Below are 144,179 nucleotides of genomic sequence, written 5' to 3' on the forward strand. Positions count from 1 at the left end.
TGGTCACAGCCCTGACCAATCAGAGGCAGGTTTCACTCACACACCCATTCATGAATTCATGAATGGGTGAGTGACTGCTGCCTCTCAGCGCTGAGCCAATCAGGGGCAGGTCTGACTCACATCCATTCATGAATTCATGAATGGGTGTGAGTGAGACATGCCTCTGATTGGCTCAGCGCTGAGCCAATCAGGGGGCAGGTCTGACTCACACTCCCTTCACACCCACTGCAGGACGGCCGCGCCGAGCTCCGGCTGCCGGGAGAAGGTGAGTATATATATATTTTTTATTTTTACACATTTTAGGATGAATTGCAGGGAAGGGCTTATATATTTAAGCCCTTCTCGACAATTCATCCCGGGCTCGCCCGCAGCGCATTGCTTTGAATGGAGCCGGCTCTATTGCCGTCTCCATTGAATGCAATGCGCTGGACAGCTCCGGCCCGTTTCTAATGAAACGCGGCTAGGAGCAGATTTTCGGGCGATTTGCGGGCGACTTGCGCGCACCGATCACGCGATTTGCGGATGCGCATCCGTCATGCGATCCGCAAATCGCGTGAAAAAACGCCCGTGTGACTAAGGCCTTAACATGTTTCTGAGATTGCTTTTTATGACATATTGTATTATGTTAATTGTAAATTCTCATCAATAAATTTTGTCTTTATTAAGAAAAAAAATTAAAATTTACTGAACATTTGGAAAAATTTGCAATTTTCAAACTTTTGAGTTTTTCCCTTTGTAAGACAAAAAAAGTCAAACACCACAACATAGTTAATTATAAACATTTACCAGAGGCCTACTTTATATTACAATCATTTTTAAGTGTTATTTAATTTTTTAGGACTACACGAAGTATAGACGTTTAGTAGTAATTTTTCACATTTGCTAGCAAATTTCAAAAGATGATTTTTTAAAAGATCCTATAAATTTCTGATTTCAAGGATTTTAAAAGAGCCTATATATAAAAAAGAGAAGAGTTCCATTTTTTTGCCGATTTTAAATTCAATTATTTTTTTTTTTATAACTCAGCAGGAGTTGGCAGAGAAGCAAGACTCAAAATGTTTTACCCGGATTCTGCAGGTTTCAGAAACACCCCATATGTGGACATAATCTGCTTTTTGTGCATATGGCAGGGCTCAGAAGGAAAGGAGCGCTATTTGACTTTTCGATTGTAGATTTTACTGGAATAATTCAGCCTCCATGTTATGTCTGCAGTTACCCTGAGGTACCAGTACATTTGGAACCCCCAAGAAGTGACCCCAGTTTGGGAAACTAGATCCATCAGGGAAATTAATTGAGTGGTGTAATGAGAATTTTGATTTAAAAATGAAAAATTCAATTTTCCAGCAATATGTAGGCTTAGTACACAGTTTTGTCAAGAAAAAAGGAGAATAAGCATCCCACAATGTGTTACCCAATGTCTCCTGAGTATGGAAATGCAATGCCCCATATGTGGCTGTAAACTGCTGTTTGGGCACATGGCAGGGCGCAGAAGGGAAGCTATGTGGCATTATGTATAACCTGTGTGGAGTACATCAGGGTAAAACATACCGAAATAGGGTAATTCAGTGCAATAATAAAGTTTAACCCCTTAGTCACAACCCTATCGTAAAACTACGACCTGCTGTTGCAGGACGTGTATGGAGGGAGGTAGCGGCGCTATCTCCCTCCATACAGCGCGGGCATCAGCTGTTTATTACAGCTGACACCCGCGGGCAATAGCTGCGCTCGGCCGTTCGGCCGAACGCGGCTATTAACCCTTTAAATGCCCCGAACGCTGTTCGGGGGTCCCGCACGCCCCCCCCCCCCCGCAGTGAGATCGGGGGAGGCGTGCAGGTGTCATGGCAGCCGGGGGCCTAATGAATGGCCACAGGGCTGCCTTAGCAGACTGCCTATCAAGCCATCCACACAGGGTGGCTTGAAAGACTGCCTGTAAAAAAGCAGTATGACGTAATGCTATAGCATTACGTCATACTGCAGGAGCGATCAAAGCATCGCATGTTAAAGTCCCCCAGGGGGACTTCAAAGTAATGTAAAAAAAATAATCAATAAAGTTTTTTTAATTGTTAAAAAAAAGTTATAAAAGTTTAAATTACCCCCCTTTTGCCATATCTATTATTAAAAAATAAAAATCATAAAATAAAAATATGTATTTGATATCGCCGCGTCTGTAAAAGTCCGATCTATCAAAGTAGTGCATTATTTTTCCCACACAGTGAACGTTGTCTGAAAAAAAAAATAAAGAGCGCCAGAAATACACTTTTTTAGTTACCCTGTCTCCCAGAAAAAACGCAATAAAAAGCGATCAAAAAGTCGTATGTATTCCAAATTGATACTATCGGAAACTTCAGGACATCCTGCAAAAAATGAGCCCTTGCTCAACTACGTCGATGAAAAATGACCGCAGAAAATAATTGAAAAAAATTAAATATCTTAAAAAAAAAAATAGTACTACAGCAAAAAAAATACTATACAAGTTTGGTATCGTAGCAATCGTACTGACCCATAGAATAAAAATATCAGGTCGTTTTTGTTGCAATTTGTGTGCTGTAGAAACAGGATGCACCGAAAGATGGTGGAATGTCTTTTTTTTCCATTTCTCTCCGCTAAGAATTTTTTAAAAGTTTTTCAGTAAATTATATGGTACAATAAATAGTGCCATTGAAAAATACAACTCGTCCCGCAAAAAACAAGCCCACATACAGCGACATCGATGGATAAATTAAGGAGCTACGATTTTTTAAAAGGGAGTAGGAAAAAACAAAAATGGAAAAAAGCAAAAAAGCTCCGTTAAATTCCAAGGACATGTAGAATATTTTAAAGACATTTTTTATCCACAGGCCGGTGGAGTAGATTTCACAGTGATAAATTGTGTCCTTCCTTGTCCCTTATTTGTAACAGACTCTGCGCCTTTTTTGGGTCCTTCCATTCTTACCTGCGGAGGCAATTTCACTAGGAAAGTGTTGCCCTTGTAATATACATGTGGCCTTTCTTCCAGATGTACTGGCGCTCCCCACCTTCCTGGTCCCCAAATATTGGGGCCTCAATGACCTCCTCCTAGAATACAAGAAAGGTGCCCCTCTGGTGCACATCGATATAGCATGCAGGCATTATACAGTGACATACAGTATGTATGATGTGCACAGCCAGTCTTTTATACCACACCCTTGTTTTCGTAGTAAGGCCCAAGTAGCTTTTCAGTTTTTTTTCTAACAGTGCCACATGCCTCAGTTCTTCTGGAAGCGAGGCTCTAGAATAGGGGAACACTGGTGTAACAATTATTCAGGTAGACGTGGTAACTAGAGATGAGCGAACACCAAAATGTTCGGGTGTTCGTTATTCGAAACGAACTTCCCGCGATGTTCGAGGGTTCGTTTCGAATAACGAACCCCATTGAAGTCAATGGGCGACCAGAGCATTTTTGTATTTCGCCGATGCTCGCTAAGGTTTTCATGTGTGAAAATCTGGGCAATTCAAGAAAGTGATGGGAATGACACAGAAACGGATAGGGCAGGCGAGGGGCTACATGTTGGGCTGCATCTCAAGTTCACAGGTCCCACTATTAAGCCACAATACCGGCAAGAGTGCCCCCCCCCCTCCCAACAACTTTTACTTCTGAAAAGCCCTCATTAGCATGGCATACCTTTGCTAAGCACCACACTACCTCCAACAAAGCACAATCACTGCCTGGATGACACTCCGCTGCCACTTCTCCTGGGTTACATGCTGACCAACCGCCCCCCCTCCCCCCCACAGCGCACACCAAAGTGTCCCTGCGCAGCCTTCAGCTGCCCTCATGCCACACCACCCTCATGTCTATTTAGAAGTGCGTCTGCCATGAGGAGGAACCGCAGGCACACACTGCAGAGGGTTGGCATGGCTAGGCAGCGACCCTCATTAAAAGGGGCGGGGCGATAGCCCACAATGCTGTACAGAAGCAATGAGAAATATAATCCTGTGCCACCGCCATCAGGAGCTGCACACGTGGGCATAGCAATGGGGAACCTATGTGCCACACACTATTCATTCTGTCAAGGTGTCTGCATGCCCCAGTCAGACTGGTTATATGTACCTTAACAGTAACCGCGTTGGTGGTAATGTGGTGGTGACTGCGGACCTAGTAGCACGGTTGTATTTTGTTGGTTTTCGGAATGCGGCCAGGATTAAGTGGGCCGTGGCGGGGGGATGGTGTGGGGGCTCTCTTGTTGTGTCGGTAAAGGTGAAATTCTTGGACTGCCACCAGACGAACCAATGCAAAGGCATTTGCCAAGAATGTTTTCCCTGTTGGAGGAGGAGGGGGATGTTTTTGAGGCACTACGTGTCCTCCCCACGTGTCCGTGGTTATATGCACCTTAACAGTAACCGCGTTGGTGGTAATGTGGTGGTGACTGCGGACCTAGTAGCACGGTTGTATTTTGTTGGTTTTCGGAATGCGGCCAGGATTAAGTGGGCCGTGGCGGGGGGATGGTGTGGGGGCTCTCTTGTTGTGTCGGTAAAGGTGAAATTCTTGGACTGGCACCAGACGAACCAATGCAAAGGCATTTGCCAAGAATGTTTTCCCTGTTGGAGGAGGAGGGGGATGTTTTTGAGGCACTACGTGTCCTCTCCACGTGTCCGTGGTTATATGCACCTTAACAGTAACCGCGTTGGTGGTAATGTGGTGGTGACTGCGGACCTAGTAGCACGGTTGTATTTTGTTGGTTTTCGGAATGCGGCCAGGATTAAGTGGGCCGTGGCGGGGGGATGGTGTGGGGGCTCTCTTGTTGTGTCGGTAAAGGTGAAATTCTTGGACTGCCACCAGACGAACCAATGCAAAGGCATTTGCCAAGAATGTTTTCCCTGTTAGAGGAGGAGGGGGATGTTTTTGAGGCACTACGTGTCCTCTCCACGTGTCCGTGGTTATATGCACCTTAACAGTAACCGCGTTGGTGGTAATGTGGTGGTGACTGCGGACCTAGTAGCACGGTTGTATTTTGTTGGTTTTCGGAATGCGGCCAGGATTAAGTGGGCCGTGGCGGGGGGATGGTGTGGGGGCTCTCTTGTTGTGTCGGTAAAGGTGAAATTCTTGGACTGCCACCAGACGAACCAATGCAAAGGCATTTGCCAAGAATGTTTTCCCTGTTGGAGGAGGAGGGGGATGTTTTTGAGGCACTACGTGTCCTCTCCACGTGTCCGTGGTTATATGCACCTTAACAGTAACCGCGTTGGTGGGAAATGGCCTCGCCGCCATCATGTCTTTGGGAAGCCTCTGTTTCCACACCCCAGAGACATACCATTAGCAGCGGTATAGGCAGAGCCCAGAATTCGTAACATTTCAGCCGTAGCATTAGGACAGGCCCCACTAACATATCAGTAGCAGCATTATAGGAGGAGCGCAGTCTTCGTTCCATGTCAGCAATAGTAGCACTCAAGACAGGCCCCAGTAACAATTCCGAAGCAGCAGTATAGCGGGAGCGCAGTCTTCGTTCCATGTCAGCAATAGTAGCACTCAAGACCGGCCCCAGTAACAATTCTGAAGCAGCAGTATAGTGGGAGCGCAGTCTTAGTTCCATTTCAGTAGCCTTAGTATAGCCAAGGCCCAAGTTACATTTATGTAGCTAAAGTGTAGGCCAACCCCACACACCTTTCTGTACCATGAGTGCAGGCGACGAACATACAAATTGCTATGATTACACTGTAGGTGAGGGCCCCAAAAAATTGGTGTACCAACAGTACTAATGTACCTCAGTAAAAATTGGCCATGCCCAACCAAGATGGCAGGTGAATCGCTTTGGTTAATGTGGCTTAAGTGGTAACTAGGCCTGGAGGCAGCCCAGTGTAACGAAAAATTGGTTCAAGTTAAAGTTCCAACGCTTTTAAGCGCATTGAAACTTATAAAAATTGTTCAGAAAAATTATTTGAGTGAGCCTTGTGGCCCTAAGAAAAATTGCCCGTTCAGCGTGATTACGTGAGGTTTCAGGAGGAGGAGCAGGAGGAGGAGGAGGAATATTAGACACAGATTGATGAAGCAGAAATGTCCCCGTTTTGGATGGTGAGAGAGAACGTAGCTTCCATCCGCGGGTGCAGCCTACGTATTGCTTACGTATCGCTGCTGTCCGCTGGTGGAGAACAGAAGTCTGGGGAAATCCAGCCTTTGTTCATCTTGATGAGTGTTAGCCTGTCGGCACTGTCGGTTGACAAGCGGCTACGCTTATCTGTGATGATTCCCCCAGCCGCACTAAACACCCTCTCCGACAAGACGCTAGCCGCAGGACAAGCAAGCACCTCCAGGGCATACAGCGCTAGTTCAGGCCACGTGTCCAGCTTCGACACCCAGTAGTTGTAGGGGGCAGAGGCGTCACCGAGGATGGTCGTGCGATCGGCTACGTACTCCCTCACCATCCTTTTACAGTGCTCCCGCTGACTCAGCCTTGACTGGGGAGCGGTGACACAGTCTTGGTGGGGAGCCATAAAGCTGGCCAGGCCCTTAAAGACTGTTGCACTGCCTGGGATGTACATGCTGCTCGATCTCCGCACCTCCCCTGCTACCTTGCCCTCGGTACTGCGCCTTCTGCCACTAGCGCTGTCGGCTGGGAATTTTACCATCAGCTTGTCCGCAAGGGTCCTGTGGTATAGCAACACTCTCGAACCCCTTTCCTCTTCGGGAATGAGAGTGGGCAGGTTCTCCTTATAGCGTGGGTCGAGCAGTGTGTACACCCAGTAATCCGTCATGCCCAGAATGCGTGCAACGCGAGGGTCACGAGAAAGGCATCCTAACATGAAGTCAGCCATGTGTGCCAGGGTACCTGTACGCAACACATGGCTGTCTTCACTAGGAAGATCACTGCCAGGATCCTCCTCCTCCTCCTCCTCCTCCTCCTCAGGCCATACACGCTGAAAGGATGACAGGCAATCAGCCGGTGTACCGTCAGCAGCGGCCCAAGCTGTCTCTTCCCCCTCCTCCTCATCCTCCTCATGCTCCTCCTCCTCCTCCTGTATGCGCTGAGAAATAGACAGGAGGGTGCCCTGACTATCCAGCGGCATACTGTCTTCCACCGCCCCCGTTTCCGAGCGCAAAGCAGCTGCCTTTATGGTTTGCAGGGAATTTCTCAAGATGCATAGCAGAGGAATGGTGACGCTAATGATTGTAGCATCGCCGCTCACCACCTGGGTAGACTCCTCAAAATTACCAAGGACATGGCAGATGTCTGCCAACCAGGCCCACTCTTCTGAAAGGAATTGAGGAGGCTGACTCCCACTGCGCCGCCCATGTTGGAGTTGGTATTCGACTATAGCTCTACGCTGTTCATAGAGCCTGGCCAACATGTGGAGCATAGAGTTCCACCGTGTGGGCACGTCGCACAGCAGTCGGTGCACTGGCAGCTTAAAGTGATGTTGCAGGGTGCGCAGGGTGGCAGCGTCCGTGTGGGACTTGCGGAAATGTGCGCAGAGCCGGCGCGCCTTTACGAGCAGGTCTGACAAGCGTGGGTAGCTTTTCAGAAAGCACTGAACCACCAAATTAAAGACGTGGGCCAGGCATGGCACGTGCGTGAGGCTGCCGAGCTGCAGAGCCGCCACCAGGTTACGGCCGTTGTCACACACGACCATGCCCGGTTGGAGGCTCAGCGGCGCAAGCCAGCGGTCGGTCTGCTGTGTCAGACCCTGCAGCAGTTCGTGGGCCGTGTGCCTCTTATCGCCTAAGCTGAGTAGTTTCAGCACGGCCTGCTGACGCTTGCCCACCGCTGTGCTGCCACACCGTGCAACACCGACTGCTGGCGACATGCTGCTGCTAACACATCTTGATTGCGAGACAGAGGAGGAGGAGGAGGAGGAGGGTGCTTTAGTGGAGGAAGCATACACCTCCGCAGATACCAGCACCGAGCTGGGGCCCGCAATTCTGGGGGTGGGTAGGACGTGAGCGGTCCCAGGCTCTGACTCTGTCCCAGCCTCCACTAAATTCACCCAATGTGCCGTCAGGGAGATGTAGTGGCCCTGCCCGCCTGTGCTTGTCCACGTGTCCGTTGTTAAGTGGACCGTGGCAGTAACCGCGTTGGTGAGGGCGCGTACAATGTTGCGGGAGACGTGGTCGTGCAGGGCTGGGACGGCACATCGGGAAAAGTAGTGGCGACTGGGAACTGAGTAGCGCGGGGCCGCCGCCTCCATGATACTTTTGAAGGACTCTGTTTCCACAACCCTATACGGCAGCATCTCAAGGCTGATGAATTTTGCTATGCGGACGGTTAACGTTTGAGCGTGCGGGTGCGTGGCGGCGTACTTGCGCTTGCGCTCCAACAGTTGCGCAAGCGACGGCTGGACGGTGCGCTGAACTACACTGCTGGATGGGGCCGAGGACAGCGGAGATGAGGGTGTGGGTGCAGGCCATGAGACGGTAGTGCCTGTGTCCTGAGAGGGGGGTTGCATCTCAGTGGCAGGTTGGGGCACAGGGGGAGAGGCAGGGGTGCAAACCGGAGGCGCTGAACGGCCTTCGTCCCACCTTGTGGGGTGCTTGGCCATCATATGTCTGCGCATGGTGGTGGTGGTGAGGCTGTTGGTGTTGGCTCCCCGGCTGAGCTTTGCGCGACAAAAGTTGCACACCACTGTTCGTCTCTGTGAAAAACTGCCAGACCTTAGAGCACCTCGGCCTCTGCAGGCTGGCATGGCGCGAGGGGGCGCTTTGGGAAACAGTTGGTGGATTATTCGGTCTGGCCCTGCCTCTACCCCTGGCCACCGCACTGCCTCTTGCAACCTGCCCTGCTGATGCCCTTGACTCCCCCTCTGAAGACCTGTCCTCCTGAGTAAGCGTTGCACACCAGGTGGGGTCAGTCACCTCATCGTCCTGCTGCTCTTCCTCCGAATCCTCTGTGCGCTGCTCCCTTGGACTTACTGCCCTTACTACTACCTCACTGCAAGACAACTGTGTCTGATCGTCATCGTCCTCCTCACCCACAGAAAGTTGTTGAGACAGTTGGCGGAAGTCCCCAGCCTCTTCCCCCGGACCCCGGGAACTTTCGAATGGTTGGGCATCAGTGACGATAAACTCCTCTGGTGGGAGAGCAACCGCTGCTGCCCAATCTAAGCAGGGGCCCGAGAACAGTTCCTGGGAGTGTTCCCGCTCCTGAGCAGGTGTCATTGTAGTGGAGTGAGGAGGCTGGGAGGAAGGAGGAGCAGCAGACAGAGGATTCGGATTTGCAGCAGTGGACGGCGCAGAACTGCGGGTTGACGATAGGTTGCTCGAAGCACTTTCTGCCATCCAGGACAGGACCTGCTCACACTGCTCATTTTCTAATAACCGTCTCCCGCGTGGACCCATTAATTGGGCGATGAATGTGGGGACGCCAGAAACGTGCCTCTCTCCTAATCGCGCAGCAGTCGGCTGCGACACACCGGGATCAGGAGCTCGGCCTGTGCCCACACCCTGACTTGGCCCTCCGCGTCCTCGGCCGCGTCCACGTCCTCTAGGCCTACCCCTACCCCTCAGCATGCTGTATTACCAGTGATTTGATTTCACAGGCAGGAAATAAATTGGCGCAAGACTGCAGGCCAAATATAATTTTTTCCCTTTTTTGAAAACGAAAGGCCCCACTGCCTCTAGTGAATGAATAATCTAAGTTTAATAACTGTGCTGTGGCCCTGCTAATGTGTCACAGAACGTGAGGGTAGCAGAGTTATTATAACTCTGGCAGAGCAGGTATTTTTTTCCCAATTAAGGAAAGCAAATGGCGAAGCCAGCAGTAAAACGTAGCTGGGTGCGTCTGATTTTTAAACGTTGCACACGCAGCCGACACGTGTCCACCGCCCTTAGGACGGACAGAGGCAGGACAAATAGAATTTTTTTCAGTTTTTTTCCACCAAAAGGCAGCACTGCGTATATTCAATGAACATGAGAAGTTTAATAACTGTGCTGTGGCCCTGCTAATGTGACACTGAACTTGAGGGTAGCAGAGTTATTATAACTCTGGCAGAGCAGGTATTTTTTTCCCAATTAAGGAAAGCAAATGGCGAAGCCAGGAGTAAAACGTAGCTGGGTGCGTCTGATTTTTAAACGTTGCACACGCAGCCGACACGTGTCCACCGCCCTTAGGACGGACAGAGGCAGGACAAATAGAATTTTTTTCAGTTTTTTTCCACCAAAAGGCAGCACTGCGTATATTCAATGAACATGAGAAGTTTAATAACTGTGCTGTGGCCCTGCTAATGTGGCACAGAACTTGAGGGTAGCAGAGTTATTATAACTCTGGCAGAGCAGGTATTTTTTTTCCCAATTAAGGAAAGCAAATGGCGAAGCCAGCAGTAAAACGTAGCTGGGTGCGTCTGATTTTTAAACGTTGCACACGCAGCCGACACGTGTCCACAGCCCTTAGGACGGACAGAGGCAGGTCAAATAGAATTTTTTTCACTTGTTTTACAAGCAAAAGGCCGCACTGCGTATATTCAATGAATAATAACTGTGTTGTGGCCCTGCCTACACAATTCTTTCCCTGCAGTATCAATGGAGGGTGCAATGCTCTGCAGAGGCGATTTTGAGAAGAAAAAAAATATGCAGCACAGCTAACAGCAGCCAGCACAGTACTGCACACGGTTAAATATGGCGCTAGAAAGGACCTTTGAGGTTCTTGAAGGCTACACTCACTCCTAACACTCTCCCTGCCGATGCAACACTTCTGTCCCTAATGCCGGGTGCAACGCTCTGCAGAGCCGATTTTGAGGGAAAAAAAATTGCCACTGCTAACAGCAGCCAACACACAGCTATCAGTGGCCCTAATAAGGACCTTTGGGGGTCTTGAAGCCTACACTAACTACCAATTCTTTCCCTACAGCAGCTCCGGTACAAACAGCACTGTCCCTCATCTAACTCACAAGGCATCTGAGGCGAGCCGCGGGAGGGGCCGACTTTTATATTAGGCGGACACCTGATCATCTCCAGCCACTCACAGCAGGGGGGTGGTATAGGGCTTGAACGTCACAGGGGGAAGTTGTAATGCCTTCCCTGTCTTTCAATTGGCCAGAAAAGCGCGCTAACGTCTCAGGGAAGGAAGTGAAAGTAACCCGAACACCGCATGGTGTTCGTTACGAATAACGAACATCCCGAACACCCTAATATCCGCACGGATATCAAGTTCGGACGAACACGTTCGCTCATCTCTAGTGGTAACCTCCGTTCAGTAGTGGGTGCACCAATTGCACACACACAAAAAAAGCAAATACCTGTGAGCACTCAGCAATGCTCACAAGTATTTGCTACAGGACTCACAAATTCTTCTCCACTACTGCTAGGGCTACACATCAACATGAAGATTGTAATGTCACATTGCATTTAATGCTTGTTTATGTGGTTGTGTCGCCAGGTCTGGAATGAAGGAAGTGGCTAGGCTCTCCACAGTATAAAAGTGTGTATACTTATGTGTATGAACAGGGATATGTGGCTAGGAGATTGTGCAAATTAGTCTCCATGTGCAACATACAATTATTATTTTCTAATTTTTTTTGTACTTGGAAATATCATGTTCTCCACTTGTCACACAATGACAAAGTTCTCTTTTAAACATTTTTGTCAGATGTATGGAAACAACCTAAATGTGGCTTTGATATCATGACTATGGTAGCTCTTTGAAAATTACAACATGTTTGCCACGGTCTGTTGGCCACGACAGGGTCGTAGCATGTGGTCTTAATGCGTAGTAGGACTCGCTGAACTGTTCCAGTCTGCCCGACAGGTTGTTTATGTTTTTTTTGGTTTGTTATTTAATTAGGTGTTACTTAGATCGTTTATCTGTATTTCCTTAGTGTTTCCCTGTCTTTGATATTGCTCTTTTGTGTTCGCATGTGGATTTTACCCTGGTGTTTGTGGAACTCTGTCTGTTCCCTTGCTTTACCTCGGTCATTATTTGAGTCTGTTTCTGAGTCTGGTTTTTGCTGATTATTTTATCAGTCTTTGTGGAGAGTGGATTTGGTCGTGGTGTTAAGAGTTCTGCTGTAAAGCTAAGTTGGGCTTTTGTTTGTTCTTCGGTATTTTCTTTCTTTTAGTTGCTAAAGTTAATGGACGAGGCATGAGATGTGGGGCCACCTTTATCGAGCCGATAGCCTCACTTTTAGTTTCTTGTCCTAGCAGTCAAGGTGAGGTTGTCCCTTCCTCCTTTTGTATAGATTATATGATATTTTACTGCATTCCGCAGTCTGCTCACTGTGTGAACACAACCTTGCATTAATAAAAATAGGAATTTTTAAAATGTGTAGTCTAGAATTTTGGGTATATAAGTGGTTTGGAACAAAATTGTTCTGCTTACTATCATCATGGTTTCTGAATTTACCATCAAACATAGAAATGCAACATGCAGCACAAAAGTTCAGGAAGAGTCACATATTAGTGTTCTTTAGTAATACAGCACTCACATATTCCACAGTGTTTTAGAATCAGAAAATCTAAAGTACAAATGGAAAGAAAGACAACAGTATGCAATTTTTGCAAACAATGGAGCTTCCAGTAAAAGAGGGGTGAGGGCCATGAGAGAATAGGCAGACATGTTTGTTATAGGCAGTGGACCAGTCACCTGTAAATATCAAGGGAGTTTTATATGAATGTAGGGTATGCATTGTGCTGGCTCACTTATAAAAATAACAGAACTTTACGGTCTCATATTTTGACTCATATGTGTAAAGGACTGTGAGCGCAGGAAGGAAGTTGTGTCAAATCTTCAATTTAAATCCACTGCTGTCTCGAAAAGTGACACACCAGAAAATACAACAAGCAACAAAAATGATATCAGAACAAATCAAAGGACTAGACATACTGAGATGCTTAAAGTTCCATTGTGTGGCTTATATTTTGGCCATATATCATTTGGTAAGTGATTTATTTTTTAACTTGAGTCTTTGCTATACATTTTCTCCATCAATGTAGACAACCAGAATCAAATGGTGCTGAACATCAAAATGCAGGATTGTCATGTTTACAGCAAACTCCAATTGACGTTAATAACGTTCGCATTTTATCTTCTTATATATTATCACTTAAAAACGTGTAGAGCATAATTTACGTCTTTACACCATGTGATTTTCTTCAGGGTTTCTATTTTTCTCGCTTATTACTATTGCAACCTTTCTTCTCTACTTCATCCTGAGAGTGAAATTGCTGCAGCAAGACACTGACATAACATACTATTACTCTAAGATCCGAGGAGTAGTGACTGTTATTATATTAGATAATGGTCTTAAATTGCATTTTATCTGTAGATAAAGTATAATTGGTAATCTGTTGACGTGTAGAATTAAAAACAACAAAGTATTCTTTCGGTATTCATTTAATTACATTGCCCAGACTATGAGTGCTGTTGGGCATCCTCAAGAAAACTGTTCTTTGTGGTCGTCTACTTTGTCAATAATGACCATAAAATGTTTAGCTTTGTCCATCATATCCAATGTAAAGTCATTGCTTAAATACTTTATCAGAAATATAGACAGTTTATACCGTAATATTTAGCGCATTTACAGTTGCCATCTTCAGGAAGCTAGTTATTGGCTATCTTTTCTACATGACCATATGCTAAATATAATCAAAATCTTCAATTTCCGGGTATTTGGTGGATTACTTAGTGCAACAGAATATATTATTAGGTATATTCTTTGTATTTGCCTAATTATTTTGGCACATTCAGTGTAATAAGAAAATATCTGATGAAAGTCACAGGATATATGGACACAAGGGAAATGAGTGTAGCTCGTTCCTCTGCCTATGAGTATTGTTATGCATATAAAGTGGAATAAAACTGAGATATCATCTTTCTAGGAACAGAAAGTACTGGGGAAATTTTACTGCAGACTAGCAGTTTACTGTATGTATGGAAAAAAGAGCCTGCAATGTGCCAAATGGACTGCAAACTTTGTTAAAGCAACCAGACTAATAATGAAAAAGCTAAGCTAACCAATACCATACGTAATACGCAGGGTGGACATGGGGCTGATCCTACTAATATATAGGAACAAACTCTTCATTTGAGATCAGGGGAAATGTTACTTATTACTTGTGTGAAAGTACAATTATATTGGTAAAGATAATTGACCCAGAGAACATTCTAAAGTCCCAAACCTATAGAGTAGGCACAACATAGTTTTCCATGCTTTGAAGACTTTGCCCAATTGAAAAGAAGAAGTCAGGATTAGGTGATCTGTGAAGCAGCAGTACTAGCTGCAATAATAGATGCAATATTAGTAATTACAGGGATGATGCCATGTTTAAAAGTTTACCTCTACAGGATAAACGATAGTTTTCAGTTTTTGGGGGGTTCAACTGCTGAGATTTCCCCACTGAACCCAAGATTGGGCCTCTGGCATAACCTAAAGTGAGGGCAGCAGCGAGTGCTCATATATATATATATACACTGCTGTTCCATTCATTTCAATGACCACCAAAGATAATAGGGCATTTAAAATCGGCTATTTCTGACTGTCGCATCGAAATAAATTCAGAAGCAATACGCATATGCAACAGCCACTGCCCTTGCTACAGGACATGCTGAAGCCCCATTCTTGGGATCAGTGGAGGTCCCAGTCTTTGGACCCCCACCAATCTGAAAGTTATCCTCTATTCTTTTAAAAGAGATTTTCAAACATGGCACGACCCTTTTAATAGTTAATGATACATATTTAATTCTAAAGGGATTCTCCCGAATGAACAACTCCTTCTTTAGAGAGAGCTAGCTATTCATTGCAGACCCAGGGGAAGCTGTTTGAGGCTGAGAGATGTACTACTAAATGATGCCCAGTCAAATGATTGTACCATGACTATTACTAAAAAGTGAAGGATTATATTGAATTCTCCTATTCTGTTGGCACTCAATACTAAACGCAATAGCTCACCAAAAGACTATATCCTTGTAAAAAAAGAAATGTTATATTTTGATTTCTGCAGATATTTCACATAAGGAAATCGCTAATCTCCTTATGTCTACAGCAGAGATCAGTTTATGCATTTCCATCTATCTAGTTAAATGTACTGACATAAATGGTTGATTAAATTCAATCAATTTTCCCTAACAACTCATCTGCTTTTATTACCTTATTACCCATTTCAGCAATGTATCAAAACGTTGCTCCTGATTAGATAATTGATATTAACTTGCTTTTAGCACTAATAATACAAGTATTCAAGGTTAGTGTTTAAAAAGTTGGAAGTAACATAGGAAAAACAAATGTTGAATATTCTAATTATGGTGGAAAGTGACTGTATTTGAATGTCTATATTCCTACCCTCCAGTTTACTTTAACCCCTTAAGGACGCAGCCCTTTTTTTTCCATTTTAGTTTTTTCCTTCCCCATTTAAAAAAATTAAATATACCATTTAATGTACTGAAAAACTTGTAAAAGATTTTAAATGGAGGAAAATGAAAAAGAAAACGACATTCCGCTATCTTTCGCTGCGTCTTGTGTCTGCAGCACACAAACTGCAACAAAAATGAAATGATATCTTTATTCTATGGGTCAGTACTAGAGTTGAGCGGACATACTCTGGCGAGCTTGATGCTCGTTCGAGTATTAGCGTACTCGATGGTGCTCGTTACTCGAACGAGCATCAAATCACGTTCGACCCCACCCCAGCTTTTGGCCCCTCCTTGCTGTGACATGCCTGTTTTGGCCCCTCCCTGCCGCGACGCAGCACGCGTCATTTGAAAATTTTTGGTCTGGCAGGGGAAGGGGGGGGGGGGGGGGAGAGAGAGAGAGAGAGAGAGAGCGAGAGACGAACCAAGGAAAAAATTTTAAAAAAGCTCGGGACCCTACGTTCCACACACAAAATTGCTCAAGTCTCCCATTGTAGTCAATGGGGTTCATTACTTGAGTAGAGCTCTCGAATTTTACGAAAAGCTCGACTCGAATAACGCGGACCCGAGCATTTGGGTGCTTGCTCATCTCTAGTCAGTACGATTACTACGATAACAAACTTGTATCGGGTTTTTTTGCTGTATTATTTTAACTTTTTTCAAAGACATTTAATTTTTTAAAAATATTTTCTGCCACCATCTTCTGCGCATAATAACTTTTTTATTTTTCCGTCAACGTAGTTGTGCTAGGGCCAAATTTTTGCAAGACATCCTGTAGTTTATGGTGTTACCATTTCGGAAAACATACAACTTTTTGATCGCTTTTTAGTGCATTTTTTCTTGGAGACAGGGTGACCGAAAAAGTGCATTTCTGGCATTCTTTATTCTTTTTTTTGACAACGTTCACCGTGCGGGTAAATAATGCACTACTTTGATAGAACGAACTTTTATGGATGCGGCAATACCAAATATGTATTTTTGTTTTATGATTTAGATTTTTTTATTATAGCTATGGCAAAAGGAGGGTGATTTAAACTTTTAATAATTTTTTTTTAATAATACGTAAAACTTTGTTGATCTTATTTTTACCTCTTTTTTTAGTCCCTTTAGGGGATCACAACTAGCGATTCTTTGATTGCTCCTGCAATATGATATAATACCATAGCATTATATCATACTACAATTTGACAGGCATGGGGATGGCTTGATAGGCAGTCTGCTAAAGCAGCCCTTTGGCCTTTTAGAAGGCTCCCAGCTGCCATGGCACCTGCACGGCTCCCTGCGATCTTATTGCGGAGGGGCATTTGGGATCCCTGAACATTGTTTGAGGGATTTAAATGCCGCTGTCAGACTTGACAGCGGCATTTAAAGCATTAATAGTGGTGATCAGCTGCGTTGCTCTTTGCAGCTATTGCCTGCTGGTGTCAGGTATAATAAATAGCTGGCGCCCGCGCTGTATGAAAGGAGCCATTAATTTCTGTTATGAAGAGAATATCTGTTTTGTATATGTTTCCGTTAGATTTGGAATACAAAATAAAGCAGTTGACTTCGCTATTCTTACTCTGAGGGCTTAAATAGATGGGCGTGATTTAGTACCTTTACATGGCCATGATAATCACCGCTGCATAACTGTACAAAACAAAACCATTGACTTCAATAGTTTTATTTTCATTAGCAGTATTCTCGCCTGTTAATAGCATGGTCAAGAAAAGATAGGACTTGCCCTATCTTTCTTGCATGTAGGTAATGCTACACACGGGAAAGATCACGGGGGCCTATTTTTCTGGTGTTTTTTCAAATTCGTGCACTATGGTGCAGAGTTTGAATGGTCCAGAGAAAAAAAAATGGTTCATGCGCAAGTATGCTCCATTAGCAGTGAGCGTAGTTACGCATATGCCCATGTATGCTCATTTGGTGACTTTAAGACTGGGTAGAATGATCGGTTCCTCTTAACAATAGGGAAAATTCTGATGAACCATGATTATGGCAGTAAATCAGCAACAATTAAGAATATTGTAACCCTGATGGGATACAAAAGTAGACTGAATCGATGTGTAGGAATAGTGAGGTGAAACTAGATTTTTTTTTTGCACAAGACTACAACAAAATGTAAAAAGATGAAAGGGTTCTAAGACTTTCCAAATACACTACATATCTGGATATCTATACATGATCTTTTATTATATGAAATTATGTAATAGTTATTTTTTTAGATGCATTTCACCTTTATTTTATTAATATGGACATACATGAACTGTTATTTGCAAAATATATATGTTTTTTAGTTGAAGATGTTGCTTCATTACTTGCGTGATCTGTTTTTTACCTTAGAGATAGTCTTTTTATATATGTGTTTGTATAGAGGCAATATTTTGTAGGCTGCTTATTGTTTATATGCCAGTTTTTGATCATAGTCATACTTATGTATACCTAGATATGTGGACTGTCCACTTAAAACTTTCTACTAGTATAGTATATTTCCCATTTTCTAGGTTGGTATTCTTGTAGCTAGATATTAATATAGAACTTGATCTACATTTATCTTACTATAATGATTGAGTCCATCATTTAAAAAAAAACATACTTGGGATTTAGGAAAACATATATTACAGTTATCCCTTCACTTGCTATTTTTCATGTTTTATGTCAGTGTGAATATTAAAAAGGATTTCCACACATAACTTAAAGATAATCATATGTTAATAAATCTGAAATGAGAGCAAACCATAATTTTTGTACTAAGGTTTTCCTTAGAGAGATATTGAGAATAATCCTATACCCAATATAAAAACAATAACCACTGACAAAATGTTGTCATTCCAGCCTGAGTTCCAGATACCCTAAAAATGTTCCAAACTTTTAAAATGTTTCGGCTGCTTTATAATTATACCAGATATTGGGTGAAGCATATGCATTGGGAATTTGTATGTACAATGGAATTAATTCTTAGATTCAACTGTTTTAGAGAAAAAGGAACAGGTCTAGGCACATAGGACTGATGCACCTCTGGACCTCGGGAAGGGATTAAGGTGGATCAGTAACTCTTTCTGCTGTCTGCTCTCTTATTATCCCAAATGACACAAAAATACTGTGCCATTTGGCTAATTGAAGCAATCAAAGAATACTGAGGACGTATACCTTGTGAGTCCACTGTTATTATGAGGATAGTGCTCCCTGGTCTCAGCTCGCCCTTATACTCAGACTGATTAATAGGCGGCTGTATAACTGAATGCAGAGCAGTCAAGCACAAGCATTGCTGAGAGAGCCAGAGGGAGAACTCCCATCATAACAGTGGACTCATAGCTAGAAGGTCTGCTCTCTTTGATTGCTGCTATTAGCTAAATGGTACAATATTATTGTTAATAAGAGATTGGGCCTGTCCGTGTAATATGTTGCCCTTACATACGGCATTCAGGTGATAGAATTGATTGAAGATGCTTGTTGTGTGCATAAAAAAACACAATTCTAAAATGAGGTTATATAACTGTTCAAATGTCTTCACCCCCTTTGAAATATACAGTATACTGCTTGAATACTCTGTTTCAGAGCCATAAAGTATATAGTTACAAAAAAACTATATTTTATAGTGTAGGCAGTATACTAAGATGAGACTTTGTGCATTGCAATACAACTGTGTAAAGCAGAACAAACTTCAGTCGTATTGAAATACAGCCACGGTAAAGGCTGTAAATACTGATATTGCTGCTAAAGTCATAAATATAGATATAGCTGGGCATATAATAAATAGGCATGGTCAGCATGTTGCAGCAGCTGTTGTCTGTGGTTATATTAGTGATAGAAGGTGCCGTCTTGCAGATGAGCCTCTTGGCTCAGACATTACACATTTATTTCCCAGGGGAGTCCAAGATTAACCCAGAATGGAAACTTTTATCTTGCAACTAAAACGGAAACTGAAAACGTTTCCAGTTACTGGTGAGCTGTGTACATTAGTGTATAAAATATGCAGCAGGCAGTCAGGCCACAGAGCAAAATTAAAGGCTGAAATCTGTCATTAAAGGCTAGATATGAAGACTGTAATAAGGGTATATTTTGTTATAGAAGGACTTCAAGCATGAGATGAATCAGTGAGAACAAAAGAAAAATCTGGTCAAGTGTAAGCAGAGATGTAAAATAAGTATTGCTTTAAAGAAGAAGTTTTAAAAAGTAAATTTGTTAGGTCCCCATAGCACCAAAAACTAAGTTATGGTGCTGTTAGGGCAGGTGATAGGAAGCCAGGTGGCATATTTTTTTATACTCCCTGCTTCCATGATTATCGGCCTCTGAAAATGAAAACCTTAGCGAGCATCGGCGATATACAAAAATGCTCGAGTCGCCCATTGACTTCAATGGGGTTCGTTACTCGAAACGAACCCTCGAGCATCGCGGGAAGTTCGACTCGAGTAACGAGCACCCGAGCATTTTGGTGCTCACTCATCTCTATTTATAACCATCTTTTTTTTCCAAAATGTTTTTTATTGAATTTTACAAGAAAATGTTACAATACTTAGAATTGAGGCAAGAATTTCAGCAATAAAAGTTGTATATACGAAAGGATACGTTATGCTCATCTGATAAGCATCCATACTATTAAAGTAATAATACAAAAGGGAAATAAAAATTAAGTAGCATTTCTTTGTATATTAATTGTTAAATCCAGATAATTGTGGAGATATGAAATAAGTTATAACTTTACTCAACATTTTAACACAACATATATTGCAACCATGGATTCCAGATGTTAATGAATTTGTCAAGATTGTTATTAGATCTAGCATAGATTTTTTTCATAAATATGGTCATATAATTCAGTCATTATATCTATTAATTCTTTCGGGCACAGGATTTCCATTTCCTTCTTATAGGTATTTTAGCTACTAGTAGGAAGTGGCAGAACCAATTCCTGTTCTCCCACGGGATGCAGTTGCATTTAATAAGCAAGAGGGCGAGCTGAGGATTAGATGCTATAGTGGTACCCGTTACATCTTTGATAACTTGGAAAACTTCTTTCCAAAAGGACTATAATTGGGGCAACCCCAGAGGATATTAAACAGTGTACCTTCCTGGCCACACTCTCTCCAACATTTGTTGCTCCCCCTGGGCAGCATCTCGCTAACCTTGAAGGAATGTAATGCCATCTGGTTTAGACTTCGTAATGAGTCTGCAGTAGGTTGGCAGAAAGCGTGGATTTATTGGCCCATTCAAATGAAACCAACCACTGTGTCGGGGAAAAGACTGCATTTAGGTACCTTTTCCAGTTCACCAAGTGTATCTTTTTAGTCTCTCCCATATTCCCTGTGAGAATATTGTAATATCGCCTAGTCAAAGATCCACATTAGAGATGAGCGAGCATACTCGTTAAGGGCAGATACTCGAGCGAGTATCATCCTTTTCGAGTACCTGCTTGATCGTCAGAAGAGATTCGGGTGCTGGCGGTCGTGAGCGGTGGGTTGCAGGAGTGAGCAGGGGGGAGAGAAAGAGAGAGATCTCTCCCCCCCGTTCCTCCGCCGCACTCCCCTACCGCCCCCCGCCGGTACCCGAATATTTTCTGACGAGCAGGCAGGTACTCGAAAATGACGATACTCGCTCGAGTATCTCCCCTTAATGAGTATGCTCGCTCATCTCTAATCCACGTACATCTGCTTCCTGTGGGAGGAGCGGCATTAGTTTGGCTGGGCATTTAAATTCCTTGAATTTATATGCACACACATTGGAGGGTCGAAAACATAGGAGGAGACAAGTTTTGAATATCTAGGACAAGAGAGAAAGATGGGTTGAGTATACCCAGCATTGAGGTTTTTAGGAGAGCGCTTATCGGTCTACTTCTACTTAATTGTTTTTCTATGGCACTCCAGGTAGCCGTATGGGATTCATCTACCCAGATTGATGACTGGTTTAAAATTGTCGCTTGGTAGTATGTCCCCAAACTCCCCTTCTTCCTGTGTTGATGTAATATTGAGGCTGCTACCCGCGGTCTTTTTACTTTCCATACAAATTTCATTTGTTGTCTCTGAAATTCTGCTATGACAAATTGAGGAATCGGAACACATACTATACGAAATAAATATAATATTTGGGGTAGAATCAACATTTTGTATAATACCATTCTACCACACCGAGAGGGCTCTATTTTCTCCATTGATTCCAGTTCTTTGTGCAGAGAAGAATGTGGGATAAAAATTTATGGGCACCATATTAGATAATGGGTGGCAAAGTTTTATGCCTAGGTATGGTATCTCAGAGCTCTACTTAAAGGAGAACTCCCTCTGTATATTTCTCTTCAGATCTTCGTCTGGCACCCAGTTTCCGAGACTTATTTATATTTAAGTTAAAAGAGGCCTTGCTAAATAAGGAAATTATACTACCTATTCCCTTAAGGGAACCCAGGGGATCAGAAAGGGAAAGAAGTGCATCGTCTGCAAAAAGGCCAATTTTATGTTGTCTGAGACCCTTGGCTATCCCCTTAACTTCTGGGGACACTGTAATTAGTTTCACCAAAGGTTCCATGATTATTGTGAACAATAGAGGGGAAAGGGGGCACCCCTGTCTAGTTCCATTTGTTATCTGAAAAGATGAGGATAGGGCTCCATCTGCTAAGACTCTGGCTGAAGGACTGGAGTAGAGGGCTTGAACTGCATGCGAGAAGTTCCTTTTAATGCCAAATTTTTGGAGGGTGACAAAAGCACACCCCTAATGAAGTCTATCGAACGCCTTCTTTGCATCCAGGGCGAGGAGGAGAGAAGATGTCAGACCCTAAAAAAAATAATAAAAGTTTTACGTTATAGTTTATGTACTAGAGATGAGCGAGCACCAAAATGCTCGAGTGCTCGTTACTCGAATCGAACTTTCAGTGATGCTCGAGATTTCGTTTCGAGTAACGAATCCCATTGAAGTCAATGGGCGACTCGAGCATTTTTGTATATGACTGGTGCTCCGCTAAGGTTTTCATTTGTGAAAATCTTAGCAAATCACCAAAGTCATGTAAAAAACCCAGAAATGGATAGGGCAGGCGCGGAGCAACATGCAGGGCTGCATTTCCGGCTCCGAGGTCTCACTATTAAGCCACAATAGTGGCAAGAGTGAGACACACCGCCCCCCCCCCCCTGCACTGTCAGCATAACGATCGTTCTCCTCTGCCACAGCTGTAACAGCTGGGGCAGAGCAGAACGATGTTAGCCCATTGAATTCAATGGAGCCGGCAATACAGCCGGCTCCATTGAAAGCAATGGGCTGCCGGCGAGCGCGGGATGAATTTTCGGGAAGGGCTTAAAAATATAAGCCCTTACCTGAAAATCATCCTAAAATGTGTAAAAATAAAAAATAAAAATTATGTCAGCATTAAGATCGTTCTCCTCTGCCACAGCTGTAACAGCTGTGGCAGAGAAGAACGATGTTAGCCCGTTGAATTCAATGGAGCCGGCAATACAACCAGCTCCATTGAAAGCACTGGGTTGCCGGCGAGCGCGGGATAAATTTTCGGGAAGGGCTTAAAAATATATGCCCTTCCCTGAAAAAGAAACATTTTAGTGCAAAACAAAAAAAGAATAAAAGATAACGTACCTCTCCACCGCTGCTGTGACCCCCGCGGGCATGAAGAACACATCTGCCACATGCGGCAGATGTATCCTTCACCCCCACTGGTTAAAAGAATTCCCTGCTGCTACATCTGTCACATCTGTGGCAGATGCAGCAAAAGGAATTCTTCAGTTCTCAACCGCAGCTGTCACACATGACAGATGCGGTAGAGAATCCTGCTGCCGGCATCCTGTCAATGGCTTTTCAGGGAAGCCCTTCCCTGAAAAGCCATTTAAATTAGTGCAAAAAATTATAAAAAAAACAATTCTCACCTCCCTTCAGTTGCCGGGGCTCAGCCGCGACTTCTAGCGCTGTCCCAGGCTCTGTAGTTCATAAACCCTTCCCTGAAAAGCCTTTTAAAATAGTAAAAAAAAATTAAAAAAATAGGTATTCACCTCCCTTCAGCTGCCGGGGCCCAGCTGCGTCTTCTCCTGCTGTCACCTGCACTGTGTTGCTAAACTGCTGATCTATCACCAGCCGGGGATTTAAAATCCCCGCCTGCTGAAAGAGCTGAATGTAATTGGCTGAGGTGCTCCCCGGCTGTTCAGTTCAGCACCACAGTGCAGGGGACAGCAGGACAAGACGCGGCTGTGCCCCGGCAGCTGAAGGGAGGTGAGTATCTATTTTTTTTGTTTTTTAAATCACTTTTAATTCATTTCCAGGGAATGGCTTATATGTAAAGCCCTTTCCTGAAAAAGAATTCAGGTGTGCCAGCAGCGGCTCCATTGAAGAGAATGCCTGCATTTTTATTTTAACACTTTTCTGGATGAATTGCAGGGAAGGGCTTATATTTTTAAGCCCTTTCCGAAAATTCATCCCGCGCTCGCCGGCAGCCCATTGCTTTCAATGGAGCCGACTGTATTGCCGGCTCCATTGAATTCAATGGGCTAACATCGTTCTTCTCTGCCACAGCTGTTACAGCTATGGCAGAGGAGAACGATCTTTATGCTGACATTTTTTTATTTTTTTTATTTTTACACATTTTAGGATGATTTTCAGGTAAGGGCTTATATTTTTAAGCCCTTCCCGAAAATTAATCCTGAGATCGCCGGCAGCCCATTGCTTTCAATGGAGCCGGCTGTATTGCCGGCTCCATTGAATTCAATGGTCAGTGCTCGTTTAATCGAGACGAGTACCGCGTGGTGCTCGTCTCGAGTAACGAGCATCTCGAGCACCCTAATACTCGAACGAGCATCAAGCTCGGACGAGTATGCTCGCTCATCTCTACTATGTACCCAAAAGTGGCACCGATAAAAACTACAGTTCGCCACGCAAAAAACAAAGCCCTTATACGGCTTTTGAAAAATGGAGATGGAAAAATACCAAAAATAACTTGGTCCTTAACGCCAAAATAGGCCATGTCATTAAGGGGTTAAAAAACTTTTTTTTTAAACCATTTAGGAGACGTACAAATTTAACATTTATTATTAACATTTCAAGGAACACTTTGTTTTCCTACACCAAGCCAAGATTACAAAGGCTCATAGTTCAGAATGATAGATACCCCCACAAATGACCCCATTTTAAAAACTACACCCCTTAATATACTCACTGAGAGGTGTCATGAGTTTTTTAACGCCACAGTTGTTTTCAGGAGGTAATGCAATTTAGAGGAGAAAAAATAAAATTTCATATTTCTGCAAATATGTCATTTTAAAGGCAGTTTTTTTCTATAGTACACATGAAAATGATGATTTACACCCCAAAATGGATACCCATGTTTTTCCTGTGTTCAAAAACATAGCAGCTGTGGCCAAGGATTTCTTTGTGTCCATCATTGTCACAGTGTCCAGTGACAAGGGGACTCCCTGCAGGGATGAAGAATTCCCCTGCCACAGCTGTCACAGGAGCGTGAATTTCTCCCATTGCTTTTAATGGGGCTGGCACTTCTGCAGCCCCTATTGAAAGCAATGGGCTGTCGGCAACCCCTGCAGTGATTTTTTGGGGAAGGGCTTTAAATATATGCTCTTCCCTGAAAAATCATCCCTAGAATGTGTAAAAAAATATATATACTCACCTCTCCTACACTGCCGGCGTTCAGGCGTGTCTGGCCGCTTGTCCTCCTGAACTGCTCTGAAGTGCTTTCAGCAGGCAAGGATTTAAAATCCCTGCCTGCTGAAAGGGCTGCCTCTGATTGGCTGAGTGCTCAGACAATTAGATACAGCTCTTTCAGACACAGCGCTCAGCCATTCATTAAATTTAGCCATTCATTGCATTGATTGAATGGCTGAGTGCTGCCTGTGATTGGCTGAGTGCTCAGCCAATTAGATACAGCTCTTTCAGACGCAGCTACAATGGACTGAACCTCAGGAGCGGCAGAGAGGTGAGTATATATATTTTTTATTTTTTACTACAGCTACAAAGGATTTTCAGGGAAGAGCTTATATTTAAAGCCCTCCCTGAAAACCACTGCGGGGGTGCTGCAATCCTATTGCTTCTAATGGGCAACCCCATTAAAAACAATGGGAGAACTTTGTGATCCTCTGCCACAGCTGTGACAGCTGGAAGTTGGAACCCGAGTTTTTGTTCTTAAATCAGAGCAATTATTCAGGAGATAGCCTGCATGCAAGTCAAGAAGCTCACAAGCTGCGGCACTCGCAAGCCAAGGTATCACTGTACTAAATAGTCTAGACTGGTGGTTCCCACACTTTTTCACCCATTGAGCCGTTTTGAAGGAAAAGATTCTCATGGAGCCCCACAGAGGGTGTGGCCAGGGGAGGGGTTAGGGTTTTGGCTTATCACAACATATGATTTTTACCTCCATCGTCATAAAAAGAACAGGACCATTAAAAAAAACCAGAGATGAACGCTGGAGCACTGGATGAGCTATTGATATACATTATATTTAAAATTAACATGCTGCAGAATTAAATCCCGCACCTCATGTCAGTGTCCACATGGGTTTTGTGCAGAATTTTTCCATAGCATGTGGATCAGATTTTCACAATCTCATCCACTTTGCTGTTACAGCTACTGTACATTCTGCAGCAAATCTGCTCCGTGTATTAATAGTGACCCCCTATATTGGTCTGAGCAGTAATAGTGTCCCCCACAGTGGCATCAGTGGTAATAATGTCCCCTATATTGGCCCCAGTAGTAATAGTGTCACCCACAGTGTCTCAGTAGTAATAGTGTCCCCTATATTGGTGGCCCCAGTAGTAGTAGTGTCCCATATACTGGTGGGTCCAATAGTAACAGTGTCCCCTATATTGGCCCCAGTAGAAATAGTGACCCCTTTATTAGTCCCAGTAGCAATAGTGACCCCTATTGCGGCCCCAGTAGTGATAGTGACCCCCTATTGCAGACTCAGTAGTAATAGGCTCCCTCCTTGCGGCCTCAGTAGTAATAGTGACCCTCTATTGCAGTTTCAGTAGTGTTAGGATCCCCAATGGCGACCTCAGTAGTGATGGGGTCCCCCATTGTTGCTATGCTTTTCCGATTCAGGGAGAGGTTTAGCAGTTCAGATTACAATATGGGCAATTGGGACAGCCATGGGCCCCCTTGGAGTATTGGACCCAGGGCATTTGCCCCGATCACCCCTATTATAACCCACAATTGGTCCCCGCTCTACTCACCCCTGTAGTGATCCGACCACAGGTCTTGCATGCTCATTTTCTCATTACAGGCTGTCCGGACACTGCTACACAGAGCCAAAGACAATCACTCGCAGAACCCCAAGGGCTCTGCATAGCACGCTTTGGGAAAATCTGGTGTAGACAGCTGTGCACTCTGCCCACCTGCCACTCAGCAAGCCTCCTTATACCTCAGGGGCAAAGTCGTGGTGCCCACAAGCAAGGACTGCTGCCTAATATTCCATATGTTACGTGTGCTGCTGAGACATGTTGTACTATTGTGATTCCAGCAGCACAGCACTCTCAGGCCTTAGTCACACGGGCGTTTTTTGGTGTGATTTGCGCATGCGTTGGCCGATTTTATAAAACCATTGGACACATGAGCGCTTTTTATGTGCTCGTCCGATAAATAATAAAACAGAAATCGCAGATCGCACCTATCTGCAATCTGCGATTCCTGTTCTCTTCTCTATATGCGCACAATGGGGCCGGCGGCAGCAGCGCCGACCACATTGAGAACATATAGTAGACAAATCATTCTTCTCTGCCATAGCTGTAACAGCTATGGCAGAGAAAAATGATGTTAGCCCATTGAATTCAATGGAGCCGGCAATACAGCTGGCTCCATTGAAAGCAATAGGCTGCCGGCGATCGCGGGATGAATTGTCGAGAAGGGCTTAAATATATAAGCCCTTCCCTGCAATTCATCCAGAAATGTGTAAAAATAAAAAATATATATATACTCACCTTGTCCCGGCAGACGGAGTTCAGCCGCGGCCGGCGGCAGTTCTCCTGAACTGCTCTCTCTAGTATTCAGCAGCCGGGGATTTAAAATCCCCGCCTGCTGAATGAGCTGCCTCTGATTGGTCACAGCCTCACCAATCAGAGGCAGCTCTCACTCACACCCATTCATGAATTCATGAATGGGTAAGTGAGTGCTGCCTCTGATTGGCTCAGCGCAGGGACCAATCAGGGGCAGCTCTCACTCACACCCATTCATTAATTCATGAATGGGTGTGAGTGAGAGCTGCCTCTGATTAGTCAGGCTGTGACCAATCAGAGGCAGCTCATTCTCTGAGCAGTTCAGGAGAACTGCCGGCCGGCCACGCTGAACTCCGTCTGCCAGGACAAGGTGAGTATATATATATATATATTTTTTTTACACATTTCTGGATGAATTGCAGGGAAGGGCTTATATATTTAAGCCCTTCCCGACAATTCATCGTGAGATCGCCCGCAGCGCATTGCTTTCAATGGAGCCGGCTGTATTGCCGGCTCCATTGAATTCAATGCAATGGACAGCTCCGTCCCGTTTCTATTGAAACGCGGCTAGGAGCAGTTTTTTCAGGCGATTTTTTGGCCCCGGTCACACGTTTTGCGGATGCGCATCCGTCATGCGATCCGCAAATCACGGCAAAAAACGCCTGTGTGACTAATGCCTCAGGGTTAATGATTGAGCTAGCTGGGTGTGGTACTGTCTGCTAGCCAATCCCCTGGATCTATGCTCACATATAAACCCAGCTCCTGGTCAGTCTGTATGGCCCCTCAGGTGAGTAGTCATGAATGCTTGTCTGGTGGAGTTTGCAGTGTGATCTGGTTCATGTCCGTTTGTACGTTTAAATTCTGTCAGTTTTGTGTTAGTTTGCTGTGTGTGCTGCAATCTGTGTCCTGTCCTGTTTCAGCGTGAGGTGTGAACGGTGTCCGGTTCTGCTGGACTCCTGGTTAGTGTAAGGACTAGCAGTATAACCAGGAGCCGTGAAGTGGCCTGTTAGCTTACAACATATTGTAGAACATGTCAACTAATACCTGGTATTTATATTCAGCTTCCAATCTGTTACTAGTGGTTATATGTTGTATGCAGTGTATTCTGGGTCTGTCATGTGGTATGTGAATGCATCCTGTTCTGGTGCGTGGCTCCTAGGATCAGCTAGGGCCCAGATCCGAAGACCGCTGGGGTGCCCTTATAGGGGCAATGTCCCAGCTTAGGTAGGGCCATGTCTACCTCCCGTTAGCCACGGCCAGTTGCATGAATCCCGTGTGTGTCCCCTTTGGTCACGATCGTGTGGGTCCCGTGCTTTGCCTGCCCACACGATCGTAACACCATATTTTTACAATGCAAAATATATATATCTGGTACTGAGCCTGTATTTTTATTTTACAGGGACTAAGCGTTATACTCTTTATCGAATATTCAGTTGAGATGGTCAAAAGAAGGAACTGCTGTACTGACCTTAGTAATTTTAACCACATTGGTGAGTTCATGAGTATTATCTACTGTACAACTGTAATTTGGCAGCCATATTTTCTGAGTGAAGTTAATTGCATGACTAAGTGCTTTTCTGTGCTTTTTGCAAAAGAAATAACATGGTATACTGCATTATTACGTCTATCCCTTTTACATTAACAGAGTAATTCTCAAGATACGTAATCAATAGCTGACTGGTGAAAGTCTGCTTCTCGAGACTGGTGAAGTGTGTGTTTGTAGCTGCTTACTTTCCAGAAACAGACAGATCTATACATTGTGCAGTGCCCATGCAGGCTGAGTACTATTGAAATGAATAGGTCATCAATAGCTGATAGGCAGGAGTCTGCCGTCCGGGTCTCATGCCAAACAACTGATCATTGGGGTCAGTGTTCTAATATATGGAGTTACTTTGTGGTTGGAAGTAGACATGTCCATACAGTGTGCAGTGACCTGGAGTGGCACTGCAGGCTGAGTTCCATTCACTTCAATGCGCCTTAACTTGCAGTATCATGCCAGCCCACTGTGCAATGTTTCCACTGTCTGCTTCTGGCATCCATATGAGCTTCATACATTCGATCACTGGCATAGCCAGCTAGCTATTGATAACCTATCCTGAGGATAGGTCATCAATCTTAGAAGTGGATAATCCCCTTAATATCAATAAACAGCTTGAAGACAGAAATAAGCAGACAGAAATGTATGTTTATCTATTTAACATATAATTATGCTGTGTTAACCCTTTACATGCTGCAGTCTATGTGACTGCAGCATGTAAAGGGCTGTCACTGCAGCATGTAAAGGGCTGTCACCATCAGACCCCCGGAATGTGATCAGGGGGTCCTGATGGGTCCCTGTGGAAGTCCCCTAAAGGGACAAAAAAAAAAAAAAAAGTTAAAAAAAAAAAAAAAAAGTTAAAAAATTATTTAAAAAAAATTATAAAAACACTTGTCTCCTTTACTTTGTAAAAAAATCAAAAATACAATCACACATGTGGTATTCGTGCGTCGTAATGACCCAGAGAAGGAAGTTAATGCATTATTTAACCCCTTAATGACATGGCCCCTTTTTTTCTTTTTTCCCCATTTCTTTTTTTCCTCCCTCCTGTTTAAAAAATCACAACTTGTCCCGCAAAAAACAAGCCCTTATATGGCCATGTCAATGGAAAAATGAAAAAGTTATGGCATTTGAGACGCAACTGCAAAATTAGTTGAAATTCAATGATTAGACCATTTTAAAAAACCTGCCCTGGTGGGCACGACAGGGTGGTAGGAAACCCGCCACTCAAGGGGTTAAACCAGTTTGACAGATTTGACAGAGTAGGATACTGTCTTCAAGAACCCCAACGGTCCTTCTTAGGGCTACTCTTCATAGTGTGCATTACTGTTGTGGCTGGCTGGGAGCAGTAGTGCACCATTATTTTTTTTTAAGCATCTCGGGCTGTGGAGACCATTTTAGCTATATTGTTCTGTGTCTGCAGTGCCGTAGGTAGAGTTAAGGGACAGAGCTTCTTATATAGGGAAAGTGTTAGAGTAGGATCCAGTCTTCAAGAACCCCAACGGTCCTTCTTAGGGCTACATCTGACTGTGTGCATTATAGTTGAAACAATGAAGTTCCCAGCAGCACTGCAGCAATCCTTCAAGTAAAGCCAGGCAAGTAAAAAGTGCAAATGCCAGTATCAGAGCCCAAACCAGATAAGCTCAAAAAATGCAGTCCACGTAATTAGAATGACTGGCAGCAATCCAAGGTATGGAAAAATACAAATGCGTTTATTTACCCCATAACAAACAAGCAACGTTTCGGTCAACAGACCTTCCTCAAGCTCATTATGTGTGCATTATAGTTGTGGCTGGCTGGGAGTAGTAATGCATCAATTTTTGTATTACGCATCTAGGCCTGTTCCCAGCCTTTCAGTAATAGCGCTCTCAGCCTGGAGTGCTGTACAACCAGCTCTCACTGTGAAACTGCACTCTAACATTTCCTAGCCTACTGCAAACGACTTCAGTTATACCGTTCTGTGTCTCCAGTGCATTAGACAGAGGTCTCACCGCTAAACAGTACTGTAATATTTCCTGGGCCACTGCAAAGTATTTAAGCTCTGCTGCTGTGCAGAGCGTCTCACAATACCCTTTCCTTGGGGGGGTTGAGATAGCCGCAGTTACCAGCACTATTTACTGGCTTTAGAGTCTTCTCCCACTCCATATAGCCTCTATTATCTACAAGTCTCTGCGAGCAGTAAATTACCCCTAGGTATCAGTGCAAGACAGCGGGTTAATTTTTTCAAGTCACAGCATAGAGCCTCCGCTATCTACTAGTCTCTGTGTGCGGTGAATTAAGCCACAGTTGTCAGTGCTGTACAGTGGGGTAATTTATTTGGGCCCTACTCTATTCTTAATCCGCCATGATGAGGAGTAGGGGTAAGGGACGAAAACGGGGACGTCCAAGTGAGGGTGTGGGCACAGGCCGAGTTCCTGGGCATGCTGAATCACAGCCGGCTGCTGCGGGATTAGGGGGCTCCCCAGCTTCATATCACAATTTACAGGTCCGCGTGGTAGACCTTTATTACAAACAGAACAGTACGAGCAGGTCCTGTTGTGAATGGCAGAAAACGCCTCCGTCAATGTATCGACCACCCAGTCTTCTACGCAGTCCACTACTCCCAGCTTAGGCACTGCAACTCTGAACCCTCTGGCTGCTGCTCCTCCTTCCTCCCAGCCTCCTCACTCCATGAAAATGACATATTCTGAGCAGGCAGACTCCCAGGAACTGTTCTCGGGTCCCTGCCATGAGTGGGAAAAAACGGTTCCTCTCTTACCTGAGGAGTTTGTCGTGACCGATGCCCAACCTTTGGAAAGTTCCCGGAGTCCGGGTGATGAGACTGGGGACTTACGGCAACTGTCTCAAGAGCTTTTTGTGGATGAGGATGATGAGACACAGTTGTCTGTCAGTGAGGTAGTAGTAAGGGCAGTAAGTCTGAGGGAGGAGTGCACAGAGGATTCGGGGGAAGAGCAGCTCGGTGATGAGGTGACTGACCCCACCTGGTTTGCTAAGCCTACTGAGGACAAGGCTTTAGAGGGGGAGGCAAGTGCAGGTGTTCAAAGGTGTGGATGTTTTTTGGTGAGAGCACGGACGACCGACGAACAGTGGTGTGCAACCTGTGTTACACCAAGCTCAGCCGGGGAGCCATCACTATCAGCCTCACCACCACCAGCATGTGCAGGCATATTACGGCCAAGCACCCCACAAAGTGGGATGAAGGCCATTCACCGCCTCTGGGTCACACCACTGCCTCTTCCCCTGTGCCCTAACCTGCCACACAGATCCAATACCCCTCCCAGGACACAGGCACAAGCGGCTCCTGGCCTGCACCCACACCCTCATCTCCACCGTCACCGACTCCATCCAACAATGTCTCTGAGCGCAGCGTTCAGCTGTCGCTAACACAAGTGTTGGAGCGAAAGTGCAAATACGCCGTTACCCACCCGCACGCACAAGCTTTAAACGTGCACATTGCCAAATTAATCAGCCTGGAGATACTGCCGTACAGGCTTGTGAAAACAGAGGTTTTCAAAAATATGATGGCGGTGGCGGTCCCGCACTACTCGGTCTCCAGTCGCCACTATTTTTACTATTTTTCCCAGTGTGCCATCCCAGCCCTACACTAGCACATCTCCCGCAACGTAAATCGTGCCCTCACCAACACGGTTACTGGGAAGGTCCACTTAACCACAGACACGTGGACAAGTACTGGCGGGCAGGGCCACAATATCTCCCTGACGGTACATTGGATGAACTTGGTGGAGGCTGGGACCGAGTTAGAGCCTGGGCCTGCTCACTACCTACTCACACCCAGAATAGCAGGTCCTACCTCGGTGCTGGTATCTGCGGCGTTTTATGCCACCTCCTCCAAACCCTTCCCCTCCTCCTCCTCTGCCACCTCTACCACTCAATTAAGAAGTGTGAGCATGTCGCCAGCAGTCGGTAGCTCGTGGCGCGGCAGCACAGTGATGGGCAAGCGTCTGCAAGCCGTGCTGAAACTAATCAGCTTAGGTGACAAGAGGCACACGGCCCCAAAGCTGCTGCAGGGTCTGACAGAGCAGACCGACCTCTGGCTTTCGCCACTGAGCCTCTAACCGGGCATGGTCATGTGTGACAACGGCCGTAACCTGGTGGTGGCTCTGCAGCTCAGCAGCCTTACACACGTGCCATGCTTAGCCCACGTCTTCAATCTGGTGATTCAGTGGTTTTTTAAAAACTACCCCCACTTGTCTTACCTGCTCGGCAAGGTGCGCCGTGTCTGCGCACATTTCCGCAAGTCCACCACGGACGCTGCCACCCTGAGGACCCGGCAATGTCGGTTTCAGCTGCTAGAGCACCGACTGCTGTGCGACGTGCCCACATGGTGGAAGTCTACGCTGCACATGTTGGCCAGGCTGTACGAGCAGCGTAGAGCAATAGTGGAATACCAGCTGCAACATCGGCGGCGGAGTGGTAGTCACCTTCCACAATTCTTTACTGAGGAGTGGGCATGGATGGCAGATATCTGCCAGGTCCTCGGAGACTTTGAGGAGCCTACCCAGATGGTGAGCGGCGATGCGGCAATAATTAGCGTTACCATCCTGCTGCTTTGCCTGCTGAGAAGTTCCCTGCTAAGCATAAAGGCCGATGCTTTGCAGTTGGAACAGGAGACAGGGGATGACAGTATTTCACTTGTAAGCCAGACCACCCTCATGTCTATATCTTAGCGCATTTTGCAGGAGGAGGAGGGGGAGGGGGAGGAGCAGGAGGAGGAGGGGGAAGAGACAGCTGGCCACACTGCAGAGGGTACCCATGCTGCTTGCCTCTCATCTGTTCAGCATGTATGGGCTGTAGAGGAGGAGGATCCTGAAAGTCATCTTCCTAGTGAGGACAGCGATGTGTTGCGTACTGGTACCCTGGCACACATGGCTGACTTCATGTTAGGCTGCCTTTCCCGTGACACTCGCATTAGACGCATTCTGGCGAACACAGATGACTGGGTGTACACCCTTCTCAACCCACATTATAAAGAGAACCTTTACCAAAGAGGAAAAGTGTATGAGAGTGATCCAATACCACAGGGCCCTGGTGAAAAAAGTAATGCTAAAGTTCCCATCTGACAGCGCTAGTGGCAGAAGACGCAGTTCAGAGGGCCAAGTAGCAGGGAAGGAGCGGGGATCAGGCAGCATATCCAGCGCAGGCTAGGGAACATTTCCAAGGCCTTTGCCAGCTTTCTGGCTCCCCAGCAAGACAGTGTCACCACTCCCCAGTCAAGGCTGAGTCGGAGGGAGTACTGTAAAAATATGGTGAGGGAGTACGTAGCCGATCGTACCACCATCCTCCGTGATGCCTCAGCTCCATACAACTATTGGGTGTCAAAGCTGGACACGTGTCACGAACTTGCGCTGTACGCCCTGGAGGTGCTGGCCTGCCCTGCCGCTAGCGTCTTGTCAGAGAGGGTGTTTAGTGCAGCTAGGGGAATCATCACGGATAAGTGTACCCACCTGTCAACTGCCAGTGTCAACATGCTTACACTCATAAAGATGAACAAAGGCTGGATTTCCCCAGACTTCTCTTCTCCACCAGCGGAAAGCAGCGGAACCTAATGATTCTTTTCGCTGCAACAGGAGAAAAATGCATCCTTTATCACCACAAAAAAAGGGGGAATTAGCTTTGTCAATCACTCTCGGATATTATTACTTCTCCTCCTCCTACTCCTCCTCCTAAAACATCATGTCATCACGCTGAACTGCCAATTTTTCTGCGGCCCAACAGTCTCTGTTTAAAAGTTTTTTACAATTTTTCGACGTTTCAAAAGTATCGATACTTTAACAGACACCAATTTTTTTCACTGGGCTGCCTCCAGGCTCTGTTACAAATTAAGCAACAGCGAGCTGTATCTTTAAAAAATGTTTAAGGGTTTCACCTGCCCTCGCGGTTCAGCAATTTTTCAGGGGTGCACTTGCACTCTTGCTACACCAGTTTTTTTGGCCCTCGCCTATACTGTTATCTAACTAATTTTTTCAGCCTTCGCCTACACTCTTGGTACACCAATGTTTCAGGAGTTCGCCTACACTCTTGCTACAGAAATGTTACAGGGGTCTGCCTATACTTTTGCTACAGAAATGTTACTGGGGTCCACCTGTGCAGTTTCTACTGAATGGTTTGAGGGGTTCACCTATACTTTTGCTACAGAAATGTTACTGGGGTCAGCCTATACTCTTGCTACACCAAAATTTCAGGGGTTCGCCTACACTCTTGCTACAGAAATGTTACAGGGGTCTGCCTATACTTTTGCTACAGAAATGTTACTGGGGTCTGCCTGTGCAGTTCCTATTGAATGGTTTGAGGGGTTCACCTATACTTTTGCTACAAAAATGTTACTGGGGTCTGCCTATACTCTTGGTACACCAAAATTTCAGGGGTTCGCCTACACTCTTGCTACAGAAATGTTACTGGGGTCTGCCTATACTTTTGCTGCAGAAATGTTACTGGGGTCTGCCTATACTTTTGCTACAGAAATGTTACTGGGGTCCGCCTATGCAGTTTCAACTGAATGGTTTGAGGGGTTCACCTATACTTTTGCTACGGAAATGTTACTGGGGTCCACTTATACTCTTGCTACAGAAATGTTACTGGGGTCTGCCTATACTTTTGCTACAGAAATGTTACTGGGGTCCGCCTGGGCAGTTTCTATTGAATGGTTTGAGGGGTTCACCTATACTTTTGCTACAGAAATGTTACTGGGGTCCGCCTATACTCTTGGCACACCAATATTTCAGGGGTTCGCCTACACTCTTGCTACAGAAATGTTACAGGGGTCTGCCTATACTTTTGCTGCAGAAATGTTACTAGGGTTTGCCTATACTCTTGCTATAAAAAATGTTACTGGGTTCCGCCTATACTCTTGCTACAGAAATGTTACAGGGGTCTGCCTATACTTTTCCTACAGAAATGTTACTGGGGTCCGCCTATGCAGTTTCAACTGAATGGTTTGAGGGGTTCACCTATACTTTTGCTACGGAAATGTTACTGGGGTCCACTTATACTCTTGCTACAGAAATGTTACTGGGGTATGCCTATACTTTTGCTACAGAAATGTTACTGGGGTCCGCCTGTGCAGTTTCTATTAAATGGTTTGAGGGGTTCACCTATACTTTTGCTACAGAAATGTTACTGGGGTCCGCCTATACTCTTGGTACACCAATATTTCCGGGGTTCGCCTACACTCTTGCTACAGAAATGTTACAGGGGTCTGCCTATACTTTTGCTGCAGAAATGTTACAGGGGTCTGCCTATACTTTTGCTACAGAAATGTTACTGGGGTCCGCCTGTGCAGTTTCTACTGAATGGTTTAAGGGGTTCACCTATACTTTTCCTACAGAAATGTTACTGGGGTCCACCTATACTCTGGGTACACCAATGTTTCAGGTGGTTGCCTAAGCTCTTGCTACAGAAATGTTACAGGGGTCCGCCTATGCAGTTTCTATTGAATAGTTTTAGGGCTTCGCCTATACTTTTGCTGCAGAAATGTTACTTGGGTCTGCCTATACTCTTGCTATAAAAAATGTTACTTGGGTCCGCCTATACTCTTGCTACAGAAATGTTACAGGGGTCTGCCTATACTTTTGCTACAGAAATGTTACTGGGGTCTGCCTATTCTTTTGCTACAGAAATGTTACTGGGGTCTGCCTTTACTTTTGCTACAGAAATGTTACTGGGGTCCGCCTGTTCAATTTCTACTGAATGGTTTGAGGGGTTCACCTATACTTTTGCTACAGAAATGTTACTGGGGTACGCCTATACTCTTGGTACACCAATGTTTCAAGGGTTCACCTACACTCTTGCTACAGAAATGTTACAGGGGTCTGCCTATACTTTTGCTACGGAAATGTTGCTGGGGTCTGGCTGCGCAGTTTCTACTGAATAGTTTGAGGGGTTCACCTATACTTTTGCTACATAAAATGTTACTGGAGTCCGCCTATACTCTTGGTACACCAATGTTTCAGGGGTTCGCCTATACTCTTGCTACAGAAATGTTACAGGGGTCTGCCTATACTTTTGCTACAGAAATGTTACTGCGGTCCGCCTATGGAGTTTCTACTGAATGGTTTGGGGGGTGTGCCTATACTTTTGCTATGGAAATGATTCTGGGTTCTGCCTATACTCTTGCTACAGAAATGTTACACGGGTCTGCCTATAGTTTTGCTACAGAAATGTTACTGGGGTCCGCCTGTGCAGTTTCTACTGAATGGTTTAAGGGGTTCACCTATACTTTTGCTACAGAAATGTTACTGGGGTCCACCCATTCTCTTGCTAGAGAAATGTTACTGAGGTCTGCCTATACTTTTGCTACAGAAATGTTACTGGGGTCCGCCTATGCAGTTTCAACTGAATAGTTTGAGGGGTTCATCTATACTTTTGCTGCAGAAATGTTACTGGGGCCTGCCTATGCAGTTTCTACTAAATGGTTTGAGGGGTTCGCCTATACTTTTGCTACAGAAATGTTACTGGGGTCTGCCTATACCTTTTCTACTGAATGGTTTGAGGGGTTCGCCTATACTCTTGCTACAGAAATGTTACAGGGGTCCGCCTATACTTTTGCTACAGAAATGTTACTGGGGTCTGCCTATTCTTTTGCTACAGAAATGTTACTGGGGTCTGCCTTTACTTTTGCTACAGAAATGTTACTGGGGTCCGCCTGTGCAATTTCTACTGAATGGTTTGAGGGGTTCACCTATACTTTTGCTACCGAAATGTTACTGGGGTCCGCCTATACTCTTGGTACACCAATGTTTCAAGGGTTCACCTACACTCTTGCTACAGAAATGTTACAGGGGTCTGCCTATAGTTTTGCTACGGGAATGTTACTGGGGTCTGCCTGCGCAGTTTCTACTGAATGGTTTGAGGGGTTCACCTATACTTTTGCTACATAAAATGTTACTGGAGTCCGCCTATACTCTTGGTACACCAATGTTTCAGGGGTTCGCCTATACTCTTGCTACAGAAATGTTACAGGGGTCTGTCTATACTTTTGCTACAGAAATGTTACTGCGGTCCGCCTATGGAGTTTCTACTGAATGGTTTGGGGGGTGTGCCTATACGTTTGCTATGGAAATGTTTCTGGGTTCTGCCTATACTCTTGCTACAGAAATGTTACTGGGGTCTGCCTATACTCTTGCTACAGAAATGTTACTGGGGTCCGCCTATGCAGTTTCAACTGAATGGTTTGAGGGGTTCACCTATACTTTTGCTACAGAAACGTTACTTGGGTCTGCCTATGCAGTTTCTACTGAATGGTTTGAGAGGTTTGCCTATATTCTTGCTACAGAAATGTTACTGGGGTCCACCTATACTCTTGCTGCAAAAATGTTACAGGGGTCTGCCTATACTTTTGGCTACAGAAATGTTACTGGGGTCTGCCTATACCTTTTCTACTGAATGGTTTGAGGGGTTCACCTATACTTTTGCTACAGAAGTATTACTGGGGTCTGCCTATACTTTTGCTACAGAAATGTTACTGGGGTCTGCCTATACTTTTGCCACAGAAATGTTACTAGGGTCTGCCTATGCAGTTTCAACTGAATGGTTTGAGGGATTCACCTATACTTTTGCTACGGAACCATTGCTATGTAACTCGCGGCACGTTGGGTCACACAAGGTGGAGGCTGGGACCGAGCCTTACCCAGGGCCCGCTCACGTGCTTCCCACACAGAGTATTGCTGCATTGTGGAGATGTGTAGAAGTGCTGGCACTTGAGTCCCCTTTATGCCCACGTTTGCGGCTCCTGACAATTTTGTGACAGAGGTGGCATGGGATTGGAATGATGATCGTACGTCAATTTACCATCAATTCTCAACAGCATTGTGGGCTATCGCCCACACTTTCAAAGAGGGTCGCTGCATGGCCCTGCCAACCCTCTGCAGTGTGTGCCTCCGGTTCCTCCTCATCTAGTACGTACTTATAAATAGACATGAGGGTGGTGTGGCTATGAAGTGAGCGTGTGGCATGAGGGCAGCTGAACACTGCGCAGGGAAACTTTTGTGTGCGCTGTGGACGCAGAGTCATGCGGTGGGGTTGGACAGCAATGCCAGCATGTAACCCAGGAGAAGAGGCAGCGGTGTCACCCACAGGCAGTTATTGTCCTTGGTTGCAGGTAGTGTGGTGCTTAGCTAAGATGTGCCAGCGGGTGTGCCTTGCTAATGAGGGTTTGTCTGAAGTAAATTGTTAGGGGGGTGACCGCCAGACTCTTGCCCCCATTTTGGCTTAATAGTGAGACATGGGAGCCTCAGATGCAACCATGCATGCTGCCCCTGCCCTTCCCTATCTGTTTCTGTGGTGTTTCCATGACTTTCTTATGTTTTCTGGTGTTTGACAAGTCATCAGCTATGCGGAACATCGGTCCCATACAAAAATGCTCGAGTCCCCCATTGACTTCAATGTGGTTCGTTACTCGAAACGAACTCTTGAGCATTACGAAAAGTTTGACTCGAGCAACGAGCACACGAGCATTTTGGTGCTTACTCATCTCTAATCATATTTTAATATTGTTGAAATGCAAAGACCGAACTGTCACAAAAGATACAACAGGACTCAGCAAACAGCAGTAAGAAATATGTAAACACTGAATATAAGAATTTTGAATTGGCTTAGTGCTATATTTACTATACATATAAATCTGAATTTCTTAGCGTACAACTTAATCAAATTATGAGAGCCCATCTGCACTGACAGGTAAACCTTTTGTCCTCATTGCCTGCTATCCAAGGCTGATTTTAATACAAAAATATAGCTGAATCCTACCCTAAATTTATCTGTAGGCTTATAAATTGTAAGGAAAGGAGCCAGACCTGGAGTATACCTGGCTAAACAAACAATTATCAAGAAAATTGCCAGAGACAAGAGAATAGCCTAAAGGCCCATTTAGATGGGATAAATGTCCGGTAAACGATGCCTGACAGTCCTCCCACATACACTCGTTCCAGTGCTGTTTCACAGGAGCTAGTATTGCTGGCTCACTTACAGAGCAGCCAGCAGGAAGGCAGGGAGGCTGCAGGAGATTTCACTCCTCGCTCTCCCTCGCCCCTCTCCATTGACTTAACATAGTGGCCGTTCAATATTGAACGGCTGCTATTTAGACTGAACATTTATCGCTCACCTCATCGACCATCGTTTACGCATCAACAATGGACGATGAGCTGAACCTTCAGTACTGAACAGACGCTATGTTAAAGGGGTTGTCCCGTGAAAGCAAGTGGGGTTATATACTTCTGTATGGCCATATTAATGCACTTTGTAATATACATCATGCATTAAATATGAGCCATACAGAAGTTATTCACTTACCTGTTCCGTTGCTAGCGTCCCCATCTCCATGGTGCCGTCTAATTTCAGCGTCTAATCTCCTGATTAGACGCGCTTGCACAGAAGGGTCTTTTGCCATCTCTTCGCTCCGGCACGAGCCGGTATTCTGGCTCCGCCCCCTTGTACGCATCATCGCGTAGCTCCGCCCCCATCACATGTGCCGATTCCAGCCTCCTGATTGGCTGGAATCGGCACATGTGACGGGGGCGGAGCTACACGATGACGCGTACAAGGGGGCGGAGCCAGAACGCCGCTGCTGCTGGAGCGCATGAAGGCCTCCTGGAAGCACGATGCACCGTGGGACGGGACAACACAGGCGCCATCTTAGCTGCTGAACTTTATAAGTTATTATTTCATCTCAACAGTAAGTAGGAAGCGTTTTTTAAACGGTTTAAAGGGCTGCTTTATGCCGGGGGGTGACTGGGGGAATGTGCAGATTTAAAATTTTGCGGTTTTGGCTCGGGACAACCCCTTTAAGTCAATAGAAAGGGGGGGGGAGATCGAGGAGTGAAATCTCCTAAAGATGCCCTGCTGTGAGCCAGCGATACTAGCTCTCGTGCAGCAGCACAAGAGCGAGTATGTGTGGGAAGAAGTGTCGGGCATCATTTGCCCAACATTTGTCCCGTCTAAATGGGCCTTAATAGTCATACCCTCCCAAACACAAAATTAATTGGGAGGGTAACAAAAATAAATTGTATACTTTATTAAGATACATGCACTCAAAAAGGACAGACACTTTAAAATAAAGGCATACTAGATCTTGAATATGTCCATATAGGAACTAAGTGTATGTTAGCTAGGCAAGCTGAAAGGGTATGATACAAAAAGTATGAATTAATAGAGGTGCTTTGCAAGCAGCCTGATTATAAGTTTCCTAGGTTTATAGCCACTATCATATTCATACAGCATGCAGTCCTCAGGGAATCATTATAACTGCAGGCAGCCAATACTAAAGCCTACCTGAGCTCCTTTGATAAAGCCTTGCGGTGAAACATGTGGGGAGAGCATGTGTTATATTTTTTAGATTAGGATTAGGGATGGCTCCACTTGCCTAGCTAACATACACTTAGTTCCCCCTTGGACATAGTCAAGATCTAGTTCAGCCACCTACTCCTTTACTTTAAGGTGTCTGTCCCTTTTGGAGCGGTAAGTATTTTTCATGTATAACAGTTGCAAACACTTTTTCATTGGTTTTAAACAATAAAAATGTTGGTTATTTATCTGATTTATATAAAGGTGGTTCTATGTTAGTTGAAGTTATAGAACATTTGCTTTAGATTAGGATTAGGGATGGCTCCACTTGCCTAGCTAACATACACTTAGTTCCCCCTTGGACATAGTCAAGATTAGTTCAGCCACCTACTCCTTTATTTTAAGGTGTCTGTCCATTTTGGAGCGCATATTTGTTAATAATGTATACAATGTATTATTTTGTGTTTGGGAGGCTATAACCATTAGGCTATTCTATTGCCTCTGGCAATTTTCCTGGTATCTGTAGCCTTGGGCCCAAGAGAGGTATGTCTATTTAGTCTAGAGTCCAATCTGGAGAGATCACCTTTTCAGATGAGACACTACACTAAAGAGACATATTTTTGGTAAATTTCATGGAGCCACTTTTCATTCTGTTCATTAAAATAATCAAGCTTTATGTTAAATTAATCTTCAATTTTTTCAGCTCAAGCAGACTCTTTTCTTACGATACAATATGTAAAATTCCACGAGTTCTTATGCACATTATGAATAGATGTAGCTACAACATAACCACCATTATATGGATTGTAATTTAAAGCAATTTCTGTAAACTTTATTGAAAAGTAATTAGAGAATGAATACAACTAAATAAATGAAATCAAATCTATTTTTTAATGAGATAAACCAAATGTTCTATAACTTCAACTAACATAGAACCACCTTCATATAAATCATATAAATGACAAACATTTTTATTGTTTAAAACCAATGAAAACGTGTTTGCAACTGTTATACGTGAAAAATACTTAGCGCTCCAAACACAATCTCTCTTGCCAGATCATCATTATCATCATAACTGTTTACAACAATAATTATGTAACAGTTGGTGTTACAATTTCCACATCCTTATTAAAGACAAACAATAAAATTGCATATAATAAATAGCGCACATCCAGGCCAAACGCATGGATTCAATTATTGAGTAATCACATATCTTTCCATATAAATGTCCAAAACTGTCTTAAAACAATACAACCCAAAAGAAAATAGAGATAATATTGTGAGAAAAGAGTCCAGCTTCTTACAAAACCTCTAATGAAAAGGATTTTTGCACAATTAAAACTGATGGCATAACCGTAGAAATATGCCTGATCTGTGTGGTCAAGCCCACCAATCCACCAGTCTTTTTCCTGAATGGAGTCCAACTGCTGAGATCCCCAACAATCATGAGAACAGCAGTTGCAGAGTGCCATGTGAGAATAGGGGAATGGGATAATACAGGACAATGTATGGATGGTCTTACCTGTAATGTCATCCACATGAGTTTGATTTGCATTGCAATATAAAAGGGCGTAGGTAAGGGAGAGAGACTGGTTGAGAATTGTGCTGTGTGTTGTGCTGGGAGGCTAATCTGCCTTAGGGTGGCTTCATATGAGCGTGTTTCTATGCGTGTATACGCACGCATAAAAACACGCTTCTATTTGCAACAATGCATTCCCTATGTTGTGTGCACATGTCCGTACTTTAGATAGGACATGCGTGCACTATAGGGAATGCCCGCATTGTTTTTAATGGAGCCGCAACTACTGCTGGCGGCTCCATTGAAAACATTAGTCTGCCGGAACCCCTGCATTCTTTTTCAGGGAAGGGCTTTACATATAAGCCCTTCCCTGAAAAAATAAATTTCAGTGTAAAAAAAATAAAAAAATAAAAAATATACTTACCTGTCTGCTGCCGTAACCCCTGTGGGGATGAAGAACACATCTGCCGCATGCGGCAGATGTTTCCTTCATCCCCGCAAGGAAAAAGAATTCCCTGCAGCTACTTCTGCCACATCTGTGACAGATGCAGCAGAGGAATTCTTCAATTCTCTAGCGCAGCTGTCACACATATCAGCTGCGGTAGAGGATTCTGCTGCCAGCAATTGATTTCAGGGAAGGGCTTTAAATATAAGCCCTTCCCTAAAAATCAAGTAAAAGTGGTTTAAAAAAAAACAAAAAAACAGATACTCACCTTGCTTCAGCTGCCCGGGCACTGCCGTGTCTTCTCTTGCTTTCCCCTGCACTGTGGTGCTGATCTATTAGCAGGCGGGGGTTTAAAATCCCCATCTGCTGAAAGAGCTGAATGTGATTGGCTGAGGTGCTCAGCCAATCACAGGCAGCTCTCGACCGTCATTAATTTTTGTGCTCATTTTCTGGAGAATTATTTATATGAAATTAAATCAGTGACTAAGCTAAACTCTTTATTTGAATGTAATGCACAGTGGATTAAGTTCTAAAAATGGTCCCTAGATTTTGTATTTAAAATCAGATAGTATTTGGCAATACTGTATTATTGTCTATGTAATAGTGCTATGCATCTCAGAAATAGGACGTGATAGATAGAATCTGATTGTTCCACTGAATTTAGCACCCCAAAATTAGTTAAATCAACCTGTTTTCAAACCAGATACAGAATTTTTTTTTTTGAATTGTTGACCAGTGTAATTGTTTACATCAGAAAATCCATGCCAATAGTAATAGGCATATGGTTAATACCTGTAAAACTACGCCTTAGATCTCTTTGCCTATCTCTTGTACAGCTGTTCGGGAGCATCTCTGTGGAGTGTCCAGCAGTAGTCAGCCAGCATGGTAGTGGTATCTTTTTTCCATTGTTGTGATATCTTGATAAAAATACTCACTAACCATACCACAGTTATCTGGAAAGAAATCCTGATGGGAATGAAGGAAGTGGATTTTTAGAGACATATTGCAGCCAAGTTTCTGATTCTGCATCAGCATGTCTTGTACTTGTTCCTTGTAGTTTTCTGCCCTAACATTCCCGAGAACGTTTGTAGACACTAAGTGAAAAGCATTCCATGCTTGTTTCACATCACCCTGCAGCAAGTTGTTGAACCGGTCATCTTTGAAGAGCTCTCGTATCTGAGGAGCCACAAAAACTTCCTCTTTAATCTTTGCCTTGCTGAGTCAAGAGAATTTTTCATGAAGGTACGGAAAGCTGGCAAAGTCCAGTCCATGCCTTTCACAGAGTTCTTCATCAAACCTAGTTTGATGTGAAGGGGTGGTAGAAGGAGTTTGTGAGCCTCAAACAGAGCTGGGTGCTGAATAGTCTTCTCCCCAACTGCTACATTTCATTAGCGAGTCCATTCCTTCCGCAAGTAGTGCAATTCCCTTGCTTGGCTATCCAACTCACATAAAAAAAACACACGTGTTTTGTATATCCTATCGAACTGGACTCAATGCAGAAGGAAAGTTGGGTTCGAGAATTCTCGACTTCTTTTGCTTCGTTATCCCACCGGAAAGAGGAGGAACAAAGCAGAAGTAACAGTCATATGTGTGGTTGCTTGGTTCTCTTCACACCATGGGGACTGCAAATGGTATTGATGGTCTTTTGCCATTCAACAAAGCTGTGTTGTACATGTGACACAGCATATATGCGGAGCCCATGGCTTGTCTTGGTTACCAATCTTGCATCCGAAGTAAAGTTGATATGCCTTATTCACTTGGGAAGTGATACTTTTCTTCTGGTTGGCAAATATCACTTCCCCACAAATATAGCAAAAATTGTCCACAGTATTAATGCACTTTCGAGGCATTAGTGTTCTGTATTGTAACTAAATGGATAACATAATAACAGTTTTATGTAACAGTATTTTAAATTGTATTCCACAAAGTATTTAAATGCTCTACATTTCCGGCTGGTTTTATGTAGTACACCAGTGATTAGGTGTTGATACATACACTGGTAATGTGGGAGTTAACATGGTATGTTGGGGTTAGATGTAAGGTAATGAGCTCGGAGGCAGTGACTGATCACATGATGGGGACATCATCACAGGTCCTGTAAGCACACGGCTGCTGTCTGGCTCAAACTGTAAGGATGTGAACAGTTGGACATATATATCTTAGCAAAAATTTGTACAGTATGTTTGGACATATTTGAGATATTACAGTTGAAAATGTGAAAAAATGACAATTTTTTCAAAATTTTCCCAATATTGGCGCTTTTAATAAATATACACAAATTCTATGGGTCTATTTTTACCACCTAAATGAAGTACAACATGTGGCGAAAAAACAATGTCAGAATCACTCGGATATGTAAAACCTTTACGGAGTTATGCTATGTTAAGCGACACAAGTCAGATTTCCAAAATTTGGCTCCGTCACTAAGGCGCAAACAGGCTTTGTCACTAAGGGGTTAAACAATAGATCGCTTGTTGATGACACATATATGAGAGAAACAGTAAATGAAAACTATCCTGAAATATGTCAAAAACAATCTGTAATTGGGGAATGAATCATAAAGCATATAAAATGATTGATGGAAAGCACATTCTAAACATAATTCACCATTTATTCTCTTATACTGTTCATAGTAACAATTAGACTTACTTGAAGTCTATGTAAATGACTGATTATATAAGATTTCTACTACATAGAAGGACCAAATACAAACTTAAAGCAAAGTCTATTTAGACGCATGCACTGACTCATTTCTCATTACATCTTATTTATTATTAAACTTTGCTAAATCTCTTTGGATTTCTAATTAACTTTATCTTACTAACCCAATTACATTGATGATTTTAATTATGACAAATACATTTGTTAGCGTTAGTGGAATGTGAGTACAAAGCAAAGACAACTTTAATGTGAAAGTAAGATGTTTGTTTTTCAGCAGAGACAGTATCAATCTATCTCCTTCTTGTGGTCTTGTTTCTGATCAGCTCCTCATTCCTGACTGGTGTAATAATGGTAGGTGACATACCTAGTTAGAGCAATATTTACTGACAAGTACTATGTTATAGAAGAGATGCAAGTTTGATAGTTAAGCCAAGCACCAAGCCTGTTCCTGGGATTTTTTTGGAGGAGTCATCATTTAATTATACAGCAGATGATGCCATTTTCCTTATCTTGCCATCTCCTTGCAACACATTTGTTTTCATGAATTTAGGGTTTACAGTGGGCTAGATTTCCAATGCAAAGGACTGCAGGGGTCATTTCATGCTAAATTGAATGAACTTTTCAACCCGTTTCAGATTTCCATGAAATTTGGTAGGTTAGTAAAGGGCATAAAGAAACTTAAAAGATGTAACATTTTAGCACTTCCCCGGTGATACACAGTATTCATACAACAGGGTAGATAACATGGGGAAAAATGGGAAATTTATAGTTTATAAATTTATACCAGCTCAACAAAAAATATATTGTTACTTTTCTTGGTGCAAGTTTCATTTTAGGATGGTTTTGGGAACAGGGGTAAAAAGAAATATTAAAGTGGTTAAAAACTAAATTTTGAAACTAGATGCAAGTGACTTAAAACAATAAAACAAATGGTACTTACCTGTTTTAAGGGCTGCGATCCAGCATTGCAGCCCCACATTTCTCCAGTCTCTGTTGACAACAGAAGTCAAGTGACATGCCAATCAGAGGCTGTAACATCACTGTTGTGAACTCCTAGCATCATGGCGCCCAGGATATAATTGCTGATGCCAGGAGAATGGGTGATGATGCTGAAGATTCTGATTGGCATGACTTCCGTTGTCAAAACAGACCCGTAGAATCGTGGGGGCTGCAGCACTGGATCAACAGGACTGAGGACAGGAAAGTACTATTTGTTTTATTGTTTTAAGCAACTTCTATCTAGTTTCAAAGTTTATTTTTTTAACCAGAAAGCTCCTTTTAAAATTGCTTTATGACCACTGTGCCCTTCCTGGTTGCTGTTTACCAGGACTTGTGACTACTGCAGCCAGTCACTGCCTGTAGAAGGGTCACTGCTGTGTTCAGTGATTGTCTTCAGCAGTCAAAGTTCCTGGTCAGCAAAGCCAGGAAGGACAGAGTGGTTGTGAGAAAAAGTTGTAGGGCAACCATGGTTGGTAAACTCTTTTTTTTTTAACAGTAAACATGCATCTGGCAGGTTCAGACTTGTCTGATAGTCTCTCTTTCAGTATACTTTTCAATCTGTCGGAAGGTCTTATGTTATGAACTAGTGGTACCGGGGACTACACAGTTTATCTGGACAGATACAAACTGTGATAATTCAATAAAGTGTGTGACCTTGGATAAGAAGTTTATTAAGGGTATGTTTTTTCTACAGCAAAATATACCACGTCAAAATCCGCAGTATTTTCACAAAAGACATTATTGGTGCAGATTTTGACTGTAAGTCAGCTGAGCATCTCCAGTTAATTTCAGAATATACTACACTCCCTCTCAACTCCAAAGACCTCACGCTCCTTCACTGGGCATCTGGTGGCCTCTAGTGAGCACAGCGCTGCTTGTCACTTCCACATCACCTGAGCAGCGGCACTGCGCTTACTAGAGGCTGCTGGCTGCCGGATGAAGGAAGGAAGCGCCAAGAGCAGAAGGTTTTTGGGGAGGGAGAGTGAGCATGGTGTCTTCTGAAATCAGCTGTGGATGTACAACTAATTTCCAGTGAAAATTTGCATGTTGTGGATTTTCATTCTGTTTTGGATGCGGAATTTGCCATGGAATTTTCTACTGCGGAATTTTTGCAACATTTTTGCTACGTATAAACATACATTAAGACAAAGTGCAGCAGCAGTAGAAAATGATTAAGGAAGGTGCCATGCATGATCGAAATACTGCCATATGAATAGTTATCAAATGATTTGTGAGAAGTGTAGGAAGATAATTAAAAGGGATTCTTTATTTACCAAGGAAGGACCAAATACATCAAGTGATGAGCAAAGTGACACAGAAGTGGCAGCATACAGGACTGAATTAGCTTTGCAGTCACTAAATAAAAGTTAAGGTAGTGTTGGAGTAACACCTACAAAAAGGAAGAAAATGAAAGAAGGAACATGTTGCAAAAGAAAAACAGCAAAAAATGCAAATGTTGTAAAAAAGTTTCTTGATTCCAGCTTAAAATGCAGATCTGGCCAGTACTTGTGACTACTTCAGCCAATCATTAGGCACAGCAGAGACCTTCTACAGCCAGTAATTGGCTGCAGCAGTCACATGTCCTGGTAAGCAAAAAACATTCAGTAGTTGTGCAGCAATTTTAAGTAATGGGACAATTATATGAATATTTTTACTGCTGTTCCCAAAGCCATCCTAAAATGAAACTTGCACCAAGATAAGATTAAATTTTCCTGTATATTATAATTTATTCCCCAAAAGTTAATCATTAGAGATGAGCGAACGTACTCGTCCGAGCTTGATATTCGTGCGAATATTAGGGTGTTCGGGATGCTCGTTACTCGTAACGAGTACCACGCGGTGTTCTGGTTACTTTCAGTTTCCTCTCTGAGACGTTAGCGCGCTTTTCTGGCCAATTGAAAGACAGGGAAGGCATTACAACTTCCCCCTGTGACGTTCAAGCCCTATACCACCCCCCTGCTGTGAGTGGCTGGGGCGATCAGATGTCACCCGAGTATAAAAGTCGGCCCCTCCCGCGGCTCGGCTCAGATGCCGTGTGAGTTAGTGAGGGAAAGTGCTGTTCTATTGGAGTTGCTGTAGGGAGAGTGTTTGTAGTGAGTGTAGGCTTCAAGAACCCCAACGGTCCTTCTTAGGGCCACATCTACGTGTGTGCAGGCTGCTGTTAGCAGTGGAAAATTTTTTTTTTTTTTCTCAAAATCGGCAGTGCAGAGCATTGCACCCGGTATTAGGGACAGAAGTGGTGCTTAGGCAGGGAGAGTGTTAGGAGTGAGTGTAGCCTTCAAGAACCTCAACGGTCCTTTCTAGGGCCAAATTTAACCGTGTGCAGTACTGTGCTGGCTGCTGTTAGCAGTGTTGCATTTTTTTTTTTTTCTAAAAATCGTCTGTGCAGAGCATTGCACCCTCCATTGATACTACAGGGACAGAATTGTGTAGGCAGGGCCACAACACAGTTATTGCTCATTGAATATCCGCAGTGGGGCCTTCCCTTTGCAAAAAAGCGAAAAAATTATATTTGGCCTGCCTGTGTCAGTCCTAAGGTCTCCGTGTACGTGTGTGCTGCGTGGAGAACGTACAAAAATCAAACGCAACCAGCTACGGTTTACTGCAGGCTTGCGCCATTGTCTTTCCTGACTGGCAAATACCTGCTCTGCCAGAGTTAATAACTCTGCTACACTAAAGTTGTGTGACACTTTTTCAGGGCCACACCACAGTTATTAAACGTATTGTTCATTGAATATCCGCAGTGGGGCCTTCCCTTTGCAAAAAAGCGAAAAAATTATATTTGGCCTGCCTGTGTCAGTCCTAAGGTCTCCGTGTACGTGTGTGCTGCGTGGAGAACGTACAAAAATCAAACGCAACCAGCTACAGTTTACTGCAGGCTTGCGCCATTGTCTTTCCTGACTGGCAAATACCTGCTCTGCCAGAGTTAATAACTCTGCTACACTAAAGTTGTGGGACACTTTTTCAGGGCCACACCACAGTTATTAAACGTATTGTTCATTGAATATCCGCAGTGGGGCCTTCCCTTTGCAAAAAAGCGAAAAAATTATATTTGGCCTGCCTGTGTCAGTCCTAAGGTCTCCGTGTACGTGTGTGCTGCGTGGAGAACGTACAAAAATCAAACGCAACCAGCTACGGTTTACTGCAGGCTTGCGCCATTGTCTTTCCTGACTGGCAAATACCTGCTCTGCCAGAGTTAATAACTCTGCTACACTAAAGTTGTGTGACACTTTTTCAGGGCCACACCACAGTTATTAAACGTATTGCTCATTGAATATCCGCAGTGGGGCCTTCCCTTTGCAAAAAAGCAAAAAAATTATATTTGGCCTGCCTGTGTCAGTCCTAAGGTCTCCGTGTACGTGTGTGCTGCGTGGAGAACGTACAAAAATCAAACGCAACCAGCTACGGTTTACTGCAGGCTTGCGCCATTGTCTTTCCTGACTGGCAAATACCTGCTCTGCCAGAGTTAATAACTCTGCTACACTAAAGTTGTGTGACACTTTTTCAGGGCCACACCACAGTTATTAAACGTATTGTTCATTGAATATCCGCAGTGGGGCCTTCCCTTTGCAAAAAAGCGAAAAAATTATATTTGGCCTGCCTGTGTCAGTCCTAAGGTCTCCGTGTACATGTGTGCTGCGTGGAGAACGTACAAAAATCAAACACAACCAGCTACGGTTTACTGCAGGCTTGCGCCATTGTCTTTCCTGACTGGCAAATACCTGCTCTGCCAGAGTTAATAACTCTGCTACACTAAAGTTGTGTGACACTTTTTCAGGGCCACACCACAGTTATTAAACGTATTGTTCATTGAATATTCGCAGTGGGGCCTTCCCTTTGCAAAAAAGCGAAAAAATTATATTTGGCCTGCAGGCTTGCGCCAATTTATTTCCTGCCTGGGAAATCAAATCACTGGTAATACAGCATGCTGAGGGGTAGGGGTAGGCCTAGAGGACGTGGACGCGGCTGAGGACACGGAGGGCCAAGTGAGGGTGTGGGCACAGGCCGAGCTCCTGATCCAGGTGTGTCGCAGCCGACTGCTGCGCGATTAGGAGAGAGGCACGTTTCTGGCGTCCCCACATTCATCGCCCAATTAATGGGTCCACGCGGGAGACCTTTATTAGAAAATGAGCAGTGTGAGCAGGTCCTGTCCTGGATGGCAGAAAGTGCTTCGAGCAAGCTATCATCCACCCAGAGTTCTGCGCCGTCCAGTGCTGCAAATCCGAATCCTCTGTCTGCTGCTCCTCCTTCCTCCCAGCCTCCTCACTCCACTACAATGACACATGCTCAGGAGCGGGAACACTCCCAGGAACTTTTCTCAGGCCCCTGCTCAGATTGGGCAGCAGTGGTTCCTCTACCACCAGAGGAGTTTATCGTCACTGATGCCCAACCATTGGAAAGTTTCCGGGGTCCGGGGGATGAGGCTGGGGACTTCCAGCAACTGTCTCAAGACCTTTCAGTGGGTGAGGAGGACGATGATGATGAGACACAGTTGTCTTGCAGTGAGGTAGTAGTAAGGGCAGTAAGTCCGAGGGAGCAGCGCACAGAGGATTCGGAGGAAGAGCAGCAGGACGATGAGGTGACTGACCCCACCTGGTGTGCAACGCCTACACAGGACAGATCTTCAGAGGGGGAGGCACGGGCAGCAGCAGGGCAGGTTGCAAGAGGCAGTGCGGTGGCCAGGGGTAGAGGCAGGGCCAGACCGAATAATCCACCAAGTATTTCCCAAAGCGCCCCCTCGCGCCATGCCACCCTGCAGAGGCCGAGGTGCTCTAAGGTCTGGCAGTTTTTCACAGAGACGCCTGACGACCGACGAACAGTGGTGTGCAACCTTTGTCGCGCCAAGATCAGCCGGGGAGCCACCACCAACAGCCTGACCACCACCAGCATGCGCAGACATATGATGGCCAAGCACCCCACAAGGTGGGACGAAGGCCGTTCACCGCCTCCGGTTTGCACCGCTGCCTCTCCCCCTGTGCCCTAACCTGCCACTGAGATACAACCCCCCTCTCAGGACACAGGCACGACCGTCTCATGGCCTGCACCCACACCCTCACCTCCGCTGTCCTCGGCCCAATCCAGCAATGTCTCGCACCGCACCGTCCAGCCGTCGCTAGCGTAAGTGTTGGAGCGGAAGCGCAAGTACGCCGCCACGCACCCGCACGCTCAAGCGTTAACCGTCCACATAGCCAAATTTATCAGCCTTGAGATGCTGCCGTATAGGGTTGTGGAAACGGAGTCCTTCAAAGCTATGATGGCGGCGGCGGCCCCGCGCTACTCAGTTCCCAGTCGCCACTACTTTTCCCGATGTGCCGTCCCAGCCCTGCACGACCACGTCTCCCGCAACATTGTACGCGCCCTCACCAATGCGGTTAGTGGCAAGGTCCACTTAACTACGGACACGTGGACAAGCACAGGCGGGCAGGGCCACTACATCTCCCTGACGGCACATTGGGTGAATTTAGTGGAGGCTGGGACAGAGTCAGAGCCTGGGACCGCTCACGTCCTACCCACCCCCAGAATTGCGGGCCCCAGCTCGGTGGTGGTATCTGCGGCGGTGTATGCTTCTTCCACTAAAGCACCCTCCTCCTCCTCCTCCTCCTCAACCTCTGTCTCGCAATCTAGATGTGTCAGCAGCAGCAGGACGTCGCCAGCAGTCGGTGTCGCGCGGCGTGGCAGCACAGCGGTGGGCAAGCGTCAGCAGGCCGTGCTGAAACTACTCAGCTTAGGAGATAGGAGGCACACGGCCCACGAACTGCTGCAGGGTCTGACAGAGCAGACCGACCGTTGGCTTGCGCCGCTGAGCCTCCAACCGGGCATGGTCGTGTGTGAAAAGGCCGTAACCTGGTGGCGGCTCTGCAGCTCGGCAGCCTCACGCACGTGCCATGCCTGGCCCACGTCTTTAATTTGGTGGTTCAGCACTTTCTGAAAAGCTACCCACGCTTGTCAGACCTGCTCGTAAAGGTGCGCCGGCTCTGCGCACATTTCCGCAAGTCCCACACGGACGCTGCCACCCTGCGCACCCTGCAACATCGCTTTAATCTGCCAGTGCACCGACTGCTGTGCGACGTGCCCACACGGTGGAACTCTACGCTCCACATGTTGGCTAGGCTCTATGAGCAGAGTAGAGCTATAGTGGAATACCAACTCCAACATGGGCGGCGCAGTGGGAGTCAGCCTCCTCAATTCTTTTCAGAAGAGTGGGCCTGGTTGGCAGACATCTGCCAGGTCCTTCGAAACTTTGATCAGTCTACCCAGGTGGTGAGCGGCGATGCTGCAATCATTAGCGTCACCATTCCTCTGCTATGCATCTTGAGAAGTTCCCTGCAAACCATAAAGGCAGCCGCTTTGCGCTCGGAAACAGAGCCGGGGGAAGACAGTATGTCGCTGGATAGTCAGAGCACCCTCCTGTCTATATCTCAGCGCGTTCAGGAGGAGGAGGAGGAGCATGAGGAGGATGAGGAGGAGGGGGAAGAGACAGCTTGGCCCACTGCTGACGGTACACCGGCTGATTGCCTGTCATCCTTTCAGCGTGTATGGCCTGAGGAGGAGGAGGATCCTGAAAGTGATCTTCCTAGTGCGGACAGCCATGTGTTGCGTACAGGTACCCTGGTACACATGGCTGACTTCATGTTAGGATGCCTTTCTCGTGACCCTCGCATTCAACGCATTCTGGCCACTACGGATTACTGGGTGTACACACTGCTCGACCCACGCTATAAGGAGAACCTTCCCACTCTCATTCCCGAAGAGGAAAGGGGTTCGAGAGTGTTGCTATACCACAGGACCCTTGCGGACAAGCTGATGGTAAAATTCCCATCCGACAGCGGTAGTGGCAGAAGGTGCAGTTCCGAGGGCCAGGTAGCAGGGGAGGTGCGTAGATCGAGCAGCATGTACAGCCCAGGCAGTGCAACAGTCTTTAAGGGCCTGGCCAGCTTTATGGCTCCCCAGCAAGACTGTGTCACCGCTCCCCAGTCAAGGCTGAGTCGGCGGGAGCACTGTAAAAGGATGGTGAGGGAGTACGTAGCCGATCGCACGACCATCCTCGGTGACGCCTCTGCCCCCTACAACTACTGGGTGTCAAAGCTGGACACGTGGCCTGAACTAGCGCTGTATGCCCTGGAGGTGCTTGCTTGTCCTGCGGCTAGCGTCTTGTCGGAGAGGGTGTTTAATGCGGCTGGGGGAATCATCACAGATAAGCGTACCCGCCTGTCAACCGACAGTGCCGACAGGCTAACACTCATCAAGATGAACAAAGCCTGGATTTCCCCAGACTTCTCTTCTCCACCAGCGGACAGCAGTGATACGTAAGCAATACGTAGGCTGCACCCGCGGATGGAAGCTACGTTCTCTCTCACCATCCAAAACGGGGACATTTCTGCTTCATCAATCTGTGTCTAATATTCCTCCTCCTCCTCCTCCTGCTCCTCCTCCTGAAACCTCACGTAATCACGCTGAACGGGCAATTTTTCTTAGGGCCACAAGGCTCACTCATAATTTTTCTAAACAATTTTTATATGTTTCAATGCTCTTAAAAGCGTTGAAACTTTAACTTGAACCAATTTTTCGTTAAACTGGGCTGCCTGCAGGCCTAGTTACCACTTAAGCCACATTAACCAAAGCGATTAATGGGTTTCACCTGCCCTCTTGGTTGGCCATGGCCAATTTTTTTGATGTACATTAGTACTGTTGATTCAGCAATTTTTGTGGGCCCTCGCCTACAGTGTAATCAAATGAATTTTTAGCCCACCTGCATTACAGCTGACGTTACATCCGCTGTGTTGGGCAATGCAATGGGATATTTTTGTGTACCGCCGGTGGGTTCCAGGGAGCCACCCATGCTGTAGGTGCACACGGAGTTTAACCTACATGTGTCCACTTGTAAAGAACCCCAGTCAGACTGGGGCATGCAGTGTGGGCCGAAGCCCACCTGCATTAAGCACAACATTACTACCTCAGCTGTGTTGGGCAATGCAATGGGATATTTCTATGTACCGCCGGTGGCTTCCTGGCACCCACCCATGCTGTGGGTCCACAGGGAATTATAAATGCATCTGTTTCCACTTGTAAAGAACCCCAGTCAGACTGGGGCATGCAGTGTGGGCCGAAGCCCACCTGCATTAAGCACGACATTACTACCTCAGCTGTGTTGGGCAATGCAATGGGATATTTCTATGTACCGCCAGTGGCTTCCTGGCACCCACCCATGCTGTGGGTCCACAGGGAATTATAAATGCATCTATTTCCACTTGTAAAGAACCCCAGTCTGATTGGGGCATGCAGTGTGGGCCGAAGCCCACCTGCATTAAGCACGACATTACTACCTCAGCTGTGTTGGGCAATGCAATGGGATATTTTTGTGTACCGCCGGTGGGTTCCAGGGAGCCACCCATGCTGTAGGTGCACACGGAGTTTAACCTACATGTGTCCACTTGTAAAGAACCCCAGTCAGACTGGGGCATGCAGTGTGGGCCGAAGCCTACCTGCATTAAGCACGACATTACTACCTCAGCTGTGTTGGGCAATGCAATGGGATATTTCTATGTATCGCCGGTGGCTTCCTGGCACCCACCCATGCTGTGGGTCCACAGGGAATTATAAATGCATCTGATTCCACTTGTAAAGAACCCCAGTCAGACTGGGGCATGCAGTGTGGGCCGAAGCCCACCTGCATTAAGCACGACATTACTACCTCAGCTGTGTTGGGCAATGCAATGGGATATTTCTATGTACCGCCAGTGGCTTCCTGGCACCCACCCATGCTGTGGGTCCACAGGGAATTATAAATGCATCTATTTCCACTTGTAAAGAACCCCAGTCTGACTGGGGCATGCAGTGTGGGCCGAAGCCCACCTGCATTAAGCACGACACTACTACCTCAGCTGTGTTGGGCAATGCAATGGGATATTTTTGTGTACCGCCGGTGGGTTCCAGGGAGCCACCCATGCTGTAGGTGCACACGGAGTTTAACCTACATGTGTCCACTTGTAAAGAACCCCAGTCAGACTGGGGCATGCAGTGTGGGCCGAAGCCCACCTGCATTAAGCACGACATTACTACCTCAGCTGTGTTGGGCAATGCAATGGGATATTTTTGTGTATCGCCGGTGGGTTCCAGGGAGCCACCCATGCTGTCGGTCGACAGGGACTTCACAATAGGGAGTTGTACCTGCCTGTGTCTATGAATTAAAAAGCCCGGTCTGACTGGGGCATGCAGAGACACCTTGACAGAATGAATAGTGTGTGGCACATAGGTTCCCCATTGCTATGCCCACGTGTGCAGCTCCTGATGGCGGTGCCACAGGATTCTATTTCTCATTGCTTCTGTACAGCATTGTGGGCTATCGCCCCGCCCCTTTTAAAGAGGGTCGCTGCCTAGCCGTGCCAACCCTCTGCAGTGTGTGCCTGCGGTTCCTCGTCATGGCAGACGCACTTCTAAATAGACATGAGGGTGGTGTGGCATGAGGGCAGCTGAAGGCTGCGCAGGGACACTTTGGTGTGCGCTGTGGGGGGGGAGGGGGGGCGGTTGGGCAGCATGTAACCCAGGAGAAGTGGCAGTGGAGTGTCATGCAGGCAGTGATTGTGCTTTGTTGGAGGTAGTGTGGTGCTTAGCAAAGGTATGCCATGCTAATGAGGGCTTTTCAGAAGTAAAAGTTTTTGGGAGGGGGGGGGCCCACTCTTGCCGCTATTGTGGCTTAATAGTGGGACCTGTGAACTTGAGATGCAGCCCAACACGTAGCCCCTCGCCTGGCCTATCCGTTGCTGTGTCGTTCCCATCACTTTCTTGAATTGCCCAGATTTTCACACATGAAAACCTTAGCGAGCATCGTCGAAATACAAAAATGCTCGGGTCGCCCATTGACTTCAATGTGGTTCGTTATTCGAAACGAACCCTCGAGCATCGCGAAAAGTTCGTTCCGAGTAACGAGCACAGGAGCATTTTGGTGCTCGCTCATCTCTATTAATCATATATTTTTCTAGGGTTTTCAAGGTCAAAGTTTACTTCATGTGACCTTGGAATGAAGAAAGTAATATTTTATTATAAAACAATTTATGAAAACTGTGCTCTATTAGCTTCAGAACAAGCACAAGGTGAAAGTTTTACCATAAATAGAGACACAGTTATGACTTTTTTGTTGACCTGGTAAGCATAAATTTCAAATGTTTTCTCATGTTTGCAAACCTGCTGTATGAATCCCGCGTATCACTGAGGGCTAAAATTTTTCATCTGTAAGTTACTTTATGCCCTCTACCATCCTACAAAATGTAATGAAAATCTGAGACAGCCATGTTGGGAGCTGTTATAAATTAGCATTAAAAATGCCTACAGGATTTTTAATGATTCTCCCCTCACACAGGCATTGTCTACAGATGTCTGCATGCTACTCTCTTACAAGGTGCAATGTGCTTCTCTAAATGCTCTGCCCTCACAGACAACACAGCTGTTACTTAGGCACTGCCCTACTACTGAGACACTGCAGTCTGCTGCCCAGCATGTTAAGGGAAGAGTAGAGATAGCAGGGAGAGAAGAAGGCTAGATGTGTGATGCCCTATACTACTGGGAGAGAAAAAGGGGGATAACCATACATTCATGGCACAGGAAGCCACATAAGCAGGAGACACAGTAACAGAAACAGATTATTCAGTACTTAAGTACACTTGACTTCTATGAAAGAGAGTTTTAGACATGTTCTGTGACCTGTGAAGGGGTCAATGTGCAATGAGGGGGAGTAAATACACTGTAATTATCACCTACTGCGAATGGTATATACTGTGTTAGCTAAACGTAGGTGTCACCTTTCACGGTAATCCTGTCTGTGATGATAACAAGATAGCTGCTGAAAAGTTTTCTCTACTGAAGGAAGGAAATGGCAAACAATTAGTAGTCAGTGTGAAAACTGCAGGATATTTGGATTTTTAAAATACATTGACATTGAAAATAAATAAAAATCACAAAAATTTTATAAAATATGTTGAAAATAAAAATGTGATTTATACAATGATATATTCCCTTTAAAGGGATTTTATCATTAGAAAAAAAAATTTGATATTTACCTATTCCTCGTCAGGCAGTCTTCTCACCACATCTTCTCATCACCAATCTTCTCCTGGGTCCTCCAGTTTCCTGGGTAACATCACCACAAGCCGGCCGCATCCTCTTCTTCCTGTTATGTAGCGTCCATTCTCTACATTCTGCTTCCTGCAGGTCAGTGTAGGTTACATCACTAGTGACATAGCATTCACAGACTAGCATGGCGTTCATAGCGTTCACAGCCTAGCATAGCGTTCATAACATTCCCTGCAGAATCCCTGGCAGCCTGTTTTAGCATATGAACCATGAGACACCGCACATGCACAGTTGTGACAATACTCCGCACATGAGCACTAAAAGAGGCTGACAAGGATTCGGCATAGGCAGTGAACGCCATGTCACTAGTGACATAATGTACACTGACCTGCAGACAGCAGGATGCTGCTAATTTATGCTACACCACAGGAAATTGAAGATTGGTCTGGCTTGCGGCGAGGTGACATGGGGGACTGGAGGAGCCAGGAGAAGATAGGTAAGAAGATGTGGTATGAAGACTGCCTAGGGATGAATAGGTAAGTATAGAATTTTTGCAAAAAATTAATGCAAGTGGCTGCATCATTATTCTCCTTTTGTTCACTTTTATTTTTAAACTTCTCTGTATTTTAGAATCGAGGAAGACTGCTAATGCCATTTTTGGCTTTACAGATAATAGATTTCTTCATGAGTTTTCTGATATTCTTTACCAGTTATAGTGAGATACACTCAAGACAAGAAACTTTCATTCAAAGCAACATTGTAAGTTAACGACTATATTTAGCTACTATTTGTCTCCTTACAGAGTCACTCCAGGGAAACTTCTTATTGTTTCCTTATAGTGCAAATGCCATATGGAGCATACTATGGGAGAGATCATACTTTGCGATTACTATATTGATGAAATAGCCACTGTAGTCTAGTCCCATGTCATCTGATGTAGCCTGCACATTGACCAATTGAATCTTCCTGCAGACAAGAAGTCACTCTCTCTAATAATTCAATGAGACTCGCATTGCAGTTCTCATTTCATAGCGATTGGAAAGTTTGTTAAACCCCTAGAAGATTCTGAATGACAATTGCACTTGGAAAACAATAAACAATTTCCCTGCAATGGCTTTTTAAAAGGGTTGTATAAAATGAAAAAAAAAGTTTTCTTTCTTCAAGGAACAGCTCAACTCTTGCCCATTGGCTGTGTTTGGTATCTCAGTGTGACCCCATTATTTGAAATACCAGACACAAGCCATGGGTAGGAGTGGCACTGTTTTTGGAAAAGGAACAAAAAGGTTTACCTCTACTCTATCTCTAATCTTTAAATTGCCATCTATGTGCATTCATGTGACATCTATTGATTTCTTCCAGGCAGTATCCAAGCTGAACACTCAGTCAACAAAATGGAAATATTTCCAGATGTGCCTTAGATTGATGATCACCTGTAGCTGTTATGTTGAAGTTCCCACCTACTTAAATCTGAAACCTATAAATTACATTGTATGTAATGGTTAATTATAGCCTTTAAATCACTGTTTTATATTATCTATACTATCCATATGAAGATAATATTAAATGCAAATCACTTAAAAGTTCTCCTTATATAATATAATATCATTTTCCTCTGTTTCTTATATACACAGGTACAGAGGAAAATTTAAAAAATAGATCTCTGCTCAGTTTATGGAATAAACATGATGATGAACCATCAAGGATCTTATTTACTAATATTAGATGATAGAAAACGGCACCACAGACGTCTTTAGCATGCTCATCATTTTTTTTATATGAATACAAAACAAGGATTCCAAGAGAAAAAAAAGATGGATTTCAAACATATTTGTAGCAATGTTTCAGACTGAGTGTCCTTCATTGGAATAAAAAACATATAAACACAATAAAAACAGGTAAGTATAATACAATCCATAGAAAAATCAATATTATGGAAAAGAACCTTGGACAAGAGAACAGAAATCACTTTCTATGTGTCACCTGAACTTAACATGTGTACAAGAGTGTTATAGTTGTGATGTACATGTAATAATGCGACACACATTGAATAAGAAGTGGTTTCTGTTCTCTTGTTCATTGTTCTGGTTCATAATATTGCTTTTTATGGATTGTATTATACCTACCTGTCTTTATTTGGTTTGTATGTTTTATTCCCAGCCCGATGAAGGACACTGAATCCGAAACATTGCAATAAGAATTCTTCTTTCTTGAAATCCTTGTTTTGTATTCATTAATATAGAACAATAATTGATGAGCATATTAATGAAGTCTGTGGTGCAGTTTTCTACCTCTTATGAAATTGTAGTACTGGATCCCTGAGACAGTAAGAGGTAAAAGGGACACACAGCAATCTATACTAGAGGTCAGTGTGACCATGAACTGACTTGGAGGTTATTTACTAATACTGTATAAAAGTTAAATAGTGCAAACTTAGACTAGACAATCCTAAAATGCACCAGATTGATTATAGTGGCTCTGCTGAATGCTAAATCTGCTGAATTTTAAGACTGTATAGTCTACATTTAGACCACCTATTAGTTGACCTACGTTGAACCAAAATTTTGCTGCAATTGGTGGCAATCTGGTGTCGTTTTTGGTGCAAGTTAGGATACACCCCTTTTTTTAGATAGGTTGAGAAAACTGTCCAAAAGTGAATAAAAACACATAGTTAGTATGGCATGTAAGACAGTTTTTTGGTGTAAATTGCACCAGAAAACGTTAGCATTTTAAATGGTAAATAAGTACAACTATGCTGGATCAATGTAAATAAGGCTAAATTCACATTGGGCATTAGAAATGGTCCTTCCAAGTGTATTTACAGTTATACATCTTTGCGTATGACTGCAAGAAGAAAATGTATTCCACAAGATACTTTTTTTGTGTACAGCTCTATTGTAAAACTTAGTTAAACTTTACAATATAGTTGGACTGAGGGATCATATCATCAAAATAACTCTATACTAATAGGACACCCTTTTGGAATGTTTTCACATTCATGCCTATACATTAATGTCTACACGCTAATATATAATTTGGGGTAATTAAGTCTAATGTTGATCCCCCCAAAGTACTAGTCACAAAGGCAGGCAATCCAAAATATGTTACGTTTCGGTCCATCCATATATACGGGCCTTTGTCAAACACAATTGTCACTGGTAATAGCATCTAATCTTAGTCAAATAGCTGTATGGCACTAAGAAAAAAGACAACAGTCCTGTATAAGAGCACTTTCTTCCTTAGCACCTTGTTTTTTCGAAAATATATGAGGAGAATACTAATACCAACTCATATGTTAATAAAATTGAAATAGAAATGAAAAACTTTTATTGCACATCTATGTTATTATATACTTTATACAGTACCTCCTCATGACCAAGCCCCTATACACGCACAACTTTACTAATATATGACAACAATATTCTTACTGTATAAATTAATACAAAGAATATCTGAAAGCATTTCTTGCATGTATAAGTAATATGAGAGTAACAAAGCAGACAGTGAAACTTCTAGGTTACTCTCAGTTTAGACAGTGGAATCTAAACTATTATTCACTTTTCACTCTTGAGCACCTCAAGAGTTATAGATTTTCCTGGTGGAATTTGCCAGGTTGTTAACCCAGAATAGTCTGTGAAATCTAAAAGCAAGGTACAGAATTATGAGATAGAGTTGGTCAGGGCACCTGGTGAGCAATAGCATAATAGGGCAGGTGGAGAATAAATAAGTCCAAAACAAGCCAGATTGTAGTGAGAAACCAAATGAGCAAAGACTTAACTTTTCATTATACAGTCATTGAAATTTACTTAACAAAAACCAAAGCCCTTTAATTTCACAGAGGTGCATGGCTAGATCGTATTTTCATGGACATGCATTTTCATTTTTGCATGAGTTGTGCAAATGAGATTTCGCAACACAGACAAATCCACTTTGCAATTGCATTTGCAAGTACATTATAGCTTAAATACTGGGTTCACGTTGCTTAAAATTCTAAGTGAAAAGCAGTATAAAGGTAAAGATGTTCTAGATGTGAACCCCATAATGCTGCCATAACAAATCAATATTCCAGCTACTTTCGATGTGATGAAACATATGCTTTTTATTATCTATGTTAAATCTATGGGATTAGAAAATGCATTAGCAATTCTGTTTATGGGGTGAAATAGTAATAAACTCTGCTCTTTATGTTAGACTTACTTTTCAACGAGCATGTCTTCTGAGAAATACATCAAGAAAATTATCATCTTCTCAGTGTTCCACTCTGCTGTGATCTTGTATAAGGTAATATTTTCATTTCTGAATATACATTTCTAAACTTTACAGTGAGCTGTTTAATTAAACTGAGAAAGCGAGAGAAAGATGATTCAGCAACTCAGCTCAATGCAATTAGCAAGAGGATTATATACCATGTCCGCTCCATAAACTCCCTTACTTAGCAGCAGCAGAGCACAAGGAACAGTTAGAAATAAACATGCCATAATGTCCAGCAATATCTTACTAAGAGGCCAGAAGCAGATGGGTAAAGTTAGCTGAAGACGCTAAATCTCAGACTATTAACCTGAAATTCGGGCAACAATAAATTTACGATGGAGGACAAAGAATTGTGCATGTAAGTCACGCATGTATAATATTACTAAAAAAATAATAGGAAGCACAGTGCCTCATTGAAGAAGGGACTAAAAGTGAAAAAAGGACTTCTGCGCTCAGGGTGACCCAGAGAAGAGCAGCAATTAGACACCATGAAAGGGATGGATGGCTCAGGAACAGAGGATAACCTCCATTCGTGGTGGATGGCAAAACAGGATGTGAATCCTCAGTACTGAAGAAAATAGGCATTTATTGATAGAGAATACAAGGTGCAATGTGTTTCGGAGGTATAACTCCTTTTTGAAGCACAACTCCTCTTCCACCTGCTGCCTTGCAGTCCTTGCTTGGCATTTAATCAACATCTACATGGAATTGGAATGTTCTTCCCGAGTATCTATGGATTTTTTCTTATACTCTAAATCCACACAAAGGTATATTTGATTCCAGTGAAATTTGCCCTATTATATATGCATGTATGTGTCTGTCTTTGAGACATTAGATTGTACCCCCCACTGTTGATAAAAAAAACAGCAGCAGCGCCTCTGGCCTGGATGGTAGGTCAGGGCCAGAGGCGCTGCTGCTTTTTGGTTTTCATTAGATACGGTCTCTGCTGAGGGGTGGGGAATAACTTCTCCAATGTGAGATGTACAGAGGGTTGGACTTCTATCATTTTTAGGCAGTAATGTTACTGGTGCAATTTGGCTATCTCTGCCAATTAGGCCTTTTCCTAAAATTTTCCCACCATAGCAACCCACTCTAAGCTCTCGTACCAGCAGGTAGTGTATCACTGTTGAGTGCTGGCTTGAAACCTATCTCTTGAATGGGTGATTGTACCCCTTTCGCGGTACCCATAACGCCATAATATACGGCGACTCAGATCGTAACTGCATTTCACTTTAGTCAGTTATTACCTTTGCACCCATACTTCCTGAAGATCCACCATATCCCCGGTGAAATTCTTAGAGCTTTAAAGGATGCCCAATTGTCGACAGCTACTAAACCCCAATGCACTCCGACTATTGAGTCGATAAGATTTTTTCACGACACCCGATTCTTCCACTAGGGATACGGTTGTATATTGGGTCTATTTTTGCAACACCCATGTTGGGTCCTTGATGTGACCATTACCCGAGAGCTCTGTCTCTTCAATTTTTAAGTCTGAGTCTGTATACACGTTTGTTCGTTACTGGGAGTCCAAGGTTTGGATACTCACCTCTGCCCCAGTGGTCTAGCCCTTTTGTGCATGTTTTTAGGCCTTTTTTTCAATAAAGAATACTAAATATTTTAAAGAGTCTAGTCTGTAAAGGGCTCCTGTAGTTTCTAGACTTTCTGCACGCTGTGAATTGCCACATCAAGAACCTTCTAAGTGGAAGAAGGGAATAGTGGCAAAGGATAGATGAAATAATAATATATGAATAACCACTTAGAGTTTGAACTGCAAGGTGCTAAACAGCTTCATAGATGTATAAGTGAATGTGTATCAAATTTGGCTATACTGGAGATTCGGGTCAGACATGGAACTACAGACTGGACCAGAACAGCTTCAGACAGTAATTTTCAAACAGAAATCTTCAGCCAGCAATCCACAGATCAGACTATGAACACCTTCAGATGTGTGTCCTAACAGACTTGACAAAAAGTATAACTTCCGCCCTCTCAGAGGAGGAGCTGGAATAAATATGCAGAGACTAATGTCGATTGGCTGGATAGGCTAAGCCACCTCCCAGCCAACGATCTGCCCATGGATAGTACAAGCAAATGGCCAATCAGGGCTGAGATGAAAGAATGCCTGAACCAGCGAGACGATGAGGGCCAGACCATCCTCGATCAGTGCTATCATGTCGTGATACAAGTATTCCGGCTCAATTGTGAGTTTGCTGAACTGAACACAGTTCCCTATTATGCTCTGACTTCATATCCATAGACCCGTGGTTGAGCAACGATACTCATTGGTATTACAGGTGCATTGGCGTGACTATTATTGGAAATGACCTTTAATGGTTGCTATGAATGATTTATGATGTATTATTCATATGTTACTGCAAAGGCTTTATCTTCAACATATATAATTATATAATCCAGTAAGGTGTCTAAAGTTTGGGGAAAAAATGGACAAAATAAAGAGGCTTTGATGTTTTGGGAGAATAGGGAAACTAAATGAATATGCATAACTGAAAAGAGGATATACTGTATATAGCAGAGGCTTTCACAGTTTAATAATGGTACCAGCAAATTGCATGCTATTATTTATGTAGGTGAATTGTGTTGTGTGACATCTCTTGGCTGACAGTCAGTTCAGTTTTGTGCAATTCACCAGCAGCAAATACCATCATATGCCCAACTGTTAGTACCCATCAGTGCCTTGATAATACCAAGATGCAGTGACTAAATAGTAATGTCATGCAGTCAGTCATAATACTGCTATACAGTACAGCAGGTAGATAGGTGTTCTGCTGTAAATTCCCTGGTGTCTAGCAGGAAATGAAAAGGATGCATTCCCCAGTGTCCTTTGGAGTTTGGGTGTTAAATTATCTGGTTTCCATTGGGAAAAGATGACAAATTCCGTCATGTCCAATAGGAGAAGAGGGGAATTAGTTTTCCTAGTGTCCTGTAGAGATGAGGGAATTTGTGGTCAGTGAGGTAAGGTAGAAGTTTTCCAGTGTCAATTGAAGGGTTCTCCATCTCCTGGACAACATTTATTTCAGCAAACTGTACTTACCCACACTCTGCTGTAGGGATCCAGCCATGTTGCCCCGCCGTCCTTCCGGTGATTCTTGCGGAAGATGATGTCACCTGACCGCTGCTGTTGATCAGAGGTTGAAACATCTACTTTCTCAACTCCTGTCATCAAAGTGCCAAGGATGTAAGCAGTAATGCCAGGAAAACGAACGGTGGCGTTGCGGCCTCTGATCGGCTGCAGTGGTCACCTGACTTTTGGTGATTTCATCTTTCACAACAATCGCAGACGGTGGAGCAACATGGCTGGATCCCTTCGGCAGAGTATGGGTAAGTACAGCTCTGTTTAGTTTTTTTTTATGATAGTTCCAGCTATTGCTGAAATGTTGTCTAGTAACCAGAAAACCCCTTTAAAGTAAGAAATTCAGCATTGTGCAATGAGAATCAACCACATTTAGAGGATTGCATTTCCTTAATCATAAAGTAGGACACATGGACCTTATGGCAATTTTATTATCCATCTTTGTAATTGGTTTAAGTAACTTGCTAAACAAGAAATACAACATTGATATATAATAATATAATGTGTTATATTTTGTGCACTTAGTGTCATCCAATGCCATGTGTGCTTATTATGCCCAGTATACTGTACAAAGCAAAAGAAAACTTCCTATGGAACATCAATTTCCTTCTCAACAGCATTATACCTCCCAAGATGTGGCTTTCTGGGATGAAGTGTAATCAATAGATGCTTTGTGGTTGGACGGATACTTTCCTGTGTGTCTCAGCAGTGGGAAAGGCTGCAAGCTTAAGGCAGACTGACATGCTTCATATAGTTCTTTACCTTACCTTTTTTTCTTGGCATACACGCATAATGTCCCCTAGAATAGACAGCCCGCTGAATGGGTTACTTTAAAGCAGTTGTCTCACCTTCACGAAACATTTTAGGAAGGAAATTCATGCAACAATCAGCTGATTTCTGCAGGCCCAGCTTCTAAGGGACCTTTTACATGGGTCGGAATTATGCTGCAGGATGTAGCCAGATCCACAGCAGCGGAATCCCACACCAAAATACGCAGTTCTAACTATGGATTTTAATGCGGAATTGCCAGCAGGTTTTATGTCATTTTTAACTAATATGCAGAATTTACTGCGGCTTGTAGCCTATTTCGCCCCATAGGAAAAGCCCCTAAAAACGCCTAGGGAAAAAGTATTAAATTGCAGACAGTTATACTTGTCCCTGCTATAGAGAAAATGTAGCACTGCATGGCAGCCAGTCAAGTGAATGGTGGGCCATGTAAAGCATGGAGAAGGCAAGTCTGCCAGCGTGGGAGTTGCTAATATTTGGGGTCTCTCTGCTCTTGTTCATAGAGATGGGGACCCCAAGTCGTCCTTACTAGAGCCTGCAGAAAGCAGTTGTCCTTATAAGAAAACCCCATTAGAAAGGCCTCTGAGAAAAGACTTCACTGCCTTTTCCTAGTCTTTACTCTTCCCCATTAAAGAATCTGCCAAATGTTCAGTAAGAAATAGCAGAACATACAGTAAGTATAATAGATGATTCATAAGTCTCAGAAACGGGTATAAACTGTTTGTTGGATTATAGATAATGAGCCCGTCCATTCAATTGACCTGTGATTGCTGGTGAAATTAATGCTGATGTTGCTTTTTTAAAGACTGACAGCATTAATGACAAAATATTTGCTTAACCACATAGGCCATTACAGTGTGTTCTGCACATAGAGGTTTCTGTTCCAAAGAGCAAATTATTTATTGGGTCAAATAAATGACCTACATTTAATTGGATGAAGAAGTTGTTTACGGCAAAGTAACACAAATCTTCCATTTTTGTTGCTGTCAACAACACTGAATGTTGTAGTGTCTTTGTCCCATTAATAGGATAAAAGTCCATATCCTGTATTCACCTTGTTTTTAAGATACTACAAAGTGCCATAGGAGCCTTTAAAAAATATTCATAGTTTAGGTTTCTTTTTGCTTTGATTTGATCTGAATAATAAAAAAGTAACATTTATCATTCTGTTTGTATGATGGCTGTAGTGTTAATCATGTGTCACAATATCTCTATTGATTTACCATAAGCCAGATCAATCAGGGTGTAATATGTGATATGGGTTTCTACATTTCAATATAGAATTTATACAAAATGTATGTACAAAATAAATAATTTATCACATGTATGAAATATGTAGCAATAACAATGTTTTCTCTATAGGCACTAATAATGTGGTATGTCTGGAGAGCCTTCAAGGGTTCAAATGATGAAGCAAATGAGTCAAAAGACAAACTTCCTCTGCCAGAAATCTCAAAGGTAATGCCTACTAAGCACATCCCCAGGTTAGAACATAAAAAGTATATTTTGGCTTTAAGAAATAAATATATTTATACAGTTAAAAGTGCTGCACTTATAAAACAAGTAGATCTTGATAAAAATGATTCTACCAAGGCTTTTAGATGATGCCATTTATTAGTTGATAAAAATATATGATCTTGCCAGGATCTTGTAGGGTTTTTCTGGTAGCTCTACATTGTTTGAAGATGTTCCTTAAGCCACTGACTGTGATCGAAGCATAGAAACCAATATAACTACTAATGACCACTTGTCCATTAGTATGTGAGTGAGTCATTCTCATCCTCTGCCCCTGGCGATGTCATAGCCCCGCCCCCTGGTGATGCCATAGCTCTGCCCCTGGCAACATCATAGCTCCACCCCTGGCAGCATCATAGCTCCACCCCTGTCACCATTATAGCTGGTCGTAACACACTCAGCAGTCCTAACAGGAGACACTGAACTACCTCCACCACAGAGATCCAGTGGGCTGAAGGACCTGTGGTGATGTCACTGCTGTGGGAGAAGCCATTCTGGAGCTTGGTAGTACTGTATACTGGATAAGTCAACAGAAACTACCAAGACCTCTAATGATGTCACCATCATGTGATCACCTGTGTGGGTGGAGTCAGGGATCACATGACCAGGGACTCATCACTGTATCCAGGAGCTGTGTGTGTCATGTGTGCAGTCAGCATAAATGTAGTAGAGCTGCGAGTGGTTGTTTGTCTAATGTGCTGTGCGTGTAATGTGTATATTCAGCATGGATGTATGTCATGTAGCACAGCAGTGTTTGTAACATGCACATGTCATGGAGCACAGCTGTGTTTGTGACGCACATATCATGTAGCAGAGCTGATTTTGCAACATGCACATGTACTGTGGCACATGTAGCTGTATCTGTCATGTGCATGTCATGTAGCAGAGTTGGGTCTGTGCTGTGACACGCACGTCATGAAGCAGAGCTGAGTCTGTAACGTGCATGTCACACGCATATAATGTAGCAGAGCTGTCTTTGTACCATGCACATGTCATGTCTGTCAGGCGCATGTCATGTACCAAAGCTGTGTCTTTGACGCGCATGTCATGTAGCAGAGCTGAGTTTGTAACATGCGCATGTCATGTAGCACAGCTGTGTCTGTCACACGCATATAATGTAGCAGAGCTGTCTTTGTACCATGCACATTTCATGTCTGACAGGCGCATGTCATGTACCAAAGCTGTGTCTGTGACGCGCATATCATGTAGCAGAGCTAAGTTTGTAACGCGCATGTCATGTAGCACAGCTGTATCTGTCACGTACATATAATGTAACAGAGCTGTGTTTGTACCATGAAAACGGCATGTCTGTCAGGCGCATATCATGTACCAAAGCTGTGTCTGTGACATGCATGTCATGTAGAAGAGCTGTTTTTGTGCTATGACGCGCATGTCATGTAGCACAGCTGTATCTGTCACGTGCATATAATGTAGCAGAGCTGTGTTTGTACCATGGGCATGTCATGTCTGTCAGTTGCATGTCAATTACCAAAGTTGTGTCTGTGATGAGCATGTCATGTAGCAGAGCTGTTTCTGTGCCGCACATGCCATGTAGCAGAGCTGTGTCTTTCAGGTGCATCGCATGCAGTACAGCTGTGTGTGTCTGTCACACACCCATGTACCAGAGCTGTTTGTGTGCATGGTGTGCATGTAGCAGAGCTGTGTGGTGCCACCATTGCGCCACCAGAAACACTGGTACTATAATTTCCTAATAATTACTAGTATCTACCTATCAACTCCACTGTTGACAGTCATAGTAAAACGTTGAAATTGACTTCACATCATCCACAGGAAGTTGAAGTAATATGTGTGTGTTGCTCAGATGCACGATACCTGGTGAATGGAGTCAATGAAAGTCAGTGGAGTCATTGTGTGTGGAAACTGTGTGTCGATACGCAAGAGAAATAAACCGTAGCATGCTCTATTTCTCTGTGTACCACACAGCGTGTGCCTTATACACTTATATGGGCTGCGTATGATAAGCTGTCCATATGCAATACATTGCATATACGCAGCATTTTTTCTATGTATCCCCTTATGAAGCAGAGCAGGGAATAAAAAAAATTGGGTAAAACACTGCAGGGAAACCTGCAGCATTTTATACATACGCCTGTAGGCATGAGCCCTTAGTCATAGATATCATTTTCTTTCATTCTAATTTTGTATTATTTTTTTAATAGAATTATGGTTTAAATATACAATATTTTTAACATGCAATGGAATCAATTAACCCGTTTGTGACAGACCAGTTTTTTTCCTTAATAACCAAGCATTTTTTCCCCCATTTTTTTCATTGCAGCCTTTCAAGAATCATAAATAAATAACATAGTACTCCAATGTATAAAACAACCATAAAAAAAGAAATTCTTATAAAAAAGCTTATGCTGACCTTGTGGTGCTGCACCAGACGCACAACAACCTCCATAGGTGCAGCCTTCTCCGTATGAGAACTGGTTGAAGGAACTTGCATAAAGTGAAGCTAATCAGAAACAGAAGAAGGGAGACCGAATGGCGCCCCCATGGGAGGAAAAGGTCTAGATGCCGGATAATGGGACACTTTAACGGCAACACATTTCTGAGTCACACCGACTCTTTGGTCACGCCAGCACGAACAATCAGAACAGACACAAATTTGAAAGCAAAAAATATACGAAATCCAGACACTTTGCCTGTCACGTGACATCACCTGTCTATGGATTTCGCTCATTTAGTTCTTTTAAATTGGTGTCTTTTCTGATTGTTCATACTGGCGTGACAAAGGAATCGGTGCGATTCAGAAATGCGTTGACGTTAAAAGTGATTCCCGTTATCCAGCATCCTTTTTGCTCCCACAGTAGTGTCAGTCATTCTCCCTTCTTCTGTTCCTAATAATTTCCAAAACCGATAGGGAACCATTATTAAGTGATCTTAGCCAGGCTTCTCTCCTTCCTGCACCAGCCCTGAGCACGTTTTGTAAAAGCGGGCGAAGCTTGCTTGGGGGGGGGGGTGTCCATCCCAGACCGACAAACAGTAACTGGCATAAATTATGCCAGAAATGTATGCCTGATTAGGACCAGGCCACTGTTTCCTTCCTGGTTGCTGCTGACCAGGACATGTGACCTTCTATGACCTGCTAGGGATTGGCTGTAGGAGTCACATGTCCTGGTCAGCAGCAACCAGGAAGGAAACAGTGCTTTTGCAGCAATTTTAGGTAGTGTGTAAAAGCTCTTTAGGCATGTCAGGAATAAATATATACTGTGTTTCCCCAAAAAATAAGACCTACCTGGATAATAAGCCCTACACTGATTTTCAGGGGGGATGGGGTCTGCATGAAATATAAGCCCTCCCCCAAAAATAAGCCCTAGCTACACTGCATGAAAAAAAATTGTCACCTCGCAGGCGCCGTCCCGGTCCCTCTCGCTGCTCTCCAGATGCAGTCTTCCGTGTCGTCCTTAGCGGTGACAGAGCATTCTCTTCCTGGTATTGTGGGTTGAATACCCCACCTCCAGCAAGAGATTGCTGTGAATGGCTCAGGACCATGGCTTTAGCCAATCTCAGCCAGCACTTGATGGACCAATCACAGCCATTCAATAATGTCATTCGCCTCGAGAGCAGCGAGAGGGACCGGGGCGACGCCTGCGAGGTAAGTATTAAGACACCCCGCAAAAATAAGACACTGTGCCTCTTTTGGCACAAAAACTAATACAAGACAGTGTCTTATATTCGGGGAGACACGGTATCTCGCCTAAGAGAATAATACTATAATAGCATATGAGCTGGACCATATGGTCTTTGTCTGCCATCAGTCTTCTGTGTTTCTGTTGCTAACATATCATCATCTTGAGGACTTGCATAATATAAACAATCCTATATGCAAGGACTTAGATAAACATCATCTAAAACAACTAAAAGGTCATCTAGAAAAACATTCTTCACCATAATATTCTTGCTTTACAATATGTCTTATTTTCAAGCTAGTCATATTTCCCTAATTTTGTACGTTTCTGTTTATGGTTTACAGACAGCACTTCCATCATACGAGGAGGCAACTAAAAGGGAAGCTAAAGATTTACCCCCTCCATACTCTACTGTGTAACTAAAAATGTACAAAAATAATCCTGCTTCTGCACTAAAAGCTTCCTTTCATCTTATACCTGATGTAGAGAAAAGCAAGTAATGCAATGCCTTACCCGCTGAAAGTAAAGAAGCATTAAAGAGAGCAAGGGCATCTGAAGTCTATTCCTTAAAAAAGACTGAAAGAAATGCATTAAAGGCACAGCAAAATGAAAACTGTATCCAAAGTCATAATATAAAAGGGATGTTATCAGTTTGAATAAGTGATGTGTTTTATTTTGCAATGAAATATATGTCATTACAGCTTCCTATACATGTAGATTTATGTAAGTAGTATTTTCCAAAAACCTGTTCTGATCATATTGAACTAGCTCAGCTGCAGAGCTCATTATAAGGATATATTCACATGCAGTAGAGTTGTTTCAGAAATTTCTGTGGCTGAAAATCAGTTCCATATATCTGGACTAGGACTGTCCCTGCAGCAAACATTAATTTCAGCAAGCCCAAACAGCAACAGATTTGCTCTGTGAATATATCCTAAGTGACTTTTCACACGGGACGCAAGCCGCAGTAAATTCTGCACCAAAATCAACGGCTACCTGCAGGTTTTGATGTAGAATTGAAAATGGCTTAAAACCTGCCTGGTATTTTGCATCATAATCTGCAGCTAGACCTGGGGATTGTTTTGTGGAATAATGCAGCTATGGATTTGGCTGTGTCCTGCGGCGTAATTCCATCCCGTGTGAAAAGTCCCTATGAAAGAGAACTAAGCTATTTACTTGAACCATCTTGAAATGATGGGAAATTAAACAATCAAAACTTTGTAAGAAAGTTCCTCAACTTTCAGTGGGAAGTATTTATCACCTTTAGGGCTCCCACCCACTGGTGTGTTTTTCTCCACTGCGATGCGATTCTAAAGTTAAAGTCTCGCATCGCAGTGCGAGAAAAACGCAGGCAGATATCCCAAAATCGCTGGGATATCGCTGCGACATCGCCAGTCTTTTCAATGGGGCCAGCGGAAGCAGCGCTAGCCCCATTGAAAAGATATGGAGAATGCCGCGGACCAGCTGTCACAGCTGTGGCAGGAGTTTCCTTCATCCCCGCGGGGACCACGGGTATGAAGGAACCCTCTGTCACAGCTGTGACAGCTGTGACAGCTGTGGCAGAAGTCAGCGGCATGCTACCCCATTGCTTTCAATGGGATCGGCACTGCTGCCGATCCCATTGAAAGCAGTGGTTTCTGACAAGCCCCGCAGAATGATTATTGGAGAAGGGCTTGAAATATAAGCCCTTCCCCAATAATCATAAAAAAGTGGTTAAAAAAATACTAAAAAAGTTACTCACCTCTCCTGCTGTCAGCCGCATCCTCCGGCTGGCTCCCCGGCACTGCTACTGAGCTCTTAGCTAAGATATTGCTATTCATGAATAAATAGCTAAGAGCTATCTGTCATTGGCTGAGCGGTCAGCCAATAGCTAAGCAGTAGCTGCTATTGGCTGAGCCCTCAGCCAATCTGTACAGCCCTTTCAGGAGGCGGGGATTTTTAAATCCCTGTCTGCTGAAAGTGCTCAGTAGCAGTGTCGGGGAGCCAGCCGGAGGATGCGGCTGACAGCAGGAGAGGTGAGTAAGTTTTTTATTATTTTTTTAACCACTTTTTTATGATTATCAGGGAAGGGCTTATATTTCAAGCCCTTCTCCGATAATCATTCTGCAGGGCTTGTCAGAAACCACTGCTTTCAATGGGATCGGCATCAGTGCCAATCCCATTGAAAGCAATGGGATAGCATGTCGCTGACTTCTGCCACAGCTGTGACAGCTGTCACATCTGTGGCAGAAGTCCGCGGCATTCTCCATATCTTTTCAATGGGGCTAGCGCTGCTGCCGCTGGCCCCATTGGAAAGACTGTCGCAGCGATATCGCTGCGATTTCTCACACTGCTCTGCGAGAGTTTTCACTTACTCTCGCAGCGTAGTGGAGAAAAAAACGCTAGTGGGTGGGAGCCCTAAGGGCTCGTTCACACAAGGGTGGTTTTTTTTTCTGCAGTATAGGTGCGCAAAAAAATCAAGCCTATACTGCACTAAAAGTCGCATGAACAGGCAATTTATCACACACAAGAGACCCGAGCTTCATGTGCGTGAAAATCGCCCATTCACTTGAGTAACGTGTTGCTTTAAAAAAGCATAGCCACTCCACAAGGAGAAAGAGATGAAGCCCCGCAGGGCTTCAGCATTTCCCCATAGCAGGGAAAGAGAGAGCGTGGCTATGTGGTATTAACCCATAGCCCCACTCTCTCCCTGCTATGAGTTAATCCCCCATAGCCCGGCTCTCTCTTCCTGCTATGGAGATCCCTGAGGGATATTCCCATAGCACAGAGTGAGGGGGTGGGGCCATAGGGCTTTTCACAGGGATTGCTATTGCAAAGAGAAAGGAGCGAGGTTAGATGTTAGATTCCTCTAGCCACGCACTCTCCTCCCATGGTCTGGGGGAAGCCCTATAACCCCCCCCCCCCCTTCCCCCCCCCCCGCTATAGGGAAATCCCTTGGGGAGAAAGGTGGAGGGAGTCCCCTACTACCCCTCGCTGCTGGGGAATTGCCCAGCAATGGGGCTGGAGGCATTCCCAGCTGCTTACAGCGGGACATTTAAAATGTGCTGCCCAGAAACACATTTTAAATGCCCTGCTATAAATTCCTGTTAGTACCTGCAGGGATTAAGGGAACCCTTGCGGCTTTCCCTCATCCCCACAGGGACTAACAGGAGTTTACAGGACATTTAAAATGTGATTCTGAGCAGCACGTTTTAAATGTCCCTCTATTAGCAGCGGAGTATTCCCTCAGTCAGCAGAAATCTTCTTTTCCTGCGCAGGAGTTTCCATAAACTCCTGCTCCCATAGGACTCTATGGAAACTCCTGTGCAGCTGGCACCAAAGATAGGTCTTTTCTCGCAGCACAGACCTTAGATGCGTGCACTGCAGTCACGCATCTCCTATCTTTGATTGGTGTAAGTATTTAGCATGTCTAAAATTCCTTTATGTGAACGCTTCTATAGGAAAACATTGGTTCTTTCAGAAGCGCACTTTTAATGCACCTATTTTGTGCTAAAAGCATGCTCGTGTGAAAGAGGCCTTACAATGGATGGGCAATCAATGCTAGATCAGTGGGGATCTGACAGCTTGGATCCTCACGGATAGCAAAAACGGGAAACCCCAGTCTCTGGTTTCCACCATCCATTTGATCACAGCTAGGAGAAGTTTGAATGCAGTTGCACTCAGTTATTTCTGTCAGTGCTATGGAATTTAAATAGCTCCATTAAAACTCCTAGCAGAGGTCATGCAATTGAGGAGAAGGAGGAACTGATATCTAAGCTGTTGTTCCCCCATAGATTTAGCATTTTTCATCTATCCAGTGGATAAGTCATAAATGCTTGTGACTGGCATACCCCTTTGTACTTCATTTACATAAACCAGAAAACACTTTTCTATTAAAGCAATTGGGGTGTTTGACTGTATCATAATATTTTATTATTCACTTTGCAGCTGATAATTTTAAAACTTGAGCACAGTAATTTAAACAGTTGGGGAATTGCCATTAGGATCGGCCGGAAAGGGGCTGAACACCACATCTGCATGCAGTTTTACTGAAAATCGGCATTGTTTCAAGAATCGGCTGTGCTAGCCACATAAGGGTCACATGGTCCAATGCATTACCCAAAGTGGCCATTAACAATCAGTTTGAAATTCTGCATTAATAGTCACCTGTGTGGCTATACCTTTGACATTTTAGCTTGCATATAATCTTAATGTTTGAGATTGCTAAATCTATTGCTAAAAATGTAATTATCATAATAGAAATAGACAAACTGGTTGAAGAAGTACATTTTTGTTTTCATTTTCTTACGATTGACTCGGTTATATTCCACTAATGGGGCATATTTACCATTGAAAATTGCCAGTTTTCTGGTGCAAATTGTATCAGAAAACTGTCTTACATGGATTGCACTACATGATAATAAAAATTGTGCCAAAATTGTGGTGCAATTTTTGGCATAAACTAAGCCAAATAATACATGTGAGTTTGAAACTGACAGAACTTGGACCCATTAAAGTTAATAAGAGTATTCACATGTACATTTTTTTCTATGGACCAATGATCCATGTAAAAAAGTCACAGTATGTCCTATTCTGATGAAATTCTTAGACCAGAATCACCCATTCAGGTTAATGAGTGCATTAAAAAATGGAATGCATTTGTATGACATGTAAGTGCATTTAGTTTCTTCCCACTTTTAAGTTGAATGTGTAATTCTGGTTTGATTTCACTCGCCAAAATCACCCATTCAAGTCAGTGGGTGCATGAAAAACAGAATTGTACCTACATAACATGTGATGGCATTTCATTTTTCAGGTATGTTACTAGGCAACACACCAGGATGTCCTTTGGCCAGGCCAGAGAGTACTACAGAGTAGGGATGGGACAGACATCAGAGTGTTTCAAAATAAACTTTCACAATGTCTCAAGCCATTAGTATGGAAAAGCTGACAAGGTATGAGGTATGGGATGAAAATAATGAAAGCTGTCACAATCACCACAACAAAGACATTTTGTGGGAAGATGTGGTCAGGCCATGGAGAAAGATGGCACTCTATTTAAGCTTTACAAAGGTCTAATATGCATAAGAAGCACACAAACTGTGGACCTAATTGACCCCATAACTTTTCCACCATGTATCCCTTACAGACACTGTGCATCCGTATAACAACCCCTTGGTTATTGTTGTAGTTGTTAAAGTTGTAAAGAGCTATAGGGATCAATTTAGTAAGGAAATGACACAGACTGCAGGTGGAGCCCATACAAGAACTTATGTCTGCACCCAGCAACTGATGTTTCTCAAAAATGTCATTGATCTCTGACCTCAAATATTGGAGAATTGGCAAACCCAAATCCTTGCCTAACCATAATCCTCACCTAAACCTAACCATTGCCTAATCATAACTCTAACTCCCACCTAACCGTAACCCTCAACTAACCTTAACTGTCACCTAACCCTAACCTTTGCTTGACCCTAGCTATTGCCTAACAATAATCCTAACACTCACCTAACCATAACTTTAACACTAACCCTAGCTCTCTCCCACAACCCCATATACTAGCAATCAAGATGAGTCAAAAGTCCAGCCACAACCAGATGCACAGGCCACCAAGAGGAGATCAAGGTGTGCACCGTCTCCCACTCAATAAATTTTTACTTAGATGCTTGATTTCTTGGGTCAAAATACACAAGAGATAGTATTACAGCCATCAAAATAAGGTGCATACCCAAATTATATATGCCCGCACAGTTGGTGATAAATACAATCCTAGAGGCATGCATATCTCCAAATGATCCCTGGGAACGTTTTGCTACTTTAGATCAGTAGCAACATTATCAGAGTTAACAGTTCTAAACAACACCACAACCTATGCCACCACCCTAACCCTATAGGCTATATAACCAGCCAATGGTCTTTGAGGTAAACCCACCTACACCGGGTCTTTACTTTCAGGATAGGCCATATTATGCGGATCCATTTATATGCCTGCATGGTGATTTTTGTTACTGGCTACAGGCAGAAATATTTGGAGCATACTACACAGCCTTGTGTCAGAATTCTCAGTCCTTATCAACCTATACAGAGTTGAAATTGCTTTTATTGATGAAAAAATATTGTTATGTATGTGTTTCTGTATTTTTTATGTATTTCTGCTTTTGATATAGTTTAGTAAATGATAAATTTGAATCCTAAAATGTCATCTGTGCTTTTTTGGGGGTCAATGATACAATCTGCACCAGGGATTCCATTTCTAACTTCTTCTACAGATTCTGCCCACAATTCCAGGCAAAACTAGTGCAACTCACATTGGAGAGAACTGAGACACCAGTCACTGTGCTGTCCTATTAGCACAAAAACAGGGCATTGACATGCAGTAGCATATCCTATTTTTCGTCTATGAAATGGATAGGAATAGGACAAGCCATAAGTTTTTTACACAGATGGTTTGCACTGGATGGGTAAAAACTGATAGATCGGTGGTTGTTCAACCATTGGAACTCCACTAATCCAGTAAATGAGGGAAACCCATTTCTTCATTCTTTCTCACTTTTTGGTGTCTTCTCCCACCCGCAGTAACATCATTGAATGAAGTTCAGCTCACGCATGCATGGCTGCCACCCCATTCATTTCAGTAGGGCTGACAGAAGTAGCCAAATACTTTGTACTCGGCAATTTCTAGCAGTCCTATTGAAAATGAATGAAACAACACTGCACACTCAATTTAATTTCCTCCTAACGGCAGGAGCTGCGGTGAGGAGTACAGGGAAAATGGGCCTTCCATTTTTGGGTTCGGTGAAGGTCACAGCACCAATCACCCTGTTACTCCCTATCTAGTGGCTAGGGAGTAACTTATCAGAAGAGGAGTACTCATTTTAGTATTTTAACAAACAGATACAAAGTTTTCAATCTTCTGTTTAAAAAAAAAAATATATATATATATTCATTTCGAAAAATTAAATTGCACTATTTTTATATTTTGCCTTAAATATGCAAGTTCACAACCTGCATCAAGCGTTCTCATTGTCTTGAGAGTCCTAACTAACCAACCAAACATTCAAACAAAACTAACTAGAACAAATTTAGAAGAATAGCTATAGAACTAAATAGTCAATTATAGAAAGCAACAACTTGACCAAATTATCAGGTTCCATGAATTGGATCCATCTGTCATGCCACAGCTCCCTTGGCTGTTTGGAAGTAGTGAGCAAAGATGTCTCAGATTCTGAGATAGGATGTAACATTGACAGATAGTTGACGTGGCTGATGTTGAGAAATCCTACCAGTGGCTGGAGAGGGATGGGCTCAAAGACAGCACTGAGGCACTGATCATAGCAGGACAAGAACAGACACTAAGCATCAGATCTACAACACTAGGCAGGATCCAAGGTGCAGACTGTGCAGAGAAATCACAGAGACAGTCCAACACATAGTGGCAGGATGCAGATGCAAGCAAAAGATTCTATGGGGCTTTCAGGCATGAACAAACAGGTACTGTCCAACTAACCAAACCCTGTGGTAATGGGTAAGGACCAGAAGCCAGTGGTGATGATGTTGCTGTTGCTTCGTACTGCTACATCAGGAAGCAGGAGTATGCAAAGCTGGAGAAGTGCCAGGGCCTGAAAGAAGAACTAGAGAGGATGTGAAAAGTGAAGGCCAAAGTGGTCCCAATTGTGGTAAGAGCACATGGGGCTGTGACTCCTAAACTGTGAGAATGGCTCCAACAAGTGCCAGGAACAACATGTGAGCACACTATCCAGAGGAGTATAATATTAGTAACAGCCAAAAATTCTGCCCAAAGCCCTCAACCTCCCAAGCCTCTGGTAAAGGACTCAAGGTTGGGAAAGACACCTACCACCCATAAGGGTGAGAAGAATAATTACATATATATATATATATATATATATAATGTGAGGTTGAGCTGTAACTGTAATAAGTGTAACTGGCAAGGACTGTAAGGTACAGAGGACTCCTTATTCAGAGTATACAGTAAATGAATAATGATAAGACTTTTAATGCCACCTCATTACTATGTGATTCTTTGTACAGCTTCAGTATATGTTGTCATAAATTGGCATTATGAAACTTTCAACTTCAAGGTAATAGCATGCACAGAACAATATGTTGTTAATGAGAGCTAGCTGTCTTGTGCCCAGTATAATTTGTAACTTCATCTGTTAAGCACAGTATTATATACAGTGTCCATTAGACTATATCCTCCTTCGGTGTGCGTAGTCATATATAGAACACTCTTTTTTTTTTGCAGACCTTTAAGGATTTATTTTCACAGTACTGCTTACTTAAGAATTCTACTCCGTAGATAGCAGAAGTCTATATAGAGAGCAGTTATATGAGGAGGAAATGCAACAATATTCAAGTAAAAGGTATTGACTGACAACTACTGTGTAGAAAGGAAGACTTTTATGATACGTATATACATAACACATGAACAATTACTGTAAAGTAACTACACTGCAGCCATTGAGCAGGGTTAAGTGTTTCCGAAATACTTTTTAACTCCTTAAGTCCCTTAATTCCAGATGCTTCATACAATCCTACTTTAGGGCGACATGTGTAGCTGGCAGTAAGTAATTACACTGCACCACAGCAGCAATGAATTGTGGTGTGCAGCGCTATGGAGATACTTTGTGAGTAAAGCCTGAAGTTAGCTCTGCACTGAACAGAGACCTTTATGTCTTCTCTACAGATACAGGCCTTCTTTTATAAGTCACACTGAAAGGATCTCATTTAGGTAGCTTTCACCTGATTAACCCAATCGTAGCAGAATCACTGGTTCCAACTTCCAGACATTCCATTCCTCCTCTTACAAATCATAGACTACTGAATAGCATAATTGACAGCTAGTCCCCTGGGTGTCCAGCCAGCTCAGCTGTTCAGCCCAAAAGTTCAGCACTGGGCAGATGAACAGCCACCTCTATTGGTCTAATTTTGATGATGTTACATACAGGTTATCTCCACCAGTGCTAGATATAATGTTGTTTGAGCACTTCATATTACACCTAATGTCCTGTTCTATGAAACTTTTTCCGTCTTATAAAAAGTGTTTACAGTATTAACTGTCATGTTTTGAAAGACAATATTTTAAAAAGCACAGCTATCCTACTGATCCTTTCCCCATATATATACACCTCCCTTTGCCAATCTCCACCCATCCCATCCCTCGTTCTGTTACTTAACTGGGAGGTACACTTAGAGGTGTGTAGGTAGGATACCTTGGGCACAAATTACCCATTCCATCATTCTCACTCTGCTTTCTGACTCTTCTCCAGACACCATGAAGACCTCTCTGTGTCTACTTTCTACTCTCCTATTCTTCAGCTGCTATAGCTATGTTGCAGTAGGAGCAGTGCCACAGCAGCTAAGGGGTGAGTGCTTTACTTACCTGTATGACCAATCTAACATATCCATAAACTAAGACATAAAACATAAGTTAATATTATTAACTTTGGAGAATACCAGTAATCATATTAATGCGTTAAGAGGTTGGTGTTATTGAAAAATGGAAATAGTCAACTCCCCATAAGATAAAAATGTTGAGAACCAAATTTGATGTATATATAGTGAGCATGGCAAGGTGGTTATCCTATTGATTGAACTTTTTTATAATTAACAATAAATATTGCCTAACAGCTAAAAGAAGACAACTCTTCCTTTCAGAGCTATCTGACATAAAACTCTTTTGTGGCTTTTCAATGCTTTGTGAAATGCTGTATAACTGATAACCATGAGGGTACTTTAACTTTCTGCAAAATATGAACGGACTCATTGCTATGGTTTCCGCTTTGTGTAAAGGTTTGTGCATTATGAAGTGGTACCATAGAATATTATGGAAGTGATATGATTGAGAAATAAGATTTGTTCTAATCACAGAACTTAAACCTATTATTCTTCTCCGAATTTCTCCTAACGTAGTTAAAATGCATAATTTATTTATTTATATTCATACTCATACATACGGTATGTAGCCAAGTTTAACTTGACTCCTACGGCATTAGGATTACTTTCTGTGCTACGGTTTGTTTATCCTTTAAATTTCTTTACAGTTGTTTTTGTTGTGTTAAAGGTAAGATAACAATCACTTTTATGGGTTTAGGATAAAATAGCGCGTCACAGAAAGTTATCACAGCCAGCTTAAACCTGATTACATCTGTATGAAGCCCCATTTACACGGGACGAACTGTCAGGCAGATGATGCCCAACAGCGCGTCCCAGTGAAGCTTGCTCCCGTGCTGTTACACAGGAGTGAGTATCGCTGGCATCGCTCAGAGCCTAGCCAGCATGGAGGGGGACGGCTGGAGAGCGTTCTTCCCCCACCCTCCTCCTTTCACTGTAAGTAGACAGTCTTTCAGAACTGAACAACTGCTATTTACACTGAACAGCTAGTCCTTGAGGTTTCTGCATGCAGATACTGAATGACTGAACAACTCTCGTCCAGTCATTCAGTCCCTGCATGTATTTACACGGGATGACTATCATTCAAATTCCCGCAGGAGCACGGAGATATGAACAACTCTGAACGATAATCATCCTGTGTAAATGGGCCTTAAGACTGTGTGATTGTGACAGTTGTAGGTAGGCTTTCCATATTCCGGAGCAAAATTAAAAGATACTCTGTCCTAATCTTCTTTCACGCCTCTCTGAGAGCCGCATAAGGTAGTGATAGGCACACTGATTACAGTAATATATCCACAGTTTGTATCTGTGCAGTAGTTTTGGAGAAACTTGTATTTTATTACTAGCAGCGCATGCAGAGAGGAATACTTACAGTACTCTTGGATATTCACGAGCTGCAGACTAGCTACACCTATCCCATCCTCCAGCCAAGGATTGACATTTCAGTGTTTGTCTGCTATTATTAACATGCAAGCTTCTCCAAAAGTACTGCACAGATAGATATTGCAGACATATCACTGTAATCAATGTGACAGGCACTACCTTCTGCTGACAGATTCCCCTTAAGTTTGCACTCTGTCCCTGTATCCAAATACACTGACCAAGTCAGAGAGGCTTCTTACCGCAACTCCTCATCTCCACTGTCCCTAGTACCCTGCATGTATTATAGCAGCCTATGTCATCACAAACTTTTTTTTCAAGTATTGTCAATTATTAACAAAAATAGAAAGCTTATGCAATTCTTATAGTAATCATAAAAATACAGAAAACAAGTTTGACAATAATGAATAAATATTTTCTGTTATTCTTTGGATCAGTTCAACATGTATCAATGCAGTCAAAGTGCTGAGACTCGTGCATCAAGAGGAAAACAAACTGTTGCAAAATGAAGTCTGTAAACGTTTTTTAGTTTGGTTATGACTCAAAATAAACAAGCTATTAACATCTGCCAGATTTCTAGAACCAGGTGCCAATTACGGAGATCAGGCTTTCAAGCCTGTTCCATGAAAATTAAATGTCATGCATTCCCAACGACCGTATCAATTATAGCATCTTCAAGACAAAGTTTATATGCCATATACAATCAGCACACACATGTATATAACATATGGGTCAGCCACTCAATGCAGAATAATGATGCTATAATAAACTAGCAGATTCCACTCTCTAGTGAAATCCACATATTTTTGGCTTTCAAACTCTAAACATAAAAATAGGATTATATTATTAACACTGTCTCCCTGTCAAAATGCTTAATCCACAGATTTAACCATCTGTTCTAATGCATCATGCTGAAAATTACATTACTTATTATGCTGGAGTAATACAATTAGAAAACTTATAAAAGACAGGCAAGTAAATCCTTAGTTTAATGCTGTGGCTTGTTGATTTGTAGACTGCACAGTAATTGTGGTCTACAAACGTCTACACATGGATAGAGAGTGTTTTTAAATGTACGGACTGAATTAACATAGATATGGATTGATTTTTAATTTCTCTCCCAAAAAGGCCCCAATTGCAGGACTCATCCTACTGACTTGGTGTTCATCATAGACAGTTCCCGTAGTGTAAGACCCTCTGAATTTGAACAGGTCAAGGTTTTCTTGTCTCAAGTCATCGAAGCTCTGGATGTTGGTGTAAATAACACAAGAGTGGGTGTTCTTAATTATGCCAGTTCTGTCAAAAATGAGTTCTCGCTCAAAACCCACAAGACTAAGGCTGCCCTACTCCAGGCAGTCAAAAAGATCCAGCCGCTGTCCACTGGAACAATGACAGGTCTTGCCATTCAATATGCCATCAACCACGCCTTCACTGAGGGAGAAGGAGCAAGGCTCAAATCTCGGGGTGTAAAGAAGGTGAGCAACATAGATATGAAGTATGCTATTTTTACAGGTTGCCAAGTATACTTATGTAGAATCAATGATATAATTACCACTATAATTATGCCTATATATATATGCACCTAAATTTTAAGACTACAATAACTAATCATTTATAAATAAAATTCAGACAGACAAAGGCCCAATTGTACAACAATCTAAATTAAGCTACAGGCCCAAATAAAATAGGATTACTTATATGGGTGGGGTGTGGGGGTGTGGGGGGAACTCTGGGATTAGGAATTTTCAAAGGTGACCTATAGAGCCAAATCATAGAGATTGGATTATTTGTAATCTTACTAGTAATGTATTATAGTTTATTTTGTGCATGCATTGCTGATATGTACTACATGGCAAGGTTGATGATAGTGTCTAATGACAAATGCTTCCTAGCTCATTGATGGTTTTAAGAGGAACTAGTCAGCAATCTTACGCTCCTGTCACTACAGGCAGACAGATATTGCAACAGGTCCCACAATTATAATGAGCTACTGTATGTTTAACTCTTAACTGCTGCCACAACAGCTTTATCATTGGGTTACTCATAGTTAGCCAGGCAGACAAAATGGGACTAGAATTACCCAGCAGATGCTTCTACCTGAGATCTGCCCATAATTTTGACATTGACCCAGTGTTAAAGTTGATTCTTCTAAAACTCTGTAGCACTTTAGAGTTAAATAATATGGGACCTGTCACTACATCATACTGCCTGTGGTTAGGGCATTATGATCTTGCAGACAGTTCTCTTTAAAGATACTCAAATGAAGGTAATGGAAGGTTTTTGAAGGCTCCTTTGAAGTTGGGAACACAAAACATTAATTGCCTCACAGTACGATTTCCTTTTCAGATAACAGTATTGTTTAGGTAAATTGCACCAGCCATAAAGCAAGAAAGGACTCACTCTTTGGATTGACTCCCAGGACAAAATTAACCACCTCTTGTTCTCTGGGCACTTGTCAGGTCTTTCTTATGCCTCATGCTACGAGTCTGGCATTATTCAAATCAGTGCCGCTAGTGTTTTGACGTAAGAGTGATATCAAACTACAAAAATAATTCCCATGCACCTGTAGGAATTTGTACATTTCTGAACCAGGTAGTAAAATGTATTGTATACTTCTAGTATTTCATTAAGAGTGATATCTCCCGACCGTAGAACAGTCAGTAGAAGAATGCAGCTTTGATAAAGTATAACAGAGACTTATCAGAGGTATTGTCAGCTACAACTGTGAAGGGATGGCGAGAGGGCCCCTCTTGAGGTGTAGTATAACTAGATTCTGGAACACACAGACCTTTGTGAAGCAACGGCTGTCATTGATGCATAATGGTTAAAATAAATGTCATTTATGCTCCCTAGTGCTATTAGAAGGTCAGTTATTTCCCTGTTTCCCCGAAAATAAGAAAGGGTCTTATATTCATTTTTGCTCCAAAATATACATTATTTTTGGGGTAGGTTTTATTTTCAAGTAAACAGGGTTGTAATATAACGATAGTCAAGAAAAGGTTCCAATAGTAGTCTGCAATTTGTAGATGGTCTGTAGTGTTACCTGACAAGAAAGGAAGTCTTCAGCAAGAACACATAAAAGAAAGGTAAGATATGAACTGTCTATGGAAGTTTGATGGACTGTAAAGCAAGCAGAAACAGCATTTCAGACATTTGGTAGTTTAAAGCTCTACTGCTTGTACGACTAGTGAGAAAAAAAAACAAGAATAGAAAGCAGAATATTATCTACTGACAAACGAGCGTGTGACTGTGATGTCTGATGATAGGATAACTAGAGTAGAAGCCTTTCAAAGCATCATGTTTCCAGTGCAGTAGGCTACTGACTCATATAGTCTACAGTATATGGGATCATTTTCTGCTATTTGTTCTCAAAGGTGAATTGTAAACTTATCAATTGGCATTGAAAGTAATGAAATAATAATGATTCAGTAAACAAAACTTGTTATTTAACTATTTTCAGGTAGCTATTGTAGTAACTGATGGTCGACCTCAGGATGGTGTAAAGGATATATCTGCTAGGGCACGAGAAAGTGGATTGGAGCTATTTGCCATTGGAGTGGGACGTGCTGATATGACCATCCTACGTCAGATTGCCAGCGAGCCCCTAAATGAACATGTGGACTATGTGGAGAGCTACAGTGTGATTGAGAAGCTTACCAAGAAATTCCAGGAAGCATTCTGTGGTAAGTCACAAATAAAAAGCATATTTAAAAATATGCAGGGCCAGCCCGAGGTTAGACGACAGCCTGTGTGAAGTTTTCTTTTGGCAGCTATCTCACACAGTAGGCTTCTTTTAATGAAATACTTGGCATAAGTAAGTGTACAACTGATACATACAGTACATCTCTTATGCTGTTTTGTGTCCTAATAATGAGCTTTTATTTATACGGTAGAATGAACTGCATTGTGATCATCAAATAGGCAGATTTTAGCTCTGCTCTCTCTCAATTAGACCACCCCACTGGCTGGACCCTACAAGATGCAATCGACGAACACCTCATATCTACAGGAATGAATAAAAGCTGATTCATTTTCCAATAGTCTTTCTATATCAATCTCTGCTTGCTGTCATCCAGTCCTTAATAGTGGATAATAATGTGCCCGAGTTATGTGATCCCACAGTAAAGTAATGAGAGTTCTGTCTTGTAATGACAAGTTCATCTTTGTGGTCACATGGCCCGGACAGATTGTCATTCACTATGAAGGACCCCACTGGATGAAAGCAAGCAGAGATCTGGAAAGGTATCTTGGTACAAAGGTATTTTGGAAAACTGTATAACTGCTTATTTAAAAAAACAAACAAACTTATATTTAATGAAACTAGAATAGCTTTTCAAACCTTCTATTTCAGCTTTTTTTCTCGCCATTGTTGAGTGTCTCAGATCTCAGACTTCCACCATCCCACACTAAGGCCTCATGCATGCGGAATCCGACCCTGCCCGCAGCCGAGGACAGTGCTTACCTGTCCAGGTCTTCACTGCAGATGTGTGCGGAAGCGCCGGTCGGTGCACACGTGCAGTAGAGATTCGTTTTTCATTTCCTGCTTTCCCACGGAATCCATGGCCCATCCGCAATTCAATTGTGGATGGGCCGATGATCGGATGGCTTCCTTTGACTTCAATGGAAGCCATCCATGCGGAAACCATAGCAAAATGGAGCATGCTGCGATTTGTTTTCCGGACCAAAAAGTCAGCTAATGAATCCGCATGCTTTAATTCCGATGCGGATGCCCATGTCTTCCTATGGGCGGCTTAAACTGAGGATTGTCCGAGCAGTTGCCAAATTCAAATTTGCCCGTCGACACTGGGCCTTAGGCTGGGTTCTCACACTGTGGTTGCATTATGGCCACAATGTGGTTGCCACTTAGTTTTTCGAAAATTGCGGTAAAACCAAAGCTTTTTTTGCAGCAATTAAAAAAGAAAACTGCTGCGAAAAGCACACAGTGGCCATAAGGGGGGTGGAGCCAAGCATTATTACCTGAGGCCCCATTACTAGCAGCAGCAAAACACAAGCAAGAGCTAGTGATACTTGTGAAGATATCTCCTTAAAGAGGACCTTGTATCGGCAGGGGCAGAGTCTGAGTGCCTCACTAGATTGCACTTGGCAGCTCCTGGGTGGGGTCCACTATATGAACCCCTGACTCAAGCATCCAATCAGGGTTGTCACAAAGGGTTCTGCTAACAGACAAGGGGAAAAAAAAGGGGTTACGGACATCTCTGGAGGATCTCTGTCACTTTCTGACAGTCTGCTCTCTGCAGCTTACTAATGTGTACAGCTGAGCTGACATGGCAGAATTGCATCCTTTTCATACAGGGAAAGGCATGCTTCCTATATGGTTGCACACCCATAAGGCTAGCCCTGACCATATGTTTATCTGTGAACATACAATTTGTAATTCTTATTTTAGTATGTACTCATCTGTCTTTACAATTTCCTTGCACAGAAATGGCTGATCTCTGCTCTACTGGAGATCATGACTGTCAGCAAATTTGTGTTAGCACCCCTGGGTCCTACACCTGTGCCTGCAGGGATGGATACACATTAAATGATGATGGAAAGACCTGCAATGGTAGGGATCAAATAAAACATGCCACATAATTGTTTTGCTTTGACCACTCATGGTGATGGTAATGATAATAAGTTTTTCCTTTCTTATAGCCTGTGGTGCTTCAGCTTTTGATCTGGTGTTTCTAATTGATGGTTCTAAGAGCGTTCGCCCAGAGAACTTTGAACTTGTCAAGCAATTTATCAATCAGATTGTGGAATCAGTGGATGTTGGTGACAACAAGGCACACGTTGGGCTAGTTCAGTACTCCAGTGCAGTAAGACAGGAGTTCCCCTTGGGCAGATTTAACAACAGGAAAGACATTAAGACCGCTGTAAAAAAGATGTCTTATATGGAGAAAGGAACCATGACTGGTCAAGCCCTCAAGTATCTCATTGACAACACTTTTACCATCTCCAATGGAGGAAGACCAGGTGTTTCAAAAGTTGGCATTGTCTTTACTGATGGCCGTTCCCAGGACTATATCAATGATGCTGCACTGAAGGCTAAGGAACTTGGTAAGGCAAATCATGCATTACATTTCCTAAACTAGATATCCAAGCAAGGTTGGACATCACTGTGTATTTAGTAGATGATTCCCTTCTCCATAGTTTTACAAGGTTTTTATCGTCTTTTATCTGGACATTGTTATTTTGAACAAGCTATATGAGTGAAACTGTATTTTTATAGACATAAACTTCAATTATTTATTAGTATGCCTTTATGTATGCCGCTCTTATTCTTAAACAATAAGATTAATTAGAGTTGTACATATTATACAGGTTATAAGATGTATGCAGTTGGCGTAGGCAATGCTGTGGAGGATGAACTACGGTTGATTGCCTCCGAACCAGTGAATGAGCATTATTTCTATACAGCTGATTTCAAGGCCATGAAAGAAATTGGCAAGAAGCTTCAAATGAAGATCTGTGTTGGTATGTGCTACACAACTGTACATTAAGGTCAGTCTCACAGGAGCATATTACAGTCATATTTAGATTCCTATGATGCTGTGAATTCATGGTTAGTAGACCTAATATGCTCATGTGCAACTGCTCTAACTGAGATTATAGACCGTTTCGTTAACAACTAATATTTAATTTTTATACTTTCAGAAGAAAATCCCTGCGAATGTGAGGCTATTGTGAAGTTCCAGACCAAGGTGGGAGAGCTCATCCAGGCATTAACAAAGAAAAATATCCTCTTTATAAAGTTATAGTCATCCTAATAAAATTTACAACGGGTGGTTTGAGAGAAAAAAATACTGTTACGCAGTGATAAGATAAAGCTGCCAGATGTTACAGTAAATAACTAATACCACTAGTCAGTTTCCAAATAATTAGAGATGAGCGAGTATACTCGCTAAGGCACATTACTCGATCGAGTAGTGCCTTAGCCGAGTATCTCCCCGCTCGCCTCTAAAGATTCAGGGGCTGGCGGGGGGCGGGGGAGAGCGGGGAGGAACGGACTGGAGACCTCCCTCTTCCTCTCTCCCGCCCGCTGCCCCCCACTCCCTGCCGCAACTCACCTGTCACCCGTGCCGGCCCCCGAATCTTTAGAGATGAGTGGGAAGATACTTGGCTAAGGCACTACTTGCTCGAGTAATGTGTCTTAGCGAGTATACTCGCTCATCTCTACAAATAATATTACCATATATGGGCACACAATACTACCATTTAATATATAAAACCTCCAAATAGTGCAAATAATACCAGCATACAATGAGAATATAATACTACTATATAGTGCCCAAATAATATTTAGTATAGAAATAATATTCACATACATCACCAACATAATACCGTTCTATAGAATTCAACACTTAGTAGCGTTCAAATATTATTCCCACATAATATTGGAACGCAATGTCCAAGTAATACCGTCATGCATCAATACATAATATTGGATGACTTAAATGTGGTAAAAAGGTTAAGTGTATAATCATACGGTGATTGTGTTAATGGTGACTCTTTTGTTAGCCTAGGATTAATAGTTAAATTCCTACTGGTCTAGGATAGTGAAGAGGAGTTAATTATAAAACATCTATAGTAGGTAGGGATTTAGTAAAGGCTTTATACCAGTTGTCTAGCATGAAACAAGTCGCAAATTATATGCAAGTTTTTGCCATTTCGTTGGGTTAGTGATGGTTTAGTGGGAAGGGTTTTTTTGGACTGACAGATTTACTATAATTTATGCCAGAAATTGGTGTAAATTATAATGCAGGTCTCATAGCAGGCGTAGAAAGTAATTACTGGCACATGGACGGCATGTCCATAAATTTGGTGCATCTGAGGGGAGTGATCACTGAGCTCTGTCATTGGCTGCAGCAGCCTGTGACATCCTGCTGCAGCCTTTAAACATTACATCAGAGGAGACACCCAAAGCTGCAGCATTTGATACAGTGGGAAGCCAGGAGGGGTATCATCTGGTTTGTGTTTTTTAGACATGGAGAGCCTGTTGGTACAATATTTAAATAAGTCGAGCAACCCCTTAAATGATAATGAGATGATTGTAATAATGCAGGAATATAATATATCAATGTATTTGTAGAAAAAATACTTTACTCTTCATAACTAATGATAAAAAGAAATACCATATTTTTTGGACTATAAGACGTACCTGACTATAGGATGCACCCAGGCTTTAGACAACAGAAAATAAGAAATAAATATTTTATGCCTAATGTCACCAACTTCTCCACAGTAGTCCTAGTTTTTTGGTGTTGTAGGGTAGAAAGCGGGTTAATATTTTATTCTAATAGTATTAGAATCTGCAATAATAAAGGGGATGGGAGGGCACAACAGCACTCCTGTGTGAGTAAGCCCTATTTAGTTCTCCAGCGGTGATGAAGTGTCAACATGGATTTTCTCTTTGGATGGAAATCCTTATGTTTTGAACCAAATGTTCTAATAAATGTTTGTTTTTCAACTTCAATGGTGCTCAAGGAATACATACTAGCATATATCTTTCTGCACATTTGTACATTCACTCATGCCATCTCTGTGCACTGAGAGTTCACTGTGGAACCAGACACCTGCATTCCTGATGTATTGTAGCTATGATGTCCTCTGACCACTTACTCTTCATTCACTTGCACATTATCTCTCAGTGCTTAACCCCTTCCTCAGTAATTCTTCTGCTTTAATAACTGCATAGTATTAAACAGCATTGCTTGCACTCATGACCTCAATGCTCTGTCTATAGAATACAGCCTTATCACTGTCGCAGATTGCCTGTGTGCTGGGAAACAGAGATATGATTTAGCTGGAAAGGAGGAATAAGAAGAAAGATAAAGAGTTTAGGCAGTACGTGTAGTTGGGGTAGGCTAGGATCAGCCAAAGTGAATGCTCAGCTTGCTGCCTAGGGGGCTAGGAGGGATATCACTGTTCTGCGCTTGGCTGGACAATGAACAGACAGGGAAGAATGGAGACCATTCAGACTATAAGGCACAGGGACACTTTAGGAAGATTTATGCTATTTCTTACGGTCAGATAACTATGCTAAATGTGTTAGTTTGTTTAATACATAAGGTTCTCCAGAAAAGTAAAGTATAGTATATGTTGCAGCAGTGTTTTCATGCATTAGATGGCATCAAACATCTTGGTTATTCGCTCATGATTTCTAGCCAGTGCCCCATATTTGCAGTTGTGTTCTTTAACAACCATAGACCCCATAACAACGACAGCTATAGTGTCTCTATCACAATACTTACATAACTGTGACACCCATAGTGTCCCATAGTAGGGATATCTGTAGGCTCCTTCACTATTCTCCTCGTCTGCAAGAAAAAGATGTGAACAGTCAGAGAGCAGATGAACACATTTCATTTTGTCTCTCAGTGCTGATCGAAGGTCACTGCTGAGTGTAGGTTATTAAGCTCGTAGGAGCAGTCTGTGGATATTAGCTCTTCTCAAACAGACCCAGTTGGGAGGACTCTACCTTTCCTCCGGACTCATGAACAGTCCAGATTAATTGGCAAGTATGGTTTTATGGTTTACCCACTTAGATGCACGATTCTGATTGCAATCAATTCTTCTTGTTATTATTATAAATTGCCTTGTGAATTATTACCAGTTTACATTTCTTTAACGCCTTCCTCACTCGAAGCTGTGTCCAAGAGAATCACTGCCCTGGAGAACAAAATCACAGTTTGAAGAAAACATGTCCTTTCACTCCTTTAATGTTGGGGCTTTCCAACCCTTTATTTTTTGAGGCTAAAAATCATTCCCCACTTCTTGCCTACATAAAGAGCCTCTATCCTTGAACTGTCACATGGATGATGAAACACCATGGGTTGCTGGCGACATGTATTGGATTCTACCATCAGACACTTAGTCCCTGGTGGGGATGGGCATGATGCATCCTGTGAATGACGGCAAACAGATACCACCTGTTCTTTTTTCCATGTAAAAAGTGCCTAGACACACATGTATATACACATCTATATATAAAGATAGATATATGTTCCTATATATACAGTATGTATATAGATATATGTCCTTATATATAAGATATATTTATATACACGTATGTCAAAAAACTTCACATTTATATATGTCTATACGAAAGAAATAATACATTACAATGTGTGTATATATAAATGAGCAAATAAACTACTCTAGACACTCATATGTATGAAGCATATCTCAAAGATTACCACAACCAAAAACTCTAGGTCTAACTTAAGATGTATTGGTTGGAAGGTAAATATCTTCAAATATCCTATAAGTCTATAACTCAGAGGCTGAGCTAGCCGAAGATGCCAAATGATGGCAATTAAACACACGGTAGCACTCTACTTGCCTCCAAAATATGCATTGCAACAGTTTCCATATAGCATTTTATTCTAACACACAATAATATACGTTCTCTTATTGAACAGGCTTTCAAGCAGGAATACGAAATATTGCACAGTATTTGTGACATCACATTACTACTTCTCATTTGATGACACAATTCTTCCATTCGTATATTTATAACTATATCTATACATACATTGCTATATGTGTGTATATCTACTTTTGGAAGGAATATTTGCTTTCCTTGTTAAAAAAGAAAGAGTATATATAATGTATATATAATATAAATATTTGATTTTTTTATATTCAACATTCACCTTGCTGTCCTCATGAATCATACATTCTGCTTGTCAAAATGACTTAATTTAAAATGTTAAACAGATTTCTCTGCCAAAATAAAAAGGAAATTAAACCATAACTAACTGCACTTGTCTTGATGTTTAGCAGTCTTATCATTGGAACCGCTCTTCTTCTACCCAGTTGTCCTTGTAGCTGAACTTTGTGCTAGTGAAAGTACTGTGTTCTGAGGGAAGAGAAGATCTAGACACACATAAACCCAGGATGGGGACTATCATTAATCTCAGGATTTAAGGGCTTAAAGGGGTTGTCCCGAGGCAGCAAGTGGGTCTATACACTTCTGCATGGCCATAATAATGCACTTTGTAATGTACATTGTGCATTAATTATGAGCCATACAGAAGTTATAAAAAGTTTTATACTTACCTGCTCCGTTGCTGGCGTCCTCGTCTCCATGGTGCCGACTAATTTTCGCCCTCCGATGGCCAAATTAGCCGCGCTTGCGCAGTCCGGGTCTTCTCCTCTTCTCTATGGGGCTCCGTGTAGCTCCGTGTAGCTCCGCCCCGTCACGTGCCGATTCCAGCCAATCAGGAGGCTGGAATCGGCAATGGACCGCACAGAAGCCCTGCGGTCCATGAAGACAGAGGATCCCGGCGGCCATCTTCAGCAGGTGAGTATGAAGACGCCGGACCGCCGGGATTCAGGTAAGCGCTGTGCGGGTGGTTTTTTTAACCCCTGCATCGGGGTTGTCTCGCGCCGAACGGGGGGGGGGTTTAAAAAAAAAAAAACCCGTTTCGGCGCGGGACATCTCCTTTAAACACATGGGTGCATGCGCAAATATGCTCGCCGCAACGGAGTGTATTTGCGTATGGACCGGTGAAAAGTCTTCTTTTTCTTAACAGTTCAAACTCGGCGCAATTGTGAGCGAGAAAGAAAAAGACGAAAGATAGGGCAGAGCATCTTTTTTCGCACGTATAAAATATAAGTGCGAGAAAGTTAGGGCAAGTTCTATCTTTCCTTGCGCATAATAATATTGCACAAGAATCAGGCTAGTGAAAATGGAATCAATGGCTGTGATTCGTCACTTATAGCGGCCATGATTCTCACAGCCACAGAAAGCTCCGCAAACACTAATGTGCACTTAAGCTCTAAGAATTTGCTGTAAAAATACAAGTTGCTTCTCACGAGTCATGTTACCTTTTAAAAGCAATTAGCAATAACTCTATGAGCATTTCAAGGAATATGGTAATGGGTGCTAGACCAGTGGGGCCTGACATCTGGGAACTTAGCCAACCACACCCCTCCGAAAGATGATAAATGTCTATGGAAAGAATAAAACCTTTTTAAAGGCAAAAAAACCCACATTTTCTAGAGCTCCACACTACCATAAGCACAATTGCAGACGCTTTAGCGCAATGTATTTGCATTATGAACAAGGTGGTTTTGTGCACATATCGGTGTATTTTACTGTACTTTTTGCGCACGCAGGGCAGGAGTTTTTGCGCATGAGACACTTCCACACCCTGATTTAAATTCTTTGTAGCCATATTTGCAGTTACTGCGCCCCATAACAATCACAATACGCACAGACATACAGCATGCTGCATCTTTACCACAGAAAAGAAAGGGGTGAGATTACCTTGAAATCAATGGGTTCTATTCTTTATGTATTTGCGAGCACAAATACGCCCATTTGAAACCGCCCTTATAGTCAACATTAGGACTCCTTCACATGGACGTAGTTGCGCACATATTTGTGCGTGTAAAACTTGCACGCACTATATGTAGAGAATAGAACCCATTGATTTCAATAGGTACATTCTCAATCTTTTTTTGTGTGTGTAGATTGGAAAAAAACAACATGTTCTGCTTTTGTGCGCATTTGCGCACTAAAGTTACCGATAGAAGTGTATAAGAGATGCACAAATGCACGCACAATACACGCACAAATACAATATGGTGTGCAATTCTGTGAAAAAAGAATGCATCTGGACCTCATTAGGCAAAATAGCCTTTTAAATCGGGGTATGGCGGAGTCCCGAGAGCAAAATCCCTGCACTGCATGAGAAAAAATAGAGTAAAATGGGCCAATATGCACACATAGCTGCCTCATTCATAATGCAAATACGTTGTCTTGAAGTGTGCACAATTGCGCATATGCTCGTGTGAAGCCGCCATTAGTGACCAAAGTAGTAGAAAGTAGTGATATGCAACTCTACTAGGCGGTATTTTAAATGTAATTCTAAGATGTGCTGCAGACAAGTGTCACTACTACAATTATCAGGTTTACTGCTTCCACTAGGCCAGTCACCTCTTACATCTTTACTTTATGTTCAAGGAGATTTTGAAGGGAATCTGTCAGCTACTTTAAGCTCTATTAGCTAACCTTGTGTGCTCAAAGCAACTGACAGGCTGACTCTGTGTCAGCTGTCAATTCTGCCACTAAACACATCCAGCGGACTACATAGCATGCATATAGAGTTCCCATAGGGCTCACCTGTGTATTCCGTGAATTATACTGCAGTAACAGGTTAGAGATACTTCACTTATAGGGCTCAAAGTAGCTGATAGAGTCTTTATCTACACTTAGGTTGTAAATACAATGCATTACAGATCTGGCACTACTCCAGAGTGGTATTATTGTAACTTGATACCACCAGGAAGTCCTGGAGGAGACACGATTGACAGGGGCTGATGCCCCCTGTACGTGAATGGCTGCAGAGCTCATTGGCCAGCAGGTCCTGGAAGGCCACTAAGGATTTACAGCAGTAAGGGGCTTCCCCCGGCAGTGCACCAGAAGTCATAACCCCTGTGGAAGTGCAGCGTGAGGTCGCTGAGGATTTCCAGCAGCAAGGGGATTTCCCCCCGGTGGGCGGCGAGAAGATCGAACCCCCCTCACTGTAGAAGCGCAGCGCGGGGTCGGCAGCAGGGAGGCAAAATTTCCACGCAGTGGCTTTTCCCCCCGACTTTGGGTCACAAGTACACCCCTCTTTCTTCATGGGCAAAGTTCTGTCCCGTGGACTGCAGCAACATTGGGACCTGTCAGCAGGGGAGCGCCCGTCAGCTGCCTGCCAGGACGCAGCACAGAGGTGGCGGTCAGCCAGGATGCGTGAGTGTTACCCTGCACATGGAATAGGGGACAGCTGCTCCACTTACACTGCTGGCTGCAGCGTGTGGATTGATTTGTGCGTGCCCTGCAGGCTTAGGGTGAGGGGAACATTTCATCTTAGGCTTACATTATTAGATGTTAATGCTGCCATGTTACAGCGGAAACATGGCAGCATTTACAGGTAATAATATAACCCTAAGAAGAACAGTAACCCTCACCCTAAGCCTGTAGGGCACGCACAAATCAATCCACACTGTGCTGCTAGGACCTTCCAGCCTTGACCCTATCAGGAGCTAGGGGTGTGACGGGGGCATTCCTCCTGTCAAACCCCTAGCTTCCAGTGGCGTCAAGATACAATAATACCCTCTAGAGTTAGGACTTAGTCAGACGAGCATTTTTTCATGCATTTAGGTACATGAAAAAAAGCGCAAAACGCATGCAAAAATATTTGCATGACCGAAGCGGCAGACGCATTTTTAAATTCACACTTATTATGTAGTCACACAGTGGCAAAATTCACACATAAAAGTGCGGTCCCATCTCTATTCCCTGCTTCGGCTGTGACAGCTGCAGCAGGGGATTCTTTAGATGTGAAACCCCTAGATGCTGTCACATCCAGGGGTTTCACCTTGTGGTCAATGGGCCCAGTGGCAGCAGTGGTGGCCCCATTGAAAACATACAGAGCAGATCGCGATGCTCTGCCACAGCTGTGACAGCTGTGGCAGAGGATTTCTTCACCTCTGCGGGGAGTCCCCTCATCACTGAACACTGTCCCCGGCAGTCTTCTTGAAAGTGCTGCCTCTGATTGGCTGAGCACAGGGATCAATCACAGACAGCTCTCAGCTGTCATTCAATGGCTAAGCACTGCCTCTGATTGGTCACAGCGCCCAGCCAATCAGAGGCAGTGCTTTCTGGAGGTGGGGATTTTTCAATCCCTGGCCACCAGAATACAGAGAAGACTGACGGAGATGGAGAAAAGAGCTGGACAGCACTGATAGGTGTTACCTTCTTTTTTTCCTTTTTCTACAGCTAGGGATAATTTTCAGGGAAGGGCTTATATTTAAAGCCCTTCCCCGAAAATCCCTGCAGGGCTTGCCATCATCCCATTGCTTTCAATAGGGCGGCAGAACATAGATCAGGTATGTACAGTATGCCCATTCATGTGTTATTTTGAAATGTTGCAGCATTTCATGATAAACATACTGTGAATTTTGACCTGGAAGGATGCTCTAAGTCAGGGGGTGGTGCTGTGCTGACCTCTCCCTAGCCTCATCTTGTACAGTGATAGCTCTCTCCCTATTTGTATATAGGAAGTGAGCTGTCACACTACGTGATGTGCAGGAGAAGAGGCTGGCCTCGTCTCCATGACTTGGTGCGCCCTTCTAAGTCAAACTTCAAAGTATGTTTATTCTGAAATGCTGGGGCATTGCAGAACAACAAATACATCGGTGTACTGTACATACCTGTCCTGTGTTCATGTTTTCCATGGCTGCAGTTACTGCCAGTTTTGGCCCACCTACAACATGAAGCCAATTTTTTTTTTCAGGGCCACTATGGGTTCCCAATCTGCACCTGGTGCTTATTTGTTTGTGGCAAAATTTTCCAGCCCATGTTGAACTACCCTAAAAGCTGATTCATCTTTCTATTTGCTTCTCAAAACTAAACAAACTGATATGTAAGAATGCAGTATTTCTCTCTATCATATAACATAGTTCATAAAAACAGGTTCTGGAGCAATGCAGATTTGATGAAGATTCTCCACAAGCATATGACTATACTAATAATCCATCATTTCTGGGACTTCTGAAGCTTGATCATTTTTTTTAGATATTCTACTTCAGTGTTATACGATTTTACTATTTACCAAAGTTATCACATCACATGTGGTCAGAGCTAGAGAGTTAGATATGTTTCTCTTAGGTCCAACTGTAGGCTGCTTATAAGCTTTATAGTCATAAATTTTCTAATGGTCCATTGAAAATTAGTGCTGAAATCTGATTGGTTGGATTTATGATTCTCCACCTTTCTTTGCGTTCGTTTTCATAACTCTTTCCCATGTGTTAGCCACTTGTTGCCCTTAATTCCTTGCCCCACTATGTTGACACCAGTGTGATTCAAGGTAATTTCCCTCTTAGCATGCTTCGTATCTTGCCTAATTTTTATCGACCTGAACTAAGGTACATATTACTTCTGACAGAATACTTTATATTTTATGTGCTACGGCTGTAGACTCCTAATTTGATTTCATTTGTATCAGTAATTCACTGATCCTAGCTCTTCTTCATATACATTAAAGAACTGTGTAACGATGATTAATACATACATAGGAAAATATGTAGATGTCTACATTGTAAGCCAGGAACATTTCTTTGATGATTGATGTGCAGATTAAGGCCCTAATTAAACCTAAAACACACAGGCCCTGCAGCTGGAGTACACTGAGCTTGTCTTAATCAAACAGTCACAGCTTTTGCACAATGTCATAGATGAGGGCACACATACAGCTGTGAAGTACTTACAGGGACAGTTACACTGAGTGGTTGTAAGAGGGAATTTAATTATGCCTTGCACAAAAATGTATTGTTAAGCACGGTGGTAAGCTCATTGCCATTCTATATATGGTATAACACCATAGGTAGACGGACTAATATGTATTCTGTTAAGCCATTTAAAGGATTATATTTGCAGATTGATTATGGTGGCAATTAACATTTTATTTGGTCCAGATCCATTTGAAACCCATAAGAATGTAAAGGCATTGACAATGGACACAGCAGCAGTGAAAATGGATTTGCATTCAGTTATATACCTTTTGTACCTATCATAATTTTGTCTTCTATATTGCTCATAAAAGCCATCTTCTGAATTGCCTTTAATATTTTTAAGTTAGTGCAATACACAGTTTCAAGAAAAAGTAATTGAACTCTTTGGAACTTCCTGGATTTATGCATTAATTACTAATCTAGGTCAAAACTATAGTTCTAGGTCAAAGTTGTACCATTTGTTAGCACAATAGTCGTTAGTTGGTATATTTTCCGTGGCCAAATTCAAAGGGTTAATGCTCGAGCTCAAGGAGGCTTACAAATCACACAATATTGAATGTGGTTTGAAGTAGTCTGAGTTTACTATCCATAAGCACTAGAGATGAGCGAACGTACTCGTCCGAGCTTGATACTCGTTCGAGTATTAGCGTGTTCGAGATGCTCGTTACTCGTAACGAGTACAACGCGATGTTCGGGTTACTTTCACTTTCATCTCTGAGACGTTAGCGCGCTTTTCTGGCCAATTGAAAGACAGGGAAGGCATTACAACTTCCCCCTGCGACGTTCAAGCCCTATACCACCCCCCTGCAGTGAGTGGCTGGCGAGATCAGGTGTCACCCGAGTATAAAAATCGGCCCCTCCCGCGGCTCGCCTCAGATGCGTTGTGACATAGCTGAGGGACAGTGCTATCGTGTTGGAGCTGCTGTAGGGAGAGTGTTAGGAGTTAGTGTAGGCTTCAAGAACCCCAACGGTCCTTCTTAGGGCCACATCTAACCGTGTGCAGTAGTGTGGAGGCTGCTTTTTGCAGTGTTGCACTTTTTTTTTTTTTTGGTATATCGGCCGTGCAGAGCATTGCGCCCTGCAGTAATACTCCAGGGACAGAAGTGTGGAGGCAGGGAGAGCGTTTAGAGTTATTGTAGGCTTCAAGAACCCCAATGGTCCTTCTTAGGGCCACATCTAACCATGTGCAGTAGTGTGGAGGCTGCTTTTTGCAGTGTTGCACTTTTTTTTTTTTTTGGTATATCGGCCGTGCAGAGCATTGCACCCTGCAGTAACACTCCAGGGACAGAAGTGTGGAGGCAGGGACAGAAGACATATATTATTGATTGAATATAAAATATATTGGGCAAAAAATCTATTTGGCCTGCCTGTCACTGTGCTCAGTGTTCTGGGTCCGTGTGTGCTGGGTGTAGTAGTTCTACAAAATCATACGCAGCCAGCTAAGTGTTACAGCAGGCTTGCGCCAAATTATTTCCTGGCTCTGAAATCACCGCTTTGTTGCAGTTAATAACAGTGCAACACTCTGCAGTTCTGTGACGCACTCCAGGGACAGAATTGTGGAGGCAGGGACAGAAGACATATATTATTGATTGAATATACGCAGTGGGCCTTTTCTAAAAAATATTGGGCAAAAAATCTATTTGGCCTGCCTGTCACTGTGCTCAGTGTTCTGGGTCCGTGTGTGCTGGGTGTAGTAGTTCTACAAAATCATACGCAGCCAGCTAAGTGTTACAGCAGGCTTGCGCCAAATTATTTCCTGGCTCTGAAATCACCGCTCTGTTGCAGTTAATAACAGTGCAACACTCTGCAGTTCTGTGACACACTCCAGGGACAGAATTGTGGAGGCAGGGACAGAAGACATATATTATTGATTGAATATACGCAGTGGGCCTTTTCTAAAAAATATTGGGCAAAAAATCTATTTGGCCTGCCTGTCACTGTGCTCAGTGTTCTGGGTCCGTGTGTGCTGGGTGTAGTAGTTCTACAAAATCATACTCAGCCAGCTAAGTGTTACAGCAGGCTTGCGCCAAATTATTTCCTGGCTCTGAAATCACCGCTCTGTTGCAGTTAATAACAGTGCAACACTCTGCAGTTCTGTGACACACTCCAGGGACAGAATTGTGGAGGCAGGGACAGAAGACATATATTATTGATTGAATATACGCAGTGGGCCTTTTCTAAAAAATATTGGGCAAAAAATCTATTTGGCCTGCCTGTCACTGTGCTCAGTGTTCTGGGTCCGTGTGTGCTGGGTGTAGTAGTTCTACAAAATCATACGCAGCCAGCTAAGTGTTACAGCAGGCTTGCGCCAAATTATTTCCTGGCTCTGAAATCACCGCTCTGTTGCAGTTAATAACAGTGCAACATTCTGCAGTTCTGTGACACACTCCAGGGACAGAATTGTGGAGGCAGGGACAGAAGACATATATTATTGATTGAATATACGCAGTGGGCCTTTTCTAAAAAATATTGGGCAAAAAATCTATTTGGCCTGCCTGTCACTGTGCTCAGTGTTCTGGGTCCGTGTGTGCTGGGTGTAGTAGTTCTACAAAATCATACGCAGCCAGCTAAGTGTTACAGCAGGCTTGCGCCAAATTATTTCCTGGCTCTGAAATCACCGCTCTGTTGCAGTTAATAACAGTGCAACACTCTGCAGTTCTGTGACACACTCCAGGAACAGAATTGTGGAGGCAGGGACAGAAGACATATATTATTGATTGAATATACGCAGTGGGCCTTTTCTAAAAAATATTGGGCAAAAAATCTATTTGGCCTGCCTGTCACTGTGCTCAGTGTTCTGGGTCCGTGTGTGCTGGGTGTAGTAGTTCTACAAAATCATACGCAGCCAGCTAAGTGTTACAGCAGGCTTGCGCCAAATTATTTCCTGGCGTTCCGTAAGCGAACTCAGCCTCCAACTACAGGCCAATAAGTGGCACATTTAATTACAGCGTTCTGTTTCTGCATTACTGGTAATACAGCATGCTGAGGGGTAGGGGTAGGCCTAGAGGACGTGGACGCGGCCGAGGACCCGGAGGCCCTAGTCCGGGTGTGGGCACAGGCCGAGCTCCTGATCCAGGTGTATCGCAGCCGACTGCTGCTGGATTAGGAGAGAGGCACTTTTCTGGCGTCCCCACATTCATAGCACATTTAATGGGTCCACGCGGTAGACCTTTATTAGAAAATGAGCAGTGTGAGCAGGTCCTGTCATGAATGGCAGAAAGTGCTTCCAGCAACCTATCGTCCACCCACAGTTCTGCACCGTCCACTGCTGCAACTCAGAATCCTCTGGCTGCTGCTCCTCCTTCCTCCCAGCCTCCTTACTCCATGAAAATGAGACATTCTGAGGAGCGGGCAGACTCCCAGGAACTGTTCTCGGGCCCCTGCTCAGATTGGGCAGCAGTGGTTCCTCTCCCACCAGAGGAGTTTATCGTGACTGATGCCCAACCATTGCAAAGTTCCCGGGGTCTGGGGGATGAGGCTGGGGACTTCCGGCAACTGTCTCAAGACCTTTCAGTGGGTGAGGAGGCCGATGACGATGAGACACAGTTGTCTATCAGTGAGGTAGTAGTAAGGGCATTAAGTCCGAGGGAGGAGCGCACCGAGGATTCTGAGGAAGAGCAGCAGGACAATGAGGTGACTGACCCCACCTGGTTTGCTACGCCTACTGAGGACAGGTCTTCAGAGGGGGAGGCAAGGGCAGCAGCAGGGCAGGTTGCAAGAGGCAGTGCGGTGTCCAGGGGTAGAGGCAGGGCCAGACCGAATAATCCACCAACTGTTTCCCAAAGCGCCCCCTCGCGCCATGCCACCCTGCAGAGGCCGAGGTGCTCAAAGGTCTGGTAGTTTTTCACTGAGAGTGCAGACGAACGACGAACAGTGGTGTGCAACCTTTGTCGCGCCAAGATCAGCCAGGGAGCCACCACCACCAGCCTCACCACCACCAGCATGCGCAGACATATGATGGCCAAGCACCCCACAAGGTGGGACGAAGGCGGTTTACCGCCTCCGGTTTGCACCGCTGCCTCTACCCCTGTGCCCCAACCTGCCACTGAGATCCAACCCCGCTCTGAGGACACAGGCACTACCGTATCCTGGCCTGAACCCACACCCTCACCTCCGCTGTCCTTGGCCCCATCCACCAATGTCTCTCAGCGCACCGTCCAGCCGTCGCTAGCGCAAGTGTTTGAGCGCAAGCGCAAGTACGCCGCCACGCACCCGCACGCTCAAGCGTTAAACGTGCACGTAGCCAAATTTATCAGCCTGGAGATGCTACCGTATAGGGTTGTGGAAACGGAGTCCTTCAAAAGTATGATGGCGGCGGCGGCCCCGCGCTACTCAGTTGCAAGTCGCCACTATTTTTCCCGATGTGCCGTCCCAGCCCTGCACGACCACGTCTCCCGCAACATTGTACGCGCCCTCACCAATGCGGTTACTGCCAAGGTCCACTTAACAACGGACACGTGGACAAGCACAGGCGGGCAGGGCCACTATATCTCCCTGACGGCACATTGGGTGAATTTAGTGGAGGCTGGGACAGAGTCAGAGCCTGGGACCGCTCACGTCCTACCCACCCCCAGAATTGCGGGCCACAGCTCGGTGGTGGTATCTGCGGCGGTGTATGCTTCCTCCACTAAACCACCCTCCTCCTCCTCCAACGCAACCTCTGTCTCGCAATCAAGATGTGTCAGCAGCAGCAGCACGTCGCCAGCAGTCGGTGTCGCCAGCAGTGGCAGCACAGCGGTGGGCAAGCGTCAGCAGGCCGTGCTGAAACTACTCAGCTTAGGAGATAAGAGGCACACGGCCCACGAACTGCTGCAGGGTCTGACAGAGCAGACCGACAGCTGGCTTGCGCCACTGAGCCTCTAACCGGGCATGGTCGTGTGTGACAACGGCCGTAACCTGGTGGCGGCTCTGCAGCTCGGCAGCCTCACGCACGTGCCATGCCTGGCCCACGTCTTTAATTTGGTGGTTCAGCGCTTTCTGAAAAGCTACCCACACTTGTCAGACCTGCTCGGAAAGGCGCGCCGGCTCTGCGCACATTTCCGCTAGTCCCACACGGACGCTGCCACCCTGCGCACCCTGCAACATCGGTTTCATCTGCCAGTGCACCGACTGCTGTGCGACGTGCCCACACGGTGGAACTCTACGCTCCACATGTTGGCCAGGCTCTATGAGCAGCGTAGAGCTATAGTGGAATACCAACTCCAACATGGGCGGCGCAGTGGGAGTCAGCCTCCTCAATTATTTTCAGAAGAGTGGGCCTGGTTGGCAGACATCTGCCAGGTCCTTGGAAAGTTTGAGGCGTCTACCCAGGTGGTGAGCGGCGATGCTGCAATCATTAGCGTCACCATTCCTCTGCTATGCCTCTTGAGAAGTTCCCTGCAAAGCATAAAGGCCGAAGCCCACCTGCATTAAACATGACATTATTACCTCAGCTGTGATGGGCAATGCAATGGGATATATTTATGTACCACCGGTGGCTTCCTGGCACCCACCCATGCTGTGGGTCCACAGGGAGTTGTAACTGCATGTGTCCACTTCTAAAGAACCCCAGTCTGACTGGGGCATGCAGTGTGGGCCGAAGCCCACCTGCATTAAACATGACATTATTACCTCAGCTGTGATGGGCAATGCAATGGGATATTTTTATGTACCGCCGGTGGGTTCCAGGGAGCCACCCATGCTGTGGGTCCACACAGAGTTGTAACTACATGTGTCCACTTCTAAAGAACCCCAGTCTGACTGGGGCATGCAGTGTGGGCCGAAGCCCACCTGCATTTCATCTGACGTCAGCTCTGCTGTCCAGGGCACTGCAATGGGATACATTTATGTACAGCGGGTGGGTTCCAGGGAGCCACCCATGCTGTGGGTGCACATGGAATTCCCATTGCGGAGTTGGGGATTCCCAGTTGTACCTGCCTGTGACTATTTATAAAAAACCGCGGTCTGACTGGGGCATGCAGACACCTTGACAGAATGAATAGTGTGTGGCACATAGGTTCCCCATTGCTATGCCCACGTGTGCAGCTCCAGATGGAGGTGGCACAGGATTGGATTTCTCATTGCTTCTGTACAGCATTGTGGGCTATCGCCCCGCCCCTTTTAAAGAGGGTCGCTGCCTAGCCGTGCCAACCCTCTGCAGTGTGTGCCTGCGGTTCCTCCTCATGGCAGACGCACTTATAAATAGACATGAGTGTGGCGTGGCATGAGTGCAGCTGAAGGCTGCGCAGGGACACTTTGGTGTGCGCTGTGGACACTGGGTCGTGGGGGGGGGGGGTGGTTGGTCAGCATGTAACCCAGGAGAAGTGGCAGCGGAGTGTCATGCAGGCAGTGATTGTGCTTTGTTGGAGGTAGTGTGGTGCTTAGCTAAGGTATGCATTGCTAATGAGGGCTTTTCAGAAGTAAAAGTTGTTGGGGGGGGGCCCACTCTTGCCGCTATTGTGGCTTAAAGGGGTTGTCCCACGAAACAAAGTTGGGGTATACACTTCTGTATGGCCATATTAATGCACTTTGTAATATACATCGTGCATTAATTATGAGCCATACAGAAGTTATTCACTTACCTGCTCCGTTGCTGGCGTCCCCGTCTCCATGGTGCCGTCTAATTTTCAGCGTCTAATCGCCCGATTAGACGCGCTTGCGCAGTCCGGTCTTCTCCCTTCTGAATGGGGCCGCTCGTACTGGAGAGCTGCTCCTCGTAGCTCCGCCCCGTCACGTGTGCCGATTCCAGCCAATCAGGAGGCTGAAATCGGCAATGGACCGCACAGAAGACCTGCGGTCCACCGAGGGTGAAGATCCCGGCGGCCATCTTCGCAAGGTAAGTAAAAAGTCACCGGAGCGTGGGGATTCGGGTAAGTACTATCCGTTTTTTTTTTTTTTAAACCCCTGCATCGGGTTTGTCTCTCGCCGAACGGGGGGGCTATTGAAAAAAAAAAAACCCGTTTCGGCGCGGGACAACCCCTTTAATAGTGGTACCTGTAAACTTGAGATGCAGCCCAACATGTTGCCCCTCGCCTGCCCTATCCGTTGCTGTGTCGTTCCCATCACTTTCTTGAATTGCCCAGATTTTCACAAATGAAAACCTTAGCGAGCATCGGCGATATACAAAAATGCTCGGGTCGCCCATTCACTTCAATGGGGTTCGTTATTCGAAATGAACCCTCGAGCATCGCGAAAAGTTCGTCTCGAGTAACGAGCACCCGAGCATTTTGGTGCTCGCTCATCTCTAATAAGCACTCATATTTATAACATTCACACAAAGACATGCCAACAAAAGTGAAAGTAAATAGTAATTGGTCGTAAAAGGTAATGATGCATGATGACCCATCTCCGGGCAGAATTCATCTGTATGGGGACTTTGAGAAGATCACTGTTCCTGGCACGATGAATTGGATTTTTCTTAGTTATACCTAAAACTCAATTAGTTAACGCACTTTATAAATAAAATTGAAGTTAATTACTAATCTATGAGTATACCTGTGCTCTATTAATAAAAGGTGTATGTAAATACATTTGTATATTGTGGCAAGGGGGTTTCTTGCCTGCGGATTGCAGGTCTCTAGATCTGGGAAATAGCGCACCTCACGCATGTAGACATCACTTCAGGAACAGGAATTTCTTTACTGGCCTTAAACTGGAATTTATTTATCAGCACTCAGCAAATAACGCAGTCCATCAGGGTTCACAAACCCACAGGGTGACCATCACCAAAGTCTAGAGGGCGTCCTCCTCCATTAGACTAACGACAGTTCCCAAACCGGTCCACACAGGACCTCACTGGTCCAACTATTTCTCTTTTCAGAATGCCTGTTTAGCACCTTTTGCGCTCTCACTATATATATATATATATATATATATATATATATATATATATATATATATATATATATATATACATACACACATACATGAGAATTACATGTTTGCAGCTGAAATTGTATAAAATTCACTCACATAAGAAAATAGAGAACATCTTATTTACTCTCACATGTTCATGTCTTGTATTGAGCACATTGAGATGAAGTACGTGAACCCTTTGGAACTGCCTGGATTTATACACTAATTACTGATCAAATTGGTCTGATTGTTATCTCACAATCTATATGCAAACACAACCTAATTAAACAAATAAAATACAAGAGCTACATTCACATCTGCACTGGCATAGATCCAGCATTAAATCATTAAATTGTGCAGCATTTTGCATTATTTTGTCCAAGAAAATTCTGAACAATAAGTCAGCCCAGCGCTGTTATAGTCAATGGGGTTAGTCTTGTGCTGTTTGGCCCAGCATACACCAGATTCAACACTACTAGTATTTTGTTTTTTGGGTTGTTTGGTCAGAGCAGGAGCAGGAACAAAATCAGTGCTGGTGTGAACGAAAGAGGAGGTTTCCTTCACACATTTTTTTCTTATAAAGAAGTGTATGGGAAAACACCAAAAAAATGTCAGACCCATACAGGCTCAGTAATTACATATAGCTGTCAAACTCACTCAAAATATGTGCTTATGGCAACTTTTTGGAGTGATCATTAAGCCCTGCCCCTTCTGAAACAAACACGGAGGTGTTGGGTATGAAGCGCTACATACCTGATAGATGACAGCTGTTTTTGACACCTTATACCTGCAGCAAATAGCCACAATCGTAGCTAGCTCCAATTGCTGTTTGACAGCTAAGGTGTATGGTCAATCCTGACTATGGTATGTAAACTGTCAGTTTGAAGGGGGTGTTCCCCCTCTGACTCACAATGCGATTGTAGGGTACCAATGGTTGCAGTGGGAACCCCAGTTAGAGAGAAGGTCTGTAGGGCTGCCATGTATTTACCATCTTAAGATATACTGTAAAAAATTTGAATCGATTGTCAATAAATTTGCTTTTGATGTCATTTTGTCGAACATTGAATTTTGAAATTTTGCTGAAGATGTCCAGATAGGAGTGAGAGATACAGTACAGAAAGTTTGAAGCAAGTTATATAGAGCGGATTTGGAGGACATTAAGAGAGCTAAGTGGTTAAGAGACTTAAATGAGTATTCCAATGGAGTCGCGTTTAACTGGCAGAAATCTCAAGTTTCTCCTGCAGGTGGACCTGGAATGGGCCCCAACCAAGGACTCCCGCGTAGACGACACGCGAAACAGGGACAAAGATATGGTCCATCCCCAGCAGGCTCTTGGTGATGATTCAGTAAGGGATTCTGGTGGACACGATACCTCTTTTTTAGGACATACGCGGGATACGATATCTATGCAAACGCAAACTCTCTATGGCATGTAAACTGTCAGTTGGAAGGGGGTGTTCCCCCTCTGACTCACACTGCGATTGTAGGGTACCAATGGTTGCAGTGGGAACCCCAGTTAGAGAGAAGGTCTGTAGGGCTGCCATGTATTTACCATCTTAAGTTGCAGGGCTTAATATGTGAGTGTGTAAAAAACTAAATACTAAAGTATTGCAGTATACTGTAGAAGTGTTCAAGCGATTGCAACTCACCTTTTCTCATTTTTCCCCACGAAATGATCAAAACAAAAAAAAAAGAAATGATCATCTCTGCTTATAAAAAAAGCCCAAACTATCTAAGCATTGCATTGTTTATATCCCATGGTGAACACCGTAAAAAAAGAATATACCCTGTTTCCCTGAAAATAAGCCCTAGCATGATTTTTAAGGATTTTTGAGGATGCAGAATGATTTTTGAGGATTTTTGAGAATGCCTCAAATATAAGCCCTGCTCCATAATTAAGCCCTTGCTACAGGTAATAAAAAAGACAATCTAAATAGTGTCCAGGTAGCTATACATGTAAAAAAGTGAAATATTATGGAGCAAAAATTAATATAGGACACTGTCTTATTTTCAGGAAACAGGGTAATGCCAGAATTGAGAAGTTTTAGTCACCCCATCTTTCAATAAAAAGTAAATAGAAAGTGACAAAAAATAGTAGCAATAAAAGCTACAACTTCCCCTGCAAAAATAAGCCTTCATGGGGCATGGCTTAGCACATGTAGATAGAAGACACGTCTGGAAGAGCTCTGAAACCCGACTCGGGAATACTCACCACTCAGCTTGTCCTGAGTCCCCATCTAGCCAAAATCCCCTTCCTCCTTAGGGTTACCTGTAAGCGTGTGCATTACTGTTGTAGTGGCTCACTATTAGCCAGCTACACCTTTCTGCAGCCCAGCGTATAATTTTTTCGACCTACAGTGTGCGTTACATAACCGCTGTGACCCTCCAAGTGCAGGCCAATAATTGCCTAATTTTTTACACCGCTCTGTGCGTCCCGTCAACTTCACGCACAGCGTACGCCCACAGCCGCTAATAGAGGGAAAGACATATACACGCTATCTAGGCGGCTGGTTTTTAAAAAAAAAAAACTGAAAAAACCCTCCTCCTTAGGGCTACCTGTGAGCGTGTGCATTACTGTTGTAGTGGCTCACTATTAGCCAGCTAGGCCTTTTTGCAGCCTAGCGTATACTTTTTTGCGCACTGCAGTGTGCGTAACATAACCGCTGTCAGCCTCCAACTGCACGCCACTAATTGCATAATTATTCAGACCGCTCTGTGTCTGCTCTATTGGTAATACACCATGCTGAGGGGTATGGGTAGGCCTAGAGGACGTGGCCGTGGACGGGGGCGAGGATGCGGAGGTCCAAGTGAGGGTGTGGGCACAGGCTGAGTTCCTGGTCCAGGTCGCAGCGGGCTGATTCGGGATTAGGAGAGAGGCAAGTTTCTGGGGTCCCCAGCTTCATATCACAATTTATGGGTCCACGTGGTAGACCTTTATTACAAAATGAGCAGTGTGAGTAGGTCCTGTCGTGGATGGCAGAAAATGCATCCAGCAATGTATCGACCACCCAGTCTTCTACGCCGTCCACTGCTGCAACTCTGAATCCTCTCGCTGCTGCTACTCCTTCCTCCCAGCCTCCTCACTCCATGAAAATGACACATTCTGATGAGCAGACAGACTTCCAGGAACTGTTCTCGGGCCCCTGCCTTGATTGGGAAAAAATGGTTCCTCTCCCACCTGAGGAGTTTGTCGTGACTGATGCCCAACCTTTGGAAAGTTCCTGGGGTCCGGGTGATGAGGCTGGGGACTTCTGGCAACTGCCTCAAGAGCTTTCAGTGGTTGAGGAGGTCGATGATGATGATGAGACACAGTTGTCTATCTGTGAGGTAGTAGTAAGGGCAGTAAGTCCGAGGTAGAAGCGCACAGAGGATTCGGAGGAAGAGCTGCTGGACGATGAGGTGACTGACCCCACCTGGTTCACTAAGCCAACTGAGGAGAGGTCTTCAGAGGAAGAGGCAAGTGCAGCAGCAGGACAGGTTGGAAGAGGCAGTGGGGTGGCCAGGGGTAGAGGCAGGGCCAGAGCGAAGACTCCCCCAACTGTTTCCCAAAGCACCCCCTCGCGCCAAGCCACTCTGCAGAGGCCTAGGTCTTCAAAGGTGTGGATGTTTTTCAGTGAGAGCGCGGACGACCGACGAACAGTGGTGTGCAACCTGTGTCGCGCCAAGATCAGCTGGGGAGCCACCAGTACCAGCCTCACCACCACCAGCATGCGCAGGCATATGATGGCCAAGCACCCCACAAGGTGGAACAAGGGCTGTTCACCGCCTCCGGGTCGCACCACTGCCTCTCCCCCTGTGCCCCAACCTGCCACTCAGATCCAAACCCCCTCTCAGGACACAGGCACGAGCGCTTCCCGGCCTGCACCCACACCCTCACCTCCGCTGTCCTCTGCCCCATCCAGCAATGTCTCTCAGCGCAGCATCCAGCTGTCGCTAGCGCAAGCCTTGGAGCGCAAGCGCAAATACGCCACCACGCACCTGCACGCTAAAGCTTTAAACGTGCACATTGCCAAATTGATCAGCCTGGAGATGCTGCCGTACAGGCTTGTGGAAACGAAGGCTTTCAAAAACATGATGGCGGCGGCGGTCCCACGCTACTTGGTCCCCAGTCGCCACTATTTTTCCCGGTGTGCCGTCCCAGCCCTACACCAGCACTTCTCCCGCAACATCAATCGTGCCCTCACCAACGCGGTTACTGGGAAGGTCCACCTAACCACCGACACATGGACAAGTACTGGCGGGGAGGGCCACTATATCTCCCTGACGGAACACTGGGTGAATTTGGTGGAGACTGGGACCGAGTCAGAGCCTGGGACAGCACACGTCCTACCCACACCCAGAATAGCGGGTCCCAGCTCGGTTCGGGTATCTGCGGCGGTCTATGCCACCTCCTCTAAACCCTCCCCCTCCTCCTACGCAACCTCTACCTCTCAATTAAGAAATTTGAGCGGCACGTTGCCAGCAGTCGGTGTGGCGCGGCAGCACAGCGGTGGGCAAGCGTCAGCAGGCCGTGCTGAAACTACTCAGCCTAGGTGACAAGAGGCACACGGCCCCCTAGCTGTTGCAGGGTCTGACTGAGCAGACCGACCTCTGGCTTTCGCCGCTGAGCCTCCAACCGGGCATGGTCGTGTGTGACAATGGCCATAACCTGGTGGCGGCTCTGCAGCTCGGCAGCCTCACACACGTGCCATGCCTGGCCCACGTTTTCAATCTGGTGGTTCAGCGGTTTTTGAAAAACTACCCGCACTTGTCAGACCTGCTCGGCAAGGTACGCCGCGTCTGCGCACATTTCCGCAAGTCCACCACGAACGCTGCCACCCTGCGGACCCTGCAACATCGGTTTAATCTGCCAGAGCACCGGCTGCTGTGCGACGTGCCCACGCGGTGGAATTCTACGCTCCACATGTTGGCCAGGCTCTATGAGCAGCGTAAAGCAATAGTGGAATACCAACTCCAACATGGGCAGCGTAGTGGGAGTCAGCCTCCCCAATTCTTTACCGAGGAGTGGGCCTGGATGGCAGACATCTGCCACGTCCTCGGAAACTTTGAGGAGTCTACCCAGATGGTGAGCGGCGATGCTGCAATCATTAGCGTCACCATTCCACTGCTATGCCTGCTGAGAAGTTCGCTGCAAAGCATAAAGGCTGACGCTTTGCGGTCGGAACAAGAGACGGGGGAAGGGAGTATGTCGCACCCTCATGTCTATATCTCAGCGCGTTTTGGAGGAGGAGGAGGAGGGCGAGGAGCAGGAGGAGGAGGGGGAAGAGACAGCTGGGCCCACTGCAGAGGCTACCCATGCTGCTTGCCTACCATCTGTTCAGCGTGTATGGCCTGTGGACAAGGAGGAGGAGGAGGAGCATCCTGAAAGTGATCTTCCTCGTGAGGACAGCCATGTGTTGCATACTGGTACCCTGGCACACATGGCTGACTTTATGTTAGGCTGCCTTTCTCGTGACCCTCGGGTTAGACGCATTCTGGCCACTACGAATTACTGGGTGTACACCCTTCTCGACCCCCGGTATAAGGAGAACCTTTACACTCTCATTCCCGAAGAGGAAAGGGGTTCGAGAGTGATGCAATACCACAGGGCCCTGGTGGACAAACTGATGGTAAACTTCCCATCTGACAGCGCTAGCGGCAGAAGGCGCAGTTCCGAGGGCCAAGTAGCAGGGGAGGCGCGGAGATCAGGCAGCATGTTCAGCGCAGGCAGGGGAACACTCTCCAAGGCCTTTGCCAGCTTTATGGCTCCCCAGCAAGACTGCTTCACTACTCCCCAGTCGATGCTGAGTCGGAGGGAGCACTGTAAAAAGATGGTGAGGGAGTACGTAGCCGATCGTACCACCGTCCTCCGTGATGCCTCAGCTCCATACAACTATTGGGTGTCAAAGCTGGACACGTGGCACGAACTTGCGCTGTATGCCCTGGAGGTGCTGGCTTGCCCTGCCGCTAGCAACTTGTCAGAGAGGGTGTTTAGTGCAGCTGGGGGAATCATCAAGGACAAGCGTACCCGCCTGTCAACTGCCAGTGCCGACATGCTTACACTCATAAAGATGAACAAAGGCTGGATTTCCCCAGACTTCTCTTCTCCACCTGCGGAGAGCAGCGGAACCAAAAATTATTTTCACTGCAACCGCAGATAAAAGCACTCTTCTGTATCACCGGGAAAATGGCACATTTCTCTTTCTCAATCTGTCTCTGACATTAGTCCTCCTCCTGCTATTCCTCCTCCAGAAACAACATGTCATTGCGCTGAATGGCCAATTTTTCTGCGGCACAAAAGGCTCATCTACCAATGTTTTTACAATTTTTCTAAGTTTCAAAAGTATTGAGACTGTTACATGAACCAATTTTTTCAACAGGGCTGCCTCCAGGCTATGTTACAAATTAAGCAACAGTGAGCTGTATCTTTAAAAAAAAATGTTTATGGTTTTCACCTGCCCTCTCAGTTGATAAATTTTTCAGAGGTACACTTGCACTCTTGGTACACTAATTTTCCAGGCCCATGCCTACACTCTTATCCAACTAATTTTTCCGGCCTTCGCCTTCGCTCGTGGTATCCCAATGTTTCAGAGGTTGGCCTATACTATTACTACAGAGATTTTACTGGGGTCTGCCTGCCTGCCTATACTTCCACTACGAGAAACATACAGGAGTCTGCCTATACTGCTGCTACATAACTGTTAGTGGGGACTGCCTATACTTCTGCCACATAAATGTTACTGGGGTCTGCCTATAGTGCTGCTACAGAAATGATACTGGGGTCTGCCTATACTGCTGCTACAAAACTGTTACTGGGGTCTGCTATACTTCTGCCCCATAAATGTTACAGGGGTCTGCCTATACTGCTGCCACTTAAATGTTACAGGAGTCTGCCTATACTTCTGCTACAATAATGTTACTGGGGTCTGTCTATACTTCTGCCACGTAAATGTTACAGAGGGTCTGCGTATACTTCTGCTACAAAAATGTTACAGGGGTCTGCCTATGCTTCTGCTACATTAATGTTTCAGGAGTCTGCTTATACTGCTACTACATAAATGTTACAGGGGTCTGCCTATGCTGCTGCTACAGAAACGTTACTGTGGTCTGCCTATACTGTTACTACAGAAATGTTACTCGGCTCTGTCTATACTGTTACAACAGAAGTGTTACTGGGTCTGTCTATACTGTTACTACTGAAATGTTACAAATACTGGGCTCTGCCTGTACTGCTGCTACTGAAATGTTACAGGGGTCTGCATATACTGCTGCTACTAAAATGTTACAGGGGTCTGCCAATACTGCTGCCACATAAATGTTACAGGGGTCTACCTATACTGCTGCCACTTAATTGTTAGATGGGTCTGCCTATATTGCTGCCACGTAAATGTTACAGGGGTCTGCCTATACTGCTGCCACAAGGAATGTTACTGGGGTCTGCGTATACTTCTGCCACATAAATTTTACAGTGGTTTGCTATACTGCTGCCACAAGGATGTTACTGGGGTCTGCCTTTACTGCTGCCTCTTAAATTTTACAGGGGTTTGCCCATACTGCTGCCACAAGGATGTTACTGGGGTCTGCGTATACGTCTGCCACGTAAATTTTACAGGGGTTTGCCTATACTGCTGCCACAAGGATGTTACTAGGGTCTGCCTTACTTCTGCTACAGAAATGTTACTGGGATCTGTCTATAGTGTTACTACAGAAATGTTACAGGGGTCTGCCTATACTGCTGCCACTTAAATGCTAGATGGGTCTGCCTATACTGCTGCCACGTAAATGTTACAGGGGTCTGCCTATACTGCTGCCACAAGGAATGTTACTGGGGTCTGCGTATACTTCTGCCACATAAATTTTACAGGGGTTTGCTATACTACTGCCACAAGGATGTTACTGGGGTCTGCCTTTACTGCTGCCACTTAAATTTTACAGGGGTTTGCCCATACTGCTGCCACAAGGATGTTACTGGGGTCTGCATATACTTCTGCCACGTAAATTTTACAGGGGTTTGCCTATACTGCTGCCACAAGGATGTTACTGGGGTCTGCCTATACTTCTGCTACAGAAATGTTACTGGGATCTGTCTATAGTGTTACTACAGAAATGTTACAGGGGTCTGCCTATACTGCTGCCAGGTAAATGTTACAGGGGTCTGCCTATACTGCTGCTACATAAATGTTACTGGGGTCTGCCTATACTGTTACTACAGAAATGTTACTGGGGTCTGTCTATACTGTTACTACTGAAATGTTGCAAATACTGGGCTCTGCCTATACTGCTGCTACTGAAATGTTACAAGGGTCTGCATATACTGCTGCTACACAAATGTTACTAGGGGGTCTGCGTATACTTCTGCTACTAAAATGTTACTGGGGTCTGCCTATACTTCTGGCACGTAAATGTTACAGGGGTCTGTCTATACTTCTGCTAATGAAATGTTACTGGGGTCTGTCTATACTCTTACTACAGAAATGTTACTGAGGTCTCCCTAGACTTCTGCAACATAACTGTTACTGGGCTCAGCTTATACCTTTGCTACAGGAATATTACAGGGGTCTGTGTATACTATGGGTGCACTAAGTCTTCCCATCATGGTGTTCTATCTATTTGGCCCCCCAAAAAAACCCAGACTGACTAGGGCATGGCGTGTGGGCCGCAGCCAACATGTATTCCCTCTCACTTAACCTCAGCTATCCGGGGCACTGCAATGGGATTTCGTTCTGTACCATCTGTGTGTTCCTGCTAGCCACCCATGCTGCGGATGCACACAGACTTGCCATAGCGGAGTTGTACCTGCCTGGCACTTTTAAAAATAACCCTGAATGTCTAGGGCATGGCGTGTGGGCCGCAGCCAACATGTATTTCCTCTCACGTAACCTTAGCTATCCGGGGCACTGCAATGGGATTTCTTTCTGTACTGTCTGTGTGTTCCTGCTAGCCACCCATGCTGCGAGTGCATAAGGACTTGCCATAGCGGAGTTATACCTGCCTGGCTCTTTTAAAAATGACCCTTAATGTCTAGGGCATGGCGCATGGGCCGCAGCCAACATGTATTTCCTCTCACGTAACCTCAGCTATCCGGGGCACTGCAATGGGATTTCTTTCTGTACCATCTGTGTGTACCTGCTAGCCACCCATGCTGCGGGTGCACACAGACTTGCCATAGCGGAGTTGTACCTGTCTGTCCCCAAAACACTGAGAGACTTGGGTAGGGTGCAGTGTGCAGAGGGTTTACCCCTTGCGTTTCCGATGAGGTATCCGACACCCGAACAGAATGAGTAATGTGTGGACACATGGAGTCCCCATTGCTATGTCACTCGTAGCATCTTGGGCCACACAAGGTGTTTGCTGGGACAGAGGCTGACCCAGGGCCCACTCACATACTTCCCACACCGAGTATTGCTGCATTGTGGAGATGTGTAGAAGTGCTGGGCTGGCAGCGGACTCCCCTTTATGCCCACGTTTGCAGCTCCTGACGGAGGTGGCAAAGGATTGGAATGAAGATGGAACGTCAATCTATTATTAATTCTCAACAGCATTGTGGGCTATCGCCCACACTTTCAAGCAGGGTCGCTGCCTGGCCCTGCCAACCCTCTGCAGTGTGTGCCTCCTGTTCCTCCTCATGGCAGACGCACTTATGAATAGACATGAGGGTGGTGTGGCTATGAGGCCAGCGTGTGGCATGAGGGCAGCTGAGGGCTGCGCAGGGGCACTTTTGTGTGCGCTGCGGACGCAGGGTCGTGTGGGGGGTGGGGGTTGGGCAGCATGTAACCCAGCAGAAGAGGCAGCGGTGTGTCCCGCAGGCAGTGCTTGTGCTTGGTTGGAGGTAGTGTGGTGCTTAGCTAATGTGTGCCTTGCTAATGAGGGTTTGTCCGAAGTAAAAATTGTTAGGGAGGGTGGCCCACTCTTGCCGCTATTGTGGCTTAATAGTGAGACCTGGGATCCTGAGATGCAACCCTGCATGTTGCCCCTCGCCTGCCCTATCCGTTTCTGTGTCGTTTCCATCACTTTCGTAGGTTTTGCAGATTTGCACATATGAAAACCTTAGCGAACATCAGTCATATACAAAAATGCTTGAGTCGCCCATTGACTTCAATGGGGTTCGTTACTCGAAAGGAACTCTCGAGCATCGCGGAAAGTTCGACTCGAGCAACGAGCACCCGAGCATTTTGGTGCTCGCTCATTTCTAGTTCTGAATCTTCTTCATATCTCACGAACACAAAGAGCAGCATTACTGATACTAGCCTTAGATATAGAAAAGGCTTTCGATAGCCTTTCATGGGACTATTTTTTTGCAGTTCTATAGACCGCAGGAATAAGAAGAGCTTTCATGACAGCATTACGAATCCTCTACTCTAATCCTCAGCTCAGCTAAAACTCTCTTCTTCCGCTCCAAAATCTTTGGCCATACAGAGAGGAACAAGAAAGGACTGCCCCCTGTCCGCAGCATTATTTGCTCTGGTGATGGAGCCTTTAGCTAGCCTTATTAAAGATAACCCTAATATATCAGGCATTAGATGTGCGGCAGATGAATAAAAGGCAATTTTGTTTGCAGATGATATTCTTCTCACTTTGTCCAGACCACTCACCTCCCTCCCTCCCAAACCTAATAAAACTACCAGATTCTTTTGCCACTATGTCAGGTTTAGTAGTAAACCTCAATAAAACAGAAGCCCTATATCTCAATGTCCCCCAGTATATGCGGAAACTTGTTGAACTCAACTTCGGATTTTAAGCCCAACCACATTTTATCACCTATTTGGGGATCAAAATCATTTCCACCCTAAAGTCGTTATATAAGTGGAACTATCCACCACTACTTACCGCCCTTAAATCCAACATGAAGAAATGTGAACAACATAATTTATCCTGGATAGGATAGATTAATTCTGTAAGGAAATCTCTGCTACCCCAAATCCTTTTCCAATGCAGTTGCCTACCCGTTAAGGTTTCCACATCTGATTTGAAATCTATTTTTCGATCTATCTGGAGAAACAAAAAACCCAGACTCAAGCAGAAAGTGATGCACTACAATAGTTGGGTGGGCGGGCTATCAGTTCTTAATTTACAAAAATATTATACAGCTACGCAATTGTCATAACTACTACCTGTACTTGCGGGAACCAAAGCACCACCATGGGTGAATATATAGGCTCATCTAATGAAGCCAAGATCCCTTACACCATTTTCTGGGACAAAAACCTAAAAATTACAAATTTACAAAAAAATGCACCCATAATTCATCATTTGTTCCCTAATATGGAGGAAAAATAGATTCAAATATTCACGAATATCAAACCCACCACTTCTATCACCTATTATTCCTAATCCCTTTTTTGTCCCAAGCACACAACAGGGGGGATACTCTTGGAATAAAGGCTTGACCACATTATATCAATTTATAATACGATACTCTTGGAATAAAGGCTTGACCACATTATATCAATTTATAATACTAAATAGAATTCCCTCACCATAGCAACTTAAAGAAAACCTGGCTATACCCAATCACCGCTGGCTTGAATTAAACCAAATGTATTGCTCATATTCTCTACTACCAACCCCCCAAATTCTCTGCAATCTCACAGCTTTCGAGAGAAGGTGTCTATGGAATCCCCTACAGCTAGATACAATCTGTCGCCTCTATTCTATCTAAGATCAATGAATCGACCCCCCAAGGGAAAAAAACTCCCTTTCATGCTATGTTGGAAAGACGATTTAAAACATGACACTCTCACAGGAGCAGGGGCTACATTGCTGGGACTTTATATCAAAGGTAACCATCAGGTTACTTTGGCGGAATCCTCATTTAAAATATTACAGAAAACGTATTTAGTAATATTCTACAAATTCTAACCAGGTGCATCCCCAGAATGCTTCAGGGGATTCAGAGATCTGGGAACAACACTACATATTTGGTAGCTTCTGGAGACAGTGCATCTTATAACCAAAGTGATTGACAAAACATTCCCCTTGTCCCCAAAAGTTTACCTGTTAGCTGATAAACAAAAGGATATGATAACCAACAGCACAATTGTTCCAATACATTTGTATAGCAGACAGAATTTACATAACCTTACAATGGTTAGCGACCTCTCTCTAATTTTAAATAGAGTCTCAAGGATGATGCTTTATGAAAACCTATCAGCAATGAGGGACGATAAAATGGAGGGATTCCTTAGAACATGGTCCCCATGGTCCTTACATCTCGACCTACCTGGACAGTCGCGCCTCCTGATGATATAGCACTAATTATAACAGAGGTTACTCAGATGGGAGGGGGATGGTAGAAAAGGTACCTAGTGGGCCCAGATGTCATTTACTGCTACCTAGTTCTATACATATTGTAGACGTGCAGTAGTAAGAGTAGCCTGCAGAGGGCCTGGACAGGCATTCTGACAGCTACTAGAAAATCAGAGAACGAGTTAACACCTGTGGGTGTGGCAGAAACTAAATAAAAGCCAGTTCCTTCCAGACTCAGCAGATAGAAGAGACAGTTTAGCAGAGCTGGACAGGCGGCAAGCCTGAGGTCCAGGGTGGACCAGTGAGAGGCGGTATGCAGGAGCCACTCCAGGGATTTGGAGCCTGAGGTCCGGTGCGGACCAGTGTGGGACCTGTCACCCAGCCTTAAAGAGGAGGACTTCCTCTAGACACCCCAGGTAGGGGTTAGGGACAGGGACTCCGTGGGTTGTGTACCCTAAACTTTAGGCATTACATGAACTGTCTTCTATGCTTTGCACATATGTTGCTGTGCTGTGAATAAATGCTGGTAGGTGCCAGTTTTAAAGAAATTCAAGTCTCCTGTAACCTGCTTATACGTGAGGACTTCAAAGATTGTAGTGGCAGCATCAAAGGTGTATCATAAAAGAAATCCTTTATTTCATTCCAACCAGTAAAATTTGCAATGTTTCGGCCTAGTGGCCTTTTTCAAGCATAACATGTTTCACAAAACAACCCCAATATATACATTAAAAAAACCCATTAAGAACCCTCTTCTCGCAATCAATAATGCAAACATGCACCTGTAGTGAGAGGAGACCATATTAATATAAAAACAGTACATACATTAAAAAAACAGCCATTTCAGCATAGCCATTACCTCCCCTGCCGTGCCATGATTTGTCAGCATTCTCTGATATGCAGTGTGCATGTTTGTGATTCCAATTTCCCACGATAGTTATAGTAAAATCCTCTCCATCGCATGCGCAGGACAACGTTAGGTCCACAAGACTTTGCAAATGCCGCCATTTTAGGTATTGGCAACTTGAGCAGATCAGGGACAGCGCCATTAAATGGGCTAATAACCACATATAAGCCCCGAGCATAGCCCTGAGACGCATCTCAAGAGTATATATGTATCCATACTTGGTACCTCGCAGCCTAAAACTATAAAAACCTTGACTCAAATTTAAAGATATCTATTCATGATATTGTACTGTTGTCATACCAACTACCTATATTCTCAAAATCCAATATATTGTGTCTAGAATAGTGTATATATAATCATTATTGATCCACAAAAAAAACATAATACTATTTCCATAATCAACATATAAGACATACAATATTAACCACTAAAAAAGTCATATAAATAATTTAATGAAAATATTAAATAAATAGTTTATTGTGAAGGTCATAAAGTGCTGTGTGCATACTGGCCCAAGAAGTGAACAAAATTTATACAACTCATATAACAACCGTAAGACACTACAATATACATCATAATAATTTAATGCTAAATGAACTCTATCTTGGACAAAGCACGGTAGTTTGGAGAAGTCGCACAATAAAAATAAAGTTAAAATCAGATACGTCCAGGAAAGGTTATTAAGTACAATTTATCAAAATTAGATGTAGGGCATATAGTGATATTCCACATTGAGTCCCCGCAGGGTTAAAGTAATTAAGGTATGAATCCATTTTAACTCTTTTTTCTTTAATAAACCCTCTCGATCTCCACCCCTCGCCAGAGGTGTGGCGTGATCGATAATACAAAACCTAAACTGGCTAATATTATGTTGTTTCTGCATGAAATGTCTTGGTATTGGTAATTCTTTATTATTTGTTCTGATGGTACTCTTATGCTTTGTCATATGTGTCCTCACCTCCATCGTGGTCTCCCGGACATAAGCCAAGCCACATGGGCAAGTAATCAGGTAGACCACGAAGGAGGATCGACATGTATACCTTCCATTGATCTTAAAACGTCTACCAGTTTGTGGGTCAAAAAAAAATCATGTCTAAGTGGCCACAGCACGCACACCAATGACAAGGGTAATTGACATTTTTTAATGGAGCCAGTAGCCTCTGTATCGCCTGCTGTGATGACTTCATACACGTGTGCCATTTCTCTGACATTGAGGTTTGCAATCCGCAGGCGAGAAAAACCCTGTATAAATTTTATTTTATAGGCCGCCTGCAGACAGCCAGGTCGGATCTGACAGCAAGAATTCCCGCCGCGGACCCGACCCGAGCTCCTGCAGAGAGTAGCACGTACTCATCCGCGCCCCGCAGCTGCGGATCTTTCATGTGCCGGCTGCCGGGCAGCCGGCGCATGCGCAGACCGGAGCCGGCAGCCGGTGAGTGACGTTTCTCTGCGAGCCCCGCACAGAAATAGAACATGCTGCAGTTTGCTTGCCACGCGAGATTTCGCACGGCCGAACCGCAGTTGTCTGCCTAGGATTGCGTTTGCTAACGCAATCCTATAGCAGCTTCCAAGGGCAGAAATTCAACTGGAAATCCCGCTGCAGAATTTCTGCCCGTCTGTAGGCGGCCATAATGTCCAAACATAAGGGTGGATACTTGTTACTGTTTATTATTGAATATGCTTCGAGCACTCTTCAAATATACCTCCTGTGATGGGTATTTTCGGCATACTGTCATATATGATGTGTTATAAAATAAATAAAATATTTGAAACAAAAAGATGAGCCCTAACACAGCCGCACTGACAAAAAAAGGAGTTATGGGGCTCTGAATATGACAACAAAAAAAACATTTTTCTTTTAATTAAAGGGTGTTTACTAGAGATGAGCGAACACCAAAATGTTCGGGTGTTCGTTATTCGAAACGAACTTCCCGCGATGTTCGAGGGTTCGTTTCGAATAACGAACCCCATTGAAGTTAATGGGCGACCAGAACATTTTTTAATGGAGCCAGTAGCCTCTGTATCGCCTGCTGTGATGACTTCATACACGTGTGCCATTTCTCTGACATTGAGGTTTGCAATCCGCAGGCGAGAAAAACCCTGTATAAATTTTATTTTATAGGCCGCCTGCAGACAGCCAGGTCGGATCTGACAGCAAGAATTCCCGCCGCGGACCCGACCCGAGCTCCTGCAGAGAGTAGCACGTACTCATCCGCGCCCCGCAGCTGCGGATCTTTCATGTGCCGGCTGCCGGGCAGCCGGCGCATGCGCAGACCGGAGCCGGCAGCCGGTGAGTGACGTTTCTCTGCGAGCCCCGCACAGAAATAGAACATGCTGCAGTTTGCTTGCCACGCGAGATTTCGCACGGCCGAACCGCAGTTGTCTGCCTAGGATTGCGTTTGCTAACGCAATCCTATAGCAGCTTCCAAGGGCAGAAATTCAACTGGAAATCCCGCTGCAGAATTTCTGCCCGTCTGTAGGCGGCCATAATGTCCAAACATAAGGGTGGATACTTGTTACTGTTTATTATTGAATATGCTTCGAGCACTCTTCAAATATACCTCCTGTGATGGGTATTTTCGGCATACTGTCATATATGATGTGTTATAAAATAAATAAAATATTTGAAACAAAAAGATGAGCCCTAACACAGCCGCACTGACAAAAAAAGGAGTTATGGGGCTCTGAATATGACAACAAAAAAAACATTTTTCTTTTAATTAAAGGGTGTTTACTAGAGATGAGCGAACACCAAAATGTTCGGGTGTTCGTTATTCGAAACGAACTTCCCGCGATGTTCGAGGGTTCGTTTCGAATAACGAACCCCATTGAAGTTAATGGGCGACCAGAACATTTTTGTATTTCGCCGATGCTCGCTAAGGTTTTCATGTGTGAAAATCTGGGCAATTCAAGAAAGTGATGGGAACGACACAGCAACGGATAGGGCAGGCGAGGGGCTACATGTTGGGCTGCATCTCAAGTTCACAGGTCCCACTATTAAGCCACAATAGCGGCAAGAGTGGGCCCCCCCCCCCCTCCCAACAACTTTTACTTCTGAAAAGCCATCATTAGCATGGCATACCTTTGCTAAGCACCACACTACCTCCAACAAAGCACAATCACCGCCTGCATGACACTCCACTGCCACTTCTACTGGGTTACATGCTGCCCAACCGCCCCCCCCTCCCCCCCACAGCGCACACCAAAGTGTCCCTGCGCAGCCTTCAGCTGCCCTCATGCCACACCACCCTCATGTCTATTTAGAAGTGCGTCTGCCATGACGAGGGACCGCAGGCACACACTGCACAGGGTTGGCACGGCTAGGCAGCGACCCTCTTTAAAAGGGGCGGGGCGATAGCCCACAATGCTGTACAGAAGCAATGAGAAAAAGAATCCTGTGCCACCGCCATCAGGAGCTGCACACGTGGGCATAGCAATGGGGAACCTATGTGCCACACACTATTCATTCTGTCAAGGTGTCTGCATGCCCCAGTTAGACCGGGCTTTTTAATTCATAGACACAGGCAGGTACAACTCCCTATTGTGAAGTCCCTGTCGACCGACAGCATGGGTGGCTCCCTGGAACCCACCGGCGGTACACAAAAATATCCCATTGCATTGCCCAACACAGCTGAGGTAGTAATGTCGTGCGTAATACAGGTGGGCTTCGGCCCACACTGCATGCCCCAGTCAGACTGGGGTTCTTTACAAGTGGACACATGTAGGTTACACTCCGTGTGCACCTACAGCATGGGTGGCTCCCTGGAACCCACCGGCGGTACACAAAAATATCCCATTGCATTGCCCAACACAGCTGAGGTAGTAATGTCGTGCGTAATACAGGTGGGCTTCGGCCCACACTGCATGCCCCAGTCAGACTGGGGTTCTTTACAAGTGGACACATGTAGGTTACACTCCGTGTGCACCTACAGCATGGGTGGCTCCCTGGAACCCACCGGCGGTACACAAAAATATCCCATTGCATTGCCCAACACAGCTGAGGTAGTAATGTCGTGCTTAATGCAGGTGGGCTAAAAATTTATTTGATTACACTGTAGGCGAGGGCCCACAAAAATTGCTGTATCAACAGTACTAATGTACATCCCAAAAATTGGCCATGGCCAGCCAAGAGGGCAGGTGAAACCCATTAATCGCTTTGGTTAATGTGGCTTAAGTGGTAACTAGGCCTGGAGGCAGCCCAGTGTAACGAAAAATTGGTTCAAGTTACAGTTCCAACGCTTTTAAGCGCATTGAAACTTTTAAAAATTGTTTAGAAAAATTATTTGAGTGAGCCTTGTGGCCCTAAGAAAAATTGCCCGTTCAGCGTGATTACGTGAGGTTTCAGGAGGAATAGCAGGAGGAGGAGGAGGAGGAGGAATATTAGACACAGATTGATGAAGCAGAAATGTCCCCGTTTTGGATGGTGAGAGAGAACGTAGCTTCCATCCGCGGGTGCAGCCTACGTATTGCTTACGTATCGCTGCTGTCCGCTGGTGGAGAACAGAAGTCTGGGGAAATCCAGGCTTTGTTCATCTTGATGAGTGTAAGCCTGTCGGCACTGTCGGTTGACAAGCGGCTACGCTTATCTGTGATGATTCCCCCAGCCGCACTAAACATCCTCTCCGACAAGACGCTAGCCGCAGGACAAGCAAGCACCTCCAGGGCATACAGCGCTAGTTCAGGCCATGTGTCCAGCTTCGACACCCAGTAGTTGTAGGTGGCAGAGGCGTCACGGAGGACGGTCGTGCGATCGGCTATGTACTCCCTCACCATCCTTTTACAGTGCTCCCGCCGACTCAGCCTTGACTGGGGAGCGGTGACACAGTCTTGGTGGGGAGCCATAAAGCTGTCCAGGCCCTTAAAGACTGTTGCACTGCCTGGGATGTACATGCTGCTCGATCTCCGCACCTCCCCTGCTACCTTGACCTCGGTACTGCGCCTTCTGCCACTAGCGCTGTCGGCTGGGAATTTTACCATCAGCTTGTCCGCAAGGGTCCTGTGGTATAGCAACACTCTCGAACCCCTTTCCTCTTCGGGAATGAGAGTGGGCAGGTTCTCCTTATAGCGTGGGTCGAGCAGTGTGTACACTCAGTAATCCGTTGTGGCCAGAATGCGTGCAACGCGAGGGTCACGAGAAAGGCATCCTAACATGAAGTCAGCCATGTGTGCCAGGGTACCAGTACGCAACACATGGCTGTCTTCACTAGGAAGATCACTTTCAGGATCCTCCTCCTCCTCCTCAGGCCATACACGCTGAAAGGATGACAGGCAATCAGCCGGTGTACCGTCAGCAGCGGGCCAAGCTGTCTCTTCCCCCTCCTCCTCATCCTCCTCATGCTCCTCCTCCTCCTCCTGTACGCGCTGAGAAATAGACAGGAGGGTGCCCTGACTATCCAGCGGCATACTGTCTTCCCCCGCCCCCGTTTCCGAGCGCAAAGCAGCTGCCTTTATGCTTTGCAGGGAATTTCTCAAGATGCATAGCAGAGGAATGGTGACGCTAATGATTGTAGCATCGCCGCTCACCACCTGGGTAGACTGCTCAAAATTACCAAGGACATGGCAGATGTCTGCCAACCAGGCCCACTCTTCTGAAAGGAATTGAGGAGGCTGACTCCCACTGCGCCGCCCATGTTGGAGTTGGTATTCGACTATAGCTCTACGCTGTTCATAGAGCCTGGCCAACATGTGGAGCGTAGAGTTCCACCGTGTGGGCACGTCGCACAGCAGTCGGTGCACTGGCAGCTTAAAGTGATGTTGCAGGGTGCGCAGGGTGGCAGCGTCCGTGTGGGACTTGCGGAAATGTGCGCAGAGCCGGCGCGCCTTTACGAGCAGGTCTGACAAGCGTGGGTAGCTTTTCAGAAAGCGCTGAACCACCAAATTAAAGACATGGGCCAGGCATGGCACGTGCGTGAGGCTGCCGAGCTGCCGAGCCGCCACCAGGTTACGGCCGTTGTCACACACGACCATGCCCGGTTGGAGGCTCAGCGGCGCAAGCCAGCGGTCGGTCTGCTGTGTCAGACCCTGCAGCAGTTCGTGGGCCGTGTGCCTCTTATCGCCTAAGCTGAGTAGTTTCAGCACGGCCTGCTGACGCTTGCCCACCGCTGTGCTGCCACACCGCGCGACACCGACTGCTGGCGACATGCTGCTGCTAACACATCTTGATTGCGAGACAGAGGAGGAGGAGGAGGAGGAGGGTGCTTTAGTGGAGGAAGCATACACCTCCGCAGATACAACCACCGAGCTGGTGCCCGCAATTCTGGGGGTGGGTAGGACGTAAGCGGTCCCAGGCTCTGACTCTGTCCCAGCCTCCACTAAATTCACCCAATGTGCCGTCAGGGAGATGTAGTGGCCCTGCCCGCCTGTGCTTGTCCACGTGTCCGTTGTTAAGTGGACCGTAGCAGTAACCGCGTTGGTGAGGGCGCGTACAATGTTGCGGGAGATGTGGTCGTGCAGGGCTGGGACGGCACATCGGGAAAAGTAGTGGCGACTGGGTATGAGTAGCGCGGGGCCGCCGCCTCCATGATACTTTTGAAGGACTCCGTTTCCACAACCCTATACGGCAGCATCTCAAGGCTGATGAATTTGGCTATGCGGACGGTTAACGCTTGAGCGTGCAGGTGCGTGGCGGCGTACTTGCGCTTGCGCTCAAACACTTGCGCAAGCGACGGTTGGACGGTGCGCTGAACTACACTGGTGGATGGGTCCGAGGACAGCGGAGGTGAGGGTGTGGGTGCAGGCCATGAGGCGGTAGTGCCTGTGTCCTGAGAGGGGGGTTGGATAGCAGTGTCAGGTTGGGGCACAGGGGGAGAGGCAGCGGTGCAAACCGGAGGTGGTGAACGGCCTTCGTCCCACCTTGTGGGGTGCTTGGCCATCATATGTCTGCGCATGCTGGTGGTGCTGAGGCTGTTGGTGTTGGCTCCCCGGCTGAGCTTTGAGCGACAAAGGTTGCACACCACTGCTCGTCGGTCGTCAGGCGTCTCTGTGAAAAACTCCCAGACCTTAGAGCACCTCGGCCTCTGCAGGGTGGCATGGCGCGAGGGTGCGCTTTGGGAAACAGTTGGTGGATTATTCGGTCTGGCCCTGCCTCTACCCCTGGACACCGCACTGCCTCTTGCAACCTGCCCTGCTGCTGCCCCTGCCTCCCCCTCTGAAGACCTGTCCTGAGTAGGCGTTGCAAACCAGGTGGGGTCAGTCACCTCATCGTCCTGCTGCTCTTCCTCAGAATCCTCTGTGCGCTCCTCCCTCGCACTTACTGCCCTCACTACTACCTGACTGCAAGACAACTGTGTCTCATCGTCATCGTCCTGCTCACCCAGAGAAAGTTCTTGAGACAGTTTGCGGAAGTCCCCAGCCTCATCCCCCGGACCCCGGGAACTTTGCAATGGTTGGGCATCAGTGACGATAAACTCCTCTGGTGGGAGAGGAACCACTGCTGCCCAATCTGAGCAGGGGCCAGAGAACAGTTCCTGGGAGTCTTCACGCAGCTGAGCAGGTGTCATTGTAGTGGAGTGAGGAGGCTGGGAGGAAGGAGGAGCAGCAGACAGAGGATTCTGATTTGCAGCAGTGGACGGCGCAGAACTGCGGTTGGACGATAGGTTGCTCGAAGCACTTTCTGCCATCCAGGACAGGACCTGCTCACACTGCTCATTTTCTAATAACCGTCTCCCGCGTGGACCCATGAATTGTGCGATGACTGTCGGGACGCCAGAAACGTGCCTCTCTACTAATCGCGCCGCAGTCGGCTGCGATACACCTGGATCAGGAGCTCGGCCTGTGCCCACACCCTGACTTGGCCCTCCGCGTCCTCGGCCGCGTCCACGTCCTCTAGGCCTACCCCTACCCCTCAGCATGCTGTATTACCAGTGATTTGATTTCACAGGCAGGAAATAAATTGGCGCAAGACTGCAGGCCAAATATAATTTTTTCCCTTTTTTGAAAACAAAAGGCCCCACTGCCTCTAGTGAATGAATAATCTAAGTTTAATAACTGTGCTGTGGCCCTGCTAATGTGTCACAGAACTTGAGGGTAGCAGAGTTATTATAACTCTGGCAGAGCAGGTATTTTTTTCCCAATTAAGGAAAGCAAATGGCGAAGCCAGGAGTAAAACGTAGCTGGGTGCGTCTGATTTTTAAACGTTGCACACGCAGCCGACACGTGTCCACCGCCCTTAGGACGGACAGAGGCAGGACAAATAGAATTTTTTTCAGTTTTTTTCCACCAAAAGGCAGCACTGCGTATATTCAATGAACATGAGAAGTTTAATAACTGTGCTGTGGCCCTGCTAATGTGGCACAGAACTTGAGGGTAGCAGAGTTATTATAACTCTGGCAGAGCAGGTATTTTTTTTCCCAATTAAGGAAAGCAAATGGCGAAGCCAGGAGTAAAACGTAGCTGGGTGCGTCTGATTTTTAAACGTTGCACACGCAGCCGACACGTGTCCACCGCCCTTAGGACGGACAGAGGCAGGACAAATACAATTTTTTTCAGTTTTTTTCCACCAAAAGGCAGCACTGCGTATATTCAATGAACATGAGAAGTTTAATAACTGTGCTGTGGCCCTGCTAATGTGGCACAGAACTTGAGGGTAGCAGAGTTATTATAACTCTGGCAGAGCAGGTATTTTTTTTCCAAATTAAGGAAAGCAAATGGCGAAGCCAGCAGTAAAACGTAGCTGGGTGCGTCTGATTTTTAAACGTTGCACACGCAGCCGACACGTGTCCACCGCCCTTAGGACGGACAGAGGCAGGACAAATACAATTTTTTTCAGTTTTTTTCCACCAAAAGGCAGCACTGCGTATATTCAATGAACATGAGAAGTTTAATAACTGTGCTGTGGCCCTGCTAATGTGGCACAGAACTTGAGGGTAGCAGAGTTATTATAACTCTGGCAGAGCAGGTATTTTTTTTCCAAATTAAGGAAAGCAAATGGCGAAGCCAGCAGTAAAACGTAGCTGGGTGCGTCTGATTTTTAAACGTTGCACACGCAGCCGACACGTGTCCACAGCCCTTAGGACGGACAGAGGCAGGTCAAATAGAATTTTTTTCACTTGTTTTACAAGCAAAAGGCCGCACTGCGTATATTCAATGAATAATAACTGTGTTGTGGCCCTGCCTACACAATTCTTTCCCTGCAGTATCAATGGAGGGTGCAATGCTCTGCAGAGGCGATTTTGAGAAGAAAAAAAATATGCAGCACAGCTAACAGCAGCCAGCACAGTACTGCACACGGATAAATATGGCCCTAGAAAGGACCGTTGAGGTTCTTGAAGGCTACACTCACTCCTAACACTCTCCCTGCCTATGCAGCACTTCTGTCCCTAATGCCAGGTGCAACGCTCTGCAGAGCCGATTTTGAGAAGAAAAAAAAATTGCCACTGCTAACAGCAGCCAACACACAGCTATCAGTGGCCCTAATAAGGACCTTTGGGGGTCTTCAAGCCTACACTAACTACCAATTCTTTCCCTACAGCAGCTCCGGTACAAACAGCACTGTCCCTCATCTAACTCACAAGGCATCTGAGGCGAGCCGCGGGAGGGGCCGACTTTTATATTAGGCGGACACCTGATCTCGCCAGCCACTCACAGCAGGGGGGTGGTATAGGGCTGGAACAACACAGGAGGAAGTTGTAATGCCTTCCCTGTCTTTCAATTGGCCAGAAAAGCGCGCTAACGTCTCAGGGAAGGAAGTGAAAGTAACCCGAACACCGCATGGTGTTCGTTACGAATAACGAACATCCCGAACACCCTAATATCCGCACGGATATCAAGTTCGGACGAACACGTTCGCTCATCTCTAGTGTTTACATTTTTTTAACTAATAAACCATTTTAAAAAAATCGCTAAATATAGTATTGTCATAATGGTACTACTGACCCATAAAATGACAATGGCATGTCAAATGAATGTTGAAAGGCCAAAAAAATTCCAAATTTTCCAATTGCACCTCACCTGAAAAATGTTGCTAAGACTTTGTCCAGTTAACAGTGTTTGAGGGGTGCATTATTGCAATGCAAGAGGCTGGATAGTCATATCGACAAATTGTCCGCCACCTGAGCCATTCTGACCGGACTGTTAGGATGTGCTGGGACCAGTGGATGTATAAGGGCACACAAGGCAACCGGGCTCAGGACGCCCTTGACAGACCACCAGCAGAGAGGATCAGCTGATTGTCCAACAAGCAAAAGCAGCTCCAACTGTTATGTTGTTTACCATCCAGAGACTGGAGGCACCATTGTTACAGCCACTGTGTCTGTCCAAATCATTTCCAGGTACTGAAAGAAATTTTGTGTACTGCCTTTGACACCGTCTCACTAGCTCCTCTGTTTGCATTAGATTAGTTTTGAACCTCGGTGGTATATGTGTTAAAATAATACAACAGACAATTATCTGTTAGGGTGCCTTAAAGGAGATGTCTCGAGGAAGCAGTGAATTTTTTTTTTTGCCCAGTCCCCCTAATTAAACATACATTACTAATTACCCCTGTAAATTACTTTCCTAGCTGGTTTCTACTTACCGTTCCAGCGTTTCAGCAACTTATAAAACTTTTTCCCAAGATGGCCGCCAGCTCTTTTCGCATCGCTTGCTGTAGCCCGACGTGCGCGCTCCCGAGACGCTACCAGCTGTGTCTCCATGGCAACCAGACGCCCCGCAGCCGCCTGGAGTGAACACGGCCGACCTGTCACCCACCGCCAGGCAGAAGGTAACCGGCGCAGCCCCCCCCCCCCCCGGCCCAGCGACAGCCCCCCCCCCCCCCCCGGCCCAGCGACAGCCCCCCCCCCCCAGGCCCAGCGCTAGTTCCCCCGAAGCAGCGACAGCCCCCCCCCCATCACAGCGGCAGCCCCCCCGGCCTAGCGCTAGTTCCCCCATCACAGCGGCAGCCCCCCCCGGCCTAGCGACAGCCCCCCCCCCCGGCCCAGCGCTAGTTCCCCCGGAGCAGCGACAGCCCCCCCCCATCACAGCGGCAGCCCCCCCGGCCTAGCGCTAGTTCCCCCATCACAGCGGCAGCCCCCCCCGGCCTAGCGACAGCCCCCCCCGGCCTAGCGCTAGTTCCCCCATCACAGCGGCAGCCCCCCCGGCCCAGCGACAGCCCCCCCCCCCAGCCCAGCGCTAGTTCCCCCGGCGCAGCGACAGCCCCCCCCATCACAGCGGCAGCCCCCCCGGCCTAGCGCTAGTTCCCCCATCACAGCGGCAGCCCCCCGGCCCAGCGACAGCCCCCCCCGGCCCAGCGCTAGTTCCCCCGGCGCAGCGACAGCCCCCCCCCGGCGCAGCGGCAGCCCCCCCGGCCCATCACTTACCAGGACAGCTGGGCTGCTTCTCCGGACAGCTCGGCAGCTCTGCACCTTCCTCTAACAGAGGAAGGTACAGAATGGCCGCTCCAGCGCGCTCCCGAGCAGTGACAGCTCGTCTGCGCATGCGCAGAAGAGCTGTAGCGGGGAGCACACTGAAGCGGCTCGTGCTGAATGGAGAAGACCGGACTGCGCAAGCGCGTCTAAAAAAGCAAGCTGCCGGCGAATTTAGACGGAACCATGGAGACGAGGACGCTAGCAACGGAGCAGGTAAGTGGAATAACTTCTGTATGGCTCATATTTAATGCACGATGTATATTACAAAGTGCATTAATATGGCCATACGGAAGTGTATAACCCCACTTGGTTTCGCGAGACCACCCCTTTAACAATTTACACCACATGCAAATACACTGTAAAATATGGATTTTTGACTGAATTGCTGCAGAATATGCCCATTGTATTGCAAATGGCAAAATTCATAGAAATTCAGCAGCAATCCGCACCAAAATCTGTATCAAAATTCACATGTAGGATGTGCAGATTTTTTGTGGTGTAAAATTACACCCCGTGTAAAAATACAGTAAAACCAACTTTAAAATCAACCAATACTCCTGTGCTCCATCTGGAAGACTTTCTTTACATGCCAGTAATGTTTCTCGTCTTGATCAGCCAGACAATAAAATCAACCCTATTTTAGCAAAATGGAATCGAGTAAGTCTGAAGTGATTTTAGGTAAAAATTGTGGGAAAATTGAATTTCCCATTTTGCCTGCTGCAGAGGTCAGCATGCGGCCAATCAACAGAGCAGATTGTTGATGTCACCAAATATGTCCTCCATATTGCGTATGGACAGCTGCATCACATTTACATGCCTATCTGAAATGTGGTCTGTACTTTGAGAGAGGGAATATTTCTGCTGCTGTCAACGCATATAGCAATAAAGCAGACCGACAAACTATGCTTTGGTGTGGGAACTACAAAGCTAGAGCTCTCATGTTTCAAGTACTTGTGCATATATGATAAATAGGAAATGTTTAGTACATTTCTCCCAATGCGGGGTTTATGTCTGGGATCGCCCTGATGATTATCTCTTGATATATATGAGTATTAGTTCCTGTAAAGTGACTTTATTTGTGATCTATCCTTAAATGCAATATTTTTCTATATACATGGTTTTTTTTTTATTGATTCTAATGAAATTTAATTTTTATGAATCCTTGTGAGATAATGTGTTACTCATGTTTACATTTAAAATAATTTTGGACCATTCATCCCTGCAAATGTCTTAGTTCATCAACATTTCTGGTATGCCTAGCATGCACAGCTCTCTTCAGGCCATTCCACAGTATATCAATATGTATAAGGTCGGGACTTAGCCATTCCAAACCACAATCCAGTTTTTTAGATAATTTACTTGTGTACTTTGGGTCCTTGTCTTGTTCGACTACTCAATATCTCTAAATAATCCCACATTTTTGTGCAAATATGGTTTGTGCCAAAATCTGCAACTATTTTAAGCCAGTAAACCGATTAATGGAACAGAGCTCGTAGAATCATTCCAGGTTGCTGCACAGCTATGGAGCAGTACTAATTTCAGCCACAGTCACTCGGAAATACAGATGATTGGGGAATGCCAAGGGCGGAGCTCTGGCGATCTGATATTGATGACCTATCATGGATCATAAATTGTATAGTGCTGGAAAACACCTAGAAAAAAACAAACCATTCACGTTTATGAAAACCAAGTCCATTGTTTTTGTCAACCATAGGTATTTAGTAGTGCAAGTCAAGGTGGCATTATAGGTGAGGCAGAACACAGCACTGCAGAATATGTCAATGTAAAGCGATCACTGTCAGACTCCTGCAGAGCATAACATTATCATTCACATTTCCGATGCCTTGAGGGAGGAACAATATTTACGCTTTACAGCTAAATACATTCTGGAGCAATAGAAAACACAGTCTGGAAAAGAGCAAGGGAATTTTTAATTAGATCTTAATGGCCCTCTAATTACTCCACACACAGTGAAGGAGAACTAGTGTTTATTCTACACTGTCAGCTGTAAGTGAGGGACTATAATTTTAAGAGATCTTTTAGGCAGGAGCCTATAGTTTTTAATTGCCATTCTCAGCATGAATCTCTCATTGGTTGAGATGAGCTATCCCAAGACCATTGCATTATTAGCTACTCCGTGTTTTCAAGCTTTTTGATTATATAAACAAATGCCACTATGCTATAAAGCTCAGACATCATCACTTACACAGAGGAATTCTTCTGCGGGTGATACCATATTCCACTATGTAGAAAATGTGAAAAGTTTTGTTTTCCTTTCCTGACAGCTTCTACCATTGCCCAATGACACATAGCTGCCACCATATTGATCAAAACCCTGTTGCTTTGGTAGTAGGTTCTGAAAGCAACCCTCCAGTCCTGGGAGCTACATTACTCAGCCTTCTGCACTGCGGGTTCCAGCCTGTGTTTTCAGTTGGCCAACATGGTTGCAGCAATCTGCTGACCACCTAATCTGCACAATGCATTGGTAGGTGTTAGACTACTTATGCACTATGCCTACTCTCTGATTGGCCAGATCTGCTCACGAGATCAATTGTCCTAGCCCCTAGAAAAAGTTCAAAAACATCTGTTGGAAATGAGAAGGGAGGATGTGCCCTAGCTTTATCCTGCATCATCAGCTGGTTATTGTTGGATTTCTGCGGTTCTGTTAATTTGCTTAAGAGCGTAGAACTTTGTAATTCTTAGTATGCATTGACTCCTGATGTTGTAGTTGTGTCCAGAATATGACACTAGGACATATAGAAGATAATTCTAAAAATACATAGACTAATTAGCTTCATTTCCATTTCTATAAGGCCGGCTTCACACGGGTGAGAAAATCTTGCAAAATTTTTGCATTACGAGACGCACAAATCTTACACAAATATGAACCCCAAAACCAATATGAGCCCCCTGCCGCTCTGCCTTCTCCCATCCCTGCTCCGGTGCAGTCATTCATCCGCTGACATTCTCCTCGCCAGACTTGCATAATGCTTGCAATATGTGAAGCCAGCAAGGAAAACGACGGTGCAGAAGGTGGTAAGGGAGCAAGCAAGAGCGGCTGCAGAGGGGTCAGTGACACCAGGCGGGATGGGGAGATAATGGCCACGCAATCTCCACCCCAGCCAATCAAGTTGTGGGCATTGGTTGGGGGTATGCATCTTGTCTCCACCCATTCTTTTTTTAACTTTGTTTTATTAGCAGATTACAAAACAAGTATTACATTCAGTTCTGTATACAATATTTCTCATTTGTTCTGTATCTTTATATCCCATTATAATAATATATCACCTTTATTAACATTTAACATTCAAAAATAAAACCTTTAATATGTTTGGTTTACTGTGCATTAATTTCTTCCTCATTTCTACTAGCTGTCAAGATTATGTTTATTCAACTTGTAATGTATTGCCTGAGCCTATCCATATATACCGTCTCCAGCCATTCTTGTGGTGGAGACAAGATACAGCAGTACTCTCACACTCTTTAGGCTGCGAACTCCTGAGGCTAGTAGTCCTCAAACAGCCATCAGGCCATCGTCTTGGCCCACTCCATTCTGGGCCTCAGTAAGGCAAGACACGGTTTTCTTCTAGGGTAGAGCAGACTCACTCATGTCCTTCTCTGCAGAACTCCAGACAGACTCTTGCACTGCCTTGCTTGCACTCCAACTAACTAGATTATGCTAATCTTGAATTTTGGATAGCAAGGGGATGAAGACCTGAGAGACTCAGACTTCAAGGTTGGGTTTCAGAAAGACACATTTTAATGGATTCAGAAAGAGGGTAGGAAGAATCCAATGGATCGATATTCTTAAGGACAGAAATGTACAATAAGGTTGGGAAATATTGCGAAATAAGATTCTCAAAGCACAATCGTTAACAGTCCCAAAGAGAAAGAAGAATGGGAAGCATTTAAACACAGAACTTGCATACATGTTAAAATGGAAGAAAAATATGTTTAACGATTGGAAAGAGGGGTGAATATCTAAATGATAAATAATAATATAATGAGGTCTGCAGAAACTGTACGGCAAGTGGCAGAAAAGCTAAATTTAATTGAGGCTTGCAACAGTGGCTAAAAACAATAAAAAAGGATTTTGGGGGTATGTCAAATGCAAAAGAAGAGTCAAAGATGATATAGGATGTTTACAGGATGAAAATGGTGAATTGGTGAATTGATTAAGAATGATGTTGAGAAGGCCGCACTTTTAAATTCCTACTTTGTATCTGTTTTCTCTCAGAAAGTAAATGTAACATAAACTGATCTTGCTTGTGTTATTGGGGAAATAATAGAATGCAGGCTATATATAAGCAGAGATATGGTGAGGGAACACTTAGCTAACTTAAATGAATTCAAGTCTCCAGGTCCAGATGATTTAAATCCTAGGACACTAAAGGAAGCAGCAGGGGTAATTGATGAACCACTCGCCATAATCTTTAAAAATTCCTGGAGAATAGAAGTCCCTGAAGATTGGAAAAGGGCAAATCTTGTCCCTAACTTCAAAAAAGTGGATCTAGGAAACCACAAGCCTGTGAGCCTGAGCTCTATACCAGGACAGAGCTTTGAACAAATTATTAAACAGCAAATGTGCAAGTACTTGGATGAGAATGGAGTACTTATTTAACCAGAGCCAGCATGGGTTTGTAACAAACAAGTCATACCAGACAAATCTAATTTCCTTCTATGACAGAATCACTGAACAGGTTGATCAGGGGAAATGCCTGTGGATATAGTATATCTTGACTTTAGTACAGCATTTGACAAAGTATCTCATAATATACTTATTAAAAAAATTACCAAATATGCGATTGAGAAGGCAACTATTAGGTGGATTCACAACTGGCTGAGTGATCGTACTCAAAGAGTTGTCATAAATGGCTGCACATCCAATTGGAAGAATGTATCAAGTGGGGTATCACAGAGCTTTGTCCTGAGCCCAGTATTGTTCAACATTTTTATAAATGATCTAGAGGAGGAAATTGAGGGGAAACTGAGAAAATTTGCTGATGACACAAAGCTAGGAGGGATAGCTAATAGAGATGAGCGAGCCTACTCGGCCACGCCCCTTTTTCGCCCGAGTACCGCGATTTTCGAGTACTTCCGTACTCGGGCGAAAAGATTCAGGGGGCGCCATGGGTGAGTGGGGGTTTGCAGCGGGGAGTGGGGGGAGAGGGAGAGAGAGAGGGCTCCCCCCTGTTCCCCGCTGCTACCCCCCACTCCGCCACGCCGCCCCCCGGCGCCCCCCGAATCTTTTCACCCGAGTACTGAAGTACTCGAAAATCACGGTGCTCGATCGAGTAATTACTCGAAACGAGTAGGTTCGCTCATCTCTAATAGCTAACACTAGGGAATAGAGAAAGTGAGAGTATTGAAAAAGATCTAGAAAAGCTTAAACAGTAGGCGGCGACTAACAATGATATTTAACAAGGAGAAATGCAAAGTCCTACATCTGGGCAAGAAAAATGAAAAAAGCACATACAGAATGGGAGGAATTGAGCTAAGCAGCAGCACATGTGAAAAAGACTTGGGTATACGAATAGATCATAGACTGAACATGAGTCAACAATGTCATGCAGCAGCCAAAAAGGCAAACATAATTCTGGGATTTATTAAGAGAAGCATAGAATCTAAATCACGTGAGGTCATTATCCCCCTCTACACTTCCTTAGTCAGACCTCATCTGGAATACTGTGTCCAGTTCTGGGCACCCCAATTTTAAAAAGACACCGACAAACTGGATCAAGTTCAGAGAAGGGTTACCAAGATGGTAAGTAGTCTGCAAATCATGTCCTATGATGAACAGTTAAAGGATCTGGAAATGTTTAGTTTGCAAAAAAGTAGGCTGAGAGGGGACTTAATAGCTGTCTACAAATATCTGAAGGGCTGTCACAGTGCAGAGGGATCAGCCCTATTCTCATTTGGACAAGGAAATACTAGAAGAAATGGGATTAAACTGAAAAGGAGGAGGAGATACAAATTATATATTAGGAAAAGCTTTCTGACAGTGAGGGTGATCAATGAGTAGAACAGGTTGCCACAGGAGGTGGTGAGTTTTGCTTCAATGGAAGTCTTTAGACAGAGTCTGGACAGACGTGTCTGGGATGACTTAGTGACTCCTGCACTGAGCAGGGGGTTGGACCTGATGACCCTGGAGGTCCCTTTCAACTCTACCATTCTCTGATTCTACATTGCTAGTGCCGTAAAATTCTACATATTTTCAGTATACAATTCCAATGCAGAAAATCTGTAGCGTATCCGCCCCACATTTACATGCCCTTAGAATGCATCCAAATGTAATCTATACATTGCACATTTGTGGATTTGTGTGTGGAAAATATGCAGGATATTACAGCTCAAGCAATGAGGATGAGACTTCAAGAAATCTTCTTATTTATTAGGTATATTACTATATAATAAAAGAGAAGTTGGATAATGCATGCTATTGTCCCACCATCTTTTCTGGAGATTTGCGCCTATCCACCAGTCTTTTCTTTCTATAGCTCTTCGCACATGTGGTATTGACATACACTGCAAATTTTAAACTTACTGTATGTCAATTAATTGCTGCAGATTCCAGCTCAGATTTCACGCTTTTCCATGCAAGATACAAATTCACAGCAAATCTGTACCAAATTGCATGGCAAAATCCATAGGTGCAGATTTAGGGCAGTTTCATATGGGCGTAATCTGCGCGTGCAATGCGCGCAGAATAGAACTCGTTGTATTACTCTCATGTTTGTTCTTGTGCCCACATCTTGCACTCGAAAAAACCTCAGCACCAGGCTCTATTTTAGTATGCATTTGCACACTAAAAGGCACCATGGGAGTTTATGAGGGAATGCGTAAATGCACACCCAAGACCTATGCAATTGCACAACACACTGCACAATTTCATGGGGAAAAGAACACACCGAGGACTAATTATGCTAAATGGCCTTTCAACTCGCGGTGCAGATATGTCCCGCACCATGTGAACAGTCATGGTCAACGTGAAAAGTACAGTAAAATGTCAGATATGTGCACAATAGCCTGCTATACACTGGGCTGCGGCTGTAGTCTAAATCTAGATGACATAAAATCTGTGGGCAGCTTTGAGCACACTAAGAGCCCCTGATATCTACAATAAGGAAGTAGTGTGCTGTGTGCCATCTTCATGTTTTAGTCAGACACCTGACTTTCCGTTCTCTGTTGTTCAGGGCCTTCTACCTCCCTCTGTACTTTTCAGCTGCAGGACTGCCTGACTGCCCTCTTATAAGGGTGCCCACCCACTGGCGTTTTTTTTCACTGCGAAATTCACAGGTTTTTTGTTTCTGCAGGGGGTCTATGGGACTTGTAATGTAAAAATCGCGATCGCGCAAAATCGCGATTTACCGCGATATCGCGATTTTGCGCGATCGCGATTTTAGCTTTGCATGTCCCATAGCCCAAAGACCCGTGCAGAAAAAACAAACGCTGCGAATTTCGCAGTAAAAAAACGCTAATGGGTGGGCACTCTAAGGATGGACAGCACCACAGCTGAAAAGCATTGGTGGCACTGAAGGCACGCTGTGGGGATGGGGGGCCCTAGGCAATTACCCAGTTTGCTCCTCCCCTAACGCTGGCCCTACCAAGTCTAAAACTAATATTGATTGGTTTCAAAATATTTTATATCAGGCCCAGCCTTAGGTTAGATGGTGGCCTCTCTTCCCCAATCATAGTAACAAACACTAGGTAAACAGTGTTGAGACGTCACCTCAGGTAGCAGAAGTGAGCTGCAGCTCTCCAAACCAAGCATAATGCACATGGAGTGGATGGCAAATTTTAACATGGGGGCAAAGCACAAGATTCTGGCCCATGAGTAGCAGCCCACCATTACTGTATGTTCACACATGGTGGATTTGCTGTGGCTTTTCTGCAAGGGAAAAAAGTCACAACAAATTTGCAGCCAAATCTGAATGAAATTGTGTGGACTTTGATGTGGAAAATGTACGGTCCCAGAACTAACTTCAGTACAAAAATATAGTACCAGAACCAAGCTCATAACATGAAAACAGTGCTAGAAGCAAGCTCATAATATAAATACAGCACCAGAACCAAGATCATAAAGCATGAGAATCACGCTTATAAGATTAATATAGCACCAGAGCCAAGCTCATAACCTAAATACAGAACAAGTATCTCAGTACATAAATACAGCACCAGAACAAAACTCATAATAAATAACACACCAAAATCAATCTCATAACATAAGTAAAGCACTAGAACCGAAATCATTAAATAAAAACACCTCCAGAATTAAGCTCAGTATATAAAGACAGCAACAGAACCGAGCTTAGTGAGTAAATACAGCACCAGAATCAGGTTCATAACAGAAATACTGCACCAAAGCTACACTTAGGCCTCATGTCCACCAGCAATATTGAATTGCGGATTCCGCGCATTCAATTTTACCTATAGGGAATCATTGGCCATCCGCAGTCAATTAAATTGAATTTTGCACCCGCGGATGGCATTTTAATTGATTTGCATTTTTCACGCGCGGAAAAAAAACGCGGCATGCTCCATTTTAGTGCTGATTCCGCATGGATCGGCCACATTGCTATCACATTGCTATCAATAGGTGCAGATATCCGCATGAAAAAAATATACTATTTAAAGCAAATCCGCGCGGAATCTGCTGCAGAAATCTGTGCGGATTGTATTCATCAATACAACACCAGAACAAAGTGTAATTAATAAATACAGCACTAGAACCAAGCTAAGTTAATACCTACAACACCAGAACTACTGGACACTGCACTAGAAGAAGCAACAAGCAAAACATGCGTCAGGGGTTTGGTATGGTTTTTGTGTTGGCTGAATGTGGTGACAGTGCTTATTTGCACTGGATTTATATGTTATTTACCTTTCTATCCATTGATTATGATTAGAGATGAGCGAACGTACTCGGTAAGGCCGATTTCGCAATCGAGGACCGCGGTTTTCGAGTACTTCACTACTCGGGTGAAAAGTACTCGGGTGCGCTGTGGGTGAGCGGGGGGTTGCAGCGGGGAGTGGGGGGGAGAGGGAGAGAGAGAGGGCTCCCCCCTGTTTCCCGCTGCTACCCCCTACTCCCCTCTGCAACCCCCCGCCCCACAGCGCCCCCGAGTACTTTTCACCCGAGTAGTGAAGTACTCGAAAATCGCGGTGCTCGATTGCGAAATCGGCCTTACCGAGTACGTTCGCTCATCTCTAATTATGATATATAACTGATATATATGTTTTGGTAATCAGTCTTCACACATAATAATAATAAATGAATACAATTAACATATAATGTACTAAAATACTGGCTCTACACACAGTGATAGTGATTAAAACACAGTTAAAGGGGTTGTCCCGCGCCGAAACGTTTTTTTTTTTTCCAACAGCCCCCCGTTCGGCGCGAGACAACCCCGATGCAGGGGTTAAAAATAAAAACCGCACAGTGCTTACCTGAATCCCCGCGCTCCGGTGACTTCTTACTTACCGGTTGAAGATGGCCGCCGGGATCTTCTCCCTCGGTGGACCGCAGCTCTTCTGTGCGGTCCATTGCCGATTCCAGCCTCCTGATTGGCTGGAATCGGCACGTGACGGGGCGGAGCTACACGGAGCCGCTCTCTGGCACGAGCGGCCCCATTGAGAAAAGAAGAAGACCCGGACTGTGCAAGCACGTCTAATCTGGAGATTAGACACTGAAAATTAGACGGCACCATGGAGACGAGGACGCTAGCAACGGAACAGGTAAGTGAATAACTTCTGATAACTTCTGTGTGGCTCATAATTAATGCACAATGTACATTACAAAGTGCATTAATATGGCCATACAGAAGTGTATAGACCCACTTGCTTTCGCGGGACAACCCCTTTAACTCTTTGAATTTGTCTTTTTCGTCCATATTTGCCTTCTGTATTTCTCTCAAGACCACCATTGAGAGTACTTTTAGACAGGACTTACCTCTGCACTCACTCCCTGTCCAGCTGCTGCAACTGCTAATCAATTTTTCAGTGCCAATTAGAGATGAGCAAACGTACTCGTCCGAGCTTGATACGTCTCATCTCTGAGACGTTAGCGCGCTTTTCTGGCCAATAGAAAGACAGGGAAGGCATTACAACTTCCCCCTGCGACGTTCAAGCCCTATACCACCCCCCTGCAGTGAGTGGCTGGCGAGATCAGGTGTCACCCGAGTATATAAATCGGCCCCTCCCGCGGCTCGCCACAGATGCATTCTGACAGAGATCAGGGAAAGTGCTGCTGATGCCGGAGCTGCTATAGGGAGAGCGTTAGGAGTGATTTTATGCTTCAAGAACCCCAACGGTCCTTCTTAGGGCCACATCTGACCGTGTGCAGTACTGTTGAGGCTGCTTTTTGCAGTGTTGCACTTTTATTTTTATTTTTTTCTATATCGGCCGTGCAGAGCATTGCATCCAGAGCATTGTGTCCTGCAGTAATTTTACATAGTCCACGACCAGTAGTGGTGGTGAGGCAGGGACAGTGAAAGCCATATCCAGTCTATATACGCAGTGGGCTTTTCCAAAAAAATTTGGGAAAAAAAATCTATTTGGGCTGCCTGTGACCGTCCTGACTGTACTGCGTCTCTGCTGAGGGTAGTTGTCCTAATTCATACGCAGCCAGCTAAGTGTTACAGCAGGCTTGCGCAAAATTCTTTCCTGCCTCTGCGTTGCCTCTTACATCACCGCTGTCATCCTGTCCAGAGTGAAACAGTCTGCAGTAATTTTACATAGTCCACAGCCAGTAGTGGTGGTGAGGCAGGGACAGTGAAAGACATATCCAGTCTATATACGCAGTGGGCTTTTCCAAAAAAATTTGGGAAAAAGAATCTGTTTGGGCTGCCTGTGACCGTCCTGACTGTACTGCGTCTCTGCTGGGGGTAGTTGTCCTAATTCATACGCAGCCAGCTAAGTGTTACAGCAGGCTTGCGCAAAATTCTTTCCTGCCTCTGCGTTGCCTCTTACATCACCGCTGTCATCCTGTCCAGAGTGAAACAGTCTGCAGTAATTTTACATAGTCCACGGCCAGTAGTGGTGGTGAGGCAGGGACAGTGAAAGACATATCCAGTCTATATACGCAGTGGGCTTTTCCAAAAAAATTTGGGAAAAAAAATCTGTTTGGGCTGCCTGTGACCGTCCTGACTGTACTGCGTCTCTGCTGGGGGTAGTTGTCCTAATTCATACGCAGCCAGCTAAGTATTACAGCAGGCTTGCGCAAAATTCTTTCCAGCCTCTGCTGTGCGTTCCGTAAGCGAAGTCAGCCTCCAACCACAGGCCAATAAGCGGCACATTTAATTACAGCGTTCTGTTTCTGCACTACTGGTAATACAGCATGCTGAGGGGTAGGGGTAGGCCTAGAGGACGTGGACGCGGGCGAGGACGCGGAGGCCCAAGTCAGGGTGTGGGCACAGGCCGAGCTCCTGATCCAGGTGTATCGCAGCCGACTGCTGCGGGATTAGGAGAGAGGCACGTTTCTGGCGGCCCCACATTCATCTCACAATTAATGGGTCCACGCGGTAGACCTTTATTAGAAAATGAGCAGTGTGAGCAGGTCCTGTCGTGAATGGCAGAAAGTGCATCCAGCAATCTATCGACCACCCAGAATTCTGCGCCGTCCACTGCTGCAACTCTGAATCCTCTGGCTGCTGCTCCTCCTTCCTCCCAGCCTCCTCACTCCATTACAATGACACATTCTGAGTAGCAGGCAGACTCCCAGGAACTGTTCCCGGGCCCCTGCCCAGAATGGCCAACAATGGTTCCTCTCCCACAGGAGGAGTTTGTCGTGACCGATGCCCAACCTTTGGAAAGTTCCCGGGGTCCGGGGGATGAGGCTGGGGACTTCCGGCAACTGTCTCAAGAGCTTTCAGTGGGTGAGGAGGACGATGACGATGAGACACAGTTGTCTATCACTCAGGTAGTAGTAATTGGAGTAAGTCCGAGGGAGGAGCGCACAGAGGATTCGGAGGAAGAGCAGCAGGACAATGAGGTGACTGACCCCACCTGGTTTGCTACGCCTTCAGAGGACAGGTCTTCAGAGGGGGAGGCAAGTGCAGCAGCAGGGCAGGTTGGAAGAGGCAGTGCGGTGGCCAGGGGTAGAGGCAGGGCCAGACCGAATAATCCACCAACTGTTTCCCAAAGCGCCCCCTCGCGCTATGCCACCCTGCAGAGGCCGAGGTGCTCAAAGGTCTGGCAGTTTTTCACTGAGAGTGCAGACGACCGACAAACAGTGGTGTGCAACCTTTGTCGCGCCAAGATCAGCCGGGGAGCCACCACCACCAGCCTCACCAGCACCAGCATGCGCAGATATATGATGGCCAAGCACCCCACAAGGTGGGACGAAGGCCGTTCACCGCCTCCGGTTTGCACCGCTGCCTCTCACCCTGTGCCCCAACCTGCCACTGAGAGCCAACCCCCCTCTCAGGACACAGGCACTACCGTCTCCTCGCCTGCACCCACACCCTCACCTCCGCTGTCCTCGGCCCCATCCACCAATGTCTCTCAGCGCACCGTCCAGCCGTCGCTAGTGCAAGTGTTGGAGCGCAAGCGCAAGTACGCCGCCACGCACCCGCACGCTCAAGCGTTAAATGTGCACATAGCCAAATTTATCAGCCTGGAGATGCTGCCGTATAGGCTTGTGGAAACGGAGGCTTTCAAAGGTATGATGGCGGCCGCGGCCCCGCGCTACTCAGTTCCCAGTCGCCACTACTTTTCCCGATGTGCCGTCCCAGCCCTGCACGACCACGTCTCCCGCAACATTGTACGCGCCCTCACCAACGCGGTTACTGCCAAGGTCCACTTAACAACGGACACGTGGACAAGCACAGGCGGGCAGGGCCACTATATCTCCCTGACGGCACATTGGGTGAATTTAGTGGAGGCTGGGACAGAGTCAGAGCCTGGGACCGCTCACGTCCTACCCACCCCCAGAATTGCGGGCCCCAGCTTGGTGGTGGTATCTGAGGCGGTGTATGCTTCCTCCACTAAACCACCCTCCTCCTCCTCCTACGCAACCTCTGTCTCGCAATCAAGATGTGTCAGCAGCAGCACGTCGCCAGCAGTCGGTGTCGCGTGGCACGGCAGCACAGCGGTGGGCAAGCGTCAGCAGGCCGTGCTGAAACTACTCAGCTTAGGAGAGAAGAGGCACACGGCCCACAAACTGCTGCAGGGTCTGACAGAGCAGACCGACTGCTGGCTTGCGCCACTAAGCCTCCAACCGGGCATGGTCGTGTGTGACAACGGCCGTAACCTGGTGGCGGCTCTGCAGCTCGGCAGCCTCACGCACGTGCCATGCCTGGCCCACGTCTTTAATTTGGTGGTTCAGCGCTTTCTGAAAAGCTACCCACGCTTGTCACACCTGCTCGGAAAGGTGCGCCGACTCTGCGCACATTTCCGCAAGTCCCACACGGACGCTGCCACCCTGCGCACCCTGCAACATCGGTTTCATCTGTCAGTGCACCGACTGCTGTGCGACGTGCCCACACGGTGGAACTCTACGCTCCACATGTTGGCCAGGCTCTATGAGCAGCATAGAGCTATAGTGGAATACCAACTTCAACATGGGCGGCGCAGTGGGAGTCAGCCTCCTCAATTCTTTACAGAAGTGTGGGCCTGGTTGGCAGACATCTGCCAGGTCCTTGGAAACTTTGAGGAGTCTACCCAGATGGTGTGCGGTGATGCTGCAATCATTAGCATCACCATTCCTCTGCTATGCCTCTTGAGAAGTTCCCTGCAAAGCATAAAGGCAGACGCTTTGCGCTCGGAAACAGAGGCGGGGGAAGACAGTATG

The 144,179-nt window shown here is 44.9% G+C and overlaps 2 protein-coding genes across 2 annotated transcripts; both read left to right on the forward strand.

The window, feature by feature from the left end:
• Positions 1-11,652: 11,652 nt before the first annotated feature.
• LAPTM5 (lysosomal protein transmembrane 5) lies at positions 11,653-71,653 on the forward strand. The gene is made up of 8 exons (XM_066591745.1): positions 11,653-11,690; positions 28,593-28,683; positions 45,927-46,003; positions 58,349-58,477; positions 59,078-59,206; positions 61,907-61,996; positions 67,209-67,304; positions 71,362-71,653. The coding sequence occupies exons 2-8, from the start codon at positions 28,632-28,634 to the stop codon at positions 71,434-71,436; spliced, it is 648 nt and encodes a 215-aa protein (XP_066447842.1). The 5' UTR covers positions 11,653-11,690; positions 28,593-28,631; the 3' UTR covers positions 71,437-71,653.
• Positions 71,654-80,291: 8,638 nt separating this feature from the next.
• Positions 80,292-92,391, forward strand: MATN1 (matrilin 1). Its single transcript, XM_066591759.1, has 8 exons — positions 80,292-80,382; positions 82,919-83,265; positions 85,251-85,473; positions 87,234-87,359; positions 87,449-87,853; positions 88,118-88,270; positions 88,451-88,531; positions 91,437-92,391. Exons 1-8 carry the CDS (start codon positions 80,292-80,294, stop codon positions 91,487-91,489), a joined length of 1,479 nt encoding a protein of 492 aa, XP_066447856.1. The 3' UTR covers positions 91,490-92,391.
• Positions 92,392-144,179: the final 51,788 nt, after the last annotated feature.

Source organism: Eleutherodactylus coqui, chromosome 1 (assembly GCF_035609145.1).
Source record: "Eleutherodactylus coqui strain aEleCoq1 chromosome 1, aEleCoq1.hap1, whole genome shotgun sequence".
NCBI lineage: Eukaryota > Metazoa > Chordata > Amphibia > Anura > Eleutherodactylidae > Eleutherodactylus > Eleutherodactylus coqui.

What these genes read in the sequence shown, in the direction of transcription:
- LAPTM5 (XM_066591745.1), top strand. Translation starts at nt 28,632, where the DNA reads ATGGTCAAAAGAAGGAACTGCTGTACTGACCTTAGTAATTTTAACCAC. An exon ending in TAGTAATTTTAACCACATTG is followed by an intron (nt 28,684 to 45,926) that starts GTGAGTTCATGA and finishes TTTGTTTTTCAG; the next exon opens with CAGAGACAGTATCAATCTAT. An exon ending in TGAAACCTATAAATTACATT is followed by an intron (nt 59,207 to 61,906) that starts GTATGTAATGGT and finishes TCTTTATGTTAG; the next exon opens with ACTTACTTTTCAACGAGCAT.
- MATN1 (XM_066591759.1), top strand. Translation starts at nt 80,292, where the DNA reads ATGAAGACCTCTCTGTGTCTACTTTCTACTCTCCTATTCTTCAGCTGC. An exon ending in AGTGCCACAGCAGCTAAGGG is followed by an intron (nt 80,383 to 82,918) that starts GTGAGTGCTTTA and finishes TCTCCCAAAAAG; the next exon opens with GCCCCAATTGCAGGACTCAT. An exon ending in ACTGAAGGCTAAGGAACTTG is followed by an intron (nt 87,854 to 88,117) that starts GTAAGGCAAATC and finishes CATATTATACAG; the next exon opens with GTTATAAGATGTATGCAGTT.